The sequence below is a fragment of the Bicyclus anynana genome, chromosome 16 (assembly GCF_947172395.1).
Source record: "Bicyclus anynana chromosome 16, ilBicAnyn1.1, whole genome shotgun sequence".
NCBI classification, from domain to species: domain Eukaryota; kingdom Metazoa; phylum Arthropoda; class Insecta; order Lepidoptera; family Nymphalidae; genus Bicyclus; species Bicyclus anynana.
Genome location: NC_069098.1, coordinates 95,446 through 239,624, shown reverse-complemented (window position 1 = coordinate 239,624; position 144,179 = coordinate 95,446). Strand labels below are relative to the sequence as shown.

Genomic DNA, 144,179 nt, shown 5'->3' with positions numbered 1-144,179 from the left:
TCGTTCTAAATATTTTTCAGTACTGTATCTACTTTTTTAGCATTAAATGTAATGTTAAGAAAAGTAAATGCACGTGCAGTTATACAGCTTTTATTTTTTATTTGCAGAAGTCCCATCCAATTCTAAGTGATTTTTCATTTGCCTAATAATTCTTAAATGATTATCCCCAACATCATCGCAAACGTAACTAGGAACGGCTCACACCGTCGGAAGTGTGCACCATCATCAGCGGTGACCACAGCAATGCTGCTCAGCGGCACATACAAGCGTGGCAGTAATACTTCCTGGGCCGAGCCCTACCTTGCCCCGCTACGGCGGCGCGGCGGCTCCCGGCCTACGCGCGAATGGCCGGGCACATGGCGAGAGCTTTGTCTCTAGGTAACGACGCAGTTCCGCCCAGTAACGAGGCCCGCTAATGACCCCCCGCCCCCCGCCAGCTCAAAACAATGACATTATAGTGGGAGTAGTTTTATATAGCCCCGGGAACAGCAATATCCTTTATTGCGAGGGGGGGCGGGTGGTTTCTGCCATTATGTAAATTGCGTAGGTGACGTCTCTCGGAGGTACACTGCGCCGAGCCGCTTTGTGCTCGCGCGCCTCTTGCCGGTTATTTACTCCGCGTTATATAAATTACTATCGAGATTCATCAACCGCATATAACAGACGTGGTTTTTTTTCATTTCATATACTTCGCACCATTCCAAATTGTCTTACAAACCCAATTCATATTTGTATATTTCTACTCTTACCACCCTTGCATTAAAGACTCAATATTATATAATATCGAGTTTGATCGACGCACGCATTTCAGAATCAGGGATACGATATTTCTACATAAATAAGTATGTAACTTCCAAAAACCTATTAATATATAGGTAGGTAGGTTCCTGAACCTACCCTTATACCTAGTAAGTTTTTGTCGCTGTACCTACCCATACCATATATAACAATATTAAATAAGTATTAAAACATCTAAGACCGCTTACAACTGTTGTTGACTCACGTCTCATGTCACTGAGCTGGTATTCTCATTTATTTGTCTTCTCGTAGAGCTTGTCCTTGTGAAAAATAAAATTAAAAATGGCCGTTTTGCGGTCGCAACGCGGCGTCTCGTGGAGGCCATTTTTATTCAAAAAGTAATTGAATATGAAAAATTGCTAAACCTCTAATAAAGCATTGTTCGCTCCGCCACTGAATGGGTTTCAAATGAAATTGGACGAATGAAAGAAATTATGCGCGATTCAGCGCCGCCAGAGGGCGCGCGAGGGGCGCAGGACTTTTTATGCTAAATAAGGGGAGAGGGGAGGGGGCGCAAATTGCATAAAACCAACCGAGCAATACTTGCCGACCCAGCGAAGCCTAAGTTCGCCTCGTTGGAAATAAATAACCTAAGAATTTTAGGTAAGTAGTGAGGCTCATCTCATCGAGTTACAAGTTCGTAAAACACATAACATGCTCTCACCTACTCGCGTGCGCTATACCTGTATTAATTACGCGTGGTATTCACGCAAGTGGTGATGAATCTAAAACGTCCTTTGTATATTATACTAGCGGTCGCCCGCGACTTCGTGAATTTCAGCCAAATCGCTTCAGTAGCCGCATCTTAAAAGAAAAAACAAACATACTTACACACTTTCACACTTACACACAAAATTTCGCCTTTAAAATATCAGTGTGATTAGTGTGATACCTACTCGTGTGTCCCCTTAACTGCCTCATTGCTCCTGTGGTTAGCTAGTTCCCGGGTCCCAGGTCAGGCCAACAAAAATAAATACATTATAGGGATTTTTCTTACAAGAAAAATCTTAATAGCAGCCTGGAGTTAGGAAGTTGACAGTGTTGGTACACCCCCGTGCCTCGGAGAGCACGTAAAGCCGTCGGTCCTGCGCCTGATTGTTCACCGGTCGTGTCGGTCTGCCGTCCCATCGGACTATGAGAGTGGGGAAATAGAGAGTGCACCTGTGCTTGCGCAATTTCTTGTACACTATAGTATCTCCTGCGTACATGGTTGGTCTCGAAAATGAGATTGGCCGCCACTGCCGAATAAAAAAAACCATCAATTATTTAGCTTGGTATGTAATTGCGAAGGAATAAAGGTTGGCTTGGTATGAGAGTCATATTACCAAGAGAATGTAGAATCCGCAAGAGCCACAAGAGGCGAGGAAGGACAAAGAAAGGATAGTAAAGTATAAAATACTTCATTATACTACATCTATCTCACTCTGAAAAGACGTGTGCACATTTAAAAAAATAATTTAATTTTTGGCCAGCAGTTCCTGGTGTCTACTACTACTGGAAAAACCTATCGATGGCTCAAATTGCCTTCCCGGATTATCTCCTTATTAAACCTTCCACACACGGAATTAACTCTTTTCTTATAGGTAATATAAATATTGATTAAAAAAATAACCTCTCAGTGTCGAAATGTTCATATTTATAACATTAGTTTGATGTGATAAAGGCGCTTTCCCGCGCGAGGGAAGAGTTTCATCAGCGGCGCACGGGCGGCGGGCGGTGATTGGATAATGTGCGCGGGGCAACATGGCGGCGCAGTTATCGAATTACGGCCGAACAAGGAGCCCTAATACTGTAAGTGGCAGGCGCCAGGGCTGCGAACTTAGCGCCGCGTCTGACAAATATAAAAAATATTCTGTGTTCAAAATCTAAAGGTAGATCGAATCAGAATTTTAGGGATTGTGGAGAAAATTAAACTTATCGTCTCAGCTGAAGTGCTGGGAAAAGGCGTGATATTGCTTAAATAGCTGATAGACATTGGTGTTGGAATATCAACGGCGCACCGGAAAGCGTAGAGTAAGTCAACCCTCTTTAGATGGCTGCCGATGTAAGCAGTCATAGGTAGTCAGACAGTTAGATGCAGGCGACTCAGATAGATCTTCGAGTTGGTTAACGCTTTGCATGTCCTCGAAGCGCTTTCAACGATGATAGAGGAGGGCCTGATTTGCGGGAACGCTGGCATGCGTTGCGACACGTTCCCGGCTAACGGTGGAATTCATAGTCGTAGTAGGGGGCCCCTAAGGGGATTATTCAGCCGCTATGTGTCGAATTCAACCCCTACGCGTTTCATAGACAAAAGAAACCCCTCATTTGACAGGAGCTGGCGGCTGACTGCTGAATTACCGATATTTGTCAGCCAAACCATCCCCTGGCATTTTTTTTTGTTGTTATTCGTGATTTATTTATTAAAAAGTGGACTTGGAAAGTGTTAAGACTGTGTATAAACAGCGAGTTATATCAGTATCCAAGATAAATATTCGCAATTGCGTAAATCCAGTTTAATACTATGGCGTTATGGAATGTACGAAAGATTCTCATATTAGGCATAATATGCCTCTGTTTGATGAAGAATGAACACAGAAGACCCAAGAGAGGAATACCAATACCGCTATTATTATGCATTCTAGCAGCACTTCGATTTTATGTAACGGGATGTTTCCAGGTACGTACCTTTGTTCATTATCAATAATCCCCGTATTCTTACGGAATTCCTATTTCCGTAAGAATACGGGGATAAAATATAGCCTATAGAGCTCGGGGATAGTGTAGCTTCCCAACAGTGAAAGAATTTTTTAAATTGGTTCAGTAGTTCCAGAGCCTACATACCTACATACAAACAAACAAATCTTTCCTGTTTCTATTATTAATAAAGATAAATTAGGAGTAGATATAAAACCAATTAGCCCAGTGGGTAAGACCTCTGCCTTTGATTATGAGGTTGTAGGTTCCCAACAGATGATAGAATCTTTCAAATCAATTCAGTAGTTCTAGATCTTATACAAAACAAACAAACAAATTTTTCCTGTTTATAATATTAATATAGATAAATCAGGAGTAGGTCAAAATCCATATAGCCCAGTTGATATGACCTCTGCCTTCTATTTGGAGGGCATAGGTTCAAATGCTGTCTGAAACATGCACCTCCAAATCATTTCAGTTATGTGCATTTTATGAATTTAAATGTATATCACATGTCTCATACGGTGAAGGAAAAACATTGTCTCTACATGTGTGAAGTCTGCCAATTTACTTTGGGCCAGAGTGGTGGACCTTATCCCTCTAATTCTGAGAGGAGACTCATGCTTAACATACTCATGATGAAGAATTTAATTAGTTTGTTTGTAATCTAACCTATATAAATGTTAGGTATACCTATCTAGTTTTGATTTAGGAAATATACCTATAACCTACATAAATGTAACTAACATAATGTTTATTTTCAGACTGTATGTGCATTCCATCAAGCATTCTATGAAATAACAGAAATGCCACAAGTCAAGCTGTATTGATGGCACGCATAGGTATACATATAAACAACCCCGGAGGACCCTATGCACAGATTTAAAGAAACCGGCTATCATGGCAGGGAATAGCAGTGATGAGCTCTGAGAATACTGTTTTAGCAACTGAGAATACTTTGGTCCTTGAAAATCTGAGTTCTCAGATCACAGTAATTGGAAGACCCTCATACCTTGAAAAGTCAGCAGCATTTAATATCGAAGTAGTAGGAGTGAGTGCAGTGTATTGTAAGGTGGTCACTCACTCTGAAGTCCATAACAATAGAAAATATATACAAATCTTAATTGAATGAATGATGGAAAATAAAAATTTATTGATTCACATCTTTAATAAAGATAATTATTAAATGTTTACTTCTGCATTTTTCATTTAAGTCTGGCCCTATAAAAATATACAATAATAACAATAAGTTATATGTAAATTATGTATTTATTGTTGTTATTAATTAAACTTTGTATCAAAAGGATATAGGTTTGATTTTAGAATTGCAATAAGTACTGTGTGGTTCATTATTATCAGCCCATTACCGGGCCAAGCCTACCTCCTAATATAATATTATGTGATCTAAAGCTTTGTGAAATGCAATTTTACCACTATTCCTAAGGATAAGCTACACTTATATTTATTTACTGCACTTACTATAAATTGTAAGAAAATACAGCATAATAGTACCTACTTGTAATTATTTCAGGTAATTATAGGTGGTTTTGAGTAAAATAAACAAATTTCCTCTGACAATATTTTTTTTTATTTCAAGTAGGATTCCCACATTACAAAAGTATGAGATATCAAACTACTTATATAGTAATAGTATGCTTGGGATTTCTCTGCGTGATCGAATCACAAATGAGGAGATCCGCAGACAAACCAAAGTCACTGACATAGGTAGCACAGCGAGTCGTGAAGCTGAAGTGGCAATGGGCAGGCCACATAGTTCGAAGAGACGATGAAATCGCAGTGTTGGTCGAACCCCCACTAGGTGGACCGAGGGCATCAAGCGGGATGCAGGGAGCCGCTGGACGCTGGCGGCTCGAGACCGTTGTGTTGGAAAGTCCATGCAAGACGGCTATGTCCAGCAGTGGACGTTCATCGGCTGATAATTTTGTATATGATCATGTTCGTCCACATAACTTCAATATTTTTCTAACAACTCCTTCTTGTGAGAAAGAAACTTTTTGATAAAACTGATCTATTGTACACTTGAACGAATTAAATTTTACTACGATAAATAAAAACAAAAAGTAAATGAAAATATTAGAAACTCAATTATTTTGTAAAATGTCAGAGAATTAACAAAATACGTCTCTCTGTGGTTGTGTCACAGAATTTTCAAAGATCTAATGTAAAATCATAGACAACATTTGCTTGAAACTCCAGTCACCTAGGGGCTCTCCAGTAGTTTGTTTATGAAATGCAATGAAGGATGATTCAATAGTCAGCCCCTGGGTGAATACTGAATATTGGTTTGTGGGGGATTGTTCACTTCACGACTATGAATTCCAGGGTAAGTCAGCAGGCGACGAAGCGGAACTCAGTAGGGTTTTAGTCGATTGAAATTCAACAAAACCAACAATGGCCTTGGAATGGCCATCGACTGACGTGACTTTTATTTTTTAAAAAATCATCGTTATCATCATATGATTCTTAAAAAATATAATTTTAATAACACAAATAAAGCCACCATTGACGTGCACAGAGTTTTTAACTAGGGTAGGAACTCTAATAATATTAATAATTATAAATGGAAAATCTTGTCTTAAATAGGTTCGTAATGAGTTCCTAGAGTAGACCACTACATTTATAGTCATGTTCACATGTGCCATTTAGGTCAAAAAACAGTTCTCCGTCTCCTATAAAAATGGTTGAGATGTCATTCGATTCGGAATTGATTGTAGATAGTTTTTGAAAAAAATGGAGGCCTGCTCGCAAAAATTGCAAAAGTTACAAACAATTAACAAAAATAAAAGAAGGGGTTCGGTTTTTGACTTATAACTCAAAACTATTTAAGATATTTATAATCTGATAAAAGATTCAAAATGAAGAATTTGTAAGATTATTCGTGTTTCCTTCGTTTCTTTCGTGTTGTACAAGACTATTCGTGTTTCCTATATTCTGTGGAGTAGACAATGCTTTTTATTAACCGATTGCAAAATGGAGGAGATTCTCAAGTTGATCGGTATATTTTATATCTATCAAAAGCATGCGTCCGGCACAGCCCTGAAGTCCACCGCTGAATCGGAAGCTGTGTCCCCGATTGACGGCGTCCATCCACACCAGACTTTTATAATAATTTATCGACCTTATTACGTTCACGCAAGGCTCATTATTCCTCGCTCTCCTGTTTTCTTATTTGATGAAAAGATTGCGTGTACGATTCAGAGGGGGAGGAAAATTAAGTTCACGCGATTACACTTATTATATACCTCCGAGTGTAGGTACCTAACGGGATAACACGTCCACAGAACACCTGACGCAGAATACAAGAAGACATTTTACGAAAGGAATTATGTTAATGTTTGTACTGGTACTAAGCTAAAAATTGGCCATTAGCGCAATTTTCAAAGAAATCTATATTTGCCTAATCAGGTAAATTACTTGTTACAATGTTTCGTATCCCTTTGACATAAAATTTATTGCATTATCTGTCTCACTGACAGGTAAGGATTTGACACTAACTTGACATGTCTAATCAATTCAATACAATAATTGTATTGAATTATTTATTTTTGATTTTATGGCATGTCTAATCAAATTATGATTAATGATATTTGACAATGACATCTCCATTATTAATTGACTTTGACATTAACAGCCCGCGTTTGCAAAAGACAACTGACAATCAATGAAGTACGCATCAAAGAGGATACAGAAATCACTACGTTCGGTGTGAAATAATGAAACCAGCTTATTTCCCCTGTTGGTGAATATTATTTCGGCTAAATTTATAATTAAGTAATCTAGTAAAATACAGTGTTTTCATTAAAGCCGTTTCTGAAAGAACTACAGAAATTACGTAATTTAAACGGCTTGAATTGAAACATCACTGCCTTGGCACCGCCTTCAAACTGATCAGAAGGTAACACATAGGTAAGATGTTATTTTTTGCTTTTTAGTTTAGGTTATTTTTGAGTTGGAAGTCGGTTGAATTTTTTTTATTAAAATTTTTATTTTTTCATTTTTAGTGTTAGCATACCTACGGAGTGCGAACAAAAATTGATAAGCAATTAGCTGAAACGTTATTTTTTATGATAAGTACCTAAATCCTACAACCCCAATTTTGAGAATACTACCTTAACTCATTTACAAAATTTCACTCCCCTTTTATATCCACTCGTATATATACTTTTATATCCTTCGTCTTCATCACCAGACCCTTAATACAGTGACAACCCATCTAGGTGGAAAGTTCTCATCAATACTAATTTATCAAGTCCAAACACAAGGTAGCTACCGTGAACCGTCGAGGAGTTCTCTTCACTCTCCTTCGTCTTCATCACCAGACCCCTAATACAGTCAAAACCCATCTAGGTGGAAAGATCTCATCAATACAAATTTATCAAGTCCAAACACAAGGTAGCTACTGTGTACCGTCGAGTACTCTTCACTCGCCTTCGGCTCCATCATCAGACCAACTCCAGACCTTCATAAAATTGTAGTGGTTTAAAATACCTTATGGAAACACTAACAAACTAACACTAACAAAGCTGTCTCTACAATTTTCGAAAGTTTCCCTCGAATTCTCCAGGATGCCATCATCAGATCCTGACATGAAAAAAATGGGACCACCCTGGAATTAAACCCTTCAAAACAAAAAAAGAATTTTCAAAATCGGCCAATAAATGACGGAATTATCGCTGGACATACATAAAAAAAAAACATACATACAGCCGAACGTAGAACCTCCTCCTTTTTGGAAGTCGGTTAATAAAATAAATAAACAATATTTTCATTAGTCTGAATGTAAGTTTTATTTTTAACGTTATGTAAATTTGGTTAAATTAGGATTTAATTTGTATACCTAAATTGAGTTAAAACGTGTGTCAAATAAAGGAAAATACGAAATAAATAAAAATACATAATATACAGTATAGTATAATGTAATATACTATACTGTATATTATGTATAGTATAAAATAATTTCAGTTAAGTATAATGGGTGTGTATAACGTCAATGCCCTGTATGTACCTACAGAAGGCGGCCCGCGGCGCGCTCGGGTACCGTCAGCAGAACAACTCGACTGCCACGTACATACTACATACTGGATCGACTCATTTTACCGATCTCTAATAAAAATATTATTTCGGGCGGTGCAGGTTTATTTCAAAGCACTTTTTGCAAAAAATCTATAGGTACCATTTTATAACATAATGTATATTTACGCCTGAATCAAGATGTTTTAATAATGTTTGAAAAAGTTAAAGTTGAAAAAAAATTAAACACCTAACACTATATTAGCAAAGTTGAAGACAACTAAAGGTTGATGTACGTACCTACTTATCTACATATTGTTATAGACTTGTCAAGGAATAATCTTCTAAAAAAAAACATACGCGTCAAATTGAGAACCTCCTCCTTTTTTGTAGTCGGTTAAAACCTGCGATAAATCGTTGGAATGAAAGGAAGGAATACAAGCGATAGCTTATTCGACGTGTAATGAAACTCTGAGAAAGGTGTATTTTTTTTTATTTTGTAGACGTAATGAACTGAACGTTCCCATCGTCATCAACCCATATTCGGCTCACTGCTGAGCTCGAGTCTCCTCTTAGAATGAGAGGGGTTAGGCCAATAGTCTACCACGCTGACCCAATGCGGATTGGCAGACTTCACACACGCAGAGAATTAAGATAATTCTCTGGTATGCAGGTTTCCTCACGATGTTTTCCTTCACCGATTGAGACACATGATATTCAATTTCTTAAAATGCACACAACTGAAAAGTTGGAGGTGCATGCCCCGGACCGGATTCGAACCCACACCCTCCGGAATCGGAGGCAGAGGTCATATCCACTGGGCTATCACGGCTCTTCAACGTTCCCATGCTCTAAGGTAAATCGCTATAATATTACTCATCACTCAGTACACAACAAACAATCCCCTCTCAGCCCTTCCTCTCCTCTTGTATCCTTCCTGCAATTTCAGCATTCATGTGGTAATTAATGACTTTTACCCCTTCGCATCATACGTCCATACCAACATAAATAAAACAAAATAAACAAAACAAAAAACAAAATCAGTTCACTATCGATACAACAGCATCACACAATTTTATATTGTGATGTGTGAAATATTTATGAGATAAGAAATAGGACGATATTCCAATTCAATATAAATGGATATTTGCGAGGAAAATGGGAAAGAAAATGTTGTCAATATAAATGCATACGAGAATATTCGTGTGATAAGTCGCGAGATCGAGGCAGCGGCGCGTGAAGCGACCTCAGCGCCTCAGCATCCCATCTGACACTCGTCCCCGCGTCACTCACACAGAAACGTTTACGAGATCACTTTTAAGATGACTTTATAAAATCCACCTGTACGTGTAAGTGGAACTTGACTGCAGTTGTAAACATTTCGAACGGTAAATAAAGACAACTTTACGATATTTTCTTTTTCTTATGAAACTTGTTTGTGATTGTAAATAGAGACGAATATCTTAGCATTCCATGGATTCACCGTGCGGGTGTCGGGTCCATCGCGTGGTAGAGAGAAGAACAACAGGATGTAGGGTTATGGAATTCCTTGACGATCGATTCTCTGCTCGTGTTGTTCTCCCTGCCTAGCCAAATTTGATAAGATCCTATTAGAGCAGCTTTGGATACTCGTTCTATTAAAGAACTAGCTGCACTTCTAGAGAGGCCAAGGTCTTTAAGCAAGTTATAGAGAGATTTTGCTGGTAATCCTCTCGCTCCGACTTCTACGGCGTACAGACCAGCTACATAGCCATTTTTAGTTAGTTCATTTGTTAGGCAAGAAACTCAACAGTTGCTCTTTTGAAAAAGTCATACAGTATTATAATTTACAATTGATAACAATTACTGTTTACATTTCTTATAGTTTTACTTCCTGTGTGAAGGTGGAAGGTGATCCAACGGCCTCCAAGCATCTCTATCATTAAGAAACTCATCAATGCTGTAGTACCCTCGACTAAGTAAATGTTTTTAACACATTGCTTAAAGCTATGCATTGGCAGGTCCATCACAGTCTTGGGGATCTTATTATAGAAGAGTATACCCAAACCTACAAAAGATTCTTTTACTCTTTGGAGATGATATGCAGAAATAACCAACTTATGCCCGTGTCTAGTAAGACGTGGGTTTAAATCTCCTTTTCGTCTGTACAAATTAATATTTTGTCTTACATATATTATACTGTTATATATATATATATAAATATTTATTCGCTTGTATCCTTCGGAATGTTAGTCTACCACGGCACAGTAAGTCTACAAGTACTATTTTCTTAGCTTGTTTGGACAAAAGGAAAATGTCTGGTCTAGATCTCGAAATAGCGACATCCACTGGGATTTTATAATGCTTTTCATACGTATCCATTAATAAAATCCAATCAGGTGCAGAACCTAAGTTTGAGTAAGGCTTACTAGATGATATTTGTAGTCAATCCTTTTTGAGCTCTAGCTACTAAAAGGCTTATAGCTTCACGTATAATTTGAAGTACTCTATCATGACGACGTGAGTAAAGACCCCTATCCAGGAGCACCTTGCATCCAAGCACAGCAAGTGGCTTGCTGTTCCTATAGCTTCACCACAAGTATAGCAAGATTTTTCAGTGGCTTGTAGTGGTTTCACGATTACAAACTGCTACGTCATTCAGTCACGGTTAGACGACTGCATCTACGGCCGTGGGTTCGATTACCACAACTGGTAAAATATTTCTATGAACATCGGTTGTTTTCCTTATGTAGTTTATTAATATAAATTTAATATGAAACACAGCTACGTGACGTGACAACTTCACGTGATACAACGTAGGTACGTGATACGTATATACTTTAATATGTAAACTAATATTATAAAGCTGAAGACTTTGTATGTTTGTTTGGTTGAACGCGCTAATCTCTAACTACTGGTTTAATTTGAAAAAATCTTTTTTGAGCCCATTTATCGAGGAAGGCTATATATTATCCCCGTATTACCTACTCCGTGAACGGGAACCGCATGGCGTCAGTTAGTACATGATATCCACTATCTTAGTACATCCATAACACAGTCCATACGCTTACTTTGCGGCTAGTAGTGATGTCTTTCGGACACTAGCTCGATATCTTTCGGAGGATAAAGTGAACCAATTCCGATATCTCTAGCAGGCATCTACGTGTTGGGCAGAGCTTCATCCATTTTTAAAAGCTAAAATGTTAACAGCCCATGCTCTTCATAAATATTAAAATATTTATACCTACCCTGATTACCCTAAATGCACTTAAAGTAGCCGCCGCCCCACGGTTTCGTCCGCGAAGTTCCCGTTTCCGTGAGAATACGAGGATGAAATTTAGCCAATGACACTCACAAACAACGTTGCCTTCTAGTAAAATAATTTTCAAAATCGGTTCCATTAGATCCAGAGCATACCCCCTACAACAGCACAAACTTTACCTCTTTATAATATGAGTATAGATAATATAAAAAAATATATCATGTCCTCAGTCACCAGACCTAGTTTCGTGACAAACGTTCGGCAGAGACCATTAAAATTAAATTTCCAACGATGTTTTTCAAAGAGTTACCATTTCTTCAAGCATGAACTCTTTCATCGTCTAAGCATGAACTTAGATAATTTGGATGTGGAACTATGAGACCTAACAAACCCATTTTTCATTATTTCTTGTGAGGAAAATCATTTCATTCTCTTGAAAAACGTGGTCGTTGTTACCGAATAATCTTGATTTACGACTTTGATAGCCATCGCCTACAACAGAACATTATCTAGCTGAGCACAGGCCACATAAAACCTACCATGCCTGCGATCGAAGATGTTTGAAGTTAAGAAAATGCAGAGATGTTAAGAAATATCTGTAATTTCACAGACAATCTTGCTCAGATGCCAAAGCGAGCTCCGATCCTTTTCGGAGCTCTGTCACAAGAAACCCTACTGTCGGGTCAGTCTGACGGGTTACAGTGATATCTATTAGGTACGTAGGTATTAGGTGGGCTGAAAAGTTCGTAGGCTACCATAGAAAAAAATAATTATAGAATTTTATCTAGTTATTCAATATTGTTGCCTTCAAGTGCGATACAACGACTAAAGCAGTCATACAAATTTTGATACCATTTTAATAGTACGATTTATCTTTAGCCTTAAAATAGGCTTTAGTTTCAGCGACTACCTCTTCATCAGCGCGAAATTTCCGTCGAGCGAATATATTCTTGACATCTGAGGAACTGAACAGGCAAATGTCGCTGGGGACCTGATATGGAGAATACGGTAGGTGCGGAAGCTATTCGAAGCAAAATTCATACAATTTTGCCATCACACCATGACACGGTGCGTTGTCTTAAAGAAGCAGCACTTTCTTCTTCTTCAAATGCAGATTATCCTCGATTTTCTCTTTTAAACGCTCCAATAACGCTACGTAGTAGTCGCTGTTTATGGTTTTTCCCTTTTTTAGATAGTCAATGAATATATATAATAATAATAGTCAAAATATTGCTTTTATGTCTTTTCGCGCTTTGCACTCGGTTCATCACTTGTACTCCACTCGGATAACTGTCGAATGGACTCCAGTGTAAAATGATGGAGCCATGGTTCATCCCTTGCCACATATCGACGCAATAATTCGGTTTTATTACGCTTGAACACTGCTTAAAATCATCGATTCGTTGTTGTTTTTGGTTGATTGTGATCTTACACCCACCCACTTTAAACAGTGCTTTTGCACATCCATATATTCATTCACGATATGTCCAAACCGTTCCTTTTATATATTTAGGGTCTCAACCATCTCAATTAACTTCAATTTACGTCTATGCGAAATTATTTTGTGGATATATTTCCGTCGGTGACAGCCTCTTTGTGGCGTCCAGTGCACGCACCATCCTCGGTACTCATTTTGCGTTGTTTAAATTTAGTAAACCACTTGTCTGTGGTTGATTTTCCAGGTGCAAAGCCCGAATAATGTTTATCAAGCCAAGCCTTGACTTTAGTAGTCATTTTTTCGCCACAAAGCAATGCTTTATTAGCACACTAGCGGACGCTCACGACTTCGTCCGCGTGGAATTTAGTTTTTCACCCTGGGGAACCATGGATTTTTCCGGGATAAAAAGCCTATATGTTAATCTAGGCTATAATATAGCTTAATACCAAATTTCAGATAATTCGGTTCAGTAGTCGAGGCGTGAAAGAGTAACAAACATTCATATCATCAAAATTATCAGTTTTCGCAAATCTTGGGTAACCATGACTTTTTTCGGGATAAAAAGTAGCCTTCGTGTTAATCCAGAGTAAAATCTATTTCCATTCCAAATTTCAGCCCAATCACGTCAGTAGTAGTGGCGTTAAAGATTAACAAACATTCAAACATAAAAACTTTCGTATGTATAATATTAGTGTGATACTAAGAAGTAGGATAAAATTCCTTTTTATCCATTTTTTTTTTCAAGTAACAAAAGTAGCTTCACTAAAATGCTATAACTCGAATATTGATTGTGTAACAGCTGTCAAATTTATACACGTGTTTTTGAAGGTTAGGGATAACTAAAAATCATATTGATTGAATACTAGTATCGTCATGTATGTGTCAGCCTACGAACTTTTCCTTTATATTCTTGCACTGTGTTAACAATAAGTATTCCTACTCCTATGTATTATATCTTTTAATATAAATTCTTCTTTTGGTCATTATTTAGGGAAGCATAGAAAATGTTTAATGTGTGCTACGAATCTATACCTACTTGAAATGATTGTGATGCAAATGAAAACAAATGAAACATTAAATTAATGATGATGGTGAACGAAGTCATTCAAAAAGTCATTCAGTCACTACCTGTACCCTAGTCCTCAGACTCCTCGCTCGTCTCTGTCACACTTGAGAGTTTCTCCGCGGAGTGGTGCAGGAGGAGACGAGGCCGCAGCTGCCCAGGCCCGCGGGCGCGCTGAGAGGGATAATGCTCGGTGAGATACAGACGAAATGATCTCATTAAGCCGCCGCCTACTCCGCGGCGACTATTTATTCTTTATTTATTTACCTCGTATTTTCCTCTTATTTACATTCCCTGCGGTTGTAGGCCTTATGTACTTATCTTTATGCTCGACCGTTAAGCTGATCGCTAACCGCACGAGAACGAGTGCCGCACGCACCGATCGCGACTGTTTACATGACGCCTGGAGGATTTATTGCGCTAATATAGACCATTTATCATTTCCATCGTTTAGTCTTCCTTCAAGTACCTACCAGTTCGAGAGTAAAACAAGCGATGAGTATTTTCTAAAGCTTGGTTTGTAAATCACGAATCTTTGTCAGTTGTAGTCTCTATTATATACATATTATATTCGATGTTACTTATTTAGGATTACGTAACTCTTTCTATTTACTTACTACGACGTAAATAAATCTATACTCTAATACTATAATCTAATACTACTTACTACGTAGTAAATAAATAGAAAGAGTTACACACAACGTAAGTAAATTACTAAGTTACACACATTATTATCGTAACGTCAAGTTTGACTATTTGTAGGTTCGGAAGGCGGGTTCTATTGAGAATAGCCATAAAGAACTCAACAGATGCTTATCTATTTAGTGGAAAATTCTTTTAATTTAGAAACAAAAATTTAAAAAACTGTCTACGATTTTTGATGTGGACATCAAAGGCAAGCCAGCAAACTCCTACATACCTACTGAACTACGGAAACAGTATTCGACGGTTCTATGTAGTTCACACATTATTAGCAATCATGAAAGCCAATATTTAAATAGGCAGTTACGCGCTGTTGTAGGCAACTGAAGATTTGACAATGCCAACCGCATTTTAGCTCATTTGCACTCCAGAACGTGAGCGGCGTGCGGAGCGTACGGAGCGTGCGGAGCGGGCTGGTGTGCGCGCTCCGGCCTGTTGCGAAGTTATGTACCGGCGTACACAGCGGCCTTAGTTCGAGTTGTAAATAACATGGCGACAGTTGCAAGGAACTAATAAATGCAATAAGCTGTATCAAATCACATAATTAATTTTTTTAACTACGATTATGACACCAAACTCAATGTGCTTAAAAATTCAAAATATAAGAATTGGAAGATCAAATGTATGAGTAGTTCTATTCCTTATATTTTAAAGACAGCACGAATGGCAAGTGATGAAGTGAAAAGTAAAGTGAAGTCACATGTTTATAACTATTATAAATTATGTATTTTGTTTAATTGTATACCTAAACAGGACTTAATAGATACTCGATGTTTGAGGTAAAAAATAATTTGTACAAAATAATAACTATGAAGGTATCTAGGTAGAGAAGTCTAGACCAGACACTTATAAAGTTATGAACCAACTTTCAACCGTGAATTTTCTCCTATTATTTACTGGTTTTTAATGATCTGAACGTTTTTTTATTTCCAATCTATATAAAGATAGAGATTGTGAGATTATGGAATTTTAGGACTTATTTCTGGAACTATCGCACTGATGTTGAATACTCTGTTGCCAACCGAAAGCCGCGTTATGTCAATGGTAATATTCTACACCGATGACGATCGTCGATGGCGACACCTCGGCTGCAACGTCTAGTGCATCGGGTGACTGGCAGAACCAAACTTAAAAAGTCCGGTTGCACGACTTTCAAAATAATTGATCGCTACTATTGTAGTTGTAGGTACTCGTATAAGTAGGCGTCTACCTGGTCTTTCGAATGTACCCTTTTTACGTCTAAATCATCTAAACGCTTCAGATGATTTACAGTCATCGCTTATAGACTTACACCGCGTGACCTTTCGCAACGCAAGCTTCTCCCAATTCTTCGAAGGTAGGTATACCACATGAAGTACCTAAGGTTGCGTTGAGAACGTCTTTGAAGCACAAGTGTTACATACCAGCAGGGGCACAAAAATGAATTTAGTATTTCCGTATTCAATAGCTAAGTTTTACATTTATGATTTTCTCCTTAGATCGTTCACGCGTGCTGCTATTTTCCTTTAGCGCTGGAGCGCCCTCGAGTGAGGGAATGAATATTGAAGTCCCGAGTGGCGAGTGGCGAGGGCCTGGCGCTGCTGCCGAGCGGTGTTGGAGAGGTATCAATATGTATTAGTGTACATGCAGGCAGGCAGTCGCCGCTTGCAGTGTGCGACATAGGTAAGTACCTACTTATCTATCACACTGGTTTGTCAAATTACTACTACTATGTACGAGTTCAGTACGTATCAATTTTCCACTAATCTATATTAATATTATAAAGCTGAAGAGTTTAAGTAGGTACTGGTTCGATTTTAAAAATTCTTTCAGTATTATATAGCCCATTGATCGAGGACGGCTATATATATTATCTCCGTATTCCTACGGGAACGGGAACCACGCGGGTGTAACCGCGCGGCGTCAGCTAGTTTATACATATACCCGTAACATCATAGTAGATAACGTTATATCGCAAACGCTTTGGAAATTTAAAAATATATGGGAATGGCATTCGGTATAGACAGGTCACGAGATCGGGTCTGTCATTCCTATACATTTTTTTTTATTTTTCGAAACGTCGACGTTTATATACGTCCCAACTTAACGCAATACCAGCGTGTACGCATTATACGCAACCAGAAAATCCTGAGCCCATCCATACCGCTGCCGGAGCACGAGCGCCCCACGTGGACCCTCAACATGGAGGACCTCGACACGGTGACCAAGCCGAGCTGTCCGTGTCTGCGCCAGGACACAACCGGCGCTATACGGCACATCGCTGACGTAGCAGCGTGACCTGAGGGAGAATACCAATACCAGCAGCGGCGTCATCGTGAGGTGCCTATTCTACGAGACTTGAACTTCGTGGCTTCAACAAGGCTATTTACACTTCTAGCTTCAAGTAGCTGTGATTACATCGATCCATAGGTAGGTCAGTTATGAGTCTTCGAGCACAATACTAGTAGGTAGTCATTCAGTAACGTAGCGAAGTGAAGTACCTTTGACGCCTGGATGAGAAATTTTGGAAAAATTAGTATTTGTCCGACAAAAAAGCGGATGAGGATCTCAATTCAACTCGTATCTGAGCATTTTGTACTTAAGTTTTAGATGTCTGATAACACAAATCTTTTTAACGTAAGTAGGTAATTTCCGATTTCGATGAATTCTTTTTCGTTTAAATTGTACTTCAAAGTTGGTCCAGTTTTATTTTCATTAGCTTTGGACCTTGGCCTTCGAACATATACAAGAGAACTTAAAATCAAATAGGTACTAAATGGGATTCAAATAGGAATAGTTAATATGATTGCTATAATAGGTTTATGATAATACAAATCAAGTTGGGTACCAAACTATGGTCCACATAATAAATGCACCGCGAGCGAAGTCAAAGGCGAACGCCAGTAATTAAATAAAGAATGCAAAAATATGCGGCACGTAGCCGGTAGGTGCCGGTGCCGGCGCTCGAGCAGGAGTGGTACAAACAAACCGGTACCTAAATTCGTTAAGAGCCGCACGCGGGCGCTGGCTGCGGTACATAAGTAAGCGAGATTAAAAAACAGTCCACTGCCTTCAAAGCGAGAGTCGCGCTCGCAATATTATAATCCGAGAGCATGCTTTCAGCCGGGGGAGGCGCCACCCCGCGCCGCTCCCGCTCGCACTCCCGTCCGCCCGCGGAGGGCGTCTCGCTCGCACGCCGCGTAAAAAGAAATCATTTATGGAAAGGTGTAGTATATCATTAACTTAAATAATTACGTAGACGAAGTTCGCGGCGCGCGGCGGAGAGTGAGCCGTGCGAGCGCGGCCGAGGGCTCACAGTCGCGGAGGAGACGCGGATAGTTCCTGATTACGGCGCACGTAATGGAGTGCGACGCGTCCCGGGCACAGGCGCCGGCGGAGAGTGAGCCGTGCGAGCGCGGCCGAGGGCTCCCAGTCGCGGAGGAGACGCGGATAGTTCCTGATTACGGCGCACGTAATGGAGTGCGACGCGTCCCGGGCACAGGCGCCGGCGGAGAGTGAGCCGTGCGAGCGCGGCCGAGGGCTCACAGTCGCGGAGGAGACGCGGATAGTTCCTGATTACGGCGCACGTAATGGAGTGCGACGCGTCCCGGGCACAGGCGCCGGCGGAGAGTGAGCCGTGCGAGCGCGGCCGAGGGCTCACAGTCGCGGAGGAGACGCGGATAGTTCCTGATTACGGCGCACGTAATGGAGTGCGACGCGTCCCGGGCACAGGCGCCGGCGGAGAGCGAGCCGTGCGAGCGCGGCCGAGGGCTCACAGTCGCGGAGGAGACGCGGATAGTTCCTGATTACGGCGCACGTAATGGAGTGCGACGCGTCCCGGGCACAGGCGCCGGCGGAGAGTGAGCCGTGCGAGCGCGGCCGAGGGCTCACAGTCGCGGAGGAGACGCGGATAGTTCCTGATTACGGCGCACGTAATGGAGTGCGACGCGTCCCGGGCACAGGCGCCGGCGGAGAGTGAGCCGTGCGAGCGCGGCCGAGGGCTCACAGTCGCGGAGGAGACGCGGATAGTTCCTGATTACGGCGCACGTAATGGAGTGCGACACGTCCCGGGCACAGGCGCCGGCGGACGCATGAGCGTAAAGACACTAAAATAATAAAGTAAAAATTGACAGTCGTAAGACTGCATGTAAGAAGTCAACGACATTATATTGTACATACAAGAAGTGCTAAGTTCTATATGCATTCGAGCGTCATAACCACGTGACTTAATGTCTATTAAACGAATTGCCTAAAGAATTTCACATTAAATAATTAAGACTAGGGGTCCTATAATATATAATCCTAATAATATAATCCTATAATAGCTACCTACAGTACCTATAGGTATTAGCACTTTCTCCCAAATTACCTTAAAACTTTTGACTCCAAAATGCATTTCAGAAAAGTGACAATAACAAAATCGAGGGAGGGATTTGTAGTCGTAGCTAATAACTAATATTTAGTACGAGTTACATGATACATCCAAAGTATTACTACACCATTCGTCTAATTTACCGGATTCACACATCTTCAAACACGATTTCAAAGAACACACCGGAAACATCATTGTCCAGACTGATGACATATACAATATACATACTATGCGAAAATAAATCAAATTATTTTATTTCGCGTAGGATTTTATTCAATTACCTTTGTCGTCATTATAAATCAAGGCAAATGAGTAGTTCACTTTGCCATCGGACGATCAGATTCTACCAAAGCCAGTAAGAAACTGAACAGTAAATACTAAATGATATAAATTATACTTCATCTGTCTTGTGTGCAGAGGAAAGGAAACAACTTTCTCGAATCTTTGTTATTGTGTCACAAAATTCGTTAACACAAATGTCCATTAGCTATAACTTTAACATACTTTACAAGTGGCCGATTCGAGCGGTGATGATAAAACGCAGAAGCTTTCCACGTGTTCCGCCGCCTGCGTGTTGTGTGGCCACAGACCGCGCGTCGCGGCGAGTAGCGGCCGCTAACGACGCGTCTTCAAGAGGCGGCCGGGGTCCAAGTGACAAACTGCTGGCGATTTAGCTACAACTACTTTATTAAATTACCAATATTTCCTTTCAATTATTCGTTAATACTATACAATTGTACATCTTAACGAGTACTATAATTGTACTATATTTGTACTACGAGTACTATAATTGTACTATATTTTATTAATAATTTACTATATTCTCGTATGTTTTACGACTAAAATATGATAATTAAGACGACTATCCGTGTCAATATTAGTTGATTGTACACTTTTATGTGTGTTATTCTGAATCCAATATTATCTTGCATTTTTTCAAACTTGCTGCAATGTCTACCACATACACATTAATAAAACATTAACGAAATCAGATGAGAATTCAAAGTATTGGTATACGAGTAGATAGGTACTCGTATATGACAAATCATTTCTTAACAAGTCAATTTGTTGTTATTTTGAACTTCTCACATTTTAGATTAGGTCTAGATAGATGTTAGAATGGTTATCTGCTGTGTTGTTGTTGTTAGTCTTTGCTCTGTGTGTTTCAATGTCTTACCTTACATGTCTTTGTAATGTTTAGTACCTACCATAAAACAATAAAACAAGAAATTGTACATCTAGTGTGGTGTTTTAATGATTATAATATAAAATGGGTTAACAATTATTGTCTCACAGAAAACTTTCAGCTATCAAAAATCACCAAACGATAAAGACCTTGACTAATATTTTATTTAATTTAAGCATATGTTACATACTCGAACCGGACTTTCGGTTAAGTTCGGGCGCTGAAAATATTCCATTGTATGCCGTTGAAGTTGCAAACACTAGTTTCTAATAAACACCATACTATATTTTGATGTAGAATCCTAAAATTTGTGAAACATTTTGTTTTTTCTTTTCAATTGCTTTATTTGCTACTAATTACCATACCTACGGCTTACGGCGCAGCTGGCTGATGGCCCGGCCTGTACTGACGTGTACAACATGTGTAACAAACAACTCCTGTATAGGTAGGACTTCAACTGCCGGGCGCGAGGTCGTCAAATGTAGAAGATATTTGTAACGCATGTGCACTGCGAGTGACTGTTGACGATGCTCATCTACTTACGATCAGTTTTTTGTTTATTCTTTACAAGTTAGCCCTTGACCACTATCTCACCTGATGGTAAGTGATGATGCATTCTAAGATGGAAGCAAGCAAACTTGTTATGATAAAAATCCACACCCCTCTCGGTCGAACCAGTTGAACTCTTTCTGTATATCAGCAGTAAGTACTTTTTTTACGCTTTACAAGTTAGCCCTTGACTACAATCTCACCTGATGGTAAGTGATGATGTAATCTAAGATGGAAGCGGGCTAACTTGTTAGGAGGAGGATGAAAATCCACACCCCTCTCGGTTTCTACGCGGCATCGTACCGAAACGCTAAATCGCTTGGCGGTACGTCTTTGCCGGTAGGGTGGTATCTTGCCACGACGGAAGCCTCCCACTAGCCAGACCTGGACCAATTAAGAAAATCTCAATCGGCCCAGCCGGAGATAGAACCCAGGACTTCCGTCTTGTAAATCCACCGCGCATACCACTGCGCCACGGAGGCCGTCGAAAGTACACAAGTGACGAAATATCTAACTACAGTGTTTTTCAGATAGCATGGGTACGGTGACAGATCGTTTCACACTTGAAAGTTTGCCGCGATTCACTGTAATAGTACGTATTATGCACGCCATATGGTAATTGTCACCGTTCCCATGCTTTCTGAAAAACACTTTACATATAAAAGATGTGATAAATAACGTATCCTGGAACTTGCGAGTTGATGTTACTCTTTAACGCCGCAACTATTTCACCGATTTGGGTAAAATTTAGAATGGAAACAGATTTTACTCTGGATTAATATATAGGATTTCGTGCCGGAAAATGGTTCCGGAGGGATTTGTGTAAAACTAAATTCCACGCGGACGAAGTCGCGAGCGTCCGCTTGTTAGTTAATTAAAGAAAATTATAAAAATGCTTTAGAACTAGTCCAGCATTAACCTGTCGACTCTATGCGGTAAGGTCCTAACATAACCTTTTCCTGTATCAGGCTAGAGCTGGGAAGTCGGTGCTGATGCAAGCGCGGAGAGTAAACTCGGTTTCAATTACATCTGACAGCATTAACTGTTACCTCCTGCATCTGTGTCGACGGCGCCTTGAGATTGCGAAGCGTGGTGGGCAAACAAATATTTATTGGTGGGTGCTGCGTTCGCTGATCTAAAGGTAATGGATAGTTGGTTTGTAGTCTACAAGGAACCCTTGGGCTGGTTTTAGAGTCACGCTGGCAAGACGTTGACCGTCGGCGCTGATGGACAAAATGTATGAACTTCTAGGGAGCGTTTCAGCTTCAGTTTTTTTTTATAATTATAATTGATGGCACAACGCCATTGTTTACCGGATGGTATATAGAAAACTATCGCTTGTAATCACTTAGCGGCTAAAACATTTGACACATTGCACAAAGAGGCCTGGCACTCAGAGGCATAGCTGTTACTTGCATGTAATCTAATCGGTTATCTTAAGACTAGAACACAGCAATGCTGCCTGGCGGCAAATGTTGGCGATGCTTAAACCAGACAGGCAGTTCTAATGCTGCTAAAAAGCTCTAAGCTTCGCTTCACTCGCTGGCCCGCAGCAGAGTCGTTAATTATTTCTGCAAAGCCCATCAGTACACGCTTATGTACGGTCCCCGCGAGTCATCCCCCCGCCCCCCGCGACATAATGGCCGCAGTCACAAAGCCGCGCAATTACACCGAATGCAATAAAGTAAGTACAACATACAGCCGCTCCCGCTAGTGTGCGCAATCACAGAAGCGCGACAGTACGTACCGACAACTGTAATGTTTGCGTCGGCTGCTGCAGATGGTAATATTTTGAACGACTATCAAAAATCCAGTTCATTTTTGGAAATTCTTCCTTTTATTTCACACCTATTTTACTAAATCTGAATCGTTTCTTTCTTCATTACCCGAGTGCGTCAGAAGGAGGGTAATGTTTGCCGAATGTATAATATGTGTGTATGTAAGTCTATTTCTTTGGCCCGTCCGACAGCCCAAACGGCTTTTGACATATGAGGCGTCATTGAGTTCGTCAGAATTATGTTAGTGACATAGGTGGGGGGTGAGTTTGTTTTATTACCCTAACAATACGGGTATCAAATGAAAGGTCGTAAAAAGATCATTAGAAATATATAAATATTATGTTACGTATAGGTGTATAAAATTACTGTTTTTAACCGACTTTAAAAAAGGAGGAGGTTTCTCAATTCGACCGTATATTTTTTTTTTTAATACAATTTGTCAAAAAGCGTCCCAATTATATTAGGGCCATAGAAGTAACACTTTCTAGCAAGCAAACATATAATATACTCGTAAATACAAAACACCCGAATACTTAGATCGCTTTTCAGTTCATTACGCTTAGGCAGTTTTATTGTTTTTTTTTTTATTTTATTTTATAAAATTCAATGATAGTAGTCGCGTTATCAATTATTAAATATAGGTAATTACAATACCTACCCACTTTTGGTATAGCTTACTTTGCAGATGTCACTACCAACACTAGGTAAGCAGGAACTATAAAAACCGACGTAAGTGAAGCTGGAATCAGATTCGCTAATTACGCTACTTAGCATTGAGGATTCCTAACCACATATCGCGAAAAGTAGATCTACGCGTAAATCATATCAAATCAAAACATGTGAAAGTTGAAAAATGTGAATATTTTAGTTTAGCTATTAATGCTCCATTTTAAATAGTTAATTTATAAGTTCAAGGAAATTGGAGGTCTATTAGCATTAAATAAATTATTTACTGCCCATTTGTAATAATGCCTCCGCGTGCGTCGGTTCAAAGGAATAATATTTTTAATATGATTTCTGGATTTTTTTATATTGTAATATACAAAATATTTTGACCACACAAATAAATATTTTGAAGATGGAGAAAATCCTACCGTGAAAAAAGTTTCTGGTAATACTTAAATATCATCGTCCGTGCGGTGAGCACAGCCCTCGCCCGGCCGTCGCCGCCGCCCTACAGCCTTTGTCCGCGACTCCGCCCGACCATTGTCCGTCCGCAGCTCGCAGTGCGACCCTCGCGCGCCGCCCCGCGCCGGCATGGCGGGCGCCGTCGCCGAGCTGTGTATGACAACATAACAACATATTATAAATATCTACATTTTAGCCTATAAATATGTTAGCTTTTTTAAATTCATGTTTTATTTGAAATTGTGCACTTCTATGTTATTAATATCTTCTATTATTATTATTTGAAAAAGGTTGATGTAAATCAAAAAATGTTTAAATTTTGTATTCAAATTTATCGTTTAAAATTGCTTAATTTAACGTACCTTACAACATACCTATTTGTATCACATGTTTCGATTTTCTGTTTATAAATTATTAATATTTCAAATTTGACTGGCGGCAATATAATAAACTATAATAAAAGTACCTATCTTTCAGTTCCTTATGTTTTTATTTAAGGCGCCTGTAAGCAAAATCATTTATTGAATTTACCCAAGAGAAACAGCAAAAAAGTTTGACGGAAATTAATTATCATTTTAAAAAAGAAACTGTTGAGTTTCTTGCTATTTCTTTTTTAAAATTTACCTTTAAACAAATAATAGAGTCATTGTCACACACAAATAAATTTTATTTCTATTGTAGTCACTGGCAAAAGTTTTAAAAGTGCTTGTATACTGAAAATAAATTTTAATTAGAGTATTTTTCTTACAGCTTACAGGCTTTTATTAAGCAACACAAGTAGTTTGTCGAATGCATTTTTTCATAGCTACATTCTTACATATCTACCTTTCAACCAAAACACTGCAATGCTTGTAAAGCTTTGTGTATTAAGGTATTAACTACCTCGTTGGTCTAGTGACTAGTCTACGTAGGTCTAGATCACGAGTTCCGGGGTTCGAGTCCCGACTGGGCTATGTAGGTATACCAAGAAAGGTTCAGTGAAAGTTTTCAGCCTGTAGATGGAAAGTGATGATATTAAATTAGTAAAGTGTGCAGTGAGCGCGCTAAGCCGTCGGTTGTAGTCGCTATCAGGACGTCAGCTGCTAGTGCTCGGTAAACTGCTTAACATGATCACCCACCGACCCACACTGAAGCAGTCCCCCGCTCATATGAAGAGGGAGGCCTGGCCCTGCGGTGGACCATTTAAATAGGCTAATGATGGTGGTGATGAGGTATTAGCACGGAACACATAAGTGTGACGACCCCGCACTGGAGAACGCAGTGCTGGTGGACCCCTCACCAAGTGGACTGGCGACATCAAGGAATTCAAGATTGGAGACAGACCACTCAGGATCGTGATGCCCTGCTGTGGACGTCCATTGGCTGATGGACGTAATTTTGCAAGTAGCTCTGTGTACCCGCCGTGATAGCCCGGTGGATACGACCTCTGCCTCCGATTCCAGAGAGTGTGAGTTCGAATCCGGTCTGGGGCGTGCACCTCCAACTGTTCAGTTGTGTGCATTATTAGAAATTAAATATCACGTGTCTCTATCGGTGAAGGAAAAACATCGTGAGGAAACCTGCATACCAAAGAATTTTCGTAATTCTCTGCGTATGTAAAGTTCGCCAATCCGCATTGGGCCAGCGTGTTGGACTATTGGCCTAACCCCTCTCATTCTGAGAGGAGACTCGAGCTCAACAGTGAGCCGATTATGGGTTGATCAAATCAAAAATCTGTGTAGCTACAAGTATGAAGAGACGGGTACAGCGCCGCTACAATGTAACGCGCTGAGCACGATGATGAATTACTACATGAGACGCAAAGTAGTCGCAGATACCATGAGTATTATGTCACACCTAGTCTGCCGCAGCAGCCATTCGCAGAACAGGCCGACAACCTGACAATACAATGTAAACATGTAGACAAACAAATATTTTTTAATTTTTTCTACGCAACTACTCGTAGTCAAAGATATTCTAAAAGCCTTTATTTAACTTACTTAATTACATAGAGGAAAATAAACCCAGGCACAGTGGACACCACATATAGATTTCTTCATTTATTGACTGTTTGTCTGTCTTTTCGGGTTAATCTCTGGACGGCGTTATCAATTTTAATAGAACTTTCACTCGAAGATAGAGGAAGTTATGCTAGTTTTTATCCCGGAAAAATCACTGATTCCTACAGTCCGCTGATATTTAAATAAATAAAAAATAATAATTTGCCACCAATTTTTAACAATTAAATTTTTCTCGGATACCTCGAGACGATACATTGACGCGTATCGTTAATGATGTAGTAAACGGGCACTTAGCTCAGGGTGTTCAGTTTGTTTAGCGTGATTGTTTAGTTCCGCTGATTCGTCACCATCATCATCGACAGCCGACGGACGTCCACTGCTGGACATAGGCCTCTTGCATAGATTTTCAAACAAAACTGTCTCGAGCCGCGAGCATCTAGCGGCTCCCTGCAACCCGCTTGTTGTCCTCGGTCCACCTAATGGGGGGTCGACCAACACTGCGCTTTCCGGCGCAGGGTCGCCATTCCAGCACCTTGGGACCCCAACGTCCATCGGCTCTTCGAACTATGTAGCCTGCACATTGTCACTTCAGCTTCGCGACTCGCTGAGATATCAGTGACTTTAGTTCGTCTGCGGATCTCCACATTTCTGATTCGATCACGCAGAGAAACCCCAAGCATAACTTGCTTAATTGCCCGCTGAGTGACTTTGAGCCTTTTTATGAGGACCACAGTTAGCAACCAGGTCTCGGATCCGTAAGTCATCACTAACTGAACCGCTGATTACATAATCAAATGATTACAATAAGTTGGTGCAGCAGCCCAGATCCTCCTCAAAGACGATCGGGGGACGGTAAGTTGGTAAAGTCATGCAAATTTACATATAAGTATGTACCCGTAAACAGTAATTTAATTTAACCAGCTAAACATAATCTGTACCAAATACTGATCCTGCCGCTAGGGTCATGAGGCTTCCTCTCCGGTTTGTAGTAGCAATTCCTGAAATTTTGGAATAGATCCTTTTTTTTCACTACAAGTTAGCCCTTGACTGCAATCTCACCGGATGGTAAGTGATTATGCAATCTAATATGGAAGCGGGCCAACTTGTTAGAAGGAGGAGGAAAATCCACACTCCTTTCAGTTTCTACACGACATCGTACTGGAACGCTAAATCGCTTGGCGGTACGTCTTTGCCGGAAGGGTAGGGAAGTAGCCACGACCGAAGCCTCCCACCAGCCAGACCAGCAGGGTTATTATGGAACTCGGTAAATAATAAGTCACTACATCGTTTTTCTCATATTTTCGTTTACACAATCATTTAACATCGTATTTTCAACAAAATGACATAAGTATCTTCATTTTACGTATTGTGGCAGTAATATAGAAGTAGTAGTAGCAAGTAGTAAAATTATTTCAACGAAAAACCGTTATTTACGTAATTTCGTTGATATAATTATGTTAGATGATCGTAAAACGAAAATCACTGCCATTTAATGTAAAATGACGTAGTCAAGATCATTATTTTGTTGCAATAACTATGTTAGATGATCACAATTACGAAAATACGATGAAAAACGATGTAGTGAATTGTTATTTGAATGGTACACCGAGTTATATAATAACCCTGCTGGACCAATCAGGAAAACCTCAATCGGCCCAGCCAGGGATCGAACCCAGGACCTCCGTCTTGTAAATCCACTGCGCGTACCATTGCGCCACGGAGATTGTCAAAGAGGTATTCGTTCTATTTTGATATTTGATTATGAACTATGTATCGGTACAATGAACTGATGCTGAAGTTGGGATTGTCTCCCCGTGAGGTCTTCAACAGTTAGTAGCATACACACTCAAACTTTTGATACAGTCAAGTTTCATTCCTTTACTACATTTTTGAAAACTGGAAAAAAGGAGAGTGTGTATACATACAACATTTAGTATATCTAGGTCCAAGGGCAAAAGTATAATGATGGATTGTTTCTATTATATTTAACATTTTCGTATTTTTCTTTTACTTTCATAATTAAAGCTTTGTTATAAAAATGTAATTCTCATGTTCATTTCTTATCCCTCACTTGCTTCTTATTACATAATCTAAATCACTTGTAGTCTGTACTGTAGGTGGCATCAATTTCATTGTATCATAAGTTGTTTGGATACTTCATTCGAAAAGTTTTAATTAATCAATGGCTCGTTTAACGTAACACCCGTTCAGTAATTATAACATTTGATATCCTTATTAGAAATTAATTTGTCAACTTGTTACAACCAGTGTCAAAGAACGTATCAAACAGTATAACTAAATAATTGAAAGAACTTATACTACCTAGAACCACGGCTAAGAATTAAAGAAGGATGATGGCTCCATTTACATGTCTTTTATCGATGATCGATGATTTTGAAACTCGTCGGACATTTCCGGCGAATTTCAAAATCAAGCTACTGTTACACATGCTCATTTCAAGCACGATAGCATGCTACTATTGAGCAGTTGCTACTTATTAGCATGTATATCACAATATTACTAATAATGAGCATGCTTATTTCGAGCTTGCTCAAGAATCAACAGACATGTGATTAATTAGCATGCTACTTGCTGCGCGGGTGGAAGGGGGCGTGCTTTTAGCGCGTTTCAACAGGTTTGCTTATTGAGTATCTATGCTAGTCGATCAGCATTGCTATTCTTATTCTCTTCACCTTCTTTTCTCCCTGTCTAACACGATACAATAGACAGAGAGCGATAGATACAAATTAGCATGTGTAATTGGAATGTTTGCTTTGAGCATGCTTATTCAGAAGCATAAGTACTTAAAAATAGCATGCTTATTGCTAGCAAATGTAAACTGATGATAAGCATGCTCGTATGGAGCATACTTAATACCACGTTTTTAGCATGCTCTTTTAGAGCATGTGTAACAGTACCTTTATTCCTTGTATTGTGTGTATGTATTTCAATAATTATGTATTTTTTAAAGTAAACAAAACTGTAACAACCTACTTAATATATATATATAAACGTGAAAGTTTGTAGATAATTTTGATCCCTTTGCTAAACTTAGTTTTATGACATTCTTGATTTTGTCATTATGTAATTGTCTACGACCGAAACGCCTGTTTTAAATAATGGAGCAATCACGCGGTTGCACGTCAGCGTAAAGTCTCTGGACAGGGGTTATTGGCATTTTTTGCAAGTCATAAATTGATAGTTTTATTCTGGCCTATTAACTGGGCACGATTAGACGCGTCTCTGTTTGTTACTTATATGTAATTACCACCAATAAAGTTAAGTTCAAGATACCGGATTTTATTTGGCCATCTGGTACATATACATGGTCAGCTTCGGACGGATATATTTGTTTGCATCCAGAAGGAAATGGAATAAAGAAAATACATAGTGGAGTGAGATGTGCCCGTGCGTACTTGGAATTTGAACTGGTTGTATTCTTTGTTCTAACATTTTATTAGGTTGTTAGCGAATTATTAAGTGTTTTATAGTATTCAAATTATATGTCTTATTGTTTCTTATGTTGTTATAGAATCATATTACAAGTAATAAAAGTAGTTTGAATAGTAAAGTAGTATAAATTATTTGTACTTTTTTGTTTGAATAGTAAAGTAGTATAAGTACTTAGTGCAGTAGATTTAATTCGTATTGTGTACCTGCTGTAATTTGATAAGTATTGCAACATAGGTTTTGTATTAGGTATTTTTAATGTTTTATTTGTGTTTACAGAAACTAAATACCTGATAGGTTTATCACTCACCGTCTTCCAAAATGACCGAAAATAATAAGGAATTTGCTGAGTTAACTAAAAAGAGAAGTAGCTTTAAAGGTAGAATTACCATATTCTCCGGGTTTGTGCAGTTACTTGAAAATAAAACAACACAGTTGTCGTCCAAGGAAGCGAATGAGTTGGAATTGAGAATTGGTAAGCTGGAATTATTGTACGCCCAATTTGATGAGACTCAAACTCGATTAGAGTGTATTGCGGACAACATGGATTCGCAATTACTTGAAAGAGACGAGTTTGAATCTCGTTATTATAGTATACTCAGCAAAGCACAAGACATTTATTCTAATTATAAGAGGTCACAAGTGCCGCTTCCGAGTGAATGCAGTCTACGGACTGGTAACAGACCGCCAGTTAAGTTACCTACTATACAGCTACCTACGTTTAGTGGTACATATAATAGTTGGCTCGAGTTTCGCGACACCTTTACTAGCCTCATCCACAATAACGAGTCTATAGACGAAGTGAACAAATTTCACTACCTGCGTACGTCGTTAGAGGGGTCCGCTGCTGTGGTCATTCAGTCCATGGAGTGTACATCTAATAACTATCAAGTAGCTTGGAACCTCTTGTGTGACCGGTTCGACAATAAACGATTGTTAATACAAAATCATGTTTCGGCTCTTTTTAACATCGACCCGGTCACACGGGAGTCCGCGGCAACCTTAAAAAATATATTGGACCATCTAAATAAAAACCTTCGTGCTCTTGGTTCATTAGGTGAGCCTGTCCAACAATGGGATACTCTTCTCATTCACATGGTCTCTAATAAATTAGACAGTAAAACGTACCGTGAATGGGAAGAGTACAAAGGTCGTTTGGATCAGGAACACAAAATTGAGCTACGACACTTTTTTGACTTTATGAAGTTACGTATAAATGTACTTGAGACAATTGAATTTTCACGTCATACGCAACAACCATCTAAACAACCCAAACTAAAAACATTTGTTTCCACGAATAATGGTAATCATATTAATAGTAATTTTATAGTTAATAGTAAACCCACAGATTCGACAGATTCGTGTCCAAAGTGCAGTGGCGATCACAAACTAAATAGTTGCTCTCAATTTTTAGCTTTAAGTAACGAAGCGCGTTTGCGACTATTACCTACATTAAAGGTCTGTTTTGTTTGTCTTAGTCGCTCTCACTTTGCCAATCGGTGCAAAAAGCCAGGTTGCAAATTTTGTAAACGGAGACATTCCTTTTTGGTCTGTGTTGCAGACAAACTGAAACCTGCTGTGCCTGCTGAGCGCGTTGACAGTAGTATCATCAGCGCGACTCCGTCCGCCGGCAATCCAATTAACAATTTAACATTATCGGCGAGCGTGTCTTCCGCGAGTCAAGTAGGAACTAGACGCCGCGGAGACGTTTTATTATCGACTGCGCTAGTTAAATTGTACGATTCGAACAATCGCGAACATATCGGTCGCGCTGTTTTGGATTCCGGTAGCACATCATGTCTGTTATCAGACAAAATGTTTCGTTTGTTAAATTTGCCTTACGATCACATCGATCGACGTGTGCTAGGTATAAATAATGTCACATCGCCAATAAATAAAATGTGTCACCTACACATGAAGTCATTAAATGAACAATTTTCAATTAATTTAAACTGTTTCATTTTGCCGTCTTTAACAGATAATGTACCTTGTCGGCCTCTCGACGTGTCAAGTCTTAATATACCTACTGACGTTTGTTTAGCGGATCCTCATTTTCATTCGCCGTCGTCAGTCGACTTGATCATAGGTGCTGATGTTTTTTGGGACATTCTAGGATCGCAAAGAATTAATTTAGGTAGGGATCAACCTACACTTTGTGAGACTAAGCTAGGTTGGATAGTATCTGGCCCAATGAAGTTATTACCGTTATCGGTATCTAACCCCATTCGGTGTAATTTTGTAAACACCGACTCGACTAGTGATATGTCGAATGATAATATTCAAAATCAACTAGCTCGTTTTTGGACTTTAGAAGAAGTAAATAATTTAAATAACCGTTCTATTCTCTCATCAGAGCAAAAGTTATGTGAGGAACACTTTACAAAATATACCTCGCGCTTATCGGATGGTCGCTTTCAGGTAAGAATACCGTTAAAATATGATTCTACTGTTTTAAGCGATACTTTATTTCGAGCTAAGCAGTGTTTTATTTCTCTGGAACGTAAACTTCTTAAAGAACCGATACTTTGTAAGATGTACCGCGAATTTATGTCGGAATATCAGACACTAGGGCATATGTCTGAATGTGAGTTAGTATCGGAATGCAATGCTAACTTTATACCGCATCATGGCATTTTACGTGGATCTAAATTGAGGGTGGTATTTAATGCAAGCTTTTCAAGCAAAACTAACAATGCAACTTTTAACAGTATTCAAATGGTGGGTCCAACGGTACAGGATGATCTGTTATCCATTCTATTAAGATTTAGGCAGCACAAGTACATCATTATAGCTGACGTAGAAAAGATGTACCGTCAGATACTTGTGCATCCTAGTGATAGGCATTTACAGCGAATTGTTTGGCGCGATGATCCTGCCGAACCGCTTAAGGCGTTTGAGCTTAATACCGTAACGTACGGTACTGCTAGCGCACCATTTCTCGCTACTAGATGTCTTAAGCAGTTAGGACTTGAATGCGATGACAAACGGATTGCTGAGGTCATTCTGCACGATTTTTATGTCGATGACTTACTGACAGGCGGAGACGACCTAAGCACCGTGCTTGAAATACGTAATAAAGTCTCAGCCACACTCGCTTCAGCTCAGTTACCACTTAGAAAGTGGAAATCTAATGATCCACAATTAGTATCAGAGTTCACTAAGTCCTCGCATGATCTGAACATAGGCGGTATTGAACCAAGTAAAACCTTAGGTTTAGGTTGGTATCCGGAATCGGATCAGCTTTATTTTCCGATTAGTGCATCAAAGTTTGAAGGAAACTCCAAACGCGAAATTCTTTCTGTAGTTTCCCAGATATTCGATCCGTTAGGACTAGCCTCCCCGGTTATTATAAAATTTAAAATGTTGTTACAAAGTTTATGGTTACAGAATTTGTCGTGGGATGATTCTTTACCTTCGACAGTCCATAAAAATTGGTTGGATATCAGTAAAAATTTAAATGTTTTAAATAATTTACGCGTACCGCGCTGCGTGTTAATACAATCTTTCGTGCAATTAGAATTTCATATTTTCTCTGACGCTTCCGAACAAGCATATGGTGCCTGTTTTTACGTTCGTAGCGTAGATAGTCACGGAAAGATTTTAGTTCGCTTATTATGCGCTAAGAGTAGGGTAGGGCCTATTAAAGCCACCACTATTCCTAGGCTTGAATTATGTGGTGCTCAGGTCGCTGCCAAACTTTATGAAAAGGTTACTAGCTCGTTAAGAGTTCAGGCTACACGGACTGTAATCTGGACTGATTCCACAATCGTATTAGGCTGGTTGAAGATGTTACCGTGTAAATTAAACACATTTGTTCGCAATCGTGTTGGTGACATCTTAGATAGAACCACTAATTGTACGTGGCGACACGTTTCCTCCGAGGATAACCCAGCGGATTATGTATCACGCGGAGTAAGCGTTGGCGCTCTCGAGTCTCTTGATATGTGGTGGTCAGGCTCAAGCTTTTTAAAGGAACCGGAACCCCGGTGGCCTTCCACAGTAATAAATTCCGAATCGCTACCTGAAACGCGTATGGAAATATCGTGTTTAGCAAAATCTGATACTTCTTCAGATATCATTAATCTCATAAATTTTGACCGCTTTTCTAAATTTAATAGGCTCAAGCGTACCGTAGCTTATATGTTACGATTTATTGAAGCATGTAAGGGTAGGCGTTCAAAAACCGACTTCCTAACCGACACCGAATTGAGTAAGTCATTGCGCGTAATTGTTAGCATGGTTCAAAGGGAATCGTTTCCTGAATATGAGACGTTAATACAAAAGAAATCTTTACCTAAAAAGAGTGCATTAATTAAATTCAACGCATTTTTAGATGAAAACAATTTGCTTAGGGTCGGAGGTCGTTTAGGAAATTCTGAATTTTCGTATGATAAAAAGTATCCTTTAATATTACAGTCCACACATCGATTTACAAAATTATTATTTGAACATGAACATACGAAGCTCATGCATGCCGGGCCTCAACTATTGTTAGCTTCAATTAGGGATGTCTATTGGCCCATCGGTGGTCGAAATTTAGCAAAGGCAATTTATCGCCGCTGCATTAAATGCACTCGAATGAAGGGAAAGGTTGTAGCTCCTATTATGGGCAATCTACCGCAGCAGCGCCTCACGCCCGGGGGTTTCCCCTTTGAATCCGTTGGCATTGACTACGCGGGCCCAATTTCGTCAGCTAGTCGTCAGGGACGTGGATGTCGTATCTTAAAGGTGTATATTGCGATTTTTATATGTCTCACTACTAAAGCCATTCATTTAGAATTAGTAAGTGACTTAACCAGCAACAGTTACATATCAACCATCAAAAAGTTCATCTCGCGCCGCGGAAAACCGCGCCATCTGTCCTCAGATAATGGAAAGTCATTTATTGGAGCGTACAATGATCTAGCACGATTCTTACAGGATAACTCTAGCTCATTATCTAGCGATTTCGCAAATGAAGGAATTGATTTCCATTTTATTCCTGCTTATTCGCCTCATTTTGGTGGTATTTGGGAGGCGGGAGTGAAATCTGTTAAGTTCCATTTATATAGAGTGCTAGGAAATTGTAATTTTACCTTTGACGAGTTGTATACTGTTTTAACCCAAATAGAAGCGATATTAAATTCTCGGCCACTCACTCCACTTTCGTCGGATCCTGATGATTTCACGGCATTAACTCCTGGACACTTTTTAATTGGACGACCCCTCACTGGACTTCCAGTCAAGGATTACCAAGAGATCAAAACCAATCATCTCAGCCGCTATCATCGAATTGAGCAACTTCGACAGCATTTTTGGGCACGGTGGACCAAAGAGTACGTGTCGGAGCTGCAAATCCGTACTAAATGGCAGGTTCCGACTCAGCCAATGCAAATCAACTCATTGGTTCTTTTAAAGGAAGATCATTTACCTCCGTTGAAGTGGAAACTGGGGCGAATAGTAGCACTGTACCCTGGGAAGGATAATGTCGCAAGAGTTGCAGATGTGAAGACATCCACTGGAGTCATAAAGCGATCCTTCAGCAGAATTTGCCCACTGCCCATCAGTGATACTGTTTGAGTTGGTTGAATGTCAAGACATCAACGCCCGGGGGCATGTCTACGACCGAAACGCCTGTTTTAAATAATGGAGCAATCACGCGGTTGCACGTCAGCGTAAAGTCTCTGGACAGGGGTTATTGGCATTTTTTGCAAGTCATAAATTGATAGTTTTATTCTGGCCTATTAACTGGGCACGATTAGACGCGTCTCTGTTTGTTACTTATATGTAATTACCACCAATAAAGTTAAGTTCAAGATACCGGATTTTATTTGGCCATCTCGTCCTATACAGTAATAATATAACATTGTGAAGGACATATTCATATGTGATATGGAAGTCTGCCCCAGAATGGCCAGAAATAGTCTCTAATTTTAAAGTAGCCACAACTGTAACAGCAACAACTGTTTGTAGATTGTATTCGTGTGAAAAGAGAATGCCGATCACTAACCCTGGTTTATTCTAACCACCCGGCTATTAACTTTATCTAAAAAAAACTTAGTAATTTTACATGACTAATTAAAGCATTGCTTTATGTTATTTGGTATGCTTGTTGGTAATAGAAGAAATAATTTAAAAAAAATGTTACATCGCCGTTTTGGTACCGGCGGACATTTTGAGCAAGAAGAGTTAAAGCCTCTCTATTCCCCACTCTCACAGTCCGACGGGACGGCAGACCGACACGACCGGTGAAAGATCACACGCAAGACGTGGCGCAGGCTTTACGTGCTCTCCGAGGCACGGGGGTGTACCTGCACCAACAACTCTCAACTCCAGGCTGCTATTAAAATTTTTTGTAAGAAAAATCCATATACTTGATTTTTTTTTTGATTGACCTGACCTGGGATTCGAACCCTGGACCTCATTGACCGTAGCTGAAACAGCTAACCACGGGACCAATGAGGCAGTTGTATGTACACTATGAGGACTTACTACACTACGGACCAAATAGACAATTTTGTCGTACAAAGAAAACTCAACAAGTTAGTTAGATTTTGTCCAACAGTGGGAATAGGTGTCACATTATGAATCCACCGTATTGAATCACAGGACTTTAACGCCTTCTGCAGCAAAATTAATAGAGAAATGGTAAAAAAGGACTCCGAGGAAATAAAAATCTTTTTTCAATCAATCGGGAGTGAGGCGAAGGCTTCAAGAGCTCGTCAATTAACGTGTTGCGGTCTCCCCCCCTCGGGGCACCTGCCCCGCTCACCCCTCGTACCCCCGCGCACCCCCGCACTAACGACGGCATTACACCTTCAGAAGTTCCGACAACTTCGCTGAAAAGTAAATACCTTCTTAATTAAGCCGGGAGTTTTTTAAACTTGGTCGATAATTAATTTTAGTTAACTTTTGGTGTTAGCGATATGCGCTGAGCATAATTAAACGAATTTTCAAAGTATATTAAATGTAAGATATATCTAACACAAAAGAGCCGCGATAGCCCCGTGGATATCACCTCTGCCTTCAATTCGTCGGACGTATGTTCGAATCTAGTCCGGAGCTTGCTCCTCCAACTTTTCATTTATGTGCATTAAATGAAATAAAATACCTATCGTGTCCCTTTGCATACATCAGAAAAACATCGTGAGGAAACCTGCATACCTTAGAATTTTTTAAATTCTCTACTTGTGTGACGTCTGCCAATCCGCATTGGGCCAGGGTGGTGGACTATTAGCCTAACCCCTCTCATCAGCCCAGTCGTACACAATGCTCGCCGACGAACATCGTGACTTCACCAACATATATACATACCTACGACTGGTCACTGGTGTGCCGGCACGACACGACTTACGGCAGATCGGCGAACGCTCTCTTACACATTGCATTTATACGATGTAGGTACACATTATGATCATCGTATAGCTTCATTAGACAGCTTCTTTTAACGGCCCACTATTAGGCCTCTTTCCTAATAGAGGAGGAGACATCCATGAGAAGCTAAAGAGAATGATCGGGACCGACGGCTTGGGTGTAACACAACCTTTTAACAGATTTCTTAGAAGTAAGAAAAGCTCAGTACCTCCCCCCACTCGTGACCCGCAGTCACATACCTACACTTATAACTAGAGAAATGATGCAATTCTAGTAATATACAAATATAATAACATCAAGTAGGTATTCTCCACATAGTACATATATGTATGAGTTTCCCCGCAGGTGAAGGTACCCGCCCACCAGCCGGTACATGGCCCGCATTGTGGCGAGACAATGTGGAGGAAGTGGCGCCGAGCGCACGCATCCTGCTGCGTGAATGTGTGGCTTGTGACAGACAACCTGCTAAATGGTTTCCTTCGCATCCCACGGCTCTTGGCCGTACGCCGCCTCACTTGTAGCCTTCCTTTCCTAGCTTTTTTTTCCATTTACTACCTACATATTTCATAAAATAAAGAAAATCTCAATATTTCGTAACCGGACCCGGGAATGCAACCCGGAAGTTCGTGATCCGAAGCCATTTAATATCTGAAGCGAGGAGACAGGTCAATTCTGTTACAATATATCTTGTAAGTAAATACTTGTTCAGTAGGAAATTGGGACACAATAAGGCTTTGACAAACATTGCCTACAATAAACCTCTGATGAGCTACTGCTTCTCCATGGAGTAGAGTGAGGAAGATTTAGTTTTCGGCGATTTTAGTTCCATCTTTTCCGATATGGTGAGCGTTCTCCGCAAATATATAAATATACGACTAACGGACGCCCGCGACTTCGTCCACGTGTAAATGTATACTTTCAACCCTTATTTCACCTTCTTCTATTTATATTTTCGCATGTCTTATCTATATTATTATTATAAAGAGGAATTTCATGTTTATATGTTTGTTTGCATTGAATAGGCTCTGAAACTACTGAACCGATTTAACAAATTCTTTCACTGTTGTGAGCTACACTAATCCCGAGTGCTATAGGCTATATTATATCCCCGTATTCCTACGGGAACTTACAGGAACCACGCGGATGAAACTGCTCGCGGTGGCGTCTGCTAGTATACCTATTATAAATAGCCAACTAATACACCTCTTTTTAACCCTTTAGTGTGTGTATTGTGAATCTTTATAGTTGTTCTGTGTAGTGTAACGACAGAAGATATATGTTAAATATTTAATGGTGTTAAATACTTTTATATTAAGGAGCCGTGATAGCCCAGTGGATTTGATCTTGGGCTTCGATTCGGAGGGCATAGGTTCGGATCCGGTCTGGGGCTTGCACCTCTAACTTTTCAGTTATGTGTATTCTACGAAATTAGTTATAATGTGTCTCAAACGTTGAAGGAAAAATCGTAAAAGACCTACTTTTTCTTAATTATGTAGGTGTGTGAAGTCTACCAATCCGCATTGGCCGAATCCCTCTCATTCTGAGGGGAGATTCGTGCTCAACAGTGAGCCGAACATGGGTTGTCAACAATGATGGTGAAGTTTTACGATGTGTTATTTTACCACGCCCCCTCAAAAAACACCAGAATTTATTGTTGGGGAATTAGGGGGGATACAAGTTCATAGGTATTTGGTCTGAGGCTCCATAGGAGGTGTTCCTCGCACGCCCTGCAGAGTGTTGCTGTGTTCAGGTATCAGCCATGGGGTTCAGTTACCATCAGGTACGTCATCAGCTCTGTATGTCAATCGTCTATTGTTGTCGATATATGTCGAGTAGGAGTCGCGCATGAAGTGTGCCGAATCGTTATCCATAAAAACGGCAAAAACATCATGTATGTTATATCGAGTCCCATATATATTTATTTTATTCTTTTGATAGAGCAGCAACAGAAATACATCGTCGTTGAGAGCAGGCAAGCTATGCGTTGTCAGATCTGTTTGGTATATACTTTCTAGTACCTAAACGATTTTTTTAAAAACAGATGAGTGAAGTTGACAAAAAACTTTCAGTTATTTTATAATTTTCCTTGTTTTGCCAAAATAAAACTAGGCAACCTACGTGCAATGAGTCAACGTGAATATTATGTATCATTTATTTCTAATCACTGTTAAATAACAGATGAGGGTACCTGTACAATGTACATTTCTAATCACTGTTAAATAACAGATGAGGGTACCTGTACAATATACATTTCTAATAACGAACCTCGTACCATGATTTTTTGATCGATATGAGATATCGATTAAATATGAATGATAGGTAAAAAATGTAAGAGATCTTAATTGTAGCGCGTACAAAGAGCAACAAAAAAGTTTTGCATCAATATTTTTGAATCCCAACGGAGAACAGAGTTATTGTAATAAAAACTGGATTGAAATCTTTTTTCAAGATGGTGGAAAATGCAAATGGGAAATTTTGGTCAAGAATTTAAAGTTCGGCCTCTTTATTGTAGGGGAGCCTAAGAGGGGATTTTTGCAGTTACTCGAAGGCGGCAGATGAACATAAAGGATATACTTTAACTTACCTACTTACTTTAACTTTAACCAAAAAAAAACTAACTACAGAAATATTCAACCTGCACGTCAGATAAAGGTAAGGGAGTTGATAGCTAAAAGGTGAGCATTTCGAAAATCTGACGATTTGAGCGTGACGTAATAAAATGGGAGGGTTCCAAAGTTACAAAATAAAACCCTTAGTTCCTTAGGTATATTATTGTTGTCAAGCAACGAGCGAGTAATCTCCTGATTGATAATTGATACTCATGTTTTCTGATAATTTCAGTAATCCAAAGTAATAAAATTTTTTCTTTAAAGTCTGTAGTTTTTTTTCCCCACCGCTGAGAGCGAAAAAAGTGTACGAGTATGACCATTTATTTTTTCTATCATGTCATCATCATCATCCATCATCATCATCATTATCAGTCAATGGACGTCCACTGCTGGACATAGACCTCTTGCATGGACTTCCAAATAAAACGGTCTCGAGCCGTCAGCATTCAACGGCTCCATGCAACCCGCTTGATGTCTTCGGTCCACTTAATGGGGGGTCGACCAACACTGCGCTCTCCGGTGTGGGGTCGTCATTCCAGCACCTTGGGACCCCAACGTCCATCGGCGCTTCGAACTATGTATCCTGCCCATTGCCACTTCAGCGTCGCGACCCGCTGAGCTATGTCAGTGACTTTGGTTCGTCTGTGGATCTCCTCATTTCTAATTCAATTACGCAAAGAAACTCCAAGCATCGCCCGCTGAGTGACGTTGAGCCTTCTAATAGGGGTAGGGGAGCCCGGGATGCTAAATTTGCAGTTACTCGAGCGTCCTTGAGACCGATTACATTTGGTAGATTAAATTATAGGAAGAATAAATGGTTATTTACTTTTTCCGCTTTTAGCGGTGGAAAAAAAACTTTAAAAACAATTTTTATTACTTTGGCTTACTGAAATGGTAAGAAAATTTTAGCGATTAATTAGGAGATTATTTCCTTAAAAATAAGTAAAAAATTAATCGCACTCGTACCTCGAGCACTAAAATATAAGGGTTTAATTTTGTAACTTTGCAACCCTCCCATTCCATTACGTTACGCTCAAATCGTCAGATTTTCGAAATGTGCAGTTTTTAGCTATCAACTCACCTACCTTATCTTAATCTGACGTGCTGGTTGAGTATTTATGAAGTTAGTTTTTTTTTTGGTTGCCCTAAACGTACCCACCAATATTAAGGGCTCATACTCGGTGGACGTACTCGACAAAGTGTAAGGTATAGTCCCTTATGTTTATCTACCGCGCTCGAGTAACTGCAAAAATCCCCTCTTCGGCTCCTCTACTATAATAAGGCCCATAGTTAGCGACCAAGTTTCGGATCCGTAGGTCGTCACTGGCAACACACACTGTTCGAAGACTTTCGTCTTCAAGCACTGAGGAATTTCAGACGAAAAGATGTCGCGGAGTTTTCCAAACACTGCCCAGCCGACCTGGATTCGGCGATTCACCTCTTTCTCGAAATTGGACCTACCTAACTGGACTGTGTGTCCTAGGTATATATACTTATTCATCTACGATTTCGAGCGCTGAGTCCTAAACAATAACTGGGTTAAGCGGTACATGAGCATTAGACATGATGTTCATTTTTAGGCCCACACGTTGAGAAACTCTGCTGAAGTCGTTGAGCATCGTCAGGTCAGGTGGTCATCCAGTCTCTGCCATAATGACCAAATATGATGAATAATAATATTATCATTATTTGTTATTCTATCATATAATCTACCAAATCTAATCGATTCCCATGACGCTTTAGTAACTGCAAATTTAGCATCCCGGGCTCTCCTACCATTATGTTCTTTTCACGTCATATCGAATGATCATCTATTTCGGTTATTGTGCATACTAAATATAGTAGTAGGTAGGTATGTGGTAGTACTCGACTAATACAAAACCTACGCAACCCCATAGTTGCACCGACTTGAGAGCAGGCAACCTATGCGTTTTCAGTTCTTGTCGGTATATTCGTTTACCTAGTGAACGATTTTTTTAAATAAAAGATGAGGGAAGTTGACTAAAATTTTTCAGTTAAAAATTTAATATTTTTTTATTGTTTGGCCACAATTTAAGTAGACAACCCATGTGCACTGTGAATATTATATAGATTTACGAGTCGGTACAATATTATCTATATTTTTTTTCTAATCACAATTGATCACATGAAGGTATATATTTCTAATAGCGGATCTCGTGCCACAACATAAAATTGATTAGAAGATTTCCTTAAAAATGGCAAAGAACTTATTTTGCATTAAGAAAGAAATACTCTTCCAGTGCAGAGCTCTTGTGAGGAAAAAATATTCTAGACAAGCGAACGTCCGCGACCTCGTCACAAATCCCTCGGGAGCCATGGATTTTTTCCGGGATAAAAAGTAGCCTAATATGTGTTAATCCAGACTATAATCTATATCTACTTTAAATTTCAGGTGATTCGGTTCAGTAGCCGAGGCGTGAAAGAGTAACAAACATTCATACCATCAAAATCATCAGGTTTTCGTAAATCTCGGGAATTCATGGTTTTTTTCGGGATAAAAAGTATCCTATGTGTTATTCCAGAGTAAAATCTATTTCCATTCCTTTTTCAGCCAAATCGCTTCAGTAGTACTAGCGGCGTTAAAGAGTAACAAATATCCAAACAAACATTCGCGTTTATAATATTAGTAGGATTTAAAGTTATTCTTAATACTTTGTTTCTGTTAAATTGTTTTTCTGTTACCATTGCATTTAATTATTGTTCTAAATGGTTCTATGTAGTTCGTGTTGTAACTCATTTTATTTATAAGTAATAAAACTCGCACAATCCAGCAACTTTTTATTAAATCATAAACTGTGTTTGTAACAAAATAATTTGTAATAGGTAAATGAGTTTAATTTCATATGTTACTTTATTTGAAATATTTATTAATTTAACAATAGAGACGTCAGTAAAGTACTAGACATTCCTAATCCTATCAGTTATAAAGTCTACATTAAATAATATTCCGTCATCATCTAAATCTAATTGAAACAGCTTGTTAAGAGGATCTCAAGAACATATAATTTATTAATTGTAGTTAGGAAATAAATAGTTTACAAGTTAGTCAAGAAAATAGATAAAAAATTAACATTATAAAATCAACAATTCTCAAGTTATTCAAGAAAACAGATGAAAATTTATTTTTTTCCGTTAAATTTTTATCTACGGTTTTTATTTCCGTTTCAAAAACTACTGAAATTAAAATTTTAGTTCTAGTCAGCCGAATAACTAATTGTACCTGTGATCAAACTAAACCAACCATGAGCATGACACATGCATTGGACGATATTCCATTTAAAAATACAACCAACTTCAAAAACACAAACGTACGCTGGAAATTAAAAAGTGCAAAATAACGTTATAATATTTTACATTATAACGGCAAAAATGGTTAACTATACAATAGTGAACTTTGTAATAGTAAACTATTAATATTAACGGCATAATTGTTCACAAACACCGTCTCGGTACAGTGGTACAATGTGCTGTTTTTGCAGTTTTGATGTATTTACCAATACACAATAGACCACATATGGCAACACGCTATTACCATATTTTTCTTGCATAGCAGAACTTTCCTTGCGGTGAAAAATTGGCTTCCAGAGATGACTATGAAAATCTAAAAACTAGAGTTTTTGCTAACTAGGACTATGCGAGTCGTGGTTTTTCTCTACTGAGAGACATTATAATGGCAATATATTAAGAAACAAAATAGTATGCCTGTAGATATTTGGTCTAAATCGGACAATCCAAACTATTTACCTAAATAAAGTCTTGACAATCACATGAAAAAATGGATTATTTATTCTTCTACCTAAAATAATATGGTTAGTTTATAATTATGTGACCCGTGATAGCCCAGTAAATATGACCTCTGCATTCGATTTGAAGGTGAGGGAGTAAGTTCCAATCCGGTAAAAGGCATGCACTTCTTTTTAACTTTTTCCAAAAAAAAACCAGTTTTTTAACAGATAAAATAACACGTATCTCTAACAGTGAAGAAAAAACGTGTAGAAGTCTACCAATCCGCATTTGGGCCATAGTGGTGGACTATTAGCCTCACCCAGCCTTTCATTCTGAAAGGAGACTTGTGCTCAACAATGAGCCGAATATGGGTTGTTAACAACGATGTTAGAAGGAACTCATTATTGACCTGTCTATTGGATATTGTACAATCATTACATATAGTGCCTACCGTCGTGCACGCCACTGGTTCCTGGGTCGGGTCATTGAGCTTTTATTTCTGTTAAGATAAAGCTTGGACTGTGGGAGCTTTGTGAGGTTGCAGTTCCATCGGTCCAGACCCTCAACCATTCAAATACAAACTGTATTTTCATAAATTTTCCGGCATAACAGGAAAGACCATGTCGCCAGTACTTCGTTTTGCGGCAACTCTTCGGCAAACACCGTTAATGATGAAACAGAAAGGGTTTCCAGTGAAGGTTTGCTACCCTGCTATGGGTTCGACGACTGCAAGCATGGTATCTCTAAGAAAATATCAAAAAAAAATATTTATTTTTGGAATATAGGAGGACTAGGACCCTTGAAACGTTTTAAAGCCATCCAATTCGATGACTGCCACACCAGCTGTGACAGGAGCGAGGGCTGAAACTTTCAAATTTACCATAAAATGAGGTAAGTGTAACTACCGCAGGCTCTATGAGAGCATAGCGTAAATATAGCAACATTAAGTTCTAATTTAAAGGATTTCAATTTGGTGGATAAAGATTTTTAACTACCTTAACGCATTATATGAAAAACAATTAGGTGGCTATTTTTTGCCCGAAATACACATAAAGGCCTGTTTAGAATTTGAAAAGGGGAATGCTCACTGGTCCATACAACGTCGGCCCCGGGAACCCAGATGTACCCCCCTTATAAAAGTATATAGATATGATAATATGATAGGTATATAAATAAGGATTTAGTTAAATAGTTGGCTTAATAAAAGTATGTTTCTTGAAGAATTACATTTTTTTATCATTCTTCTAGGGCAAGATGTTCGCCGGACGGTTTTTTCTGTTACAAGATTAACAAACAAGAAAAAGAATAACCAATCGGTTTGTTTGTTATTTTTCTTGTTTTATTATTATTAGCCAATTAATAAACTATATTTTATTACGGTCAAAGCTTGTCCCCGTTGTGGACAAATTAAAGATGAATTAAAAATGACGTAAAACGTTGTAGCAAACATTTTTGACACAGTAATGATTTCATTATTAAAGAATTATCAAGATATTTTTAGATATAAGTAGTAGCCGGGTGGTTAGGGTAGGCCTGGGCCGAGGGTGGGCATTCCCCTTTACCAGCCATTGCCCATACCAATGGAGAGCATTTTGTAGATGTAAATGCACTGCCTACACTATGAGATGGATGCCTATGAGAAGGAATATTTCATTTGCATTTTTATAACTGCATTTATAGAAACCTTGTGCAACAACACAGCCACACATAGAAAGAATTTTCGCTTGACTACGAGCAATGCCCGATGGAAAGCAATGTCTATGAAGATTGCTTGATTCGAAGATGCTTAGCCACTCTTGTCTTAAAGTGCACAAATGAACTATACCTACTCGTACTTGGTGTCAGAAACCGCTGACGTCGGAAGGGCATTCCACAACTTAACATTCGAATTAAATAAAAACGTCGACCCGAAACAATTATAGTTTACCTACTTTCAGCTATAGTTACTAAGGTCCTAAAAATGCCCTAGACCATATACCTAATACATTATAGTACAAGACTACACTGAGCAAATTCTGTAGGCTTTTTCTTTTCAATGTCGAGTTCTGTTTAAAAGAAGTGCAACAAATCACAGTCGCAGCGAGTCGTCTCAGGTCGCGGCGGCTGCGTGCGAATTATGCAATTTCATTTCAATTTGCGGCGTAAGGAGGGGGGAGGGGGGGGGGGCACACACGACGGCTACGCTTTTTTACCACCCTCCGCCCCGCGCGCGCGACTCTCGACCCTATCACCGGGCCACAAGGGCGGCGCGGTGAGCAGCGCGCCTGATTAAATTATTTCTCCATTATTTGATTCGCCACCTCTTTCAAAATGGCGACAAACCGCGCACCGCGAGTGTGAGGCGAGCGCGAGACGCGGCGATACTGTATCCATTACTTGTATCGCAGCAGGTCTGGCGGGCGCAGGGCGCAGCGATACTGTATCCATTACTTGTATTGCCGCAGGTCTGGCCGAGTCGCCGATCATCTCCTCGATTCCAATCGTCGTAATGTTATGGTGATCATTGTATTTGCATATTAGAATGACACATGCAATTTTTTATGTTGAAAATTCCCAACAGACAACTGTCTAAACTAAAAATATTATGAATAAGTATTGTGGAAGGACATAAGAGGAGAGGAAGGCCAAAGAAGAGATGGTTGGATTGTGTGAAAGAGGACATGTGTGTAAAAGGAGTGGATGATGAGTTGACGAGTACTGACTGAGACGAAATGACCTAAAGTTGTATATCTACCATAACATGAACTCCCGGCTCCATCAGCACGTGCCGTCCCGTCGGCACAGCTCTGCCGCTCACACTTGCCTGTCCACCAGCAGTCGCTTCAGCAGAACAGTGGCTGAGGTCACACTCATCTATGGACTAAGAGGATGTGCCTCATTTTATAAAACCTCAGTCTCAGTTGACATAAGTCTAAAGTCTGACAACAGCGCACCCACTGTGAGTTAGTCGATGACAACTATGGAGTAAGATCGTGGTCACTAAGGAATGCAGCAGGTTTCATAGGTCTAGAAACGCATTTTTTTTGACAGGATTTTGTAATTTTTACAGGATGTCTCTACTTGCCCTCTCGTATCTCGTATCTCTAGAGACACGAAAGATCTTTGACGGTGTTTTTTCGAATTATTTTGCTAACCATTGACGATCAAGCATATCCACATTTCTGCAGCGCAGCCGGCAGCGAACACGTGTCATAGATATGCTATTATTACGTAAACGTAGTTTTATTTTATTTTATTTTTAAAATTCCTATATCTGGTCAGTTTGACATTTTAGTATAATTTAATTTAATTTACGACTTATTTTTACATTATTATTATTATAATTTATGCATTTATTTCCTACCTATCTAACAGTACTATCATCTATCATCTAACTATCAGTGGTTGACATTAGCATATTTATGCAGACACAACTTGTTTGTGTGTCTGTCGATTTTTGGATGTGTAGTGTACCTATGTGTGTAAAATGAAGTTTGTACTTACATACGTAACGCCTAATATCTACGATGCAGTAACTTTCAATCAGGTGAGCTTACCTAGTTATAGTCTAAGCATTAAAGGCTTTTTCCGGTTACGGCATTTGTTTATTTATGAGATTCGCAAAGGTCACATCCCGGCAACGGGCCAGAGCAGGCACGCCGGGCGAGCCGACGCGACGCTTGGCCGCAGTGCGTGTACCTATTAGGTATACTGTACACTAAAAACATGAAATTGTTCACTTACAAAGATTCAATATTCATTTATTTCAAGTAGGCTGAGTTTACAAGCACTTTTGATACGTCAGTTAACTATTTGTAAAGATTCTACCACCGGTTCGGAAGGCAGGTTCTGCTAAGAAAAAACCGGCAAAAAACTCAACAGTTGCTCTATTAAAAAAAATACATTATCATAATTTACAAATGATAACAACATTACAATTTCTTAATTAATTTAGGAACTCATCAATAGTGTAGTAACCTCGACTAAGTAAATGTTTTTGACACATTACGTATAGTTATGCTTTGACAGATTTCCGGTTAACAACTTTTCAAACCTATTGTCAATAGGCTTGGGTTTGAGCAATCATATAGGTACCTAAACCTGCCTAGAAAATGCCTATCGATTAGTGCCTGATTGAGCTGACGCGGGGTGTAGCAAATGTAAGCCTTTTAACTTTTAAGGGTTGTAAAAAGAAACAAATACCAATCTGATATCTTTCGCGTGTCCGTCTGTCATAGTAAATTTTCTGTAAATGTTTTTTTTATAATTATAAAATAAATAGTCTTCAAGTATTCGAGAAAATGGTCGAAAATTTATTTTTCTCATTTGTTCTTTTTTATCTTGGGCGCGGGGTCTGTAGCGAGTGCCACCGCCCTATGGCTAACCCGGCACTGCTCTCGATCCTATCTCGAAGGTGTTTTCATTGTAGGTGGTAGAAATCAGTGTCCTGATGTTATTTGTATGTGCAAATCCAGCAATCTTTAATGTCTTAGTTTTAATTTCTTTAAATTAGTAGGAAGGTAATAATATAGGTATTAGTGCTCTTAATTTATTTTTAATTCTTGTCTCAGAGTGTTGATTTTTTTTTTACAATAAACACAATAGAACGATTCATTTTTAAATTAAACTGGCCAGTAGCTACAGCGAGCCGACTCGGAGATTCGTCGTCGCATAGGATTTGGCAACAGTTATCTAGTGATTTTATACACTGCATTTGGTCTCATAAAACTATGTCTTAATACTATTATAGTGTATACTTTAGGTATCTACCTATATGAGTATATTAGAAGTACTTTTCTAGTATTTGTATAAACAAGGAGCAGACGCGTGTCGACCGTCGGCCGGCGCCCGACGGCGGCGCGCGGCGCTGGCGGACGCGACTAAAGGCTGTAGGTATACCAAGTCAGTTCCTGCTGAATGCTTACACTAGGCTTATGATTAATTAATTCGCTACTAAAATGGTTCTTCGGTTGCATGCTTTATTTATAGTTTATTACCTACAGGTCCTCGTCGTAGCAATATTGTGTGTCGTCTTGTCGTAGTAATTCGTCTACAGAGAACGTTTCAAAAGTAAGGGATGAGTCGTATGTAAGCGATTAGACAATTCCGCACCAGCGTCTAGTCCCGCGCTGTCGCCAGCGCTGTGTGAATGCGACACCCGATCCGCAGCGAGATACCCAAAACACGGCATTCTGTGCGTCGCGCGCGCTAAAAGGAGCCATTGTGCGGCGCCGGCCGCGAATGGATCCGGAAGAGCGGCACAATGCCACAATGCGGCGGATGCGCGCTCATGAGAAGCTGCGGAGCGGCGGCGAGGCGCGGCGCGTAATGACGTAAGTCGAGCCGCACTCTTTTGTTTTGTTTCCGATGAGCGCTCGCGATCCGCTCCTTATTGGGTTACCGCCTTTAATCATTGACGCTGAAATCGAGATTGCGTCGACGACGCGCAATCAGCACCGCGCGCCGCACCGAGCCGCACCGAGCCGCAATCGATAGCCTTTGATTCCGCGGGGAAAAATGTCGAGTGAACTTTACACCGCGCGCTAAAGCTCCGTTTACACTGAGCCGCGAGTTCGCCGCTCGTCGTAACCTGCGCGCTGTGCGGCTCGGCCGCACTGACCGGTTGCAGCAGGAGCTCGTCACAGCTGCCGTGTATTTTGAGCAGTCTCTTAGCACTCGGTGCGGCTCGGCGGCACTGACGGGCCGCAGTAAGAGCTCGTGACTGCTGCGTGTAATGTGAACAGTCCCTTAGCGCGGTGCGGCTCGGCGGCACTAACGAGCCGCAGCCGGCCGCGCCGCCCGCACCTCGTGGCGAGGGTGAAAGGTCTCAATCTTGTCGGAGTCACTTAACAATGTTAATTGATAACCTTTTCATTGATACTTTCGCATTTTCAATCTTGACTTTAAGTTCTTTACGAAGCAGTTTCTGTAATAGGTATTGTTACCCGAACAACTCGCGACTGGAATCGTTAGCGGCTCTACGTAAACTTCGTTTTTTTAGAATTGCAAAATCTTATAAACAAATATGGCCGTATTCATCACTGACATTAGTTGTGACGTCATCAGGGATGGGCCGTTGATGAACTATATCGAGAATTAACTACTACTAATCGAATTTTATATCAATTGTAAAAAAATCACTTTACTTAAAAACTCACTTCTAAGTTGGCAACACTAGTCACACAGTCAAAATACGCGCGTTATTAACTATCTACCTCTTTCTGTTGCATATTAATTAATACCTATCAAATAACATTTTTTTCACTTGTATCTGTTTGTTATAAATTAAAAGAGTACTAAAAAATTTAGGCAGTACTTGTTAACGCATTATCTTTTTTTAACATATAAGTACGTAACTAACTAAACAGCGCTATGAAAAAAATACTTTATTCAAATTACTCAATTACGATATCGATACTGAACGGAATACATTCGATATTTACAATCGGTAAATCGTTCATTTTTAATCTGTGGTGACAATTTTACTTGGCACAACCTTAGAGAGACGAAACGTCAAATTAACATTTAAATGTAATCTGTGTGCATAATTTCGTGTTTAATTTCATTTATTTCTAAAAATTTTGATTAAACCCTGTGTAAATTAAAAAAATGTTACGTTTGTATGATTCTCCATAGGTGGATTGTAAAGAACAAAGTGTTTGTGCGTGTTTTAACAGTTTGATGGTTCTGAAAACTGTTATGAAAGTTTGGCATCGACAAAAGGGTTTGTTTATTTACCAAATAGCGCAATTCAATCTGGACATGGTATACTTACCTCTTCATTTACTTATTGAAAAATCTTGAAACGCCTTGGATATTCATTCAATCGTTTATAACCACTTTTCAAACAGGTATGTAGGTAGTTGGTAGGTACACACCTACGTATACCTACTTTTGTAAGTGCCTCGTTCGTCCAGCGGTTCGCCTGCGTGGCTACAGGTTACGAGGTGCAGGGTTCTAGTCCCGGCTCGGACATACTAAGCTTTACTTTCTTCTAAAAGTACAGTAGAAATTCTCAGTTCGGAGTTGGAAAGCTGGTGTGTTTACACCCCCTGCATCTGAGAACACGTCAAACCGGCGCCGACAATTAAATATTATCACTTCAAGCCCGTCAACCCGCATCGGAGATGCGTGGTGAGTCTAAGCTCCTTTATTGGAGGGAGGCTTGGCCCCGTTAGCCCCCATTCGCACGAGCGTTTTTTTAAAGGGGCGTTAAAAAACCTCCCGCGCGAATGTGGGCTTTGAGCTGATAATGATGTCAATACTTGCGCATATAAAATTTAGTAAAGGTAAACTTTAAATGCCTATTTTACACCCTTCTTTATAAGTATATTTTTTCAAAGTATTAAATTGAAACTTTAACCGTGAAGCTAAAGAAGAGAAGAAGTGTGTTTGGCACTCTTTGAGTGGGTTATAAGGTCGCTGATTGTGCATCCACTTTTTAATAGGAATTCGAAGTCTCAATAAGAAAAGAACCCCCGATTTTGAAAACATTCTTCATTGCTGCTCCGCTCTTATTGAGGTTTTAGCATAATAATGTTGAATAGATATATTCCTCGATAAATATCTAAAACTGAAAGAATTTTTGAAATCGAACTAGCAGATGTCCTGAGATTAGCAAGTAAACAAAGAAACAAACACACTCTTCAGCTTCATAATATTCTAAGTATTTAAATAAGATTCATACTTAAGCACCTACCTTATGTGCGGTGATGTTTAACTTGATAACGATGTCATAAATCAAAGTGCCAGCTATAGTCTGGCAAATTCGTTGATAACACTCCTATGATATGCGGGCGACGGGGGGAAAGACTGCGCGGGTAGAAATCGTGCGTGCGGGGAAGTGACGTGCATCAGCCGTGGGTTTTTCATTCATCGCTATACGCCCCGACCCGCGCGCAACATCGGAAGTGTTACGAAGGCCACGCAGCACAATGCTGAGCTGGTACCTTCTGCAAGGTTGTGCCAAACATAGCGAAGTGGCGTTAAAGTGGCGTCTATGTTCTGTGCGCATACTGAAAGAGTAGGTTGCAGTGTAGCATGCGATATTCTTGGCAAGTCAGACTTAAATTATTAATATAGCGGCGGCGGGGCTGTATTTTTTTTCCAAGCAATCTTCCAGACTTCGGTGCGTCAGATTACTAGGTGTGGCCCCTCAATATTGTCCAACAAGGTTACCTTTTCTGGATTCTTCTGGATTTTATATAAATATCATTCTTGATCTAGTCTGCTAAATTCGGCTCTGAATAATAATGCATGATACAACAGGACTTATATGCAGAATAATACAACTTTTTTAAGTGTAGTAAAACTTGAGTAAAACGAAACGGCGTTTCACTCTAAAGTCAAATGCCAGTGTAGTGTCATCTATGATCTATCAAAAGTGTCACTGTCAGTGTCACGTTCAAATGTTCTAGTGCTTCTAACCTCAATGTAGTGGTATTTTAAACATTTTGTGATATGTTGAAAAGTTTAACAAGCAGGCTGTGTGCAGCTGCGGCGAGCCGCGCGCTGCACACGACAGCGCCGCTGCAGGAGGTGCGGCTGCTGACGCGGCTGCGCGTCGTGGACAACTCGGAGCTGGGCCGACGCGCCATGGCCGAGGGCAAGCCGCCCAAAGTTATCTGCGTCTACAATAAGAAACGTACGTATTCTACTCTTGAAAAGGAAGAAGAAACTCCACTGAAGCACCTGCGGTCGATTCGCGCCTGTTGTGCTGTACTTAACTCACTGGTCCAAAACATTGGTGTACAGTTCTGTAAATACTTTGTTCAATATAATTTGGATTTAAATTATTAGTTTAAACTCAATGGTAATACAGTAATGTAATTTACTAATATTATCTGCCTCCGTGGTCCAGTGATTAGCCTGTGTGGCTTCGGATCACAGCGGCCTGGAAATAGAGCTCTAATACAGAGCTTCACTTTCTTCAAATAAATTTTCAGCTTGCCTTGGACAGCATATTAAGCTGTCGGCCCCTGCCATTATCATTAAGATTTGATAGTCATTGTTGAAGTTACCATGATTACCCTAAGCCTGCCAGCCCAGTCTACGCTCCAAATTCCTTTTTCTATAGCGATGGAGCTGTAGTAGGGCATTCAATGAAGCTAATGATGATGATGATGATACTAATGTTAACTTAAACAACGTTTTATGAGATTTTCTCTCTGCCACACGATACAAATTAATTTTTCTCTATCACCACCACACTCATCAGTGTGTTACAATTTCCAGGTGTGGGCCTCATCGGAGACAGAGTGATGGTGGCCATCAAGGGCCAGAAGAAGAAAGGTATACTGGTGGGACTGAAGCAGAACCAGAAAGTGAAAGTGCCCAAATTTGACAGCAACAACATTGTGCTGATTGACGACAACGGCACTCCGCTCGGCACGCGCATTCACGTGCCCATCCCCACCATACTCAGAACTATATTGAAGGAAAGGACCCACGCCAAAGGAGCTGACTACACCAAACTATTGGGTATTGCTACTAGATTTGTATAGTATTAAGTTTCTATTTCTAATGTGTAGTACTTAGGTAGTAGCTGTAAGGTTTGTGAGTAAAGTTATTTTATGTGATATGAGTTTTGACTTTATATCAATATACTCCAATATTAGTTGACAGGAGCTGGTACATTGTCTCAGAGATACTTGTTTATTCTCTGAGACCTTGTACCAGATGAGTACTTCGTTGTGTTTTTGGTCTGGGCATGCAACTCCAACTTGTCAGTTGTGTGTGTGTATATCAATGTGTATTCTATGACATTCAATATTATCTTCTCTGAAATTATTAAACAGTGAAGGAAAAACATTGTGAGGAAACCTGCATACCAGAGAATTATCTTAATTCTCTGCGTGTGTGAAGTCTGCCAATTCGTATTGGGCCAGCGTGGTGGACTATTGGCCTAAACCCTCTCTTCTGAGGGGAGACTCGAGCTCAGCAGTGAGCCGAATAATGGGTTGATGACGACGACGACGAAGTCTGCCAATTGGCATTGGGCTAGCATGGTGAGACAGAGCATCAGTTAAAAAAGCTCTTTTTAGCATCATTTAAAAAAGCTAAAACTTAGTATTCACTAATACAACAAATGTGTTCTCAAGTAATGTTCACAAGACAGCGTTTATAAAACACAACGCTTTTTTTTCGCAGTGTTGCATTTTCAATATTGGGTGTTGGAAATAGACCTTCATTTAACTTCAGACTATATTTGAACGCTTTTTTTGTATCAAAAGAAATTAAAAGGAAAAAGGTAAAATGATAGACTTGTAGAAATTAGGAAATTTATTACAACTTAGTTCCAGTAGAGAACAGAAGGATGCTGCAGGCTGTCTGGACACGCGGGTGTTGTTAGTAATCTAATTCCAATAATTCATTTATGGATGTTAATAATTTTGAGTGATACATAAATTACTCAAAATTACAGAAACTGGCAGGTCTTAGCTCTCTAACAACTAGCACACTGCACAACAAATCCTGACTCAAATATGTAACATCTTATACAAATAAAAATGCTGAAGTGCAGGTTCCTACTCCAACAATTTTAATCATAAAAAATTATCAGGTCTTGGGGCAGGCCCTCGCATAGCGACTGTATATTGACCGTGTCTGTAGTACTAGCACACAGCATAGCGTTAAAAAGAAATCTTTAATCAATGAACATCTCCTTTTGAAGGTTATTGTGTTAATTATTTTTCAATTCAATGCAGGCAGTTTGAAAATAAGTAGCCACCTTGTTTGGTGTATATGTCAACAGCCTAGGTTGTCAATTGATTAGTCTATGAATAAAAGCCTCAGACAAGAGCAGGTCGCACTTGGGTGCTACAGTAGTGCGTCCCACGATGGTATTAAGTAGATACAGTGTTCAACCAAGTGATTAACCGAGTGATCAACTGATCAACTAGAATGTGCACAAACATTACAGATGTGTTAATGAAAGAAATAAACATAATAATACTTGCATACCAATATTTTATCTCTTATTATGAAAGTAATATTATTTATTTAATGGTGACAAAGCTTGTCTTGTCGCACAGCACACCGCTATCTTAAGAGAAATGACGAGAGCCTCCGGCCGCGTGTCCAGGCGCGCCGGACGTAGGTACATGCTAAACTAAACACAATCCGCTACACTTATATGAACACATGTTATTTAACAAACAAACAATAAATTAAAACAAACTGGTTATGATGTCAAATCAGAGTGAATTTAGTTATACTTAAACAAAACGTTTACCTAGGCACTTATAAATTATGAACATTTAAACTAGTGTCATTATTTTAATTTTCAACATTTATTTTCATTTCACTGTGAAAATCGGTGAGTTGTTGAACACTACAGTACTCAACAGAGGCGACAGGTTGATTGGACGTCAAAAGGTTCAATATCAGAAATCGATTGTATCCGTGGAAGCTGTGATCTGCAGGGTTATCGTTTGTGTACCCTACAAATAATGAGTCGCTGCGTGGTTTTTCATCGTATTTTCGTTCAAGTAGTACGTTATTTTAACCGAAAATCGTTATTTACGTAATTTTATTGAAATAATTATGTTATATGATTGTAAAAACCTAAAACCACTGCCACTTGATGTAACATGGTGTAATCGATGTCATTTTGTTGAGATAAGTATGTTATATGATCACAAAAACGAAAAACGATGTAGTAACTTATTATTTGAATGGTACACTGAGACAATAGGTTACATAATACGTTGACACTACAGACTACAGACCTCGCTGGTGATGCGCGTCGAATGCCAGCTCCGGCACACGATGCGCTGCGGCGGCGGTGCGGCGTCGCTGCGTCGTCTCACATCGACACGAGGCGGGGAGGCGGGGAGGGGTGACTGCGTCGCGACGCTGCTCGGCCGCTGCGACATAACAACGTTGCGGCGCCGCACCGCTCGTGTGCCGCTGATGCGGTGAATGTTTGCGATGCGGCGCCGCTACGCACCGTGTGCCCGCTGTCACCGCTCGCACCGCGCGCGCTCTCGGCTACAGTTGACATCGAAACTAATCTAAAGTGTACATTATTGGATTCACAACAGAATGCGACTAGATATTATTAAGATTAAGGGCGTGGCCACACCGCCGGCGCGACACGTTCAACGAAACAAACGTCCCGTACAATAACGAGACTTGTCAAAGGACATATCCCAAAATGGGCCTTTATTATTTATAATTTATAGTATTTTTTACGGATACAAATTTCTGTTTACAAAATTTTCAGAATTTTTAAAGCCCACGTTAATTAAATAAATATTTTTTTGCTCCCTTGTCTACAAAATAAAATAAACAATACAGTAAGTCTCCAAAACAGCCAATGCTGTGTTTTAAAATCGCCTTATTATTATGTTTTTTTAAGATAAAAATAATTTGTTCTGCTTGACACTCAGAATAAAGGCCCAGCCTCCACACAAAATCCTTTATATCCCTTTAAAAACGAATACATCACAACTTATTAGTTCTTAAAGTTTAAATATTTCGACCCTACGCCTCGACCTGATATATTTTTAAAGATAATAATCGTTTGAAAATAGAAACAATCGCTTAAATATAATACTTTCAAAATATTAATAAATTGTACATAATTTGGAACATTAACATGATAATTACAGTGAGATTATGTAACGACAGAAACTTTACGAGCATCGGAGAAACTGTATCGCGTTACTGTGTTTGTACGGAGGAATCTCGTAAATATTAGTGTGCGTAGAGCTTTATCGCTCGGTGCTGCGCGGGGAGCGGTCAGGAGCGAGAGAGGACCTGCGGAGGAGGAGGAGGGAAGGACAAAAAGGGATCACCTCCTGCCTCAGACCATTTTTTTTTATTCTTTACAAGTTAGCCCTTGACTACAATCTCACCTGATGGTAAGTGATGAAGCAGTCCAGGTTGGAAGCGGCCTAACTTGTTAGGAGGAGGATGAAAATGCAAACACCTTTTGATTTCTACACGACATTGTACCGGAACGCTAAATCTCAATCGGCCCAGTCGGGGGTGGAACCCAGGACCTCCGTGTTGTAAATCCACCGCGCATACCACTGGACCAGAGTCCGTCAATTATCGTAAAGGACTATTCTCGCTAGACGTTACTTGTTTATCAAAGCATACGATCAATGATCTAGTGCGATTTTCATAGTTGGAATCGTGTTTGTCGGTTAAAAAGCTTCGTTAAAATTGCTTTTTGTTTTATGGTAATGTAAAAAAACGGGCAAAAAGTTCTAGTTTAGTATAAAATACCAAATCAAAGCTCGTTTTCCTCAGAAAACGACGGACAATTTTGTCCTTCTATATTGGTCTGAGCCTCCTGCACACGCGAATGTCGCGTTCGTGATACATTGTGTCACATATATGCCGAACGTTGCTCTTCAACACAGTAACTATACTTTTCTTCATAATTATTATTATGTAAACCTAACAGCTCGCCACATTAGCGACAGCGTTCGTCGCTAGCGCATAGCTGTAGCTTCGCTATTTCTGTACATTGGGGCCACACATCGAAACGGTACTACCGATCAGATCTCTAGTGGTCGGCAAACTTCCAACATAAAACACTAAATAACAATACAAATTAAAATTACACCAACAAAATAATAATAAAAAAAAAATATTCTCGATTTGACTACAATAAGATCTCTACAACTTTGTATATCTATAATATAAAGTAAACGTGAATAATGAATATGTCTTATTTTAAAGTAATGTTAGATGGAAGATGACCAGTTGACCGACGATGCGCACAGTGTGACAGTGTGACATGGACACGTCTGTATCTCATTTATTGCGATATAAAAGAGTAAAAGTTAATAAAAGTGGAACTAGTACATTCGCTTTATGGCAACTCCACATTTACTGTCACTATACAATGCAATAAACAATATTTCTTTAGATGAGATTGACTTGAATTTATTTAAATTTGATAAAAATGAAATCAGCTATCTTAGTACACATAATGCTTCAGAGCTAGACAGTGTTTTCCAAATATATTTTCATTTATTTTCGACTCGCGTGTCGCACTATACCTCATGATAGAGGTCTATAGCAGTCGTCAAATTACATATTGTGTGGTACAAACGTCTCCTTGCCGTCTTACTTATTTGAAGACTCAGCCCCTGAGTGCTCACACGGCTACATCTGTAGCTATAAGGCGGCCGACACGGACAGTCAACGGTCAAGAAATTGTAACGTCAGTGTGAGGAACCGTACACTGAACTGTTTGTGAAGTTCCGTACACGGACGTTGACAGACAATTTGAATAGTGTTCTAGCTAGTGAGAGGACATCACTACTTTCCGTCTACTTCTCGAGAACAGGCGACGTGAGGACAACATTATATTGAAATTACTGGTTTTTACAGATAAAACTATTTTTAAAATTCATATTATCGACGGTTGGTATTTGTATAAAGTTGGCCGCAAACGACTCGCTCGGCCGTCGCCGCCGCTCTGCGACCGATCGACGCGATCCGCTCGTCAACGAGCGACACTAGACCTAGAGTCTAGACTCGCTTCTCCTTGGAAGCTGATCACGTGTAACCGTCAGCAGCGAGCGAATGTGCATTTGCAGAAAACATGATATATCAGTGATAACTATAGCGACGGCCGAGCGAGCGGTGGGGGGGGGGGGGAGGCGCCTACACGTCCACCACCATCTTCTTGTGGATGTCGGTGTTGCCCACCACGCTGCAGAACTCCTCGAACGAGATCTTGCCGTCCTCGTCCTTGTCCGCGAACAGGATGGTCTTGTCCACGATCTGCTGCAGCTGCGTGTCCTTCAGGTTGTTGCCCACCATCATTTTCAGCACCTGCAATTGTGCAACCGTCAGATTGTTACCAGCTCTGTTAACCTCTACCGTATACCGTTGTGCTTACGTCTATGAATGAACCCTAAGGGAAAAATTTGTACCGAATTTATCATTCACGAAAACAATCGGAGATACCAATTAGCAGTCTATAATATGTTTTTACAATACAACACACTTTCCTTAAGAGAATTAGTATTGCTTTTTTAAATATTAGCAATACTCCACTTCCACTCTATTCCCATTTTTTTACCATTTCTAATAACTGCTAGGAGCGGCTACTACAATAATGTAATGGGCAAAGGTCGAGGCTGATCTGCACTGCAGGACATAGGCCTTTTGTAAGGACTTCCAAGCTTCATGATCCTGAGCCGCCTGCATCCAGCAAACCCTTGCGACTCGCTCGATGTCGTCAGATTGTTGGGGGGTTGACCAACACTGTGTTTTCTAGTGCGGAGTCGCCTTTTCAGCACCTTGGGACCCCAACGTCCATCGGCTATTCGCACTATGTGCCCCGCCCATTACCACTTCAGCTTCGCAACTCGTTGAGCTATGTCGGTGACTTTAGTTCTTCTGCGGATCTCATTTCTGATTCGATCGCTATATATATATATATATATATATACAGCCATAGCTCGTTCCATCGCCCGCTGTGTGACTCTGAGCCTTCTTATTATAGTTAGCGACCAAGTCTCGCAACCATAGGCAAGACACGCACTGTTGAAGACTTGTCTTCAGGCACTGAGGAATTTCGAACGAAAAGATTTCGCAAAGTTCCAGCCGAGTTAAATTCGGCGGTTCACCTTTTTCTCGAAATTGGACCTACCTAACTGGACTATAATCCTAGGTATTCGTCTACAATTTCGAGTGCAGCGTTTTCAACTATAACGGGTGGAGCGATACATGAGCATTACACATTATTTTCGTTTTGGCCATGTTCACTTTCAGACCCACCTGTTGAGAAACTCTGCTGAGGTCATTGAACATGGAACATGATATGGTAAGGTCTCTGCAATGATACCTAGATAGTCCGAAATACCGCAGTTGAATGATGTACTCGCCATTGATATGCCAAGTCCGTCCCAGTCCAGAAGCTTAAATCTTCCAATGCGACGGTAAATAGCTTCAGAGATACATCTCCCTAAGGCACTCCTCGCTGCAACTGGATTGGCCTCGTAGTCAGATGCTGAATACGGACTGATATAATGGCGGTAGTACAAGCACTTCAACACTTGGATGTACCTGTAGTCCATCCGGATTGCAGAGATCTGCAATGACCTTAGCATAGCACAGGTTTCCACAGAATCGAAGCCTTCCTCATAGTTCACATACGCTAAGCAAAGTGGCTGTTTATACTCTGAGTCTTCTGTATAACCTGTCGCAGGGTATGGATGTAGTCTATGGTACTAAAGCCTTTCCGGAATCCGGCTTGCTCGGGAGGCTAGATTGTTATCAATCGAATTTTTAATACCTCGGTATTGAAGTCTCGCAAGTCGCTTAGATATCTTTCTATTAAGTAGTCGGTATTTTGACGTATCTACTAAAAAATGTAATCTCATTTCTTGCCTCTCTTCCATGAACCATAAGTGTTTGGTCTGAGAACTTCTTGGTTCTTTTCGTAGGGTGGGTGGTACGGTGGATCATTTAATTCTAATTGCAAACTCATAGTTTCGAGCCAAGAACAGTTTTTACGGGCAATACTTTCGTGCCAAAAGCTTGTAGTCCTTGACAGTGTTGTTGTTTATGCAGCCTTAAAGTTGTCAGATGCAAAACGCGTTTGAGGGGCTACACCTCCTCAACCCACCGACAGGTGACTATGTGCCCGGAGGGATTTACGGACGAAATTCGTTCCTGGTTCGAGAATGGTAATCAATTATGGTACTCCTCCTCACCTGAAACAGCTCGCCGTTGGAGATGAAGCCGTCGTTGTCCATGTCGTAGATGCGGAACGCGAAGCGAAGCTTGGACAGCTTGTCGCCCTTCACGCTGAACTGCGACACGCCCTGGATGAACTCCTTGAAGTCCACCTGTGCACAAACTGAGTCAGCGTCGAACGATACACACTTAAATAATTATTTTCTTAACGACAAGGATGCTTGGAGAGAATCGCACCGGTTTCAATTTCTCAATAAAATAATATGCTGTATTAATCTGCTGACTTTCTTGCAATTTTTCACTGTACAATCTGTCTTCTGTACTGGACTCACTACAATCCACTTGACGCAAGCAGAAAGAACTTGAAATATGAATTTATATTTGCACACACGCCATCCAGATCCTCGTAATGTCAATGTTGTTAATGATTTAGAGAAATGATCACCATACACCTCGCCATGAACAGGTAACGTACGAGTAACAAATTCGTGGATTGGCCTGTTTATTTAAAAATAATCAAGACTGTAGTGAGGAGTGATCAGTCAGATCACTGATCAGTCAGATCACTCCTCACTTCAGTAAAAAAAGGCGGCGATCTTCCTTGCATGCCCTGAGAAGTGTTCCTCTGTGCATAGCCGATGATGTGCACTTATGAGGTCTGTTCCGTCCGCTGTACAGTAGGCTCTACTCACCTCCCCGTTACCGTCCGCGTCGAAGATGTCGATCACGCGCTGCACGAGCGGGTTCTGCTGCAGCTCGGGCAGCGACATGAACTCGTCGATGGAGAGCGCGCCGGAGTTGTCCAGGTCCAGCTTGCGGAAGCGCTTGCCGAGCCGCCGGATCTCGTCCGCGTCGACTACCCAACGCAAACACACTGCTCGACGCGACCCGACGCGCGCCCGACGCGACCGCGGGCGACCGGCCGGCCGCGGTCGCGTCGGGCGAGCCGCGCCGCCGCGCGCTGGCACACTACCACTACTGGCTACTGCGTGCTGCGTCCGCCAGCAGGTGGCACATTGCGAACTACGCCGCCAACAGCCCCGCTGAATATTATTTGTTCAAAGCGCACTCATTCGCCTCGTGTTCAGAGCAGACTAGCATTCGGTTTTCTATTTAATTAATTTGTTATTAAAATACCTATAGAGAAGACGTCTTTAAACAATAAAAGTTACCATATTCTACCAAATAAACAAAGATTTTATTTGAATAAGATATTTATTTAAGGAGAATTTTGAAAATTAAGTATTTGAGTATAATACAAACATAATTAACGCCGAGGAGGCGACCCGAACAATGGATAGCAATTCGATCTTAAGTCAACTTAGTCTGTTTGTAACTTCGTAACGACTGAACTACCGTCGGTCTAAAAGGCTTCAATTTTTGATAATAAAGTAGATTTTAACTAAACACTATACTGCTCTGATACAAAAATAGAAATTCAGTATGGCACAGCGATCGTCGTGCGCGCGCGCGCGGCGGCGGCGGCCGCGCTGTCGGAACACACAAAGCGGCTATCGCTCGCGCGCGCGGCCGGCGGCGGCACCGACTCGGCGGCCGCGCGCGCGAGCTCATCCCCGTGCACCAAGCTAGCGCGTCGCCCCCGCGCCCCGCTACGCTCTAGAGCAGCCAACAGAACAAACACTAAGCAATGAGAGAGGTCAGACAGGAAACGTGAACATGTGCGACACTACAGCGGCGCCTCGCCGGCGGAGCTACGGCCACGCGAGCCGCAGCGAGCGCGGGGACGCCGGGCCGCCTGGCGACGGTCGCCAGGGGCCGCCGGCGCGAAGCTCTTTACTGACGCCTCCCCGCGGGTCTCATCCCGAAACGAAGCGGAGCCCCGACATCCGCGATACTGTCTCAGAGATTACTGTAATGACTATACAATATCTTTGAAAATCAGTTAGGTCCGCGTGTACACAGCAATATTGTTAATATACCGACAATATAGAGTAGGGTTCAGTGCGAGTCGTCCACCACGGGGTACTCTACTGCATCAACATAAGTACATGGGACGGTAGGTACATAATGGGCGGGACCTCGGCTCTGAGTTGGCTATTGGCTATTTTTGTACCTATGAATTTCCCGATTTATATCTGAAATATTTTCTTATTTCGTCCTTTTTAGACCACTTTTACGTAGTTGGGTTGTAGTTTTTAAACTTAATTTTATATTGCTTATGAGAAAGGAACTCGGTGAAGATCTTTATCACGTCGCCGTCAAACTTATACAGAACCGTCCCTGAGCAAATACAAATATGGCCTGTTATGAAAAAAATTAGTACGAAATGTATGTAGCATTGATTACAAGGAGAACATGTACGGAGCCGCGCCCCGGCAACCCCTGGCGCGGGCGGCGGCCGGCGGCGGGGCTGTGCGGCCGACGTCTCCCATCGCACACGCTCCTGACAGTGCCCGCACTGAGCGCACGCACCGCACGCCGCGCGCCGTGGCAACACATGATGACCAACCGCCGAATGATAAATATATAAAACATTTGTAGGTATTTGTTTGTGTGTCAATCAAACAAAGTCAATGACGTCCAGGCGTTCTAGATTCCGCACTCTTTCTCATGTTAGCAAGTTTGGCAGCAACGCGCAGTTGTATACATAGTCCGGGATCGGCGGAGCATGTTTACGAGAACAATTGATTACTATCAAGTTAATTTTCCGTGAGTAGCTTCATCTTGATGAGATGCTCAACTTTTATATTTACGGAAATTCTGTGCAGAATACAGAACTCCTGTATTCTTTCCGTCTGTGACGTCTTCCTGACAGGACCGATGACGTCGCAAGTTTCCAGCTCGCGCGACACGAAGCGTGCGGAGGGCGGCGCGCAGTGCCTAGTGTGCGATCAGCCCACGATAACAACCATCTCAAACATTCACGATCTAACCACGCAGGTCTAAAGGCACTGGTGATGCACTTGCACTAGCCCAAATGTAAACTCTATGTATATCCAGAACAATTTTTATAACTATGTGCAATAGAAACAAATAAACATGTACAAGAATGAGGAACATGACACAAAATATAATACAATACACATACACCCACTAGATGTGTGATAAGAAGCAATGAGCTACGTCCTGACATGGGTAACACTTGAATTTGATTTACAAATTTTAACAGGTTTAAATGATTACAAACTAACACCAATCAGCAAAGCAAATTAAGGTATCTATGTGTTATCTTTACTATTAATTAACAACCTGTAGCAGGGCAATACTTTTTAACTAGATGTTTTAGAAACATTAATAAAAATTTACTGTTTATAAGGATTATTGACTCTATTTGATTTTACCAAGGCAAGTTCTTCAGTAATTCTTCACAAAATTTTCATCAGAAGTCAGCTATTGATGCATGACTTAATTGGATGGAAACAAAGAGTGAGTCATGAATGCCAGGCCCGATAGTCTGTTGAAGTGAATGTACCACAAGCCACTAACACTAGGAAACAAACAGCACCTACCCTACACAAATGATTATATCAAGCTGCTCTTGTTAGCTGTCAAATCATCAATAACAAACTCTGCAACTTCACTGCTGGATACATTACTTTATTTGATGTTATATTAGTAGACTTCTTGTTATAAACATTTATGATATGCCAGTAATATTCACATAAATAATATGGAAATACCCATCAGCTGTGACTGCAGGCTAGCTGCCGCTCCTCTGGTACGCTCTCCTCTCAATATCATGTCTGATTTATGTTTAAGATCTCTAATGACTTGAAGCAGCTTGTGTTGACGTGTCCGCAGCCAGTGACTCGGCGCACTAGCCCACAGCCCAGCAGTGTAACACAGGAGTTGTCTGCATCTATCAAACCATAGCTGTGCTGATTTAGTATTTTATTGACTATAAAATGCATATTATGGTTTATATATGGAAAAATTGTTCTGGATTTGTGGGGTGTACGTGCGGTGTCAACATGGAGATGACGTCAGCGAGTGACACTACACACTCACAGTTCTCCACCTTAAAATCAATGCAGTTAACACGTGCTGAAACAAACCTCAAGTTATGCCTCTTATGCACCCTACTCGACCTCACACATTCCCACTACGCCTCCAGGGCTAGGACGCCGAGGGGCTTAGCGTCGCGCTAGCGTGTCTCACAAACAACACTGCTCTGTTACTTCTCGTACGAGACAAATGCAATGGAACATCCGTTAAGGCAGTCAGTAAAGAAAGGTGAAGAGTAAGACGCAGCACAGCGGGTACTCACAGTTGGAACAGAGCTCCATCGGCAGAGAGTTCTCGTTGCCCTGAAACAGTCACGGTTCTTGTTGGTCCTACACACTACACAGTATAACTTAACTAATTATCATCACACATTTGTATTTTAAATAGCAGGATTCTCGACAGTCATAATTCTAATAGTAGGTGCGACGGTTTACACATAGAAGTACATTTTACAATATTGGTATCGAACGAAGTTAGCGCTGCTAAGAAATTAAATCAAAGAGTCCAGTCTCACCATGCTGCCGGTTGGGTATCACACTCAGTCACAAATTAATACGATCAGTGAATTATGGCACTAATTACAAAACAATGGTAAAACTTAATGATTTTGATGAAGAAATTAATTTGCTGCAAATCACACCAACAGACCAAAAAAATCGATTAAAGATAGAGAGAAGAGATAGATAAATAAATGTAAATTTTGACCACAGAATCCACAGATTATATTACTCCACAGATTAAATATTGTGATCTGTATGTGTCTGTCAAAGAGTAAATTATTAATTAATATATCTCTGTATTACTCCAACTCCAATGAATTAAGCAAAAAAAGTTAAATTATGTTGCAAGTAACGAAACTTAATATTTATGATAGCGACTTAATTTAAATGAGATTAATGTACGCTACGCATAAAGTCAAAGGCATGCCATGGGAACTTAGAAGAACGTGAAATCTTTATGAAGCAGCGCCATCTACATTCTAGATTTAAGATTCCAGAATAGTAAATACAATTACTTATGGTGTGTATGTATTATAATGTTTTTAGAGATTTAAACCGTGTAAGTATGGAAAAAAAAAGAATTATTTATCCTTTTAATTTTGACGCGCAATAGGAAGAATGTGTTTGTATTTCTAAAGCAAAGGGATTATTACAGATAGACAGTAACCGTACATTAATTTCAACGATGTTCCATATACACCGCGCTACGTTATTCGTCTTAAACCAAAATCCCACATAATGTACCCAATGTCTATTGTCCATCAGTGTTATTAAAAAAAAAAACAAAGTACAATTCAAGGAGTTACAATTGTAATAAACTTTCAAAAATCGATTATTTTAACACATCCTGTATTTTCAAACATCTACCTACCTCCTCGCCGCAGTCACGTCGGCAGCCCGTCGGTCCCTTTGAGCTTTGAGGTCATTCACTTTAACCTATTTCTTTAAATTAAATTTTATTTTATTTACGGGTGTTAACCCTTACTAGACCTGTGTCCATCGCGATTGATCGAATCTCTGATACCCGATCAGTACTTGTGCGTGAGCGAGTGACGCGGCCGTCAGCGCTTCAAATAATCTGCGAACGATTTTTGTTCACCACACTGAATTGGACTTGTAACAATTATCTGGATCGAATACTCGTCGGTCAGTCGTACAACATCACTCTACAGAATAGCAACCTAAAATCCGATCAGTTCGGAATTTTAACGGCCTTCGTGGCGCAGTGGTGTGCGCGGTGGATTTACAAGACGGAGGTCCTGGGTTCGAACCTCGGTTGGGCCGATTGGGGTTTTAGTCCAGGCCTGGCTGGTGGGAGACTTCGATCGTGGCTCGTTACCACCCTACCGACAAGGACGTACCGCCAAGCCGTGGATTCAAATACTCCCCCTAATAAGTTATTTCAGATTGCATAATCACTTACTACACTACCGTCAGGTGAAATTGTAGTCGATGGATAACTTGTAACGAATAAAAAAAGGGTTCCGATTCATGTCCTACGGATGTTCAGTTTAAGACTCAAGTAACTACATACTTTAAGTCGAGTCGTAACGATACACAAAACACGAAAGACCCGTGACCCGAATGATCGAATTATTAAGACCCAACCTCACCTTGCGTTATAAGAAACGATCGAAAGATACATTTCTTACCTGTACCTATTTTTGGACATTGCCGACAATAGTTACGGGTTAGGCGGCGAGCGGCGTTATCAAAAAGGAAACCGCAAAAGACTAGGGCTTGCTATTTTTTTAAATATCGGATTCTCGATATATCGATAATTTCAAAATAAATTTTTCGGCTAAATGAAAACTTTTAACAATTTATTAAACTTCACTATTTTTTTATGTAACTTAATTGACAAGTAAATTAATACGATTAAACATGTTTAAAGTTTTGTCTGAGGGTAAAGTAGTGTATACTATCTGAATACATTACGTTTTACGTAATAAAGTATAAATAAAGTAAAGTAGATTATGTTTGATAATGTTTTAGTTTAAATAATTTGCGAGGGATATAAAAAATTAAAACTTGTTAAAAATATCTAGTATCGATATCTACGTTTCAATATCGAACTATCGATATATCGTCCATAAAAATATTAGTAATGAATACTTATCGCTATTAAGTGATAGCCCAGTGGATATGACCTCTGCTTCCGATTCCGGAGGGTGTGGGTTCGAATCCGGTCCGGGGCATGCACCTCCAACTTTTCAGTTGTGTGCATTTTAAGAAATTAAATATCACGTGTCTCAATCGGTGAAGGAAAACATCGTGAGGAAACCTGCATACGAGAGAATTCAATTCTCTGCGTGTGTGAAGTCTGCCAATCCGCATTGGGCCAGCGTGGTGGACTATTGGCCTAACCCCTCTCATTCTGAGAGGAGACTCGAGTTCAGCAGTGAGCCGAATATGGGTTGATGACGTATTAAGTGATAATGTCGATATTTTGATATATCGATATTTTATTAACAACCCTAGTAAAGACACTGCCGCCGACTAGGTGTATCAAAAATAGTAGGTATGTAGGTATTAAACAACAAAATTTCTGAAACTAGGTTAAAGTTCATTAACTTCTTCTTTCCAAACAGAATGAAACAGGATGTTCTGAAATTTTTTCATCAATTTTAATTTTTTTTTTCGATAGCGTGTGAATGTGCTTTAGCTAATTTTTATTATTACTATAGAGTTTCTCATAATGGATACATACATGTCGCGGCGGATTATAGACGCGGCCGGTAGCACGGTGTAGTCATTTGGCCTAGTGGTGTATAACAAAGGTACGATCTAATAATCCTGAGTTCGAGCCCGGACAATGGAAAACTTTTTGTCTTTTTTTTTTGTTTTTCTTAATTGGTTTCTTCAACTTTTACAAAATCAAAAATCTCACATTTACAAAAAATATGCATTATTATTTTTATAACATAATGGATACTATACTAAAAATACCGTAGCTAGTCACTAGATGGCGCTATCACAAGCGTTCCGAAAAAAGTTAGAGTTGCCTATCTATTTCCAATAATACATTGTAATCTTTGGTCAAAGGCTTACTGTATGATTTCTGTACCTATTAATTTATTTTCGCAACCAACATATTATGCTTATTCTCTAATGTCCAAAAGTCTTTGCACTGCAGCTTCGGCACCTTTCTAATCCTTTTATTAAATCAACAAAAAATCATTGCTAAAAAGGTCACTGTTTACGAACGATAAGTATCAATGTCAATGTCATCTTATGTCATGAGTCATCCCTTGTTTCCCTCCACCACCACTACCCGCCCCGCCCCTGCCCTGTCTCTCTTTCTGAAAAGACCGAACCATGGCGGCCGGGGTTTGTAACTTTATCCAAAGTTATCTTATTAATCTTTACTTAATGTTTCATAAATTTAAAAATACTCAAACTTAAAATTACTGGCTATTCTATTTTATAACAATTTTCCGCAGGTACTTTTCACTTATCCGGAAAATTTCCGTGCATATAAGGCGTTAATCGCCGCAAAGTATTCAGGAGCCGACTTGAAAGTGTCCCCTAATTTCGTGTTCGGCGAAACTAATAAGACCGAGGAGTTCCTGCAGAAGTTCCCGGCCGGAAAAGTGAGTGAAAAGAAAATGAAATAGTGAAGTGCGCGGGCCAGGAACCGGGCCTCCGGGCCAGATGTGACGGAGACGTGACGTGTAATATTTGCGAATTATTTTAGGTGCCGGCGTACGAAAGCGCTGATGGTAAAGTGCTTCTGACGGAGAGCAACGCAATAGCTTACTATGGTATGTCTCATTGTTTGGTACTCACTCTAAAGTTATCAAAACTCCTGTTCTGAAAGATCATAGATTCTTTGCACTTCTTTAAGCTAATAGTTGAGTTACAAGATTCAGGAATTTATGTTGTAAGTCATACTTACAACTTAGAAATCCCTGAATCATACTTACAACAGACCAGACTGAAACCAAACACCTTGCAGACCAGATTGAAATTTTTCAAAAGTCAAAAGTTACATTCTGCTAGTGAATTCAGAATTGTATGACTTATTTCTAAATTGTAATAGATTTATTATATGCTATTTATTAGAGATGGGCCGAGTACTCGGTTGATACTCTGCGTACTCGGCGGATTTTTTGATACTCGTACTCGGCCGAATAACTCGGTGGGTGAATGCCGAGTATACTTTGTTTAAGAAAAACATTATTTAGGTAGATATAATTAAAACAACAGTGTTAATCAAAAATACCGACCGAATTGAGAACCTCTTCCTTTTTGAAGTCGGTTAAAAAGTATTTATTAGTAATTTAGGAAATCTTTGAAAATCTCGATTAAATTAAAATAAAATTAAAATGTTTTTTTTTCATTTAAAAGAGCAACTGTTGAGTTTCTCGCCCTCTCTTCTTAACAGGCGACTGCGCCTTCCGAGCTGGGTGGTAGAGTCACTACAAATAGTCAAACTTAACATTTCAAAAGTGCTCGTAAACTAAGCCTACTTGAAATAAACAATTTTTTACGCGCGCGAAATAGAAATTTGATTGAATCGAGCTACTCGGCCGAGTACTCGGTTGAAAAAAAATTGAACCAAGTAAAACTCGGTACTCATTACTCGGCAAAAGTGTTACTCGGCGCATCTCTACTATTTATGTATTCTATATATGTATGAATACATATTGTGTGCCATATGTTACTAAAACATTTCTTAATTAGATATAATTGCTGGTCTCTTGGGTTTTGGCTGAAACAATACAGCTTCTGTTGCACAGTGGTATGTGCGGTGGATTTACACAACTGAGGTCCTGGGTTTAATCCCCGGCAGGGCTGATTGAGGTTTTCTTAATTGGTCCCGGTCTGGCTGTTGGGAGGCTTCAACCGTGGCTAGTTACCACCCTACTGGCAATGACGTACTGCCATGCAATTTAGCATTCTGGTATGATGCTGTTTAGAAACTGAAAGGAGTGTGGATGTTCATCCTCCTCCTAACAAGCATACAAGTTAGCCCTTGACTACAATCTCACCATCAGGTGAGATTGTAGTCAAGGGCTAACTTGTAAAGAATAAAAAAAATATGTTGAAGCCTTTCACTGAGCTGCTAGTATGATCCGTAAAATTGAGACAGGTTCAGATTTGATACTGTGTAAATGAGTGTTAATTTTAATTTATTATTATTATTATTGTAACTATAGGCTAAGCAGACTTTGCTAATGTGCCTATATTGTCGTTCTTCTTATTGCTTCAGTGATTTTGTGATTATCAAATCCTTGGGAAATTTATTTCACAATTTAACTACTCTATTACTGAGAAAGTGTTTGAAAGGCTTAAGGGAAGCTCTTTGGCATCTGAGTCTGTTTTATAGCCTCTTAATTTGGGGTTACAATTTCTAGTGAATAATTCTTTTAACATCTCTACAATATAATAATTGTTTAAAAAAAATTTACATGTTTCTGTCAAATCTCTTTCTCCACTCTCTTATGCTACATTGTTATTATTGTTACATTGTTAATTGTTATGCATAATATATTAGTTTGCATGTCACATAAATCCCTTAGCAAGTACCAGTGCTATACAGTAGACAGTTGTAAATAGGTGGAAAATTAATTAAATAGTTGTCATATCAAATTTGTGGGAACAGTGGCAAATGCTGCTCTCCGAGGCTCCGATGTGGCGACCCAAGCTGCCATCTACCAGTGGGCGTCGTGGGCAGACAGCGAGCTGCTGCCCGCCTCCTGTGCTTGGGTGTTCCCCTACCTGGGCATCATGCAGTTCAACAAAGGGGTGAGCGTTCTGTGTTCAGCCAGCCAACGTGTGCTCCACGCTCCACTGCTGTGCGGTGACAATGCACTGTGGCTGCTGATACAGTATTTGGTATTACCACTCATAAATGACGTCCTCACATGGTTACTGAATACTGGCACTTAAATAATTTTGTGCAAGACAAAAATACTGATAAATGCATTAATTTACTTTTTTAAGATACATTTCTTTGTCATGGTATAGCAGTGTCATTATTTAATTTTTAATATAAAAATATTGATGTTATTTTACAGATTAGTTAAATAATAATATAACCCCTTCAAATTCACAAACTTGATCCAAGCCCTTCACTTACATTAGTTGTACTAGTGGACGCCATTTTATCCACCCTTAGAACTCCTTTATCTGACCCTCTTGCAAAATCCATTATTAGCAGACATGTTATTAACAATAAGCTATCTCCCTGCCAAATTTCAACTTTGTAACTTGAGCAATTTTCCTGATTTCATAATGGCTGCTTTTATATATAAGATTACCTTTATTATTTCTGAGGCTATTCAAGAGCTAATCACCAAACCAAAACTTTATGAGTGTAAATTATTTAAATCATGTAAGATAAAGGTTTTGCAAATGATTGTAATGTACATAACCTCAGAATGTGGAGCGTGCAAAGAGCGACTTGCTAGCAGCGCTGCAGGTGCTGGACCAGCACTTGCTCACACGCACCTTCCTGGTGACGGAGCGCGTCACGCTGGCAGACATCATTGTCTTCACCACTCTGCTGCACTCCTTCCAGGTACACCCACCTACTGCTGACTTGCTTATGTTGTCACCATGGTATCATTACATAACTTGACACTCCAAAAGTGATTGTACACTAAGCCTACTTGAAATAAATGAATTTTGACCTCTTTTCATCCCTTATTTATTTGTCCTTTTTTGTAAATTTTTATCTATGTTAATAAAGTACAAAGTATTATACAAAAGCACCGACTGGTCGACTAGAACTATATCAGGTCTATTGGCAACCATATACCTGTCAGTGAGAAGCGTTCGGTCTCAGACTAACACACTGCTACTTTCATTTGTTTTGTAAACTGTGCACATCAATGGCTTTAGTATACCTCTTATTTTGCAACAAAGCTACAATATTATTTGTATACATTTTATAGAAACACATGAAGACTTGTGTCATGTACATTTTCCAGAATGTGTTGGACCCCAGCCTGAGGTCGTCGCTCGTGAACGTGCAGCGCTGGTTCCTGACGCTGGCGCACCAGCCGCCCGTGGGCGCGGTGGTGGGCGCGGTGTCGCTGTGCGCGGCGCCGCCCGTCTACGACCCCAAGAAGTACCAGGAGCTCACACAGAACAAGAAGGTGACTTGTGACAATGTGCATTGGACCAACACATTGCTGGTTGAAATTGAAGCAATGTAAAAGCAAAACTAAATGCAGAAACATGAAATTATTACTCATAACTAGAGAGCTTGTCAACGAGCAACATTGTTAACATGACGTCATCGCCTCAGTGAATCAGCAGTATATTGTGTGATGTGAGATTGGTGCTTATAACACAATTATTACTGTGCCAGTTGTGTCTCCTGTACTAAAGTACTACTGAATTGATGTGAATTTTGTTGATAAATCTTCCAGGAGGGGGGAGCTAAGAAAGAAAAGAAGGCTGAAAAGAAGGAGCAGCCCAAGAAACAGGAGAAACAACAGCCAGAGGTAGATGAAGAGCTAGAAGAGAAACCTAAAGAATCTAAAGACCCCTTCGACAGTATGCCTAAAGGGTAAGGTATCTACATACTTTGTAATATTTGAACAGTAACAGTCCATGGCAGTTCGTTTGTAGGCAAGATGCAAAAGGCGGTCTTGCTGGTTAGCTAGGATAGTCCGCAGGCTTCTCCATCTGTCGCCCTGACCCGTGGCCGTTTCTTCCTGCCGTTGCATATATGTATTTATATAGTTTGTATTTTTGTTTACTTAAGTAAGTTTATTTATTTTCTTTTTGGCCTGATATATATTTATTTTGTACCAGGGGTGAGATAAAATACATATATAATAATAATAATTACAGCTGTATTGTTGCAGCACTTTTAACATGGACGACTTCAAGAGGAGCTACTCCAACGAAGACGAGTCAGTGTCCATCCCTTACTTCTGGCAGAAGTTTGACCCCGAGAACTACTCCATCTGGTATGCCGAGTACAAGTACCCTGAGGAGCTGTCCAAAGTGTTCATGAGCTGCAACCTCATCACTGGTGAGTGCGCCGCTGCAGTTATCGCATGTATTATCTTGGGTTTTCTTGTATTGGACTCATAAATATCGCTGAGACTTACGCGACCGCGGACACGGCGTACATCTCTAGCGGAATTATCAGAGTTCATGCAATCATTAAGAATTCAATTTGTGGAATGGTGTAGTTTAGTAATAACTAGATGGCGAGAAAATTAATCGAACTGTTTGCTGCGCTATCTATGGTCGAAATTTTCTTAGATGACTTTTTAACACAACAATAATGGCCGACTATGAATCAAAGACAATCAGTAGGGTTGGAAGTTAACGGCGGGCATCGGAACGATATCAAGTAGGTATCGTTATAACTGAAATACCTAAACTAAAACATCCGTTACTATACTACGTTATCTTAAAAGGGAACGTATAGTAACGTTTGTCGGTTGTGTGCATTTTAAGAAATTAAATATCACGTGTCACAAACGGTGAACGGTGCACGGTTTATGCCTATGGGTACGCGTGGTTAAGAAATGGGGTAATCTTTTTTTATTATTATTATAAATATACTTAAACAATACACATCACTATCTAGCCCCAAAGTAAGCATACAGAGTAGCTTGTGTTATGGGTGCAAAGATAGTTGATATTATAGTATTAATATACAATTATATACTACATATAAATATATAATGTATAAATACACTACATATACACTTATATAATGTATAAATACACACAGACACTTGAAAACACTCATGCTCATCACACAAATATTTTCCAGTTGTGGGAATCGAACCCACAGCCGTGGATGCAGAAAGCAGGGTCACCCATTGCGCCACGCGGCCGTCTCTTTCTTTAGTCTTTTGGGGACGTACTAACGTCCAAGATTTGCTTATACTTCAAAAAAGTGTGCACGTATCCACGTACATACTGGGTGTAAGGGACATGATACCGAAAACTGCGTGAAGAGGTTAAATTTAGTTTCCACATCGATATTTTAAATACCAATTACGTCGGAAATGAGAAAATTCAGATTTTGAGCACGCAATGTACAGCGAACAATGCGATAACAACGCTCCGCAATCTACTGCGTAGGTACAAGTAGGTACGTACGCATCGGCAGCAAATCGGCTGGCCACACTTACCTATCTAATACCTATTTTTTATACTTTACAAGTTTTTAACTAGGTACAGGTAGTTAACTTACTTCAGGTTGTTTCTGGTTTACGAGACGTTCTGTCGTCGTAGTAGGTACGATATTCATTAGTACTGAATTGATTTGATCTAAGCATTTCAAGACTTCTCAGTCAACACACACAATACAAACGACACAATTGTATGAGTATTCGTTACAAAAAATCACTACTAACATAACATAAAACATACACTAAAGTTTTTGAATTTTGGTTTGTTTGTCAACAGACCGCCGAACACGAACTAAAGCAAAAAATAGCGTAGCGTCTAGCGAAAGGACCTATAGTCAAATTGAGTAGGTATTTTAAACTATGTAAACAAACAAAAACAGCTGACTCAGGGGTGCTCAACATTTTATCATTATTTACGAATATTATCATGAAATAAAACTTCCTGTGATAAACAAATATTTTTTTAATTCTATATTCCTATATAATATATCCTGTTATTTATCAAACAGATAATGCTTCACTTATATTAAGGGTTCCGTAAGAACTCTTATAGTTTTGTTTCTTTATTATGTAGAAGCAAGCATAAGGTTTCCTCGACATATTTAAACATATTAATCAAAACGGTTTTCTCGGAGGACGATAAGGGTGATTGATTCGTACGTTTCTTTTTTGGTGACGGAAACAATAGCAACGCGGAATAACTGCTCCGGCTTGTACCAGGCTCCGGTTTACTAATTTTCGTACTAAACTAAATAAAATTAATTAATTAAACTGATAAAAAACCCGACTGCATAAATGATAAAAAAACTGAAAAGAAAAAAAAAGCTCAGTCCAGAAGTGTAGAAAACAATTAGAAAACAGTCGGGACCTATTATATTGAATAGAATGATTTTCGTCTACATTTTTTATTAGGTCCCGACTTTAGTTTGATCAATTTTTATATCATTTATGCCGGGTTTTTCTATTTGTTTAATTAATTTATTTATTTCACACTTTTTAGTTACGATAGATGGTGAATTTCGGATTTATTGGTTACGTTTGTTACAAAGTAGGATAATGTATACCTAAGTCCAACCGAAATTAAGTAAATATTCAAAAAATCTACGCAACCCTCGGTGGCCGAATCCGACTCGCACTTGTCCGATTTTTATAATCAATATATTTCTTTTAGTCTATTTTAGGTGTTTTATAACTACACTTCATAAACCTCGCACCTTATAGTCGTCCGCCTCGCGTATTATGTATAGACTTAATTAATATTAGAATTAATAAATAACGTTTTCCTAATTGTAGTTTTTTTAACATGGTCATGATATACTATTTTGAAATTCTCGCAAAAATCCCTTGAATTTGATTCGCACGTTGCAATATTCACAAAAAAAAAACTTCACCCCGATTCTATAGCGTCTCACAGTCGTCTTGTTGGTTTTTTTTTTCTAAGAACACTTGGGTTATTAAAACAAATCTAACGTTATCTGAATTACGTAAATCCGTTCAACGGTTTGGAAGATATGAGGTAATAAAGAATATTACATACATACATACAAGATACGCGCGAAAAACATAACCCTTCTTGCAGTCGGGTAAAAATAATAAACAAACAACAAATAAACTATAATTAACAATAACAACGAAACGAGAACAAAACGAAATAACAAAAATTACAAGGGAAGAAAATACGCACGACAGACTGGATTTAGTTAACGAATCAATTACCTATTGCGAGAATCAATTTACCTATTGCGAGTAAAAATGAAGTGTGCCGGGTGTTTAAAAATCATTAAAGGAACCTCGTCTATCGGATGCAGTGCACCAGATTGTAAGAGATATTTTTGCAGTGGATGCATTAACCTCAATTCACTTACACCTGACCGTGTAAATAAGTGGCTATGCCCTGAGTGCAGTGCACAAGATAAGAAAGGTGTAGACAACAGCTCGACCCCGGTAAGGCAAAGTGCAGACGCTCCTAACATAACGCTTCGTAAGAGACCGGAGAAATCAGCTGAGACCTCAAATAACGGTGACACGTCCGATGTACAAAGTCTTTTGTCAGCAGTAAGAATCCTCACAGGCGAGATATCATGCCTCAAAGAGAGTTTAGAGGAGGCTACAGCATCATTGAACCGTTGTCATGAGAGACTCGACGTTCTAGCGGGTACCGTGGCCACCAACGAAGTGCGACTTTGCGCACTCGAGCGCCGCAACGAGGAAATTGACCTTTTGAAATGTACTATTGGTGAGTTACAGATGGAAATTAATATACAGGCTCAGAGTCATCTTAAAAACGAGATTGAGCTATGTGGCATCCCCGAATGCCCCAACGAGAATACAACACATTTAGCCTTAGTCATGGCGAGAAAAGTTGGTGTGGAAGTATCCGATCATGATATAGACTGGTCTGCTCGAGCGGGCCCTCGCGTCCTTTCGGCTGTTAACGCCACGGGTAACGCGAGAAAGTACCCCCGCCCGATCGTTGTACGGTTATTACGGCGCACTAAGCGGGACGAACTACTCAAAGCGTCAAAATCACGTCGAAATATAACAAGCATCGACTTGAGCCTTCCCGGTCCTTCACAGAAAGTTTTCATAAACGAGCGACTTACACAGAGAAACAGGCAATTTTTTCGTGAGTGTCGTTCTAAAGCAAAAGAAATGGGATATGCCTTCTGCTGGTGCAATAACGGGACTATTTATGTCCGAGAGCGCGAAGGGAAACCTGCTATTGTTATGCACAATCAAGGAGATCTGGAGCGACTTATCAATAAAAATAAAACAACACCAAATAATACATCAATGTTATAACCTCCTAAACATATTTAATTTTTGTCCTATAACTAGACTAACCTATTATATTTCCAGATTTAAAGAAAGACAACCATATCTTTATTATTATAAAATTTCATTTTTAATAATGTTTTGTAAAATTGTATTATATCGCTGTAAAATTAAAATAACTATTATTTTATCAGATCACAAGGAAACAAACCTAATTTTTATCATTGTAAAAATATATATTTTAAAAATGTTGTGTAAAATTACATTAAATTGTTGTAAAACGCCAAATAAATACTACTTTTTCAGATCTCAAAGAAATAAAACAAATCTTTACTATATTAAAATAGTTTATTTAAAAATGTATTGTAAAACTATAATGTTAATGTATTGTTGTAAAATGCAAAATAAATACTACTTTTCCAGATCTCAAGGAAAGAAAGCAAATCTTTATTATACTAGAATTATTTCTTTAAAAATGTATTGTAAAAGTATAGTATTAATGTACTGTTGTAAAATGCAAAATAAATATTACTTTTTCAGATTTCAAGGAAATAAAACAAATCTTTATTATACTAAAATTATTCATTTAAAAATGTATTGTAAAACTATAATATTAATGTATTGTTGTAAAATGCAAAATAAATATTACTTTTTCAGATTTCAAGGAAATAAAACAAATCTTTATTATACTAAAATTATTCATTTAAAAATGTATTGTAAAACTATAATATTAATGTATTGTTGTAAAATGCAAAATAATTATTACTTTTTCAGATTTCAAGGAAATAAAACAAATCTTTATTATACTAAAATTATTCATTTAAAAATGTATTGTAAAACTATAATATTAATGTATTGTTGTAAAATGCAAAATAATTATTACTTTTTCAGATTTCAAGGAAATAAAACAAATCTTTATTATACTAAAATTATTCATTTAAAAATGTATTGTAAAACTATAATATTAATGTATTGTTGTAAAATGCAAAATAAATACTACTTTTTTAGATTTCAGGGAAAGAAAACAAATCTTTATTATACTAGAATTATTTATTTAAATATGTATTGTATAACTATAATATTAATGGATTGTTGTAAAATGCAAATTAACTTGTCACACTATCTTAAAATAACACAAGAGAAATATTATTATCTGTGTGGGATTGTTACTTTCTTGAGATATTTCCTACTACCTACTAAAACATTGTTAAATTGCTTAGGTGAAGATAATTTTATAGTCTTCTTTAGTCTACTACAATGTGTTGTTAAGTGTCATTGCTTGGGCTTTGTAATTCTGATTTTCCTTGCTATTCTTATTCTGTTATTATTGTATATTCTTTCATGTAAACTTTTTCTGTATGTAAAAAGTGAGCTACATTTAGAATACTTTGACATAGTTATCTTGGCTTACATGTTGCATGCCAACACAATCACCCAATTAATACTTACTCTATATATACTACACTACCACTCCGCTAGGGTAACTACATACTCACATTTTAAATTTCATAAAGTACCTTTAGGAAAAAACAATTATATACTTCACTATGAACCCAGACGACCTGGGTAGTGAGATAGACGAAATGCAAATTGAATGCGTCTCAATAAGCTATCCAGAACAGTGTAACAATACACTTTCTTCAGGATACAATTTCAAAGTGCTAACTTTCAACATACGAAGTATAGAAAAAAATTTTGACAATTTCTATTTGACTTTTAGGCGTTTGAATTCAAAAATTGACGTCATTGTTTTATGTGAATGTTGGCTAAGTGGTAATCCAATTATACCCCATATACCAGGATACTCATCTTATAAAACTGAGAGAATAAGAAATCAAAATGGAGGTGTGGTTGTATATGTGGAAAACTCCCACAGTGTTACCTTAAAAGAACCTCAATTGAGTGAATCAGACTGTATTCTGATACAATTAAAAAACTTAGTAACAATAGTTGGTATCTACCGCTCACCATCTGGAAAAAATGCGGACCTTTTCCTTCAGTCACTGGACAATCTACTCGACGAATTAAAACAGTACGCCAATTTAATTGTCTGTGGAGATATCAATATAAATATATTGAAATCTGTAAATAATATTAGCTATACTGAATATCTCTGCTTAATCGCCGAGCATGGATTACTGCCTAGCATAACTTTGCCGACAAGAGGAGATGCTTGTTTAGACCACATAATGACCCGAACAACTGGGAAAGCAACTGGTATAGTCTGCACTTCAGACATAACAGATCATGATATAGCCATTACTGGGTTCTCACTAAAATTGAATTCTGACAGGTTACCAAGGAAGAGACTAAAACGAAATATTGAAGCTATAAAACTAGACTTGGGAAGTGAAGACTGGTCATCTATTAACGAAAGCCGTGATGTGAACTTGGCAGTAAACTCCTTCATGTCTCGACTGCTAAACATCATAAATCGCCATACAGAAATAGTCACTATAACTAGGTCAAGGTTCAACCTAAAGCCTTGGATAACGCATGGTCTATTAAAGTGCATGAAACACCGAGACAAGTTGCATTTGCAGTTTAGAGCAGACTCGGACAATGAGATTTTAAAAATTACATACAAGAGGTACCGAAATTTTTGTAATAGCCTTTTACGGAAACTTAAAACTGAATACGAAAGGAAAGAACTAGAAAAAAGCTCTAAGAGCTCCAAAAAGTTATGGAAATCTATAAAAAATATATGCAATTCCAAAAATTCTCACACTAAAATAGATGAACTTCTCGGAACCACACAAAAAACACAATCTCTCAACTCATGTAATAACTATTTCTCAACATTAGGACAACATTTAGCAAATAATATACTATCAAATATTGGTGAAACCGAAGAGTCTATAGCAACTAACATAAAACAAAATCACTCTACACGTGATTCCTTTTTTATGACCCCTACAGACAATTATGAAGTAGAAGCACTTATTTCACAACTCCAGAATGGGAAAGCTTCAGGCTATGACGAAATAAACAACGAACTTGTTAAACAAACGGCTAAAGAAATAATTGACCCACTAACTACCATTTTTAACTTAAGCTTAAGCACAGGGGTATTTCCCGAAGAGTGGAAAATAGCATTGGTAAGCCCAATATATAAAGCTGGCCCCAAAGACAAGCCTGAAAACTATCGACCCATATCATTGCTTGGAACCTTCTCCAAATTGTTGGAAAAAATAGTTAACAAGAGACTTATGTCTTACTTAGAGTCCCATAACATACTATCAGGGAGGCAATTTGGGTTTAGGCATAATAAATCTGCGGAGGATGCTGTCCGTCTTCTAACATCTACTGTATCTGCCCATCTCGACCAGCAAAAAGGTTGCATAGGTTTATTCCTGGACTTGGCAAAGGCCTTTGATACTGTGTCCATCCCGGTTTTACTAAGAAAACTCGAATGCAACAGTATAAGAGGCATACCACTTGAGTGGTTTAAAAGTTACTTAACCAACAGAAAGCAGTGTACAAAAATATCTAATTTAAAAAGTGACGTGCAAAGTATCAATTTTGGTGTACCTCAAGGTAGCATAATCGGACCGACGCTATTTATATTATATATTAACGATATACACAGTATACCACTCAAGAACGCTGACATCATCTGTTACGCCGATGATACTGCCTTACTATTCCATGGTATAACTTGGGAAGAAACTTATCGAAATGCACAGTCGGGAATATCTGCTTTATCGAATTGGCTTAGCCACAATTTACTGACGCTGAATATAGACAAAACAAAATACCTGTGCTTTCATAAAACTGCAGCTTCCGCTCCCAAAAAACGAAACAATGGCCTTAAGATCCACAGTTGTGGCGTAACAAATGCAAAACGCCACATAACGGCTCAGTGTGCTTGTGATGAAATTGGTCAGGTCGACGTCATTAAATATTGCTTTCCTTTCTAAACGAGTCAGAAAAATCATCGGTATAATGAAAAAAATACGCGATATAGCGAACGCGTCAACCCTAACATTAGTATACACTTCATTATGCCAGTCGCTTCTTAACTATTGCATTCTATCTTGGGGAAGTGCAGCAAAGACAATTTTAATAGATCTAGAGAGAGCTCAACGATCAGTATTAAAAGTAATGCTAAAAAAACCATACAAATATTCAACCGCACTACTACATAAAGATAGTGGGGTGCTTACAGTTCGTCAACTCTTTATATTAAAAGCAGCTTTGTCAAAACATAGACAATTGCTACAATCCCCAAATGTAAAAAAGGTATTTGGAAAAAGAATAGTCAAGGTCAATCTCCCAATTGCGAAAACTGAGTTCGCTCGACGATTCACACCATATGTCGATGCAAAAGTCTACAACTTTGTTGCAAGGTCCTGTGATCTTTGCAACCTCTCAGTAAATCAGGCAAGTCTAACAATAACTAATTGGTTAAAAAGTTTAACTTATACAGACACTGAAGAATTACTCAATGCAAATATGAAATAAGCTAAAATAATTGTGTACACCATCTAATGTTTCTGCTTACTGTTTTACTTTACTTTTCTTTTTTGTAATGTTTTTCTTTTTGTAATGTAGTCCTATTTATTGTAATTTTTGTAATTAGTCCTAGTCCAACGGAAAGCATTAGAAAATCCTACCTGGTCTCCACGATACAGACCAATCTAGTGTGGAGACCACAGGCAATGTTATGGTTTTTTGTATATTTTTTTGGTGAATAAAGATTTTATTTATTTATTTATTTATTTAATCATTAACGAATACTGATATATAAGTAGGAGTATTAGTCATAGACAGCATAAAGTAGTGTTCTGTGCTGTGAAGTGTGAACTGTCAAATGTCAAATCTTCTTTCACTTATTAATACAAAATCAAAAAAATTATCATAGTATATGGTAATTCTGCAATAAATGAAAGGTTAAATTCACATTAAAATAAAAGAAATCATCGTTTTAATTACAACTTCTTTCTTCTTTTGATATGAAAATACGACATTTATAAAATAATTAAAGTTATAATTTAATTTTATAAATGCACATTTAATACCCATAAAACTCAATATCTTTATTTTTCATAATGGTTTGTGACTCATGTCTGCTTGGGTTCTTTTTATGTCGTTTGTATTGTTTTTGTGCAAACTCTATATATTTAACATAGAGGAATTAGAAATGGAAATGGATCGCACCCAAATGCAGCAACAAAATTGTCTGTCGTTTTTTGAAGGGTACGAGGTAAACTCAGTCATCGATAATATTTAACAAAAATAAATAATAAAATATTTAACAAGAATAATATAATCTGTACACAGAATATTAAATTAATGGATCGATGTTTTGCTGTTTGTTCATTCGTTAGAAGAATAGTATCTATTTTTCTTTTAGATATTGTTTTTATTACAAATTTATTATTTATTATAATTATGTTTTTGATGACCTCCGTGGCGCAGTGGTATGCGCGGTGGATTTACAAGAAGGAGATCCTGGGTTGGATTCCCGACTGGGCTGATTGAGGTTTTCTTAATTGGACCAGGTCTGGCTGGTGGAAGGCTTCGGCCGTGGCTAGTTACCACCCTACCGGCAAAGACGTACCGCCGAGCGATTTAGCGTTCCGGTACGATGCCGTAACCGAAAGGGGTGTGGATTTTCATCCTCCTCCTTACAAGTTAGCCCGCTTCCATCTAAGACTACATCATCACTTACCATCAGGTGAGATTGTAGTCAAGGGCTAACTTGTAAACAATAAAAAAAAAATCTTAGATTGCATCATCGCTTACCATCAGGTGAAACTGAAATCGAACGTCACGTCATCTTTTAGTAAATTAGAAGTTGTTGACCATTTTTCATGCCATTGAACTACTTACTACACAAACCGGAATGATTAGGGAGTTTTTTCAGTCGACGAAAACGAATACAACAATGAAACATCGATACGATATAAGTATTCACGCGTTAGATCGTTGATTGATTGACAGAGAGGTAACGTCTTGCGAGGCATAGAAGGACTTCAATAATTAGTCCAAGATAATTAATTAATTGTATGTGAATCCGGGCTCAAAAGGGCTAGAACCCAGAGCCGTAAAGCTTATTATTAAAAATAAAATGTATGTGAATCGAAACGAAAAGTGTTGCCTAAAAGAACCTTTTTGAGTAGTGATATTGTTGTGTAAAAAGCCTAAAGTTGTGGACTATAAAGTTTTAATATTTTGAAAATACCTATTAACCGCGCCGCGCGGCTTAGGTTAGAGAGAGATAGCAATTATTTTCCTCGGCACCGGCGGCGGTCGGCAATACAACGTCGCGCAGTTTGTTTGTGACTTTGTATATATACCTATTAGTCGTGACCTGCCTATTTGACCTCTTGGAAAACAGCTGATCGCGCGCATTTTGCAAATTAAATTTACATTGCTAGTTTTCATCTATCTCAATACGATTTTTATTAAAAATCGTATTGAGATAGATGAAATAAGTACTTCTAAGCTGTAATTAGTTAAAAAAAACTGTAAAAAAAATTTCAATATCGTGAAAAGACCGACAAAAAATTTCAACGCTGAGAGACTCAGAATCATGTACTGAACCACTGGATTAAGTTTTCGTTAGCATGTCCCTTACACCCAGTATAGGTAACCGTTATTTGAATAAACTAAATTTGTAGACTCTGCCCTGCATGTATATTTTTGAAATATGTAAAATAGTCAGAAAAAAAGGTAATTATTACGAAAATACTTATAGACCACAGCGTTTCCATGAAAAAAAAACTCATTTACCCTTCTTCATAATTATTACTCTACAGCTACAACTTAATGTTATCCATGCCAGTGTTTGAACAATGCTACTATTCGTAAGATATCTTTTACGCTATAGAATAACGTGAGCATATTTATTGTATAACATTTTCATTAAAAAACTATTTTTAAAATAAAATGATTATAAAATATCAATTTTCCATCTTTAAACTAACAACATATCAATTATTAAAGAATCATTCATTATCATTTATCGATAAGTTAACGCTCGATGTTATTTACCCATCCTTGCTTTTCATAGACAATCTAGCGTTACGAAATGTCAAATTGCCATAATCGTAGTTAAGCTGTGCAAATTAATCTCGTTGTGATTTTGTTTTTCAGAAAATAAATGTGAATAAATCGTAAATTCGGTGTAGTTTTTGGTGTAATTCGTACTGTACGCGTATAATAAAGGATTTAGACACTTTGTTCTTTAGAAATTACGTATAACGTAAGTGAAATATGTGATTTTAGTGACAAGAAGGGTTTGTTTTGGTCATAAGACTTCTAAGAAAATTTCGACCATAGTTTCATATTACTAAAGTACACTGTTCCATGTCCATCATGTAAAATTATTTTTACATATTTTTACAAACATAATTAATATCTAATGTAAGCTGTGACCTCGCGCAGGCATGTTCCAGCGGCTGGACAAGATGCGCAAGCAGGCGTTCGCGTCCGTGTGCTTGTTCGGCGCCGACGACGACTCCAGCATCTCGGGCGTGTGGGTGTGGCGCGGCCAGGAGCTCGCCTTCCCGCTGTCGCCCGACTGGCAGGTGGGTGTGGGTCCGGGGGCAGGCGAGCGTGCTCTGTCGTTTGTGCCGACGACGACTGCAGCATCTCGGGCGTGTGGGTGTGGCGCGGCCAGGAGCTCGCCTTCCCGCTGTCGCCCGACTGGCAGGTGGGTGTGGGTCCGGGGGCAGGCGAGCGTGCTCTGTCGTTTGTGCCGACGACGACTGCAGCATCTCGGGCGTGTGGGTGTGGCGCGGCCAGGAGCTCGCCTTCCCGCTGTCGCCCGACTGGCAGGTGGGTGTGGGTCCGGGGGCAGGCGAGCGTGCTCTGTCGTTTGTGCCGACGACGACTGCAGCATCTCGGGCGTGTGGGTGTGGCGCGGCCAGGAGCTCGCCTTCCCGCTGTCGCCCGACTGGCAGGTGGGTGTGGGTCCGGGGGCAGGCGAGCGTGCTCTGTCGTTTGTGCCGACGACGACTGCAGCATCTCGGGCGTGTGGGTGTGGCGCGGCCAGGAGCTCGCCTTCCCGCTGTCGCCCGACTGGCAGGTGGGTGTGGGTCCGGGGGCAGGCGAGCGTGCTCTGTCGTTTGTGCCGACGACGACTGCAGCATCTCGGGCGTGTGGGTGTGGCGCGGCCAGGAGCTCGCCTTCCCGCTGTCGCCCGACTGGCAGGTGGGTGTGGGTCCGGGGGCAGGCGAGCGTGCTCTGTCGTTTGTGCCGACGACGACTGCAGCATCTCGGGCGTGTGGGTGTGGCGCGGCCAGGAGCTCGCCTTCCCGCTGTCGCCCGACTGGCAGGTGGGTGTGGGTCCGGGGGCAGGCGAGCGTGCTCTGTCGTTTGTGCCGACGACGACTGCAGCATCTCGGGCGTGTGGGTGTGGCGCGGCCAGGAGCTCGCCTTCCCGCTGTCGCCCGACTGGCAGGTGGGTGTGGGTCCGGGGGCAGGCGAGCGTGCTCTGTCGTTTGTGCCGACGACGACTGCAGCATCTCGGGCGTGTGGGTGTGGCGCGGCCAGGAGCTCGCCTTCCCGCTGTCGCCCGACTGGCAGGTGGGTGTGGGTCCGGGGGCAGGCGAGCGTGCTCTGTCGTTTGTGCCGACGACGACTGCAGCATCTCGGGCGTGTGGGTGTGGCGCGGCCAGGAGCTCGCCTTCCCGCTGTCGCCCGACTGGCAGGTGGGTGTGGGTCCGGGGGCAGGCGAGCGTGCTCTGTCGTTTGTGCCGACGACGACTGCAGCATCTCGGGCGTGTGGGTGTGGCGCGGCCAGGAGCTCGCCTTCCCGCTGTCGCCCGACTGGCAGGTGGGTGTGGGTCCGGGGGCAGGCGAGCGTGCTCTGTCGTTTGTGCCGACGACGACTGCAGCATCTCGGGCGTGTGGGTGTGGCGCGGCCAGGAGCTCGCCTTCCCGCTGTCGCCCGACTGGCAGGTGGGTGTGGGTCCGGGGGCAGGCGAGCGTGCTCTGTCGTTTGTGCCGACGACGACTGCAGCATCTCGGGCGTGTGGGTGTGGCGCGGCCAGGAGCTCGCCTTCCCGCTGTCGCCCGACTGGCAGGTGGGTGTGGGTCCGGGGGCAGGCGAGCGTGCTCTGTCGTTTGTGCCGACGACGACTGCAGCATCTCGGGCGTGTGGGTGTGGCGCGGCCAGGAGCTCGCCTTCCCGCTGTCGCCCGACTGGCAGGTGGGTGTGGGTCCGGGGGCAGGCGAGCGTGCTCTGTCGTTTGTGCCGACGACGACTGCAGCATCTCGAGCGTGTGGGTGTGGCGCGGCCAGGAGCTCGCCTTCCCGCTGTCGCCCGACTGGCAGGTGGGTGTGGGTCCGGGGGCAGGCGAGCGTGCTCTGTCGTTTGTGCCGACGACGACTGGGGCCTGCTCCTTCTACGTCACGTCATAGCTGTTTCATATTTCGTGTCAATGATGGAAATGTCCACAGATCGACTACGAGTCGTACGACTGGAAGAAGCTGGACCCCAGCAGCGAGGAGACGAAGAAGCTGGTGCAGGAGTACTTCTCGTGGAGCGGCGCCGACGCCAAGGGCCGCAAGTTCAACCAGGGCAAGATATTCAAGTGAAGCCTTGCCGCGACACTACTCGCTAATATAAGGAACCCTTTCGTACTTGCAGTCGTTATGTATTTGATGAGAACCATGTCCGTCGCGTAGCGCGCTCATACATATTATATATTCTTGTAACACGTTGTAATATAAAGGTTCGCATTTACTTCTCGTCCGAGATGCCTGCGCGATGCGCTGTTTGTATGAAAACCGCAAAATATTAAATTGTTTTTTATTTACTGAGGTGTTTATTTTATAAAACCTATGAATTGTTCCTATTGTCACATGCGTAGTTCTCGAGCAGTTCAGAGTTATATAATGCGACACAAAAGAGTACAAAATAATTGAGGGTGCTGTGGTCACTTGTCGGTCATAGGGTCACCCTGTGTTCATCCGAGACTACAACTACTATCTATACGATCTATATCTAAAATAAAACTAACAGATCAAATTCTGTACATTGAAGATATTTTGGAAAATTTTAATTGGAGGGCATTATATAATGAGCCATTTTCCTCAAAGGTTAAAGACATCCGCTAGGGGCAGCACTGAGGGGGGGTACAAATGTGTTGAATTTTCTATTGAAATCATCAATGCCAAGGACATTTTGTTTTCATTACAGTTTGCAATTTATGCTGCAATTTCTAGATTTTTTAGGTACATGATCTTCCGTAAATTCTATTATAATTTTATACGTTTTGATACGTGGTCCCATTTTTTAACCGACTTCCAAAAAGGAGGAGGTTCTACATTCGGCTGTATGTATGCTTTTTTTTTATGTATGTCCAGCGATAATTCCGTCATTTGTGGACCGATTTAGAAAATTCTTTTTTTTGTTTTAAAGGGTTTGATTCCAGGGTGGTCCCATTTTTTTCATTTCCGGATCTGATGATGGCATCCTGGAGAAATCGAGGGGAACTTTCAAAAATCGTAAAGACGGCTAGTGCGTTTGTTAGTGTTTCCATAAAATATTTTAAACCACTACAATTTTATGAAGGTCTTGAGTTGGTCTGATGATGGAGCCGATACACAGAAGATGGAACTCGTCAACGATTTACGGCAGGTACCTTTTGTTTGGGCTTGATTTACTTGTGTTGATGAGAACTTTCCACCTAGATTGGTTGTGACTGTATTAAGGGTCTGATGATGAAGACGAAGGACAGTTAAGAGAACTCCTTAACGGTTTACAGTAGCTACCTTGTGTTTGGTCTTGATTAGTTGACGTCACTCTGAATCCAATATGGCGGACTTCATATACATGGTGAACTAAGTTTTCTATTCACCCCTACAATACCACCCACCCGGCAAAGACGTACCGCCAAGCGATTTAGCGTTCCGGTATGATGCCGTGTAGAAACCGAAAGGGGTGTGGATTTTCATCCTCCTCCTAACAAGTTAGCCCGCTTCCATCTTAGACTGCATCATCACTTACCATCAGGTGAGATTGTAGTCAAGGGCTAAACTTGTAAAAGAATAAAAAAATAAAAAAATATGGGTATTGGATGAGAGGGCTTACTGAGAGTAACTCGAAAAATAACGTGACTGAACCCAATATGGTGGAATTATTTTATTTATTTATTTACTAGCAGACGCCCGCGACTTCGTCCGCGTGGAATTAACAAATCCCGCGGGAACCATGGATTTTTCATTCCAAATTTCAGCAAAATTGACAAAGTATCATACAATACTTACATCCCCTATTTTATCTCTTTTGGAGGTAGAATAATAGAATTGATCAAAAACCTTTCTTAGCTGATGCCTACGTCATAACATCAACCTGCATGCCAAACTTCAGCCCGATCCGTCAAGTGGTTTGGGGTGTGCGTTCATAGATCACTATGTCAGTCACCTTTCAGTTTTATATATTTATATTGTAAGAGATAAAATTTGTGCGGTTGCAGGTGTTAATCTATGGATCTACTGAACCGATTTTGAAAATTCTTTCACACATAGAAAGCTAGGTTATTTGCGAGTGTCATATACAATTTTATTACTCCGTGTTCTTTCGGGAGCAGGAACTACGTGGGTGAAACCGCGGGGCATCTATTCTATATGACTAATTAACATACTGTAAAAGGCAAATCTTACCTATATAAATGTATCTTGATTATTATATATGTAATTCATTTTGATAAAGATTTAAGTTTAGTTGTGTAAATAATGACGTAAACCTTAGTATCAGATTTAAATAATTTATTAAAGTACAAAAGGTACTATATCTGCAAAAACATAGAAGATAGATATATGCTGTCGCGACACTTTTTACCCGACTGCAAGAAGGGTTATGTTTTTCGCGCGTATCTTGTATGTATGTATGTATGTATGTATGTATGTAATATTCTTTATTACCTCATATCTGTTCGATTCCCACAACTGGAAAATATTTGTGTGATGAGCATGGGTGTTTTCCAGTGTCTGTGTGTATTTATACATTATATAAGTATTTATATGTAGTATATAAATGTATATGAATATTATAATATCAACTATCTTAGCACCCATAACACAAGCTACTCTGTATGCTTACTTTGGGGCTAAATAGTGATGTGTATTGTTTAAGTATATTTATTTATTTATCTTCCAAACTGAACGTACGTAAGTACGTACTTTACGTAATTAGGATATCGTTAGATTTGTCTCAATAACCCAAGTGTTCTTACATAGGTGAAACTAAAAAAAAAATAACAAGACGACTGTGAGACGCTATAGACTCGAGGTGAAAAAAAATTTTTATTCTAATATTGCAATATGGATATCAAATTCAAGAACTTTTTGTGAGGATTTTAAAATGGTATATCATGGCCATGTTTAAAAAAAATTACAATCAGAAAAACGTTATTTATTAGTTAGTATATATGCAAGGCGGATGACTAAAGGTGCGAGCAGGTTTGTTAAGTGAAGTTATAAAATAGACTAAATTAAATATATTGATTATAAAAATCGTCTAAGTGCGAGTCGGATTCGCCCACCGAGCGTTCCGTAGAATTTTTGAATATTTGCTTAACCTCGGTAGGACGTATAAATTATCGTACTTTGTAATAAACGTAATAAATAAATCCGAAATTAACCATCTATCGTAACTAAAAAGTGTGAAATAAATAAATTAGTTAAACAAATAAAAAAACCCGACTGCATAAAGTATGAAAAAACTGGAAAGGAAAAAATAAACAAGTTCAGTCCAGAAGTGTAGAAAGCATTTAGAAAACAGTCGGGACCTATTAAATAATGTAGAAGAAAATTATTCTATCCAATATCTAAGGACCCGACTGTTTCTTTTCTAATTGCTTTCTACACTTCTGGACTGAGCTTGTTTTTTTTCTTTTCGGTTTTTTTATACTTTATGCAGTCGGGTTTTTTTATTTGTTTAATTAATTTATTGTAGAAGATGATACGTTCTGCAAAGTCGTAGTATATTATTTTATTCTAACCAGAGATGTACAAAATGGTTTTAAAAATCATTTAAATACAAAATGCAAAATACTTTTCAGATTTACTATTTGAAATGCAAAATACCAAATAGGTTTGCGTTTTGTATTTCAAATGCTAAATGCAAAATAGGTATTTTCAAAATAAAATACCTTTTGACCAAATCACAGATAATTTATATTTTAACTACTCTTGCTCAAAAACATTGTCATATTACCACTCCACAGCGGGGCTAAACAAGCATTTCAGTGTTTACCTCATACTCATTATTCAACGTCACTGTAGTCGGAAATTAAGTTACCGGGTAAAAGCATCTCCCCGAAACATCCAAAGTTACATAGCATTAGCATTTTGTACCTACATTTTAATTTTCAAATAAAATAAAACATTGAATACTGTACCGAGTTATTTTATTTTCTCGCAATCGTAGTGAAAAGTATTGTGTAACACGCGGGGCTAAACCCATTATAAACTCGGTTTCTATTTAGGCGGCACTCGCCTTACGGCTTGTGCCCTAAAAATACCTCGTTTAAAATGGGTTTTTAGCCCCTTGTATAACAATCTAATATTATTTTAGGTATTTATCATGAGAAATAGAGACTCAGTGCCGAGCCGAACAAAAACGTCTAATAACAAAGCCATAGATAATATAATCAAAACATAAGGCACGTACTCTGACCGTCGAAGAAAACAATAGAAAACAAAATGAGTGTTTACAAAAACAATTTAAATGTCTAAATAACCTAATACATTAGTACCTAACATAAAATATTAAATGGCGATTTCTGCCAATTTACTGTAAACTTCGTTCCAATAAAAAGGCTAGTCTATCAGAAGACCACAGTCTAAAGTACGACTACAAAAAATGAAGCCCTGAAATAGGGCTCGGGTCTAAAAAAGGGCTCGAGTCTTTTTTTCGACTCGAGTCTTTATAAAAGGCTTTCAATTCGCCGAGCCCTAAAAAAGACTCTGACTTCTCAACATTAGGGTTCTAATCTCTAAGAACACTACCTGAGACCTACTCGTGGGCAGTGGGCAATGGTAGGCTTGGAAATAAAAACCATCAGATGGAAAGCAAAAATTTATATTCTTTACATTTCAGACTTTCACCTAAACTGTAGAAGTACTTTAACATTGGTACATACAATCTTAATTGTTATTTATTGCATTAGGAAACAGTAGGTACACAGTACACAGCGAGCGGGTATGGTACAGCTCTCAGCACCGCAGGTACAGGCAGGTACAGGCAGGTACATTGCGTAACGAAACTTTACAACGAACGAGTCTATAAACATTCCAAATATATTTATTAGCTAAAGAAGGCTCAACGATGAATATCGGAAATACAAACGACGCTATAAATTCATATAGGTAAGTGGGTATATCTAACGGGTAAATTTACATCTCAAAAATGATAGGCATCTCTTTCGAGACGCGTCGTAGAAGATAATGTTCCAACGCCGTCAAAGTTCGAGCTCGCGTCGAGCGGCCGGCGTCAGTGCGGCTCCAGCGGCTCCAGGTCCAGGTCGGCGGTGAAGGGCGGGCCTTGCGCGGCGGAGCACGCGGGCGCCAGCAGCGGCCGCTCGTCGTCGGGCGGCGCGGGCGCGTGCGCGTGGCACTCGCAGCGGCAGCGCTCGGGCGGCACGTAGCTGAACAGCACGGCGTCGCGCGCCGCCGGCAGCGTCTGGATGCGCTTGGCCTGCTTGCGCCGCTCCGGCACCTCGGAGAAGTCCACCCACGCGCCCGCGTCGCCGCCGCTGCGCGAGCGCGCGCGCTCCGGCCGCGGCGCGGGCGCGGGCGACGCGGCGGACGCGGCGGACGCGGCCCGCGCGCGCCGCGGCAGGCGGATGTGCAGGCGCTCGGCCGGCGGCGGCGGCGCGCGCGCGGGCGGCGGCGGCAGCGGGCCCAGCGCGCCGCGCGCCGCCCGCGGCCGCTGCAGCGCCGCCACGCGCACGCCGCCGCGCTCGCGCACCGGCACCATGGGCAGCGCCAGCGAGCGCTCCAGCGGCAGCGTGGTGGGCACGTACGGCAGCTCCTCGAATGACTCCTGCACCACGAGCCCGCGCCGCTCCGCCTCGCTGCCGCGCGGCGCGTCCGAGCCGGCGTCCGAGCCCGACGAGTCGCGCGCGTCCGGCGCCGGACTCGGCTCGCGCGACTCGGCGCGCGGCTCCTCGCTCTCCGGGAAGCTCGGGGTGGACTCGGACATCTCGCTGGTGACGCTCGGCGTCTTGGTGATGCTGAGCTGCGTGCTGAACACCTGCTCCGCGCTGCCGACGTGAGTCGTGAACACCAGGCGCTCCCTGCGCGGCCGTTCCGCTCGTCCGTCGGCGGCTGCCTCCACGGGCGGCTCCGCGGGCGGCTCCGTGGGAGCTTCCGCCGGCGAGACCTCCGCCGGCGCGGCGGCGGCCGGAGCGGGCGCGGCGGCGGCCGGAGCGGGCGCGGCGGCGGCCGGAGTGGGCGCGGAGCGCGTGGCGGCGACCGGTGAGCCCGGGGCGGTGCCCGCGGCCGTCTCCGTGGGCGAGCGCAGAGGAATGATGACGCTGCCGTCGGGCAACACGGCGCGAGCGAGCGGGGCAGGCGCGGCGGCGGGCGCGGCGGCGGGAGCGGACGCGGGCTCGGGCTCGGGCGGGCGCGGCTCGTCGGGCGGCGTGCGCAGCGGGATGTGGATGACGCCGTCGTGCGCGTCCTCGTAGTACTTGAGCCGCGGCGCGCGCTCGGGCGGCGGGAAGGGCCGCGGCGGCTGCGCGGGGGGGGACGCGTCGCGCGAGCCGCCCGCCGGGGACGCGCGGCGCGGCGTCTTGAACAGCGCCAGCACGGAGCCCTTGATCTTGCCGGCGGCGGCGGCGCGCTCCCGGCTGCCGCTACGCGCGCGCCCCTCGCCCACGCTCCGCTTGCGACGCAGCTCGCCCGGCGACTCGGGCGACGCGATCGTCTCGCGCGACTTGAACAGCGAGCAGAAGGAGGACTTGCGCGACACGGGCGCGCCGGCGGGCGACGGCGTGCGACTGTCGCGCGGCCGGCGCGGCGCCTGCGGGCCGGCGGGCGCGGCCAGCTCCAGCGTGGCGGGCTTGCGCGCCGGCTCGGCGTCGGCGGCGGGCTCGTCGGCGCCGTCGTCGTCGTCGTCGTCGTATTCGTGATCCGGCTTGAGCCTGATGCGCACTACGTCACCGCGCGCGTGCAGCGGCGCGGGCTCGATGCGGGCGCGGCGCTGCTCGGCGCGCGCGCGGTTCCTGCTCTCCTTGGCCCGCTTGTCGTCGTCGGGCGCGGCGGGCGCGGCGGGCGCGGCGGGGGCGGCGGGGGCGGCGGGCGACGCGAGCCGCGGCGCGCTGGCCGGCCGCGCGCGCTCCAGCGTCACCTCGGTGCGCACCTCGCGCCGGTCGCGCGCGTCCACGGGCGGCGCAGGCGCGGGAGCGGGAGCCGGCACGGGCGTGAGCACGGGAGCGGGCACAGGAGCGGGCGCGGGGGCGGGTGCGGGGGCGAGCTGCGCCAGCTCCAGCAGACGCTCCTCGACGGCTGCGGCGCACACGTCGGGGTCGGTCTCGATGGGCTTGGGCCCGCAGAAGGACGTCTCGAGCAGCATGCGGTGCGGCGAAGGCGAGCGCGAGGCGCCCGACGCCACGGACAGGCGGCCGAGCGCCGACAGCGCCGAGTGCGCCGAGCACTGTGAGCCCACGCTCGACAGGCGGCTGGTGCGGCCCGACACGCCCAGCAGCGCCGCCTCCGAGCCCTGGCTGTCCTTGCGCGAGTGGCGGCGCTCGAGCGGCGCGGCGCGCGGCTCGGCGCGCGGCTCGACGCGCGGCTCGGCGCGCTGCTCGGCGCGCGGTGCGGGCCCGGGCGCGCCCTCCAGAAAGGCCAGCTCCTCAGTGGAGGAGCGGAGGTCGAGCGCGCCGTCCTCGCGGAAGCCGAGCGCGAGGCGCGCGCCCGCCTCCTCGCCCACGTCCTCGCCCGCGTCCGCGCCCGCGAACAGCGCCAGCTCGGGCGAGCTGTCGCGCGAGTCGTGGTGGCTGGAGCTGGAGGCGCGCGAGATGTCGATGCGCGGCGCGAGCGCGGGCGAGGAGTGCGAGCGCGCGCGCTGCTCGGGCGGCGCCAGCGAGTCCTCGCGCACGGCGGGCAGCGGCTGGCGCAGCTTGCCCTCGGGGCTGGACTCGTCGGAGTAGTCGTGGTCGAAGGAGGCGATGGGCGCGGGCCCGCGGCGCGGCCGGCGCTCGGCGCCGCTGGCCGCCATGCGCCCGCCGCCGGCGCCCGCTCACATGGGCGCCACCTGCACACACGTCGCGTCACGACTAGATACCTACCGTCTATTATATAGATAGAACCATAGGTCTTGCCACCATTCCACGTGGGCATGATATTTTGTATAGTTATTATGGTAAGTTAGCTTGTTTTCCTTATTATATTTGTAAAAAGAAAACCTCTTTAATATTATTTCTTTTTGGTAATTTACTTTTTTTTCATGTCATTGTCACATTTTAAATATTCGATATATTATTATTGACTTAACAGCAAAATATTAAAATTTTTATTAAAATATAAAGTAGGTAAATGTAAATAATGGCCTCAGAATACAGAAAAACACCAGAAGCCACGTTTAGATGTCATTATATAGCGCGCAGTGTGTCCAAAAATTGTAGCAACATCCCGCACTCTTCGCACTTCCCACCCGGGTAATGTTGCTAGTACATGACGATTTTTCCCTATTTTGTGGTAAAAGTTTATAATGTTAGAAGGAAAACAATAAGTGTATAGTTCATCACATTAAATGTTAACTTATATGGTAAATTAACGGCCTCCGTAGCGCAGTGGTATGCGCGGTGGATTTAATGAGGGAGGTCCTGGGTTCGATCCGTGGCTGAGTCGATTGAGGTTTACTTAATTGGTCCAGGTCTAGCTGGTGGGAGGCTTCAGCCGTGGCTAGTTACCACCCTACCGACAAAGACGTACCGCCAAGCGATTTAGCGTTCCGGTACGATGTCATGTAGAAACCGATAGGAGCGTGGATTTTCATCCTCCTCCTAACAAGTTAGCCCGCTTCCATCTTAGATTACATCATCACTTACCATCAGGTGAGATTGTAGTCAAGGGCTAACTTGTAAAGTATAAAAAAAAAAACTTGTTGGTTGTTAAGAGGCAGCAAGAAAATGAACTCTTGCTTGGAAAATTAATATAATTATTATTTATTATACCTTTTTTCCAAAATTGAATGACAACCGCTTAATGTTACTGCCCAAATTTAATAAATTTATTTAGGTATTATAGGACCGATTTTTTTAAATAGATATTTTAGTATCGCTTATTAATCATAAAATAAAATATGCAGTAGAAATTTAATAATTAAGTCTCATATTACTATTTCACATGAAGGTAATCTGGTCAAAGCTGAAAAAGAAAAAGTACCTATCAAAATACTTGGACCTCACAAGATTACAGCCAGATTGTAAAATGTTGAGACAACTGTTATTGTTTCGATAGTCCTTTCAGACAATGGTCTTATAGAGAAACGCTTGACCAACATCTTAAGCAGTATTCGCTTAACAGCTGGTTATAGGGTCGGATACAGAAAGCAGTGACTCTTGAGACGGCGCGAATTGCGAGGAGGTTGGACACGATGGAACCCTGACCACTGGTTGCTTGGGCACTCTGATGTCCCGCAGCGGGAGATTTTTTTTATAAATTTTTAATAGTATTTTGTATTTTTTTAACATTTAAAAAAAATCAAGACAAGGACAAATAAATAATAGATATAATATGACGGTTATTATAATACTTATCAACTAACAAACTAAAGAAATACATATTTACATTAATAATTTTATATATTCCATATAATTATATAAAATTATTATTATAAATATGTATTTCAATCGCGTGCACAGTTATTATTATCTCGTCTTATTTCTCTAATCTTTATGTCTCTTAAAATTCATGCATAAATAAGGCCATATAATTGGTTTAATATCTTATAAGAATGTGTTTGTAGATAAAAATATTTTATTTAATCACTCCTCTTGCTCAAACAAACAAGCAAACAAGTAGGTACACAAAAAAACAAAAGACCAAAAAACGAAAACAAACAAATGTGCAAACAAACACACAAACAGGTAAGAACGAACGAACTTATTATAATATAGCACGCCATTGTTATTTGTAAAATTTTAAAGCTTTAAGATTATTTTGCACTTTCTTTATCTGCGCTGATTACCGCAATTTTATTTAAACTTACTTGCCGGAACCTATGCCTACCTATTTAGTTGATTAATATTTTACTTAAATGATAAATCCTTGAATAGAAATTAAAAGTAGGGAAAATCAAAACCATTACATTGGCAACACTTACAAAATGGAGGCATCGGTTTCTGTGACAACGAAATTTACGTAAAATTATTCATTATTATATCATAACAATATTTATATGTGCTACTTAAACATGAAATGTGATCCCATACAGTTTCTTTTTATTATCAACGGCATTTTTACACGAAGAAATGGCACAAGACGGCTTAATTTAATTTAATTTGTCACCTGTAAAGCACGTCAAACAACACGACAAACACAGAGCGATCGCTTGGTAGTGTACTAACTCATAAAATGAGTAGTTTAAATGGCTTCACTCCTTTGCGCTATCACCCCTTCTGGTGTTTTTAATACAGAAAAACACCAGAAGGGGTGATAGCGCAAAGGAGTGAAGCCATTAAAAATGCCGTTGGTAATAAAAAGAAACTGTATGGGATCCCATTTCATGTGTAAGTAGCACATATAAATATTGTTATGATATAATAATGAATAATTTTACGTAAATTTCGTTGTCACAGAAACCGATGCCTCCATTTTGTAAGTGTTGCCAATGTAATGGTTTTGATTTTCCCTACTTTTAATTTCTATTCAAGGATTTATCATTTAAGTAAAATATTAATCAACTAAATAGGTAGGCATAGGTTCCGGCAAGTAAGTTGAAATAAAATTGCGGTAATCAGCGCAGATAAAGAAAGTGCAAAATAATCTTAAAGCTTTAAAATTTTACAAATAACAATGGCGTACTATATTATAATAAGTTCGTTCGTTCTTACCTGTTTGTGTGTTTGTTTGCACATATGTTTGTTTTCGTTTTTTGGTCTTTTGTTTTTTTGTGTACCTACTTGTTTGCTTGTTTGTTTGAGCAAGAGGAGTGATTAAATAAAATATTTTTATCTTCAAACACATTCTTATAAGATATTAAACCAATTATATGGCCTTATTTATACATGAATTTTAAGAGACATAAAGATTAGAGAAATAAGACGAGATAATAATAACTGTGCACACGATTGAAATACATATTTATAATAATAATTTTATATAATTATATGGAATATATAAAATTATTATTGTAAATATGTATTTCTTTAGTTTGTTAGTTGATAAGTATTATAATAACCGTCATATTATATCTATTATTTATTTGTCCTTGTCTTGATTTTTTTTAAATGTTAAAAAAATACAAAATACTATTAAAAATTTACAAAAAAAATCTCCCGCTGCGGGACATCAGAGTGCCCAAGCAACCAGTGGTCAGGGTTCCATCGTGTCCAACCTCCTCGCAATTCGCGCCGTCTCAAGAGTCACTGCTTTCTGTATCCGACCCTATAACCAGCTGTTAAGCGAATACTGCTTAAGATGTTGGTCAAGCGTTTCTCTATAAGACCATTGTCTGAAAGGACTGTCGAAACAATAATAGTTGTCTCAACATTTTACAATCTGGCTGTAATCTCGTGAGGTCCAAGTATTTATTTATTTATTATTTTAATTCTTTATTGCACACAAATAAGATACAAAAAAGAGAAGAGAAAATAAAAATAAAAAAGTAAGATGCGCAAAGGCGGTCTTATCGCTAAAAGCGATCTCCTCCAGACAACCTTAAATAAAATTTTTAAAGAAAGGAAAGCGGATAGTGCAATATAACATACTTATAATATAAGTATTTTGATAGGTACTTTTTCTTTTTCAGCTTTGACCAGATTACCTTCATGTGAAATAGTAATATGACACTTAATTATTAAATTTCTACTGCATATTTTATTTTATGATTAATAAGCGATACTAAAATATCTATTTAAAAAAATCGGTCCTATAATACCTAAATAAATTTATTAAATTTGGGCAGTAACATTAAGCGGTTGTCATTCAATTTTGCAAAAAAGGTATAATAAATAATAATTATATTAATTTTCCAAGCAAGAGTTCATTTTCTTGCTGACTCTTAGCAATCACTAAAAAACCGGTCCCACTGTTTTTTTTTTTTTATTCTTTACAAGTTAGCCCTTGACTACAATCTCACCTGATGTTAAGTGATGATGTAATCTAAGATGGAAGCGGGCTAACTTGTTAGGAGGAGGATGAAAATCCACGCTCCTATCGGTTTCTACACGACATCGTACCGGAACGCTAAATCGCTTGGCGGTAAGTCTTTGTCGGTAGGGTGGTAACTAGCCACGGCCGAAGCCTCCCACCAGCTAGACCTGGACCAATTAAGTAAACCTCAATCGGCCCAGCCGGGGATCGAACCCAGGACCTCCCTCATTAAATCCACCACGCATACCACTGCGCTACGGAGGCCGTCAATTTACCATATAAGTTAACATTTAATGTGATGAACTATACAGTTATACACTTATTGTTTTCCTTCTAACATTATAAACTTTTACCACAAAATAGGGAAAAATCGTCATGTACTAGCAACATTACGCGGGTGGGAAGTGCGAAGAGTGCGGGATGTTGCTACAATTTTTGGACACACTGCGCGCTATATAATGACATCTAAACGTGGCTTCTGGTGTTTTTGTGTATTCTGAGATTATATTATTGTCACTTATTTCAAGTCAAGTGAAAAAAAGAACTGTGAATTCTGAAAATAATGAAAAATACACACAAAGAAAGCACTTTTAATTAATCTTAAAAGTAGGGATAAATGGCAATAGATATATTAATCTAGGATCAAATCTATTTAAATTTTAAATTTCAACCAAATCGGTTCAGTAGCTACAACAAGGATTAACAAATATACCTAGATAAACACTAACACACAAACTTTCGCCTCTAGAATATTAGTGTGATTTAAACCGACAGGTGAAAGGTGATTAAATCATCACTCCGCTTTAGCATTCGTGTTGTCGTCTCGCTCGGGTGTAGGCTCTGACTGGGTGAGTGAACGAGTGAGTGAGTGAGTGAACCGGTCAACTGTTGCAACGTTTCAGCAATGATTTCTGATTGTCGATAAGGAATGATTGATTGCAGACTGCTCATTAGGTAGCTGATGAACGAGCCCGCACGGCGCCCTTCACCTTGCCGAGTGCCGACGCGAGCTGGAGTCGCGCTGACAGCGGCCAGCACGGCCTCACATGGGGGGCGCGCGCCCGGGGCTGAGTCCGCCGCCCGGGCACAGACTCGCAGCTAACGATCAATGCGATGTCATACTCGTGCGTGAGGCTGATGCTCAGGATCGGACTCGTCTCTCCGCCGACGTCCCGTCAGTCAACATCGCGGGCAGTCGACAATTCGGCACGGGAGTCGTGGTACGCGTGCACTCGCGCAAACGTCGTACAGGTACGCGGCGAGGCGGCGAGGCGGCGAGGCGCGCGAGCCGGGCGGAGGGCGGCGGCGAGTGGCGCGGGCGGGCGGCGCGCCTGCGCGGGCGGGCGGCGTGCTCGGTACGCGGAAGTGCTCGCAATCGATACGCGCTGTCACGACACGCATCGACATCGCCGCCCGCCATTCCCGCCGGCGCCCGATGTCCGCCGCTCGTGACTCACTGATAACTGGATTACTTAACAACTTAAATATGTATAACCGATGGTAGCCGCGCAACGGAGCGACGCCGATATGAACCTTCTTTAATTTATAACCCAATAATAGAGGAATTGAAATGAGTAGGTTAAGGTCACAGGCGGATAGCATCAATCGTCCAATGAGTACATAGTAAAAGTTCACCAGCAAAGAACTTCATTTTGTAATAAGGTTTAGTTTAGCATTACAGTTGCAGCAACAGAGCGAGGGGCGAAGTGGCCTATGGTCGAGTAATTAGATGAGCGACCTGGCGGCTGACATCAATAACCGATACCCACTCGTACCTGCGCCGCCGACCCAGTTCCGCCTGCGACCCGCGACGAGAGCGGGCAGGGGGGGCGTGGGGGGACAACTAACTCGATCAACTAATAAATTGTGATGTCTCTCTGTTTCGTTGTCACTGATAGTAGGTAAATCTCACTGAGTATAGAGGTTTCTTGAGCAGCAACTAGAACTAACTTCTAGAACTAACTTGTGTACCTACTCATATTTTTTATGGTTTTGATATCTTTCGAAAGAATTAAATAATTCAAAAAGTTAACTAAAGGTATCGAGCAGTCTTGAATCTGAAGTAATTTAAATAATAAAAGATATAATACCAAGAGCCTTTTCTAACGGCGACATTTCCATTATTTTTTAAAATAAAAGAACACTTTTTGTGTAATAACATAAAATTGTAAATTTAAAAAAACCCATGGTCATGAAATTATTAATTACACTCTCGATCAAGTCGTCAATATTCTCTTTCAATGCGCTTTCATTTGAGACCCCATTCGAGTTATTTGCAGACATTCGGTTGTTCTTCCCCACTTTTATGCCCACAACTTTTAATCGGCTCAACCGATTTTCATTTCAACATATCTCGTTAACCTTGCCCTTAACCTTATGCGTTATAACTGGAATAATCGTTCCATGTTAATCGTTCCATTGCAACAAATGTCTTTCCGCATGAATGGAAAACCGCTATAGTTAGACCAATTCCAAAAAAACAAATGTAACTTCACTTACGGACTTACGTCCCATCAGTCTTCTTCCCTGTCTTTCTAAGATATTTTAAAGGGTTGTATCTATGTTCTAAACAGTTGGCATTGTAGAAAGGCATAACAATTAACATCTTACCTGATAGACAATCTGGCTTTAGGGAATACCGTGGTACTGCCACTGGTTTACAATCCAAAACCTTGCAGTGGTTCGATAGTTATCTGTCGGAACGGTCACAGTTGGTGCAGCTACGTGACTCTAATGGGCTGTGCGTTAATTCGACACGCAAACCTGTTACAAACGGTGTACCACAAGGATCTACTCTAGGTCCTCTTTTGTTCACTATTTATACGGCAGATATAATGAACAGTATACAAACCTACACAAATATACACATCTTTTAACTCTGGTAATGTTTTACAGGGTATAACTGCAATGAATGCAGACTTGGACAGCATTGCAGACTGGGCTGATTCAAATCAACTTCTCTGAAACTCAAATAAGACCAAATACAAGATTCTTGGAACTCGGAGAAGTATCGAGAAACTCACAATGCTCCCCCAGTTTGTATTAGGGGCGAAGTTCTAGAACGTACGGCTGAAATTAAGAACTTGGTCGTTCTTACTGACAGTGACCTTCGGTTCGAACTCTTTTTCCGTCCGAACTTGTTTTCAAGCTAAAAATTTTATACCGCGTGCGACATAGAGTACGACTTAAGGTTTGCGAGACTTTCATATTATCAAAGTTAACTTACGCCGATGCACTGTCTGGTGCTCGACTATGGCCCGCACTCACCGATTAGTGCAGCGAATACAAAACGCCATGCTATCCATTTTGGTACCACACATCATTTTTTAGATTTATTTAATTATCTTTAAATTGTTATTTTTCTATATTTTTAAAATTTTTAGATTAAAATATCAATGTCATCGTCATCAACTCATATTCGGCTCACTGCTGAGCTCGAGTATCCTCTCAGAATGAGAAGAGTTAGGCCAAAAGTCAACCACGCTGGTCCAATGCGGCAGACTTCACACACGCAGAGAATTAAGAAAATTCTCTGTTATGCAGGTTTCCTTACGATGTTTTTCCTTCACCGTTTGAGACACGTGATATTTAATTTTTTTTGCATTTCAAGAATGTATTTTATTATTATTATTTTTATTTATTATTCAACAAACAACACATTGAATTTAAGCCTAATCATAGTGCAACACAAACCACAGTTGGTTTTACTGTGCACTGGTTATTATTGCATAATACAATATTTAGGAACAAACAGAACATTATTAACAAACAGAAGAGGATAAATAAACAGATTAACAAACAGAAGAGGATAAATACCAAGATAATAATCAAATAGGGTAGTTAAATAAAAGTGTGAGTGAACCGGTGCTGCGACGCTACACAGGCTGTCCCAAAAAATAATTCTTTAGTTTCCGCTTATGTACGTTCGTGAGTATATTGGTATCTTTTAGAAGATTCTTTACCGCATCCGGAAAATCGTTAAAGATTGTTGGAACAATATATTCCAGCCTTCTCTTACCATACCCATTTATGATCGGTACATACAATTTACATTTTTTTGAACTTCTTAGTTGTTTATTGTATGTAATTTCCTTCAGTTTAGGTTTTATTTGAAGGTACTGCTCTGTTATTATGGAATATTTTGTTTTTACATCAATTGGCATTAATTCAAGAGGTGCATGCCGCGGACCGGTTCAAACCCACACCCTCCGGTATCGGAGGCGGAGATCATATCCACTGGGCTATCACGGCTCTAAGTACCAATGAATTATGATACAATTTTTACAAATACTGTTTTATTTATTTTGTAGAAGAAGCCGGACAAGTGCGTGCCGAGTGTTCCGAACGTTGGTAATCTATCGTGTTGTTGAAAAGTGACCGGAAGTTGTACCTAATTATATAATTTTCATTCTCTAAACCTAAAAAAACAAAACTTAACAATAATTTTGATTTTGATGATAGGTTTTATAAGAATAAGCATGGTATATGGTAGGCACAACATATTGAAAGATTTACCACATTAGTGATCATTACCATCATTTCCACAGATCGTGAACTCGTACAAGTTATCCTGTGATCTAACTCCAAATATATATTTAATTATAAAATATATTTGAAATCATCTTATCTAGATAATTCATTTGATATGTCACACGATGCGGTTTGATTTTATTTTATAATTTTCCATGTTACCCCCAAAAGTGGCCTTTATTTCAAAAAAAATTCAGAGTTTCAATGTTTTTAAAAATCTTCAAGTAAAAAGCTAATTTCTGTATTTTTTTTAAATTTTACATACAGTAGTTTCGGAGAAAATTGCCATGATAATTTGTCGACTATTTGTTTATATAACTTGAAAGCAATTTTTTTTATTCCAATTTTTTTTTTTAAATCCTCTTATCAAGACCTTTCATTTTATGTGGCACACGACTTTTTTTCAACTTTCCAACTTACCCATATTCAAATTCACCTATCACGTATTACATCACTGCGTTTGGGTCACAAGAATTGATATGTGTACCAACAACTACATTCGGAGAAAACAGACAGACATTAAATTGTGCGCCAGTGATATGATGATGATGATGATGATGATGATGATGATGATGATGATGATATAATAAGGGCTACGTTTATGTAGGTACTACGTACGTTCGGAACCCTAATAAATACATTCCTGTAAAAAAATGTATAAAACTGAAGTGTACGACCATTTTAAAAACTTGTAAAGCTATCGAGATTTATAAATTGGTATAAAACTTGTGCCCACTCTGTTGTAGTTACTGGTAAAAATGGGAGGGCATTGCCTCATGCAATGCCCTGCCATTTTCTGAATTTCCAATATAAGAAAAAAAATTAAAGTGTCCACATACCAACCTTTGTCTTCAAAATGCATTACCTGGTTACTTGCCTAAATTGAGGTACTAACTGAACAAGTCACCACCGGGCCGACGGCGCAGACTCCGTGCAGTGATATCTATCTGTAGACACGGGGCTGATTGCAGCTTCTGTGACAAGGACACGTTTAGAGTAGTTCTGGTCAGCCCACTCTGCTCCGTGCACCGAGCTAGGCGCTGGCTCCGTAGCGCATTGGTGTAGTGGCGTGGTGTCCGGCAAGCTTTTGACACAAGTACTTGTGTTGACAGACAGCGCATGGTATGTGTCTGCCTGAAGGAACCGCTGCCTCCGCAAGGAAACGAAATTTCAACTTTCACACGAATACACGTTTGGTCTGACATCTTACCATTAGGTACATCCAAAAATAAAAATAAAAAACTACCTGGAGCACAATGAAACATCGATCACAATGGTAGTAATTTTATTGACAACAAAACATTACGTCGTCTCTCAGCGCAAGCGAGGCGCGACGGCAACGCGACCATCGCGTCTCCGCCTGCGGCCGTCGCGCTCCTCTGAACGCCGCGGAATAACTATACCAATACATTTTACTCTTTGAACTATACGCAGAACGGATACAACAATCGATATAATTATGTGTCAGCTCCATTACACTACGGGGTAGCTATGTACGCCAGCGCATAATATGTGACAAGTCGTCGACTCGAAGGGACTATAATATGATTTCAACAACAAACAATAAAGTTTTGCACAACAATATCCGATCAATCTATTAATATATATCTACACTCAGTACAGCGACTACACACTACAGAGTATTATGATTCCACATCAGCCCCATCTATGTATATACAATGGAAGTTTAATATAAGCGATGCCGACTGGAATATCATCAACAGCAATTAACAGAAACGGATTTATATTACACTATAAATTGGTAACTTTGTTGAATTTGTGCTCGAGATACAAACGACACTACCGCACCTCTGGGGGCGGCGCCGACTGCCGGCGATACAAACAGGTACAGACAGTAACAAATGAGGCGGCGAGTACGAAAGCTAAGCGTGAGTGTAGCCTTGCTGCCTTACAGCTGAGCGTATCCAGAGTAGGTACGCGGCGTGCGCGGTACGCAGTCCGCTACAGGAATACGCTTCCGGAGCATGGCGAGCATACGAGTAGCAGTGCTAGCACACACGTGTTGGTAGGTAGGTATATGTAACATAGGTACAGCTTGTAAGTAAAACGTTTACTTTACATCTCTTCAGCTTCGCTGTGCAACATAAGTGTAATAAGTTAACATAATTGGACCTTTATTTCTAATATATTTTCATCTCAAGTTTAAATAGGTTTATCTACTGCAATATATGAATATAATATAGAGGAAGCGTATGCGTACGCTCAGTCCGCAGTGCGCAACGCGACAGTCGTGTCGCTCTAGGACTCGTACCTACCTACGTGGCGGAGTTCTAATAGTTAACGCGCACTCTAACAACATTCTGATTAGGCGTTAAATTACATAATTATATAATATAATAATGATATCATATAGGTGTAGTGTAAGCTCACACGCGAGCCGCGCCCGCGCCGTGTGCGCGACGTGCGCGGTGGGATGGTCGTTACTTCGCTAATGTTCATTACAATACATTACAGGTAAATTTATTATTTATATACACATTTTTTGTCTACTCTCTAAATTTATCTGTAATATTTACGTGGATTCAGATAAGAGTAACACCGCTAACGGCAATTTATACTTCATTCGCATGCGAGTGCGCAGACTCGTCACGCCGCTGCCGCTGCCGCTGCCGCTGCCGCTGCCGCTGCCGCTGCCGCTGCCGCTGCCGCACGAGCGCGCGCTTGCTCTCTGTGATCAGCACTCCGGAGGTACATCAGGTTGCATTAACAATTTAGCGAACGCTGCCTTCTACTCTCTAAATGTAAACGTCGAGTAATTGGGTGCGTTTCTGCACTCATACGACGCGGTAGCGGGTGACTGCGAGTACACGACGTCATTGCAGTGGACGAGCGCGTTCGCTCGCAGACTCGCACAATTGTACACTTCTCTAAAATAAATATACGTAGGTATCTATACAAATATAAATATCTTCATAAATATGTGTGTTTATCATTTAGTTATAAATAGATGCTGAGATATTAAGTAGATAGGTACATTCCTGTCTTAAAAATACTTAGAAGGCTAGCCAAATCGTCGTTCAGGAGACGAAATAGTCGCGGTGGGTTTTGGCATGCTCTAGTCGGAGTCGGAGTCGGAGGAGGGCGGCGCGGGCGCGGGCGCGGCGGCGGGCGCGGGCGCGGGCGCGGGCTCCCTGCCGGCGGCGAGCGCGTAGGCGGGCGCGGCGCCGCCGCTGGTGCGCTCGATGCCCACGCTGTACTCGTGGCGCGCCAGGTAGCGCACGCACTTCTCGGGCGGCTCGCCGTCGTGCTGCTGCAGCGACACGGAGCGCACCACGGTGTGGGACACCTGCGTGGCCGGCATGGTGAACTCCACGTGCGCCAGGCGCGCCAGCTCCTGCGGCACCTGGTCGTACGACGTGAGCGCCATGCGGCACACCAGGTTGTGCGTCGTGTACGCGCCTGCGCACAAGCGGCCCGAGTCACATACATGTTCGTACTATACACTGGACACTTGAACTGACGACACCGAGAGAGTCGCAGGGATTCGCCAGATGATATATAGCTATATTTAAATTAGCTTCCATCTATAAGGATGATTTTGATTGGAGGCGCCTGAGGAACTCATTATATATTTTACAAAGATCATGTACCTAAGGCTAAACATGTTTATTTTAAATAAAATGTGACGAGTTCGTTACGCGCGTCAGTCAGTCAGAAAAAAAATCAGTAAAATAATGTAAACATATTAGTTGCAGTGGCGCCCAAATTCGTAATAGCCAATCGAAAAAAAACGAAAATTTTACTGATTGCATTTTTGGCATCAGTATCGATCACTTATCACCCCCGCATAGTTATTTAGGAAATATATTTCATACTAGCGGACGCCCGCGACTTCGTCCGCGTGAAAGTCGTTGTAAACTTTCAACTACCCCTACCCTAACCTACCTCTACCCTACCCTACCCTACCCTACCCCTACCCTACTCATTAAGGCTGCACTTCTTTATTTATTCCTCCCACTGCTAGTCGCGTCGAGCGCGGCAACCGTTACACAAAAATAATCCAGCATGAATTAGTATTCACGCGCGATGGCTTAGCGTATTTCGTGTATAACTTTGGTGTTTCTTTACCGATTTTTATGATTCTTTTTTTATTGAATAGGTAATAATGTTAACTTTCTTATTACGTTTGACTGATGAGTGTTATAAACATAAGAGTACACAAATATAATTAGAAAGCTCCGAACTGCTAAGCTATCGGGAGTTAAACGTGTTATTGTGAGTCAACCATAAAAGATAGACATATATATGCTGTTGTGTTTTTATAGATAATTTTAAGGAGAACATTTCCGTCATACATGATTTCTATGTAGCTTTAACCATTAAGGCTGTACACGCGACGGAATCTTAAAAAATTGAGTAACTTCTCCCGTTTTCTCAACATTTCTCTTCACTGCTCTGCTCCTATAGATGGTAGCGTAATGAAAAGTATACTATAACCTGCCCAGGAGTATGTTGAATAATTGTACCAAGTTTCGTTAAAATCCGTCCAGTAGTTTTTGTTTCTATAAAGAACATACAGACAGACAGACAGACAGACAGACAGACAGACAAAAATTTTACTGATTGCATTTTTGGCATTAGTATCGATCACTAATCACCCCCTGATAGTTATTTTGGAAATATATTTCATGTACAGAATTGACCTCTCTACAGATTTATTATAAGTATAGATATAGAATTGACCTCTCTACAGATTCATTATAAGTATAGAAGAAGAAGATTGCTGTATTATACGAAATGACCATTTAGAAGTGAATCAAGTAGCCTGTGCGTGCGTTCACCTTGGCCCTCCTTGGGCAGGCGCGGCATGCGCCACACGATGGCGCGGTGCTGGTGCTCGTACTTGGCCTGGCCCGACGTCACCTCGATGAGCGACTCCTGCAGCGTGTCCACGGCGCCCAGGAAGCGCTCGATGCCCTTCACCTTGCCGGTGCGTCTGCGGGCACCGAGCGGTCAGACACAGTGAGCGCTGAGCACAGCCGCCATGTGCAATGTTTTGTGTGATTGAGCATAAATAATAAACCTATATGTTGAGTTCCCCCATCCTAATCGTCTTATAGAGGATAAAAGAAAATTCATAACATACTGACAGTATTGAAAAGATGGAATAATAAAATGTGGATGTGTTACAGCCGCGCATCGCCCGACGCCGTCCCGACCGTTGTCGCCGCTGCCGCCCCCGTCTCACCTGTGCGCCGACTTAACGGAGCCGTAGCGGAAGTGCTTCTCGACGCGGAAGAGGTAGATCCAGCACTCGGGGATGGGGAAGCGGATGGCCACGTCCTCGCACGGCACCTGCCCCAGCGCGCGCGACGCGAACCCCGGCACCAGCACGTCCGCGCGCAGCTCCACCTGCGCCGACATTCTGTTAGCGTGCTCGGGTGGACACTGATACGTGAGCCGGCGGAAAGATGATGAGAAGTGGCTGTCATTAGAGGTCTGGTGATGAAGACGAAGGACAGTAAGGGAACTCCTCAACGGTTCACAGTGGCTACCTTGTGTTTGGGCTTGATAAATTTGAACTTTCCACCTAGATGGGTTATGTACTGCATTAGGGGTCTGGTGATGAGGACGAAGGGCAATTAAAGGAACTCCTCTTCCGTTATAATACATTTCACATTTTTCTGGATAGAAAGAAAGAAAAAACATTTATTTAAAAAACTATGCCATACACCACAATGCCTAAGTAAACACTGTTGTAGTGTCTGATGTATCGACCACCTGAACAATTGAAGATCAACACTTAAGTAATTGAAGCATCAAAAACCACTCTGTCATGTTGTGTGTCAACAATTCATTGATCGATTCATATTTCATGTGTATAAACTATAAACTGGGAATGAAAAGGTAATTTAAGTATGCTTACACTAAAAATGGAAAAATTAAAATTTTAATAAAAAGAATTCAAACGACTTCCAAAACTAAAACGAACCTACCTACTCAAAATAATGTCGGACGTGCTACCTTCTGGTCAGTTTGAAGGTGGTACCAATCCGGTGTTGTGTGTGGCCATAGAGAATGTTTGGATAAAAAACGTCTTCGTACCTACATCTATGACTACAAGGTTGTTCCCAAATATTTCTAAGGAACGATAGGTTAGGTTCATCGTTCGTCGTTCTTCGTTCTTCGGCGGGCGCCCGCGGAGCCGCATCAGCTCCATGCGGTACACTACCTGCACTCAGCTCACCTTGTTGCCTGCGACGCACCACGCCGCCTTCAGCTGCAGCGGCAGCTCGCGGTTCTTCGGCGGGCGCACGCGGAACCGCATCAGCTCGATGTAGCACGCGTCAGGTGGCTTGAACCTGGCGGGCAACGATACGACTTTTGAATTACTGATTGAGACTGAGAGCCCTTTCAGTTAGTAATTAGTCAGGACGACAACTACTGTATTACTAATTATTTAAATGTTCATTTCGCACAGACGCAGCGTGCGTTGAGTCTGCGCGAAATGATGAATTCCCGCGCGTCAGATGTTTCGCCGAATTGAATATACGATCGGCGGCGGTACTATAAGAGAAGCGAAGGTTTGTGATCGTGACCACTCCGACGTCTCCAGTATTAAACCGCCGGACCTGACGGAACTCGGTACGCGCGGGTGAACAGGAGGTCAGTACTTAATGATCTGTTCGTCGTCGAAGGCCTGCGGCTGCACGCAGGCGTGGAACTCGGGCTCTTCGACGCGGATCCACTCCTCCGTGGCGACGGGGATGATGTCGTGGCGCCCCACCACCTCGCGCCCCTGCCGCCGCAGGTCGTTCACCCCGAGCTCGATGTCCGGCATGCCTGCGGAGCGGACACTCGCTGTACTGCTGTGTAGTGTCTACTGCTTCCATCGTTACTATTGTTGCTGAATACATATAAACCTAGATACACCGGTCGGTCAATGCCGACCGAGAATGGTGGTTTTTCACGTATCCGTATACGACCGTTTGGTGGTAGATGAAGGGCGGGACACCCGACTCTAAGAAATATTAGCAATTTATATTATTTCAAAAACAGGTTTCTAAATTGAAAAATGGTATTTTCCTACACACTTCCATTATTATTTCAAGAGCTACTAAATGACATTCCACACTGTGGAGTAGAAGAGTAAAAAAAACATCCCCACTTAACACTTTACATTTAAAAAAATATAGTTTTAAAATTTTAATTTTATAACTTTATCGGCGTATCTTACTTACACACCGTTCCTGGTGCTAACAACTTCTGAGCCAAACCGCGGACGGACAGACGCCGGGAAATAAACGGGTTCCTAGTTGACTGGCACCTTTCAAATTTTCAATATACCTGCTTGTCTTTTTATTACACTTTCCATGTTGTTTTTGTAATTTTCAATTCAATGTGAATTCTTTTGTTTGAAGTGATAGGAACAAACAATAGGTAACATACCTAACATTACGTTTCTGAAAAGATTGCACTAATATTTTACATCTTTGGAATTCCAATTACATAAACATGTTTTTAAGCTGGTAACACTTTGCTTAGTAAGTTTTTTTCCATGTGACCGATAAAAGTAGGTACAAAAAAATGTTAAATCATGAAAAAGTAATGAGTCCCGTTATTTGGAAAAACTCACTTTGTAGAAGAAAAAGTAAAGTTTCACTAGCTGAAATTCATAAATAATAATTACCAAGTATAAAATCAACGTTTAAGCAATTTTTTAGCACATACATAGTACATAGTACGACTAAATTGCACTGACGGTAGTGATTTTTGCATTTTGCAACAAATAAAAAACTTTAAACATTTTATTGCCAGTCTACAAGCTACGGACCACAGTATCCATGCTAATATTATAAGGTAAAATTTGTTTGTGTTTGTGAGGTTGCATTTTTCGTCAGCCACGGTAACGGTAAATGTTGTCCCCTTAATCCCACGAGAAGGAAAAGTCGGCTAGTAAACTACGTCATTTGTAATACAAAGCTGTCGTTGGGGTTGCAAGTGACCTGCTCGTGTCGCGAGCCACTCACCGCTCAGGAAGCCGAGGAAGAAGACCCGCACGCGCGCGATCTGCTTGAGCACCGAGCCCTCCGCGTCCTGCTCCACGTACAGCTCGTCCACCGCCGTGATCTGCACCTCCTCCATCTTGTAGGCGAGCGCGCGGTCGCGGTGCGCCGCCAGCCGGAACAGCGCCTCCTCCACGCAGCACGAGAACTGCTTCATGTCCTCGTAGTTCAGCGAGCCGATCTTGAAGAGCTGCGACACCTGCCCGCACCAACGGTCGGTGGGTTAGGTCGCTGCACGCCGTGCTCGTGCGCGCACCGCCGGCGCAGCGCGCACTCACCTGCGGCGCGTGCTCCACGGGCAGGCCCAGCTTGCGCAGGTCGCTGCCGAACTCCTTGACGCCCTGGTAGTCGCCCTGGATGGCGTAGGCTGCGAACTGCGACAGCTTGTTGGTGATGCGCTCCGCCTTCGTCACCTGGCCCGGCCTGCGGCGCAAAGGTAAGGTGGGACAATTTATTACATAATAAAACTTTCTAAAAAAATATATATTTATATATACGGTCAAATTGAGAAACCTCCTCCTTTTTTTGAAGTCGGGTAAAAAGCAGCAACTACAGTCTGCTTATTAATTACGTAAAATTCTGACATTTCTATTTCCGGTTCAATTTGTCAGTCAATATTACATAGTGTTGTACAGAACTTCAGAGTACATAGTTACATATTATAAGATACACGCGAAAACATAACCCTTCTTGCAGTCGGGTAAACAAACGTCAACCACTTTTTAACCTTTCAGGTAGGTACTTACCCTTAAGACTTTTGAAAAATCTTGAATTAGGTACATTATTTTTAACTTAACTTCAAAGTATTTTTTTAACAGTAACAATTTTAACATAAGTACAGATTATCATGACCTACCTCTATCCTATTCTACTCCCAGCCTACACCTACCCTACCCTACTCCCACCCTACAAATACCCTACCTCTTCCCAGCCCTACCTCTACCTTATAAAGCCTATAGCACTCAGGGATAGTGTAGCTTCCCAATAGTGAAAGATATTTTTCAAATCGTTTCAATAGTTCCGGAGTCTACTCATCTATATCTATACTTCTATACTCTATACTATTACTATTACTATAATATATTATATATAATATTATAAAGAGGTAAAGTTTGTAAGTTTGTAAGTTTGTCACATTTTTTAAATGGGGTAATCTTCGGAACTACTGGTCCGATTTTAAAAATTCTTTCACCAGTAGAATGCTACATTATCGGAGAGTGCTATAGGCTATATTTTATACTGGTATCATATATATTAGCCGAGTTAACACAGTTTTTGTCATACAGGTCGGACCGAAAATCCTCTTAAGCAGACTTATTTGCATGCGCTGCCTTAACCATTGTGTAAAATTGAAATTAATGTATGAAGGCTTTATGTATCTTTAAAAGTTCTACAAAAAAGTCCATGACACCATATATCTATCTTCTATATATTAGCAGATATAGTACCTTTTGTGTTTTAAAAATTAATAATTTTATATACTTAGGTTTGCGTCATTATTTATGCTACTTAACTTAAATCCTTATCAAAATAAATTATTTAATAATCACAAGGATATTATGGAGATAAGATTTGCCCTTTATAGTATGTTAATTAGTTAAATAGTTTCGGAGATAATACAAAATTTCTAAAAGACGCAGAAATTCCGCTACATGACGCCCCGCGCTTTCAATTACGTAGTTCCCGTTCCCGTGTGAATATGGGGATCAAACATAGCCTATGACACTTGCAAATAACGTAGCTTACAACTGGTAAAAGAATTTTTTAAATCGGTCCAGTAGATCCAGAGATTACCCCTCTTTAGTTTCTTGGGAAATAGCCCTTTGGTCATCGCACCACGCTCAAAGGGCAGGACCGATTTTGCTAAAGGTAGGGGAAGGGTAGGGGTAAGGTAGGGAAGGTGTAGGGTACGAGTAGGTTAGGGTAGGGTAGGGGTGTGTAGGGGTAGGGTAGAGGTAGGGGTACGATAGGGAAGGGGAAGGGTAGGATAGAGTTAGGGCAGGGAAGGTGTAGGGTACGAGTAGGGTAGGGTACGGGTAGGGTAGAGTACGGGTAGGGTACGGGTAAGGTAGGGGTAGGGTAAGGGTAGGGTAGAGGTAAGGAAGGGGTAGGGTAGGGTTAGGGTTAGCGGTAGGGTAACGGAAAAGTAGGGGCACAGTAGGGTTGGGTAGGTTAGGTAGGCAGTAGGGTAAGGTAGGGGTAGGGAAGATGTGTACATAAGTAAAAGCGAAAGCGAAAGCATGACCGCTATCACACTAATATTTTAAAGACGAAAGTTTGTGTGTGTGTGTATGTTTGTTCCTCCTTTACGCTGCGGCTGCTAAAGCGATTTGGATGAAATTTGGAATGGAAATAGATTTTATTCTGGATTAACATATAGGCTACTTTTCATCCCGGAAAAATCCATGGTTTCCGAGGGATTCCTAAAAAAACTAATTTTACGCGGACGAAGTCGCGGGCGTCCGCTAGTTACATACAAACACACAAATAATCTATAAATAGAAATAAATCTTTCCTTTTTACAATATCAGTACAGACAACATATCATTACGCAGTACCTGACGCCAGGTCGCTCCTTGTAGAAGACGTACTGCAGCTTGACAGTGAAGATCTTGCCGAACTGGTCGAACTGCTGCGCGCCCACCTCGGACACGGAGTAGCACGCCTGCAGCGGCAGCTCCTGGAGGGGCTCCTTGTCGCTCGCGCTGTTCAGCAGCTGCACCACCGGGCTGTCGCCCTGCATCGCCAGACGCACGAATATCTTCTTCCAGAACCTGCGGACGACGTCGAGTCAGCGCGAGCCGGCCGCCGGGCGCCGAGCGCTCCGCGGCGGCGCATACCTCTGGCCGGTGATCTTCTTCTTGTTGGGCTGCCGCAGCTGCATCTCCCAGCCGGGCCCGCCGTACTTGACGCGCGGGAAGTCCTCCAGCGGCACCGACACGTCGTCGTCGAACAGCGGCGTGGGCGGCGTCTCGGCGCCGCTGCCGGCGCGCGCCCGGCCCTGCTCTGTGGAGGTAGAGGACGGCTCGGCGCCGCTCGCGTCGAAGGGGTTGACGCGCGCCGCGTCGGGCGGCGCCTGCGGCCGCGGCGGCGGCGCCAGCGCCGGCACGCTCTCCGCTCCGCTCGCGTCTGCCTCCTTGGGTCTGCGGCGAGATATCATGGATCAGTATCACAGTGAATCGTTTGCGAGACGCACACCAGAGTCACGACGCACCGAATGAACACGGAGAACGTGTCGTCCGCAGAGTCTCGCGAGTCCTGGTGCTCGAGGCGCGGCGTGGCGGCGGGCGGCGGGGGCGCGCCCATGCTCAGGAACGGGTCGAACGCTTCGGCCTCGAAGCCGGCGGGCCCGACGTCGTCGGCGCCGTTGTCGCCCCACGCGTCTGCAGCAGAAAGACTTGCGTCAGATCAAATCGATCTATGAGCTGTGTTAGCTTAAATTACCTAGACGATTACCTGTATACATTTGATTCGCTCCGGTGGAATCGAACTTAGCGGAGAAGGCGTCGAAGGCGTCCTGTGACTTAGGAAAAGGATCCTCGCCCATCGACTCGCTCGCGTCCCAGCCGACGTCGGGCGCCGACGCGGGCTGCGCGTGCGCTGCGAACGCGTCGTCGGCTCGCTCGTCTGCGCTGGCGCCGAACGCGTCCATGGGAGACCCGCTGACGTTGGACGGAGGCGCGGAAACGAAAACGTCGTTTACGGTGAAAGGAGTGTCGTCGACGTTCGGAGTCATGTGAACGTCCTCGGATTTGAGGACTTCTGCACCGAAAAGACTGTCATCTCTCATGTCGTCGCTTTCGAACGGATTTTTATCGGTCTCGTTGATTGGGTGAACTTGATATTCGGTAATATCGGCGAACGGGGACGCGTTCAACGAGGAAGGAATTTCTGCCGACGGCTCGGAGCAGTCCATCGGCACCTCCGCCTCCACGACGGGAGTCGACGTCGACGCGGCGAACGCTGCGTCGGGAGTGTCCGGCTCAGTGAAGGCGGGCGCGACCGAAGCGACCGGCTCAGTGAATAGCGAGCCAGCGGAGTCGGTCGTCGTAGACGTCAACGTTATGTCTGTCGGACGAGACTGCGGGACCTCGGACGACAGCTCCGGTATGTCGTCGCTCAGAAAATCTATTTGTTTCTCTTCTTTTTTCGGAACGGAATACAAACTCAAGATCGCTTCTTTGGTAGGTTTCACAACAGTCGGGACGGGAGCGTCGAAGAGGTTGATCTCGTCGGCGGCGGCCGGCGGCGCCTGCGCCGGGCGCGGCGGCGGCGCGGGGCGGGGCGGGCGCGCGGGCGGCGGCCGGGCGGGCTTGTTGCGGTTGAAGTCGGCGGCGGCGGGGGCGGCGGCGACGGCGGCGGCGGCGGGGGGCTCCTCGAACAGGTCGGGCTCGGGCGTGGGGCTGGGCGAATGGATGTCGCGTACCGAAACGGGACTCGGAGTGCGCGTCGGCGGGATACGATCTAACAAATCGGAACTCGTAAATTCCATTTGTCCTGTCACTGTTAAGATTAGATTTTGTGTTTCGGTAGGCAACGGGCGCATCGCCGGCCGTGACTCTCTGGTGTCGTCTTCGTTCGAATAGCTGCAGTCGACGATGGTGGAGACCAGCTCGAGTTCAGTCGGTTTCATAAGTCTTTCAGCTTCGACAGTTTGGTTTCCGAATACATCGATAGCGTCGATATCGGTAAACTGTTTGGCGCAGACGGCTGCGGGCTCGGCGCCCCCGAAGATGTCCGCGGGCACCGTGTCGCCGACTTGCGGTTCATAGGTGTCACCGAAATCTGAAAAGGGATTGCTGGCTGCGAACGGGTTATCTCCGGTTCCGACGTCAGAGGGTTCCGGATCGGACATCATGAAGGGATTCAGGATTTCAGTTGCCGACACTGGCGCCGTCATGTCATTCATACTTAAGAAAGGGTTGAAAGCCATTTTGATTTAGCTAATTTATACTAGTTCATAAATTCAGACTCGAGTAATTTAATTTCAGTTCGACCGGGATTAAGATCACTGGCAAACGAAGTATCGAATGGATCAAAATCTTCTTCTTTTGAGCTTTGAGTATCAGGCGGTTCTGGGGTGAGCGCTTTAATATGAAAAATATCGTCTGAAGTTTCTAATAAGTCAGGTTCGCCGTCAGGAGCAGTATCGTCGCAGGAGAATTCCTTTGCTAATAACTTCAATTCAGTTTTACTCGGTGCAATATTTGTAGCAAACGAAGTATCGAATGGATCGGACTCTACTTTGGCAGAGGCGTGCTTGGCAGGCGGGCCGATCGGTGTCAATACCTTAACCTCTATTTCGTTAGGTTTGCCGTGAAGCAAGTCACTCGCCTTTGAATTACTTATATTTTGAGCCGATTGAGGGAACTCTGAGTGTCGCCGCTTATTCCGAGGGTAAACGGTGTTTGTTGTCAAATCTTCCTCGGAGCGAGCTCTTGTTAGAACTTCTGGTACTTTATCAAAAGTCTCCGCTTCTTCGTCTAAATCTTCAGTTATGGAAACTTCCCTAGTATAATATGGTGTCAACGGTTTTCCTGATTTAAATTTACTATCTAACTCCGATGACTCTGCTCCATCAACATCGAAGACCACACTTTTACTTACAATAAGATTTTCAGGACGCGATGCTCTTCTTTCTGATTGTATAGGTTCATCAGCTCTAGGATCAAAGTCAGGATCACTGGGCACTCGAAATATAGACGTGGAGGGTGCACTTCCAATCAGTTCTTGTTCTAACAACTTTAACTCTACTTTTCCAGGTGCTACGATTTTATCAACAATTGTTGTGTCAAATGGATCTACTTCCCCGTTATTGATATCTACAGGATCCAAAGGTGAATCTCCCAACTGAGATAAATCAGTAGTACTTCCTCCTAAAAGGTCCCTTGTAGTTACACTTTCTTCTGGGTCTAAGGTATCATCAGAAGTAATAGACTCTCTTACACCCGAAGGATTTATCAAATGAATACGCACAGAAGATTTTCGCCTGTTATTTAAATGTATTTGAACTTCTTCCGCTCGAGGGTCAAAATCGTCGTCGTCTTCCAATATAACCGCTTCTTGTTTTATTTCTTTATGGTGGGTAGCTGGAATCACAGCATCAGCAAAACTTGTGTCGAAAGGGTCATCTTGATCAAGGTATGGATCTATTACATCTAATTGGTCTTCAACAATGCCTTCTGCAAAAACAGATTCGTTTTTATCGGCTTCAAATACTGACCAAGACTCTTGTAAAACTGGCTCAACTGCTATTTCTTTTTCTTCTAGTTTGATAACAGTGGATTTAACCTCTAGTGATTCTGCCGCTAATAGTGCAAATTCATCAATCTCAGTTTCAGCACTATTAGTTTCTGTTACTTCGATTGGTAAAACTGTTGTCTCTTCTAAGCTTTCCGCTTTCTTTTGCTGTATTAACGAAGTATGTAAAGAAACACTAAGGTCTATTGGAGTCGTAATGGGTACGTCAGTGTCAAGATCTAATATACTTTTTTCCACTGGCTCACTAACAGCGGATGTTGAAATTGGTAAAGGTTCCCCGTCAGTACTTTCTAATAATAAATCACCTGGTATAATCCTTTTTGGTCGTTTAGTAGTGATTTTAACATTATCTATACGACCAGTTAGTACTTCAACAGCAACGCCTATATCTAATGCTTTCTTACCCTTAATACTTTTCCCCTCTTGCCCCTTGATAAGAGCATCTACATGAGAGGTATCAAATATGTCATCGTCTTGAAACTCTTCCGGGGAATCTGGAACGTAGGCAAGCTTGACTTCACCTCGTTCAACGGCATCAACGTACGAAGTATCAAATATATCGTCTTGATCTTCTTCGTATTCCGACTCGTCGTCAGTGACTCCGTAATCGCTTTTATCTTCGTTCTCAGCTTCTGCTTTAGCGGCAAGAAGTTGAGGAAAGTCTGCTTCGGTAACTTCGACTACGGGTCGATGAAGTTCTTCCTTCGCAGGTTTAGCTTCTTTTGGAACTGATTTAACACGCTGAAAGAAGGACGTAGATTTTATACGATCAAGATCACCTTGAGTTTTTTTTAGTACAGTATCAACTCCGGTTGTCAAATCCTTAAATTTGGACCATTCTTCATTTTCTTTAGTCGATGCCTCTCCGTTATCAGGGTGTTGATGTTCTCTTCTGTATTTTTCGAGCTCTTCTTCAGTAAATAATTCGTCCTCTCCTTTTCGTTTTGATTTTTTGCCTTTTTTCTTCTTTTTAAGGCCTTTGGGTAACTTTAGCATTATATGACCTTCTCAGTAGATCTTTGTGTTGCTGTAAAAATAAAATTACTAAGTTATATTTACAGCTTACTTTTGAAATACAACAGTTAAAGGAATACTACTAAAAGTTTCGCATTGCAGCTTTAAATTGTCTTAAAATATTTTCTCAACAAGGTATATTAAAACCATTTTGTTGCAATAATTACTGTATTTGCAACAACATGGTTTCAACATAGCGATGACTCCATTTTTGGCATTTATCATTTGAAACCCAAACCGAAAGATTCATTACAATTTTGATGTTAACCGTACTTGCACTTCGTTGGGGTTCCAATAAAGTGAATACGAGAAGATGGCAAGGAGTAGGAAGGGCGACAGAGTCTCAGTCTCATGGTATCGATCGAACCGAGCGCCTAAACGTAGTCTGTGGCGGAGATTCGTGTGCATATGCGATGAAAAGTCGGCTCCGACCTCTGGAAGTGTCGCGGACGAGGAGGGACGAAAGGGCTCCAGACAATGAGTCGCCGGTGAGCGGAACGATCGGGAAGCGGCGCGGCGAGGGACGTACCGAGAGCACCGGCACCTAGGCCAGGGCTAGCGCGCTACGGGTCGGGCTGTACCTTCATCGCAACACGCGCCGACGACGACGGGCGGGCGGCGCTCGGGGCGCCTGGCTCGACACTGGCCCAACCGCGCCCGCTCCGCGCGGCCTGCGTGCGCCTATCGAGCGCCTGGCGCGCGCCTGCGCGCAGCCTCCTCGTCCCGCCGAGTACATGGCGGTGTGCTGAGGACCGACCGTCACAGTCGATACGCGCCGATTTCGTCGCTGCAGTAGTTCACCGTCGAGGTGAATCCATGTACCTATTTAAAAACATCATTCTACCTCATCTGAGCAGATGAGAATAGGCTGAGCGTGAACACAGCTAGCATTGTTTATAAAATATTTGGAATCATGTCACATCGCAACCTATTTTATACTAAGAAATTATCTAAATAAAAATGGATCTTCGAAATGTATGTACTTTCGAACGACCATTTTGCAAGCACCAATTTGGATGAGTCTTTATATAATGTAATCGTTACTGTTAGGACAAGGTTTGAGTAATATAAACAAGGTACTCGGGATTTCGTGAATGACCTTTCGCATTTATATTTTACTAGCGGACACCCGCGACTTCGTCCGCGTGAAACTCGATGTAAACTTTCAACTACGTCTACTCTATCCATACAATACCCCTATCCTACCCTAAACCCTACCCTACCCCTACCCTACCCCTACTCTACCCCTACCCTACACTATCCCTACCCTACCCCTACCTTACCCTACCCAACCCAACTCTACCCTATAGGGGTAGGGTAGGGAAGGGGTCCCTACCCTACCCCCTATACCATCCGTACCCCAATCTCACCCTAATCCTACCCCTACCCTACCACTTCCCTATCCTACCACTACCCTACCTCTACCCCACCCCTACCCTACCTCTACCCTACCTCTACCCTACCTCTACCCCTGTGTCATAGGCTATGTTTGATCCCCATATTCACACGGGAACGGGAACTACGTAAATGAAAGCGCGGGGCGTCATATAGCGAAATTTCTGCGTCTTTTAGAATTTTTGTATTATCTCCGAAACTATTTAAGTATAACATGTAAAGGGCAAATCTTATCTCCGTAATATCCTTGTGATTATTAAATAATTTATTTTGATAAGGATTAAAGCTTAGTAGTATAAATAATAACGTAAACCTAAGTATATAAAATTAATATTTTTTAAAACACAAAAGGTACTATATCTGCTAATATATAGAAGATAGATATATGGTGTCGCGGACTTTTTTGTAGAACTTATAAAGATACATAAAGTCTCTATACATTAATTTAAATTTTACTTAATGCGAATAAGTCTGTCTAAGAGGATTTTCGGTCCGACCTGTATGACAAAAACTGTGATAACTCTGCTAATATATATGATACCTATATAAAATATCTTAGTAAAATATAGCCTATAGCACTGCCCGATAATGTAGCAATCTACTGGTGAAAGAATTTTTGAAATCGGACCAGTAGTTCCGAAGATTACCCCATTTAAAGAATGTTACAAACTTACAAACTTTACCTCTTTATAATATTATTATAGATTATAGATATAGATATAGATATAGATAGATATATGTATATACTAGCGGACGCCCGCGACTTCGTCCGCGTGAAACTCGATGTAAACTTTCAACTACCTCTACCCTTAGACCGTTATTAATGGTCTAAGCCTCAACCCTACCCCTACCCTACCCTACCCCTACCCTACCCCTACTCTACCCCTACTCTACCCCTACTCTACCCCTACTCTACCCGTAAACAAAAAAACAAAAAGTATCCTATGTCCTTCTCTATAAGTGGAGTAACTAACACGACTTTCTTTTATATATATAGATATGCTCGCCAAGACCTTTCGTGTAATACCAAACACATAGTGATTATCTCTGTTTCATTTTTTTCGAGGTTAGAATACTCTAATACTACTAACAATGAACCTTATGAGGTTTAAATTCCACCATTTCAATTTTTATTAAAATTTATATAGCCTATGTCTCAATTTGAATTATTAAGAATCTTTTAATACCTCATTTAATAAAATCACCATGCCACCAATCATAAATACATAGACCGCCAAAATCATTACCCATCCTTTTGGCTTCGCCGTAGTCGGGTAAAAATGGAAATCGAACGGCTTGAATTAATACATCACTGGCTTGGCACCGCCTTCAAACTGATCAGAAGGTAGCCCATACGATGTTATTTTTGATTTATAGTTTAATTTAATTTTGGTTTTGAAAGTCGGCTAAATATTTTTTTATTATATTTTTTATTACTCTGTGGTGTTGTGGACCTACAACGTGTTGGCACTTGGCGTTGTGTGTATTTGCTATTTTTTGTCTGGTACCAACAATAATGATTATTGAATAAAGTGAGTGAGATAAACACTCTATGCTTGTCAACTTTTGTTTTTTATTGGGGATAAGGGTAGCGTGAATTGAAACGTGAGTAAAAAAAGAAAATCTCGTTTGAAGAAAAGAAACGTGAACAATAGAAATAAATAGCAGCGTGCAGCGCCATTTAATCACCTACCGGTAGACATAGGGTACTAATTTGTCAAAATAGGATATAATGCGACCAAATATAAAGTGACATTCGTAACATTTATTTAATCGGATATCTCTTTTTCTCTAATGGCCATACTCATAAGCGATACAAGCGAGCGTTGGGTGTTTTGCTAGAATTTGACACTTTCTTACTTCGTCAGTGAACTGCCGCGAGGCTACGTCGCTAATTCGTGTCGTTTTGCACTTTGCAGTCCGAAACCGTTTAAATCGTCGTATTTTCCTAGCGCGGCGAGCGAAACATGCGTAGTGCGCGCACGGGCGCGGGCAGCACGATCGCACGCGGCTGAACGCGCGCGGGAGCGACGGGCCCGCCGGCGCCATGGCGGAGCTGGAGGCGGCGCCCGGGGCCATCGTGAAGCAGGGCTGGCTGCTGAAGCGCGGGGAGCACATCCGCAACTGGCGCGACCGCTACTTCATCCTGTTCGACAACGGCGACCTGGTGGGCTTCAAGGCGCAGCCCGAGCGCAACAACTACCGTGACCCGCTCAACAAGTTCACGGTGCGCGACTGCCAGATCATGGCCGTGGACAAGCCGCGGCCGCACGTGTTCACCATCCGCGGCCTGCAGTGGACCACGGTCATCGAGCGCAACTTCGCCGTGGACACGGACAAGGAGCGGTAGGTGGCGGCGGCGGCGGGCGTGGGCTGGGTACTGGCGGCGCACTCACGGCGTGTCGTGTTGCAGCGAGGAGTGGGTGGCGGCCATCCGCTACGTGGCGTCGCAGCTCGGCGAGCAGGGCGGCGAGGGCGGCCAGGGCGGCCCCGGCGCGCCCGACGCGCCCGCGCCCTTCGCCGGCATCCCGGACAGCGACGACGGCGACATCGCGCAGCTCGGCACCAGCTTCCGGGACCCGCGCCGCATCGTGAGTACACACAGGCACACTTACACCCTACTGGGCACTTGCACTTCCAATTATTAAACTTGGCAAATTTACCTGATACATTAAATCTATACATGACAGAGTGCCAACTATGAAGTCCTTGCTGCTTATTTCTAATATGGTTATAGTATATTGGTTCCTTTTGCTGGCAATAACAAATTCAACAAAAAATAATTAGTGAAATTCCAATCCAGTCGCTCCGATGTGGGACCTGAAACCCTGGCAGAATTTGTCGTGTACACTTCTCGGCATAAACTTTCTCCATTTTATGACTTATCATTATCACCTTTATGTTATCATAACTTAACCTGAAGTATCTCAAAAGTTCTTGTAAACTGAAACTATTATGAATTTAGACTTAAAGTTTGATGAAAACTTTCCTTGGTAATGACTATTGCTGCAGCCACAGAGTGAATCCATGGAATTAAATATTTATTTCTAAACATGGATTTGATAAAACCTGACAAGTATGAGAAATTACCAATAATTATATTGTTAGCATTTTAGCACGATTGAAACAGTTGGTATAGAGAAGCATGTCGGTGTGAGCAATCTGTTGTTCAGTGTACAAGCAGCTTTCTGGTTTTCTTTCAATTGTGCAATACTGCTCATTTGCAAGGTTCTGAACATGATACATACTAAAACAGAACCCTTATAAGGTCACTCGTGCACATCATAATGTCACATCTGTCACACTCGACATTCTTAGCAATCATTTGATCGGATTGTGGTCCAGATACTGATCTCTGAGACAAGGTAACAAGCACAGTCAATTTTCTCCAAATCTACTGGACCAATGAAGTTGAAATTTGGTACACATATCAAGTTGTGACCCAAACATAGACATGTGTACTGAGAATATATGAAATCTGAATAAATAAATAAATAAATAAATCTGAATATGGCAACAACAATATGATAACAAGGTGGAAAGTTGAAATAAAAAACAGCTTAGTAAACTGCATTGTTTGATACATCAAATGAATGAGCTTAATATGGGATTTTTATTCCCATATTAAGCTCTACTCCTATTAGCTCTAATATTATAAAAATGAAAGTTTGTACGAATGTTTGGATGTTTCTTACTCTTTAACACTGCAACTACTGAACCAATTTGGCTGAAAATTGGAATGGAAATAGATTTTACACTGTAATCCAGTGTAAAATCTAGGCTACTTTTCATTTTGGAAAAATCCATTGTGGGAGCCATGAGAGGGACCCTCGGGAGAGGGATTTGTGAAAACTACATTTCACGCGGACGAAGTCGCGCGCGTCCGCTAGTTTTATATATATATTCTTTGCAATTTTGAAAAAAATAGTACTCAAATCAAAGTTATCACCTTATCTCTCTAAAAATCCAACAAGTGCAAGCTGAACTCGCAAGAAGAGGGTTCCGAACAATGATATATATCATGTTTTTGAAAACTGACCTGAAATTGTTCTAAATTATATAATTTTCAGGCTTATTTGTTTTTTTGAATATTTATCTAAACCTAATTATTATAATATTATCATAAATAGTATTTAAAAAAACTAAACATTGTTTTTAACCGACTTCAAAAAGGAGGAGGTTCTCAATTCGGTCGGTATTTTTTTTTTTTTTTTTTTTATGTATGTACACCGATTACTCAAAGACGCCTGGACCGATTTCAAAAATTCTTTTTTTGTTTGAAACGGTATAGTCCCCATTTGGTCCCATTGCCATCATGTCAAGATCTGATGATGGAATCCTGGAGAAATTGAGGGGAACTTTTGAAAATTATATGGGTGTCTAAAGTGTTCGTCAACTTTTCCATTTAGTACTTTTAAGCACTACAATTTCATGAAAGTTTAAAATCGATCTGATGATGGAGCCATAAAACAGACGAGGGAACTCCTCGGCGATTTATAGCAGTTACCTTGTGTTTGGGCTTGATTTATTTGTATTAATGAGAACTTTCCACATAGATAGGTTGTGACTATCATTTAGGGGTTTGGTGATGAAGACCAAGGACAATTAAGGGAACTCCTTAACAGTTTACAGTAACTACCTTGTGTTTGGCCTTGATTAATTCGTATTGCTGAGAACTTTGTACCAAGATGGGTTGTGACTGTCATTAGGGGTCTGATGATGGAGACCAAGGTCAATTAAGGGAACCCCTTAACGGTGTACGGTAGCTACCTTGTGCTTGGGCTTGATTAATTTGTATTGCTGAGAATTTTGTACCAAGATGGGTTGTGACTGTCATTAGGGGTCTGATGTGTTCGTTTGAGACGAAATTTTACACTAAAAATGGAAAAATAATAAAAATTTTAATAAAAAAATACAACCGACTTCAAAACCAAAAAACGTAACCAGTAAACTAAAAAGCGAGAAATAACATCATAATATGTTCTACCTGCTGATCAGTATGAAGGCGGTGCTTAGCCGGTGTTGTCTTGATTTAAGCCATTTCTGACAGGACCACATGAAACAACACTGTCTGCAAAATCTAAATGGCTTGAATTAATACATCACCGGCTTAGCACCGCCTTCATACTGATCAGCAGGTAGAACATATTATGATGTTATTTCTCGCTTTTTAGTTTACTGGTTACGTTTTTTGGTTTTGAAGTCGGTTGTATTTTTTTATTAAAATTTTTATTATGATAAATAGGTTTTATACTATTATTAATATGCAAGTTGGTAGGCACAATATTGAATGATTTACCACATTAGTTAAAGATGGTGAACTTGTACAAGTTGGAATTTGAGAGGGAATCAACCAATTTAATTTTTCGTATATTTTTTGAATAATTTGGAAACTATTTATTTTTAAATATTACTAAGAAATAATTGAGATTCTCTTAGTAGCTATTTCATTAGATATGTCACATGATGCAGTTTGTTTCTTTTTTTTATAATTTTCCATCTTACCCCCAAAAGTGACCTTCAAAATTTTCAAAGTTTTTAGGTATTCTATTAATAGAAAGCCAAAATTTGTATTTTTCTCTAACTTTTAGATTTAGTAGTTTCAGAGATTCAAGTTTGATCTAACTTTTTTTTTTTTTTTTTTTTTTCTTTTCTTGATATCTGCGATCAGTCGTTAAACTATAAGCAGGTGAGTTCTGTGACTAAGGGACGGTTTCTGACAGGAGAGCCAGAGCTCTGCCATCAACTACTCATCGAGCACGTCAGCTCGCTTCAGGCGCTTGATTCGCGGCGCTACCACCAGTGAGTTAGCGAGGCGATTGGGATGTCGGGTCAGCCTTTCTTTATGTTTTCTACAGTTGTTTTTGATTTCCTCAAAGATAGTTGGCATTTCCAGATATTGGTGGATTTCATCGTTGCGAGTAAACCAAGGGGCATCAATAATAGTCCTTAATATATTATTTTGGATCCGTTGGATACGCATTGCGTTGGATTTACTGCAGGTGCCCCACAGCTGAATCCCGTAAAGCCAGATAGGTTTCAAGACTGCACAGTAAATGAGCAATTTGTTGTTAAGTCTCAGTGTAGACTGTCTGCCAAGTAACCAGAGCAGATTTCTAAACCTTGTGTTGAGCTCTTTTCTTTTATTGTCAATATGATATTTCCATGTCAATCGTCGGTCCAGATGGAAGCCCAAGTACCTAACACATGTTGTTGGCGGCAGGTCTTCGTTTCCTAGCTTAACAGGAGGGCAATCCCCTTTTCGAAGTGCAAAGGTGATGTGATGGGATTTTGAAGCACTCGCTACAATTCGCCATTTAGAAAGCCACAGGTGGGTTGCATCAAGTTGATTTTGTAGGATTGAACTAGCACGATTTGCATCTTTATCGCAAGACAGGAAAGCTGCGTCATCAGCATATGTTGCAATGGTGACATCAGGTGATTGTGGTAAGTCACATGTAAATATGTTGTAAAGGACTGGGCCAAGAACTGAGCCTTGGGGTACACCTGCTTTGTAGGTACAGAAACTGGATCTAGCGTCGCGCTGTTTAACTTGGAATATTCTGTTTTTAAGATAAGATGCAAGTAACAGGAACATAGAATGTGGTAGGAGTTTTTTGATTTTTACCAAGAGCCCTTTGTGCCACACTCTATCAAAGGCCTGTTGGACATCCAGAAATGCCGCAGAACAATATTCCTTCTTTTCAAGGCATTGGCGGATTGTGTGGTACACCCTGTGGACTTGTTCGACAGTCGAGTGTTGTTTACGAAAGCCGAACTGGTGAGCAGGAATAGTCTCATTTTCTTTTAGGGCTTCTTCCATTCTCGCTAGGAAAATTATTTCCCAGACCTTTGACAGGACGGGAGTAAGGCTAATGGGGCGATAAGAGCTAACTTCTTCCAGAGGTTTCCCTGGTTTGTGTATCATTGTGATCTGAGACACCTTCCAGATATCAGGAAAGTAGTTTAATTGGAAAATGCGGTTAAAGAGGTTAGCCAGATATACAAGACACTTTTTAGGAAGTTCTTTGAGGACGAGAGGAGTAATCAGGTCAAATCCAGGAGCCTTTTTTGAGTCTAGCGATAAAATCACTTTACTTATCTCTTTAGGAGATGTTGGCTTGAGCGGTAGGCACATTTGGAGATCTTGCTGAAGTATATCCTCAATTTCAGGATCATCCACACCAGGATTAGGCTGGAATACAGTTTCAAGGTATGCCGCGAAAGCCTCTGCTTTTTCAATGTCACGTCGAGCCCAAGTTACGCCAGTTCTGATGGGTGGATAGTGAGGCTGGGGTTGATTAAGATATTTAGTGGCCTTCCATAGCGACCTGTCTCCTCGCCCTGTCGGTGACAGTAATTCCAGATTTTCCTTAATTAGGTTGTTTGATGAATCTCCGAGTATAGCTTTTAGCTCTTTCACGGCGCGATTAAAGTTAGCTTTGTCATCTAGGCGGCGTGAGTTATGCCAATTACGTCTGAGCCGCCTTTTGTCTTCAATTTTTAACTTGATATCTGATGGAAGCAAAATGCCCATCTTTTTAGGGCTTAAATGGGGAGTATTCTTCCATGCTGCAACTTGGATCAAGTTTGTTATGTATATTGTGGCCATGTCAATGTACTCTTCGCTCTTGAGAGGGACTTTCATGTCAATAGTTTCGGTTATGAAGTCTCGAAATGAGTACCAGTCTGTCTTGTGATTATAGAGATAGTCATTGTTGTCATTAAGAAGTATGGTCGTCCTACTAAGTTCTAAAATTATAGGTGTATGATCAGAGGACCCGTCTAGACTTGACTGAATGTTAGTATAGAGATGAGAAACATTTTTGGTAACAAAGAAGTCTAGAAGATCAGGTATTTTATTAATGTCCGAAGGCCAGTAAGTCGGTTCACCAGTCGATATTGTAAGTAAGTTGTTATTGTCAATACTTTTTTTGAGCTCTCTTCCCCGTGGAAGTGTACAGCGGGAGCCCCAGAAAGCGTGCTTGGCGTTCCAATCGCCTCCAGCTATATAGCGATTCCCCAGTGTTTTAAAGAATTTCGAAAACAAAGTCTCGTCTATCTTGTTAGGGGGTGGGCAGTAGATAGCTGAGAGCGTAATAAAATCTGACTTCTCTTCTAGTTTTATTGTAGTCGCTTGTATATAAGGAGTTCTGTAATGATCAAGTAAGTGGTGCTTTAGATTGTTTCTGATTACTATAGCCGTTCCTCCATGGGATCCACCATCCGGATGGGGTGTTAAGTAGCATTGATATCCTGGTATAACAAATAGGCTCCTGTCATTAACATGGGACTCTGATATGAGGACTACATCTATTTTGTTACAAGCCATAAAGACCAGCAGTTCGTCTTTGCGGCCACTGAGGCCGTTGATGTTCCACGCGGCGATGCGTAGATTAGTCATTTTGTTACTTTGGTCATGAGGGTAGTTATAAGTCCCAGAAGGGTGCTTATTTGTTGAAGTAGGTTATCAATTTTTTCATTTTGTTTGAGTAATAAGTTTTCAATGGAACCAAAGGGCCCATTTGTTGATGGAGATTTATCATTCAGTGGCGATCTACGAGAATTTGCTGCTTCTGCATATGTCAGCGGTACTTTGTTTGAGGAGCGCGAGTTCTGTGTACCTTCAACAGTCTTTCTGCCATATTTAGCTTCCTGAGTGAGAGTTTCACTTTCCAACCTTGTTTGTGGATGATGCAAGAATTTCCTATTTGGGGCGCTTTTCTTCCGAGTTAGTATCTCCTTGTAAACCTGACATCCTTTGTAGTTCGCAGGATGGTCAAGGAGACATAAGGCGCATTTGGCTGGGGAGTTTCTATCTTTTTTAGCGCATTCAGATGTTTTATGTCCCTCTCCGCATTTCACGCACCGATACGGCCTCATACAATTGTTCTTAGAGTGGCCGTATTGCTGGCATCTATGACATTGAACTACAGATGTCGATTTTCTTGGGGTTTCTATCTTGACTCTCTGGTGAAAAACATATTCTATATTTTTTAACATTTTATTATTTATACTAGGTTCTACATTGACAAAGAAGGTCGATGTTGGTTTTTTGTCTGGGCCATATCTGGCGTTAATTATTTCGCCACGAACTTTATTTCCAGTACATTCAACGGCTTCAATTATTGCAGAGTGGGGTGTTGTGTGGTGCAAGTTTTTAATGACAATTCGGCAACATTTGGTATCTTTCCTACTAAATGTGTGGCCTATCAAGCCATTTTGTCTGATAACGTCAATTATTTTTTTGTACTCTTCAATACTATCTATGACAATTCGAAGGTTGTTTTTGTTGACAATTTTGAGTTTAAAGTGCTCAGCGTTGCTTGTTGACTCTAGTAATTTGGACAGTTCTGTAACATCTTCGACACCGTACAAAATAATGGGAGGGGGTTTATTTGGTGGTTTAACAACATTAGGTGTTACTTCACTCTCATCAGGTGGGTCTACTGGGAGTTCACTGAAGCTGTTATTGGTCTCTACATTAGGTGATGTTGGGGGTGTATTAACCCGTTTACGTTTGGATCCTCTTGAACTAGGGATTTTTTGCCAACTAGGGGGATTTATCTGGTTGTTTGCAGGCTTCTGGGTATCCATCTGGCAATCAGTTACAGTTCCAGAGTTTCTGTTTCGACTTGCATCAACTTCTTGTTCTGAGTTGTTGTATTTTGTGGGTGATGATCTCTGTTTTGATATGTTTGAACCTGATACTGGATTGTTCATCATTGGTTTTGTTATTTGCTGTGTTTTCATCCTAGTTTCTCCTGTTATTGGGGAATTACTGTTATGTTGTTTGTGGAAGAGACTGGGGTGAAATATTTGCTGCGTCATTTTCTTCGGGGCTTGCTCTTTAGTGCAGCGGTTTTGTAGGTCGTCCTGTATATGCTTCTTAGTTGATGGTGGAGTTCTCTGTAGCCCTCTTCTCTTGAATGGATCTTCATTTTCTTCTTCTTTGTCTTCTTTCTTCTTTTCTGATTGTCTTCTATTTTCTGCTGACAATTTGGGTGAGCGGACTTTGCCCCCCCCAGAGTACGCGGGGCAGACAGACGAATCTGTGAGGGATTCTCCTCCCGCAAGGCGGTCGGTACCCTCCTGGGGTAGTTCAATAACCTTATTTAGTTCCGCCATCCAAATTTTCCCCAAGGTTCCCCCCCATGTGTGGCCTTTTGTATTTAGAGTTGGCCTTCTCCTAGATGGATTACCAGCCAAGGTTGACGAGGCCCATCTCCCCGAGCAAAGAACATAGTTTATAGTGGCGGTTCTCACTCGCCACTGACGTTCATCTTCATCGAGTTTTACGCCATTTGTTGGGGTATACTCCGCCACAAGCTCCCCTGCGACCCTCCGATGAACTAACTTTTAATAGAATATTTTATTGAATAATTGGGAAACCTAGAAAACTAGCTGCTGATATATAAATTATATGTTATATTTATATATCAGCAGCTAGTTATTAGTGTTATAAAACATAAATCTGCTAATATATAGAAGATAGATATATGCTGTTGCGACATTTTTTGTAGAAAATAATGTGTTCTGCAAGATTGTAGTATATTATTTTATTCCTACACCAATAGTTTTTGCAGCGCACTTACGCTTGGGTTATGTTATGGGAGTTTCAGGAAGGATCCCTAATTTTTTTTTAAATATTATATAGCCTTCTTCGATAAATGGGCTATCTATCACTGAAAGTATTTTTTAAATCGGACCAGTAGTTCCTGAGATTAGCGCGTTCAACTAATCAATCAAACAAACAAACTAACAAATGCTTCAGCTTTATAATATTAGTACAGATGGCATCTGTTAAGGAGGAAATAGACAGGTCACTAGAGGCCTACGAACACGTTTGAGCGTCATAGATACAGCCTGGCCGTCAGATTGTTAGACGTTAGGAACTGCAAATTTAGCCTGAAAAGGACACGACTGGCCAACATGGTGCAGTAGTATATTGTCATTCCTGGAGGGACGCTACGTCAGTGGATGTGCAGAGCCCGTGTAAGATCCTCCTAACAAGCACTTTCATTTCAAGTGTAACACTGCAAAACAAATTTTTTATGCCTATTTGGGACCCCAAGTTTACTTTCATTTTCCAAACTTTGAGTTCCGAGATAATCAACTTTGAAGTTTATAGCCTTATTTATCTGGCTTTATGATACTAAAAGTTGTGTTTTTAATTTTATCTAATTCAATGGGTACTAAACTAATTTTTATACATGTATTTAGTAGTGTATGAGTTGCAGTAGTTCAGTAGATAATCGAGAAAATGTGTCTATAATATACATAATTAATTTTGTATGGATTTAACCATGTAGGCTGCAAAAAATAAAAATGCAATAATGTTCCGATTTCGTCTATTATTGCATTGACCCCTTCAGTTGTTTATAGTAAACAATGCAATCATTTGGTATAATATGGTAAAATGGTTTCAAATCTTTTAGCTATTTTTTGCTAAGCAGCTTTTCTGACGATGACGATGATTCTTGCAAATCCTCTTCTCCGACATCTAATGAAACACCTATTCGTCATGTCCGTCTATCCCTACGTACATCCGCGGTTTAGCGCAGAGACTTATTACTAGAAAGCTGTAAATTAGTATGAATATGTACAATAAAAATGTGAACAAACTCGTAAAATAAAATCTTGAAAAATTGTATTTTTTTTAGGCTACTGAAGAATCCATGGAATGCTAAGATATTCGTCTCTATTTAACCGACTTCAAAAAGGAGGAGGTTCTCAATTCGGTCGGTATTTTTTTTTCATGTATGTAGACCGATTTGTAGCTGTTGATCAAACAAAAACTACCCTTCTAAATTTCCATAAGTGACTTACAACTGCAGAGCCAAATTTTAGAATTTTGTGTTGAAAAACCACAAACAAATTCCCTCCAAACTGAAATGTGATAAATATCATATAGCTGGCACAGACTGGCGTTTTCCTCATAGTAGATTATTTTTATACACTTTTGCCAGAAAGCACATCGGCAATTACTGGACGGGTAAACCCAGGACTGTACAACAACATCCTCAAATGTTAACATAACTCTGAGCACATCACGGCACAGCTTGTGCTGTATCACTTTCCTCTTGTGGTGACAAAGCACACTATGTGTATGCCCTGACTTTACCTGCATTGAGCTACAGACGACACTGTGATTATTTCATCATCCGAGAACATGTGACCAACGACATAATAATAATAATAATAATTTATTTGCCAAATTGTAGGTTACAAATAGATCTTACAATAATGGTATGATTTCCAACACAATTTACCGAGTAAATCAGCGTGCAAATTTTTAGCAATATTTTACAATAGTACTTATATTATACACATTAATTAAAAATTATTCACAAGAAAAAATATTTAATCCAAAAATTAGATATAAAGAATGAAAATAGCGACTGAGGAAAATATAAAATAAAATATATCTTGTGAAGAGAAATATCATTGCTTTGGGACGAAAGAGATGGGACTGTGACACCGCCGCCATTGGTGTATTGCTCTCACGAGACACGTCGTCGGCCTCGAGCTAGGCCACCTCTTCCTTCTGCGCCGTTTCCGCGCCTGGCCGTACGATTGGCCGCTGTGCGTGCTCTCAACGTGCTAGGCCTTCAGAAATCATATACAAGCCATTCATTACGATTTCGGATGTGTTAATGTTGTATGGTTTAGAAAAAAATAGGCGTAAAATTTCGGCTAACGTATAATGCGTTATTTTAGTAGGCCTTGATGTCAGCTATCACCCTGTAGAATGTATTGTAATATTTACGGAACATCCTGTATAATTGTCATGTGCTCGCCAAAATTATTGGCGTAAAATAAATATTACGCGTATAAAAATGCGTAATATTTATCTTAGTTTTTTTTTTGGTTTGAATCTGAGGTTCGAATTTAACTCTTGTAAGGTGTATATGTCACCGTTAGATTGTAAAATACGTTAGTTTATAATCTCACTCATGATATTGTAATCTATCGTCATTTTGTGAACTGAAAATACTGATTACAATTTAACGTGTTATTTTTCGGTATATTGTAAACTATCGGAAGTGTATGGAAAAGTATATGGAAATAAATGCAATTAGTTTTTCCACTCATCAGAAGATGGCAGTAGTCGTATGTATTTTTTTTTTTGGGATTTTATTATTATTAATACAATTAATTCAATACAAACAAATAAAATTAGGCAGATATGTCACTGATTAGGAATGTCAGATGTTAATTTGTATAATATTATTGTCCAAGTCACTTATATTTTGATTATTGTCCTTTATTTTACAATTTAACGGTATAAAATTTTGGTAAAATTTATATGGCCTATGTGACCTGGACTATTATTACGAATCTTTTGACACCTCATTCATTAATATCGGCTCAGTAGTTTAGTCACTACGGTGGAACATACATAGATACATCCATACGTATATACATAGACTGCCAAAATCATTACCCTTTCTTTTGGCATCGCCAAAGTGGGGTAAAAAAGGGTTCTAAACATTTTAATAAAAAAAATTCAACCAACTTCAAAAATATAAAACATATTGACTAAATTAATAAGCGATAAAGATCATAATATTTTGTTCTACCTGCTAATCAGATTGAAGGCGGTGCTAACCCGATGATGTATTCATTCAAGCCATGTCAAGCCAAGAATATCATATAGATGTCGGATTTTCAGTGTTCTTTCATTTAGTTTTTTCAGAAATGGAAAGGAATTAACACGGCCAACAAATAAACCGATAAGGGTTTCCCTGAACTGTTCTTCATCACCAGACCCCTAATGAGAGTCGCAACCCATCTAGGTACAAAGTCCTCATGAATACAAATTGATTAAGACTAATCACAAGGTAGCTACTGTAAACAGGTGAGGAGTTCCATTAACTGTCCTTCATCTACATCACCACACACCTAATGACAGTCACAACACATCTAGGTGGAAAGTCCTCATCAATACAAATTGATCAAACCTAATCACAAGGTAGCTATTGTAAACTGTTGAGGAATTTCATTAACCGTCTTTCATCTTCATCATGAGACCTATGGTGATAGTCATAACTCGTCTAGGTAAAAAGTTCTCGGCAATACAAATTAATCGAGCCCAATCACAAGGTTGCTGCTGTAAACCACTGATGAGTTCTAATACCTGTCTTTCGTCTTCATCATCAGACCCCTAATGACAGTCGCAACCCATCTAGGTGGAAAGTTCTCATAAATACAAATTAGTCGAGCCCAATCACAAGTTAGCTACCATAAACCGTTGAGGAGTTCCCTTGTCTGTCTCTAACTAACTCTATAGTTGCCCCTACAAATTTTGAAAGTTTGATTTCATTGTCCATCATGTCAGGATCCCATCATCGGATCCTGACATGATGGACAATGGGACCACCTCAGGAGTACCCTTTCAAAAAAAATATTCAAATCGGTCCAGTAGTCTTCGAGTGATCGAGTAACATACATACAAAAAAAAAATGTGTGGCGCTCGGGAACTGCCGCCGTGAAGCTATTGCATAGCATATTTTATCAACTTTTGCAACATATCATTATTTATTTAATTTATTTAAGCAGTATTTTTTCTTTAGAAAACAATATAAATTAAAAGAATAAATAAATAAAAAAAACTAAAAAGATGTTGACGTTGAGCTGGGATCGATATCTGGTTTAATAAGTTTGCCCCTTAGTTTCACAGCACTCGTCCAGTTGAGTCGATACCACAACGTCGCAGTGTGTTCACTTGGTGCTCGGCTTGGATGTTAGGTTTGTTTTCGACTTGTCTCGGTCACCGCGCTCAAAGCCTGCTTTAAAACCGATGCAATCGCTTAAAAAAACATAGAATTGAGAACCTACGCCTCTTCTTGAAGTGGGTTAAAAAGCATGGAACAAGTAAAGATTTGAGATATAAATCGAGAAATGCACAGATACAAAAATTGTCCAGGTAGAGTCGTAGGCAGTGACGCGCCCTCTCTGTTGCAGACGCTGGAGAAGTTCGAGTTCGTGAAGGTGCTGGGCAAGGGCACCTTCGGCAAGGTGGTGCTGAGCCGCGAGAAGGGCACGGGCAAGCTGTACGCCATGAAGATCCTCAAGAAGCACCTCATCATCCAGAAGGACGAGGTGGCGCACACCATCACCGAGAACCACGTGCTGAAGAAGGCCAAGCACCCGTTCCTGACGGCGCTGCGCTACTCGTTCCAGACGGCGGACCGCGTGTGCTTCGTCATGGAGTACGCCAACGGCGGCGAGCTGTTCTTCCACCTGTCGCGCGTGCGCAGCTTCAGCGAGGAGCGCACGCGCTTCTACGGCGCCGAGATCGTGTCGGCGCTGGGCTACCTGCACGCCGAGGGCATCATCTACCGCGACGTGAAGCTGGAGAACCTGCTGCTGGACAAGGACGGCCACGTCAAGATCACGGACTTCGGCCTGTGCAAGGTCAACATCACCTACGGCCGCACCACCAAGACCTTCTGCGGCACGCCCGAGTACCTGGCGCCCGAGGTGCTGGAGGACACGGACTACGGGCCCGCCGTGGACTGGTGGGGCACGGGCGTGGTGCTGTACGAGATGGTCTGCGGGCGCCTGCCCTTCTACAACCGCGACCACGACGTGCTGTTCGCGCTCATCGTGGAGGAGCAGGTGCGCTTCCCGCGCGCGCTGTCGGCGCCGTGCCGCGCGCTGCTGGCGGCGCTGCTGTGCAAGGAGCCGGCGCGGCGCCTGGGCGCGGGGCCCGACGACGCGCAGGAGATCATGCAGCACCCCTTCTTCGCCAGCGTCAACTGGGCCGACCTGCTGGCCAAGAAGATCCCGCCGCCCTTCAAGCCGCAGGTGGACTCGGACACCGACACGCGCTACTTCGACTCCGAGTTCACGGGCGAGTCCGTGGAGCTCACGCCGCCCGACTGCGACGCCGGCCTGCAGCGCATCCAGGAGGAGCACTTCCCGCAGTTCAGCTACCAGGACATGTGCTCGTCGGCGCACTCGGCGCTGTCGCATATGTCGCACTCGGCCGCCGCCGACCGCCGCCACTAGCGCGCGGTCGCACGCGGCGCACGTGTCGCACTCGGCCGCCGCCGACCGCCGCCACTAGCGCGCGGTCGCACGCGGCGCACGCGTCGCACTCGGCCGCCGCCGACCGCCGCCACTAGCGCGCGGTCGCACGTGTCGCACTCGACCGCCGCCACTAGCGCGGGCTCGCACGCGGCGCACGTGTCGCACTCGGCCGCCGCCGACCGCCGCCACTAGCGCGCGGTCGCACGCGGCGCACGTGTCGCACTCGGCCGCCGCCGACCGCCGCCACTAGCGCGCGGTCGCACGCGGCGCACGTGTCGCACTCGTCGCGCCTCGCCCGAGCCTCGCTCACTGCGCGCGCCCACGTCCCTTCTGAGAGCTAGTAGATTTTTTAGGAAGGTACTTGAGGCAAATTGAAAGCTTGTCCTGTACCTGTTCTGTGCTTCCCTAACACAGAATTAAAGACCTGTCTGGGGAGTGATGGGATTTTTCGTAATTTATATCATTCGGAATATTTTTACAAAAAATTTTCTTCTGTAATTTTTACACCTTAAAATTGAACATTTAAATAGTTGATAAAATAATTAACTATCCACTTTATTATCAGTCTGATCTTTGGCTTTGCCAGGTGCTTGCAAAATATTTTGAAAAAATAACCCAACCGGTATATTTTTTTTTGCAAAAAATGAAAATTCCCACTAATCCAGCCAGGTCTCCAGTTCTGTGTTATGAGAAGTATACAATAAGTTTTCATCTTGTGTCAAATACCTACTCAAAAATTGGATATTTTTTAGTACTTCCGGCTCTCGGACCATTTCAAAATGACGTAAAGGAGCGGGCGGCGGGCGTGGTGAGTGGCCGCCGCCGCCCGCCGATAGGTGACATTCGTCCTTTACTCGTCGGTCGCCATCTTGTATGTATTATAGTAAGTACTGATCGTAATATACAGTGTCATTTGGCGCGGGTGGTAAGGGAAAATCGAAAACCATAGGGGATAACATATCTACCTTACCTAAATGCGATATGTTCATCAAGTGCGAGAAGTACAAAAAATAGTAAAACTTGGAAAAAATGCATTTGAAAGTCTTTAGACGAAAACACAGTACCAGTACTCGTAAGGATTATTTTGGAAAAAGATAAATTGTAACCGCACTGGCTTAAACTAAATAATTATTAAAGACAAATGAGGCCAAATTATTTACAAAACCGGCTCATATTTGTTGAGATAGTTTCCCAGTGACTATGGTGTCATACATCGTCCCATTCGCACGAAACATGATGGGGCCTTGCGCCGCCGCCGCTCCTTCGACGGCGAGCCCACGACTTCTCGCGGCAGGTCGCCACCCGCGGCACGCCACCCGCGGCACGCCACCCGCGGCCCGCCGGCGACGGGCTCCTGTGACTTGAGCGGGACGGACTAAGGGCGGGCTGGTATCATCGGTAACGTAATTTCGCTTGCATCATATTATATTTTTTGTATGTTAAATATATTGGTAGGCTAATTGAGTCCCAGCAGCACGCTCTGCTCGTCGTGCTGTGACTGTGGTCTGGAGCGCGGGCGGCTGCGCCCCACCATATATAATTTCCTTTTTGTATATATTAAAGATAAGATTTATACGGTTGTTTTATTTTACCTTACTTATCCCTTAGTTCTCTTTTTAATACTTCTTCATTTTAATGGCTTTTGGTTCTTTTTAATTAATGTAACGGTCAGTAATCATTTTACAAAAATAAACTCGTAACATGAACGATTTAAATTTAAAAAAAAACCAAGCTATTGAAAAACTTACTTGGGACCATTTTTCACAAGTTTAACTTGAAACATGGCTGATTTTTATACGTTTTCTAGCTTTTAGGGGTTTTATTTTTTATCCCCATTACATTTCACATTCTATCGACAGCCACAACAGATCACAATGTCTTCGAATATTTAAAGATCAATTTAAATTACCTATTATTTTTTATTTACTTAGAACCAAAGATTAAATTATCTAAAAAGCAGACGGAGCGCACGGAACACGACAGTGTCGTAGTCGCTCCAAATACAATATTAAGAAACAAATACATTCTCGGATCAGTATTCAGTACGACACGAAGCGTTACTTTCAATAATATTCAAGAAAAATGGCGTCTTATATTTTTAAATATTTTAAAACTGTTTACAAAGTATTTTTTATTGGTAATTATTGATTATTATATGAATTTACGCAATAATAATTTTACAATAATTAATATCATTGAATTTACGTAATTGTTGTTTTATTTTGAAATACATATTAGGAAAAAAAAGTTTGTTTAGGCTGATGTCAAGGAGACACGTGACGTAATGACGTTTGGTTTTCTACGGGTTTCACCACAGAGGCAGTGTTGCCAGAAGGTTACTTTTGTAACCTTTTACGTGATTTTTTGACTGCATTGGTAACTTTTAGGTTAAATAAATAAAAAGGTTACTTTTACGTGATATTTCGGAATTTTTAGAATTAACTTACAATTTCGTATAACTAAAACAGAACGGTCGTTAAATCAAGGAATGCGGACAAGTGCCTAAGAACTCAACGATGTTTCTGTGTCAATCTCACTATATAAATGAAGACATTACAATTGATGTTGCGAAATAAATAAGTTGCAGTCACTATGAATTTCTAAAAAAAATCAAGTATGAATTATTATTCACGTCAATTGTTTTTTTAAATTCTTGTTCTTTAATTGTATTTTTCTTATCCCATGAGGAAAAGGCAAACAATCACGGCCTTACTTAAGATAATTCTATTTACGAGTAAAATATCCTTCGCTTTATAGTAATTTAGTACTTGGCTAGTATTCGTAACAGACATATGTTAAAAAAAAAAACAACAAAAAATTACTTTAGCCACCAGAGGCTGAAGGCTGGTGGTTTAGCCATGCTGTGGAACGCAAAAAGCAAGAGTAGTTAGTGAAAAGGTTACTTTTTTAATATTTTGGGTAACTTCTCACAAGACCTAACTGGCAACACTGCACAGAGGTTTCACTGCCTTCACCGTGCTGCTTGAGTCTCTGTATCTTGTTGTTCTAAGTCTATGTTTTTAGCCGTTTGTGAGTCTCTGTACGATCTTTATTCTGTAATTTGTGTAGTGAATGTGAACACAGATTAGTCAATAACTGTGAACCACAGAGTAACCAGAGTGAGTCTTTAGCTTTACGCTAAGACCATTAATAACAGGACTTGGTTCGCTAACCGTTACCCCTCTGGCAAAGATCAAAAATCTATGATCTAATGCGTTTATAAAAACTGTTGCTACAGAATCGATGTTTCATTGTTGTAATCGTTTTCGTCGTGTAAGGAGCTCCCTAAAAATGCCGGTTTGTGTAGTTAAATGATATAAAAAACGGCCATAAACTTGTAGTTTAGTAAAAGATGGAGTAGCGTTTCATTTGAAAGTATTAGTATTTAAACCGTAATTTTATCAAATTTTTAATAAATACAATTTAATTTATAAAAAGAATCGATTCTTTTGATGAATCAGCCAAACATCGATCAGTAATCGAATATTCTATATATTAAATCTGTGGATAGTCTAAGTAATGTCACAGTAAAAATATACAAGCAGTAGTTTGACTTCATACTAGAGGTCGAAACGCGAGCTATACCGACGCACCTCGAACTCTGGGGGTGCATTGGATTTTTTAATTATGACGACTAGAAAAAAAACCGCCTCGCAAATGGTGGACTATTATATTTATAAAGTTTGTTTAATATTTTGTATTCTAAAATCATAATTTAAAAATAAATATATTATATAAAAAAATGCAAATATAATAAAATTGTGTAAATAGGTAAATAACGAAAACGATAATATAATATTATTAAATAATGATTTATTTTTATTACTTTATTACTTGTATAGAAAAAATATTGTTTAATCAAAATAAGTACCTAATGGAAGTCTATATTTTTTAGCTTTATCTTTTTAGGGTTCCATAGTCCACAAGGAACCCTTATAGTATCGTACCCTTATAAACTCTTATATTGGTTATAATTACAATATACATCAAATCATTCACACTTCGTATAAAAATAATGATCTAATCGTAATGAACTAACTATGCCCAATGGCTTTCCATTGGCTTACACAATCTGAAATAGCCGTTTGACAAGTAAAAATGTACGATTTGAACTGTCAAATTCAATCGTTTGCGTTCTTTTGCGTTAGACAATTAGGCCGAAGGTCTTTGTATCTACCTAATATTCATCTTAATCTATTTAAATATTATTCTGTGTATCACTGTGACAACTGACAACTGATATTTGACATTATGTAGTATCTAGTGCATAGACTTAGAACAACTAGACGTAGCCATAGCGTGGCCGCCCGTGAGACAGCCTTATGTAAGGTTATAAGTGTGCGTGTGTATTATATTATTATGTACACTACACTTCATTCATAAATAACATAACAAAATGTTGCCATACATATTTATTTACACGTTTTTGGGGTAATCTGCAAATATAATTAAATGAAGTCCTACTACGATAAATAGGATCAGATAGATTAAAAAGTAAGATTCTTTCAGATAATAAAAGAATTTTGTATTATTTAATTGTGTTTTCGGTGATAAATTAAATCATAACATGATATCAGGCCATTGCCTACAATTCTTACCTATAGTAGGAGCACAGGCTGTTAAACTTTCAGCTGATCTTTCTTGATACTAAAGATGTGAAAGTTTGTGAGTGTGTGTTTGTTGTAATCTTTCAGCAAATACTACTAAACAGATTTCCCCAAATTTTGGCACACAAATAACCTGAAATAACACATAGGCTATTTTTTATCCCAAAATTCCTACGGGAACGGGAACTACTTATGCGGGGGAAATTGCGTATATCCTCTAGTATTAAATATTAATAACACATATCTATCCATCATAACAAAATGTTGCCATACATCTTAGACTCGTGGTAAAGAGTGTAATCTTTACTGTATTAAGAATTAGTTACAGCGTCTTACCAAAAATTACTTAATTCTTTTATTTTAGTGGTAGTTTAATAGGTGGGACATGGTCACATTTGAAGTAAATAAAAAGAAGGTTAGGTTTTGAAATATAATTTTGAAGTAAACGCTTATCACATTCAATTAGCTTCGAATTCCAACAAATCTAGGCTATATATTATCCTCAGAATACAGAAAAACAGCAGAAGGGGTGATAGGGCAAAGGAGTGAAGCCATTTAAACTACTCATTTTATGAGTTAGTACACTACCAAGCGATTACTCACTCTGTGTTTGTCGTGTTGTTTGACGTGGTTTACAGGTGACAAATTTAATTAAATTAAGCCGTCTTGTGCCATTTCTTCGTGTAAAAATGCCGTTGGTAATAAAAAGAAACTGTATGGGATCACATTTCATGTGTAAGTAGCACATATAAATATTGTTATGATATAATAATGAATAATTTTACGTAAATTTCGTTGTCATAGAAACCGATGCCTCCATTTTGTAAGTGTTGCCAATGTAATGGTTTTAATTTTCCCTACTTTGAATTTCTATTTAAGGATTTATCATTTAAGTAAAATATTAATCAACTAAATAGGTAGGCATAGGTTTCGGCAAGTAAGTTGAAATAAAATTGCGGTAATTAGCGCAGATAAAGAAAGTGCAAAATAATCTTAAAGCTTTAAAATTTTACAAATAACAATGGCGTATAATGGTATATAATGTTTGCACATTTGTTTGTTTTCGTTTTTTGGTCTTTTGTTTTTTTGTGTACCTACTTGTTTGCTTGTTTGTTTGAGCAAGAGGAGTGATTAAATAAAATATTTTTATCTACAAACACATTCTTATAAGATATTAAACCAATTATATGGCCTTATTTATGCATGAATTTTAAGAGACATAAAGATTAGAGAAATAAGACGAGATAATATTAACTGTGCACGCGATTGAAATACATATTTATAATAACAATTTTATATAATTATATGGAATATATAAAATTATTAATGTAAATATGTAGTTTGTTAGTTGATAAGTATTATAATAACCGTCATATTATATCTATTATTTACTTGTCCTTGTGTTGATTTTTTTTAATGTTAAAAAAATACAAAATACTATTAAAAATTTATAAAAAAAAATCTCCCGCTGCGGGAAATCAGAGTGCCCAAGCAACCAGTGGTCATGGTTCCATTGTGTCCAACCTCCTCGTAATTCGCGCCGTCTCAAGAGTCACTGCTTTCTGTATCCGACCCTATAACCAGCTGTTAAGCGAATACTACTTAAGATGTTGGTCAAGCGTTTCTCTATAAGACCATTGTCTGAAAGGACTATCGAAACAATAACAGTTGTCTCAACATTTTACAATCTGGCTGTAATCTTGTGAGGTCCAAGTATTTTGATAGGTACTTTTTCTTTTTCAGCTTTGACCAGATTACCTTCATGTGAAATAGTAATATGACCCTTAATTATTAAATTTCTACTGCATATTTTATTTTATGATTAATAAGCGATACTAAAATATCTATTTAAAAAATCGGTCCTATAATACCTAAATAAATTTATTAAATTTGGGCAGTAACATTAAGCGGTTGTCATTCAATTTTGCAATAAAGGTATAATAAATAATAATTATATTAATTTTCCAAGCAAGAGTTCATTTTCTTGCTGCCTCTTAACAATCAACAAGTTTTTTTTTTATACTTTACAAGTTAGCCCTTGACTACAATCTCACCTGATGGTAAGTGATGATGTAATCTAAGATGGAAGCGGGCTAACTTGTTAGGAGGAGGATGAAAATCCACGCTCCTATCGGTTTCTACACGACATCGTACCGGAACGCTAAATCGCTTGGCGGTACGTCTTTGTCGGTAGGGTGGTAACTAGCCACGGCCGAAGCCTCCCACCAGCTAGACCTGGACCAATTAAGTAAACCTCAATCGGCTCAGCCACGGATCAAACCCAGGACCTCCCTCATTAAATCCACCGCGCATACCACTGCGCTACGGAGGCCGTTAATTTACCATATAAGTTAACATTTAAAAAAATCAAAATCAAAATCAAAAATCATTTATTTCAAGTAGGCTCAGTTTACAAGCACTTTTGACACGTCAGTTGACTATTTGTAAAGATTCTACCACCGGTTCGGAAGGCAGGTCCTGCTGAGAAGATACCGGCAAGAAACTCAACAGTTGCTCTTTTGAAAAAGTCATACAGTATTATAATTTACAATTGATAACAATTACTGTTTACATTTCTTGTAGTTTTACTTCCTGTGTGAAGGTGGAAGCTGATCCAACGACCTCCAAGCATCTTTATCATTAAGGAACTCATCAATGTTGTAGTACCCTCGACTAAGTAAATGTTTTTTAACACATTGCTTAAAGCTATGCATTGGCAGGTCCATCACAGTCTTAGGGATCTTATTATAGAAGAGTACACCCAAACCTACAAAAGATTTTTTTACTCTTTGGAGACGATATGCAGAAATAACTAACTTATGCCCGTGTCTAGTAAGACGTGGGTTTAAATCTCCTTTTCGTTTGTACAAATTAATATTTTGTCTTACATACACTATACTGTTATATATATATTGACAGGCTACTGTTAGTATACCTATTTCTTTAAACTTTTGACGAAGGGACTCGCGTGATTTTAATTGATATATTGCTCGAATTGCTCTTTTTTGAAGTACAAATATAGATTGTATATCGGCAGCCTTGCCCCACAATAAAATACCGTAAGACATTACGCTGTGAAAGTACGCAAAATAAACAAGCCTAGCTGTATCGACATCAGTAAACTGTCTTATTTTTCTCACGGCAAATGCCGCTGAGCTAAGTTTACCAGACAGTTTTTCTATATGAGCACCCCACTGAAGTTTACAATCCAAGGTCACTCCCAGGAAAACTGTGGAACTCTCCATTTCCAGTGTTTCACCATCGATCATTATAGACTTATCTAATTTTTTAACATTTGGCAATGAAAACTCAATACATTTAGTTTTCTTGGCATTCAAAAGTAGATTATTTGCAGTGAACCAATGCGACACATGCGATATGGCACGGTTTACGTCGTCAGAGTTATTTTTATTTCTGTCGGACTTAAAAATTAAGGATGTGTCATCAGCAAACAGTACAATCTCACATATGCCGCTGACATGGTATGGTAAATCGTTTATGTACACTAAAAATAGAAAAGGACCCAGAATTGAACCCTGTGGGACGCCCATAATGGTAGTGGAACCGTGCGACTTTATATCATTTATGCATACCTTCTGCGTTCTATCACTGAGATAAGAGGCAATGAGATCGAGTGCAACACTTTTGATGCCATAGTGGCTTAACTTGAGTAGAAGGGTGTTATGGTCAACACAATCGAACGCCTTGGACAGATCACAGAACACACCAATAGCATTCTTAGAACCTTCCCATGCTTCATAAATATGTTTTAAAAGTTTAGTCCCTGCATCAGTTGTATTGCGACCTTTTGTAAAACCATACTGTTCAGGATGAAACAAGTTATTTAAATTAAAATGACATAAAAGTTGATTTAATATGATTTTTTCAAAGACCTTGCTAAGTGTTGGCAATATTGTAATCGGTCTATAATTATTAAGATCTGATTTGTCTCCTGATTTAAAAAGTGGTATCAATTTGCCATGCTTCATTAGGTTCGGAAAAATACCTAAGTCCACACATTCATTAAAAATAATGGCTAAGTGGGGAGCAATTACATCAATTATATTAGATATTACTTTCACTGACATGCCCCACAGATCTCTGGTTCTTTTTAATTTTAACAAATTGAAAGATTTTTTAATGTCTGATACAGTTATGTGGTGAAATTCAAAAATAACGTTGCACTCTTTAACATTGCCTCTTAATAGTCTCTGGGCTTCCGTAGCAGACGAATCTAGTGAATCAGTTAACAAGATAGGAACATTCTGGAAAAAATCTTCGAAGGCATTAACAACCTCGATATCAGTGTTTACCTTTTTGTCATTGACAATTAATTCAAAACTGATATCCCGCGGTTTGATTTTTCCTGATTCTCTATTAATTATATTCCAGGTGGTTTGTATCTTGTTCTCAGACTCAATTATTTTCTGTTTGATGTGTAACGATTTCGCAAGAATACAAACACGTTTGAAAATTTTTGAGTAACTTTTGACATAATCTAAATAAGTTCGCGTTTGAGTATATTGTTTTTCCTCGTACAACTCGTACAGTTTGTCTCTACTTTTGTAAATGCCTACAGTAGCCCATTCGCTAAACTTTAATTTTTGGCTAGCATTAATGCGTTTAAAGTTAAAAATTTTACTAAACTCTCTGTCTATTGTCTTGAAAAGTGTACCAAAGAGCATGTCTGGATGATTATTTTCAAATGCAAGACTTGGAATTTTAGAAATAATTGTGTTTTTGAATCGCTTTAATTTACTTTCAGTTATTGGCCTACACTTTACCCATTGATTGCTATTGGTTTTATTATTTAAGATAGTAATTATTTGACCACTATGATCAGAGCTTAATTTATTTATTATCTTCTTTCTCTCAAGCACACAATTATAAAATATATTATCCAGACAGGTTAATGTGATGA

At 40.9% G+C, this 144,179-nt stretch overlaps 7 protein-coding genes across 11 annotated transcripts; 4 read left to right on the top strand and 3 right to left on the bottom strand.

Moving 5' to 3' along the window:
- The first annotated feature begins 29,260 nt into the window (after positions 1–29,260).
- LOC128198001 (uncharacterized) lies at positions 29,261–35,188 on the top strand. The gene is made up of 2 exons (XM_052886176.1): positions 29,261–29,866; positions 30,953–35,188. The coding sequence occupies exons 1-2, from the start codon at positions 29,713–29,715 to the stop codon at positions 34,948–34,950; spliced, it is 4,152 nt and encodes a 1,383-aa protein (XP_052742136.1). The 5' UTR covers positions 29,261–29,712; the 3' UTR covers positions 34,951–35,188.
- Positions 35,189–51,458: 16,270 nt separating this feature from the next.
- On the top strand, positions 51,459–52,657 carry LOC112051762 (39S ribosomal protein L14, mitochondrial). The gene is made up of 2 exons (XM_024090544.2): positions 51,459–51,723; positions 52,314–52,657. Exons 1-2 carry the CDS (start codon positions 51,540–51,542, stop codon positions 52,580–52,582), a joined length of 453 nt encoding a protein of 150 aa, XP_023946312.1. The 5' UTR covers positions 51,459–51,539; the 3' UTR covers positions 52,583–52,657.
- A 685-nt stretch (positions 52,658–53,342) lies between these two features.
- LOC112051763 (calcineurin subunit B type 2) lies at positions 53,343–64,416 on the bottom strand. 2 transcript variants are annotated; one of them, XM_024090545.2, is made up of 6 exons: positions 64,231–64,416; positions 63,979–64,018; positions 63,720–63,755; positions 60,443–60,606; positions 59,768–59,902; positions 53,343–57,878 (listed from the first exon to the last, which is right to left on the bottom strand). In XM_024090545.2, exons 1-6 carry the CDS (start codon positions 64,231–64,233, stop codon positions 57,708–57,710), a joined length of 549 nt encoding a protein of 182 aa, XP_023946313.1. In that variant the 5' UTR covers positions 64,234–64,416; the 3' UTR covers positions 53,343–57,707. The 2 variants fall into 2 exon arrangements, with proteins under 2 accessions (XP_023946313.1, XP_023946314.1); XM_024090546.2 differs by lacking the exon at positions 63,720–63,755 and having other exon boundaries at positions 64,231–64,410.
- A 2,985-nt stretch (positions 64,417–67,401) lies between these two features.
- LOC112051765 (elongation factor 1-gamma) lies at positions 67,402–85,874 on the top strand. The gene is made up of 10 exons (XM_024090547.2): positions 67,402–67,546; positions 67,660–67,809; positions 67,914–67,980; positions 69,825–69,967; positions 70,602–70,742; positions 71,155–71,322; positions 71,599–71,738; positions 72,040–72,209; positions 83,497–83,639; positions 85,516–85,874. Exons 1-10 carry the CDS (start codon positions 67,535–67,537, stop codon positions 85,651–85,653), a joined length of 1,272 nt encoding a protein of 423 aa, XP_023946315.2. The 5' UTR covers positions 67,402–67,534; the 3' UTR covers positions 85,654–85,874.
- Positions 85,875–90,129: 4,255 nt separating this feature from the next.
- On the bottom strand, positions 90,130–103,066 carry LOC128198882 (proline-rich protein 36-like). 2 transcript variants are annotated; one of them, XM_052886355.1, is made up of 2 exons: positions 95,396–103,066; positions 90,130–93,322 (listed from the first exon to the last, which is right to left on the bottom strand). In XM_052886355.1, exon 2 carries the CDS (start codon positions 93,284–93,286, stop codon positions 90,557–90,559), a length of 2,730 nt encoding a protein of 909 aa, XP_052742315.1. In that variant the 5' UTR covers positions 93,287–93,322; positions 95,396–103,066; the 3' UTR covers positions 90,130–90,556. The 2 variants fall into 2 exon arrangements, with proteins under 2 accessions (XP_052742315.1, XP_052742314.1); XM_052886354.1 differs by having other exon boundaries at positions 98,376–103,066.
- Positions 103,067–103,184: 118 nt separating this feature from the next.
- Positions 103,185–117,997, bottom strand: LOC112051768 (protein stoned-B-like). Its single transcript, XM_052886356.1, has 13 exons — positions 117,800–117,997; positions 114,916–117,231; positions 113,400–114,853; positions 113,158–113,326; positions 112,784–113,086; positions 112,502–112,717; positions 110,222–110,366; positions 109,908–110,142; positions 108,552–108,720; positions 108,125–108,239; positions 107,126–107,289; positions 106,719–106,873; positions 103,185–105,336 (listed from the first exon to the last, which is right to left on the bottom strand). The coding sequence occupies exons 2-13, from the start codon at positions 117,198–117,200 to the stop codon at positions 104,993–104,995; spliced, it is 5,754 nt and encodes a 1,917-aa protein (XP_052742316.1). The 5' UTR covers positions 117,201–117,231; positions 117,800–117,997; the 3' UTR covers positions 103,185–104,992.
- Positions 117,998–120,004: 2,007 nt separating this feature from the next.
- On the top strand, positions 120,005–136,224 carry LOC112051766 (RAC serine/threonine-protein kinase). 3 transcript variants are annotated; one of them, XM_052886302.1, is made up of 4 exons: positions 120,005–120,145; positions 120,566–120,959; positions 121,027–121,204; positions 133,581–136,224. In XM_052886302.1, exons 2-4 carry the CDS (start codon positions 120,661–120,663, stop codon positions 134,628–134,630), a joined length of 1,527 nt encoding a protein of 508 aa, XP_052742262.1. In that variant the 5' UTR covers positions 120,005–120,145; positions 120,566–120,660; the 3' UTR covers positions 134,631–136,224. The 3 variants fall into 3 exon arrangements, with proteins under 3 accessions (XP_052742262.1, XP_052742261.1, XP_023946316.1); XM_052886301.1 differs by having other exon boundaries at positions 120,070–120,218; XM_024090548.2 differs by lacking the exon at positions 120,005–120,145 and having other exon boundaries at positions 120,270–120,959.
- The last annotated feature ends 7,955 nt before the right edge of the window (positions 136,225–144,179 follow it).

Excerpts from the sequence above, each read along its gene's own strand:
- LOC112051766 (XM_052886302.1), top strand. The coding sequence starts at position 120,661 with ATGGCGGAGCTGGAGGCGGCGCCCGGGGCCATCGTGAAGCAGGGCTGG. Across the intron at positions 120,960-121,026 it reads GTGGACACGGACAAGGAGCG|CGAGGAGTGGGTGGCGGCCA; the intron begins GTAGGTGGCGGC and ends GTCGTGTTGCAG. Across the intron at positions 121,205-133,580 it reads TCCGGGACCCGCGCCGCATC|ACGCTGGAGAAGTTCGAGTT; the intron begins GTGAGTACACAC and ends TCTCTGTTGCAG.
- LOC128198882 (XM_052886355.1), bottom strand. The coding sequence starts at position 93,286 with ATGGCGGCCAGCGGCGCCGAGCGCCGGCCGCGCCGCGGGCCCGCGCCC.
- LOC128198001 (XM_052886176.1), top strand. The coding sequence starts at position 29,713 with ATGACCGAAAATAATAAGGAATTTGCTGAGTTAACTAAAAAGAGAAGT. Across the intron at positions 29,867-30,952 it reads TGAGTTGGAATTGAGAATTG|ACAAACTGAAACCTGCTGTG; the intron begins GTAAGCTGGAAT and ends TCTGTGTTGCAG.
- LOC112051768 (XM_052886356.1), bottom strand. The coding sequence starts at position 117,200 with ATGCTAAAGTTACCCAAAGGCCTTAAAAAGAAGAAAAAAGGCAAAAAA. Across the intron at positions 114,854-114,915 it reads ACTGAAATTAAATTACTCGA|TATGAATGACATGACGGCGC; the intron begins GTCTGAATTTAT and ends CCCTTTCTTAAG. Across the intron at positions 110,143-110,221 it reads CCGTGGAGCACGCGCCGCAG|GTGTCGCAGCTCTTCAAGAT; the intron begins GTGAGTGCGCGC and ends TGGTGCGGGCAG.
- LOC112051763 (XM_024090545.2), bottom strand. Across the intron at positions 60,607-63,719 it reads TGATTTTAAGGTGGAGAACT|TCGACGCGGACGAGATCCGG; the intron begins GTGAGTGTGTAG and ends TGCGTTGGGTAG. Across the intron at positions 57,879-59,767 it reads CCAACGGCGAGCTGTTTCAG|GTGCTGAAAATGATGGTGGG; the intron begins GTGAGGAGGAGT and ends GCACAATTGCAG.
- LOC112051765 (XM_024090547.2), top strand. Across the intron at positions 67,981-69,824 it reads CAACGCAATAGCTTACTATG|TGGCAAATGCTGCTCTCCGA; the intron begins GTATGTCTCATT and ends TTGTGGGAACAG. Across the intron at positions 83,640-85,515 it reads CGCTGTCGCCCGACTGGCAG|ATCGACTACGAGTCGTACGA; the intron begins GTGGGTGTGGGT and ends AAATGTCCACAG.
- LOC112051762 (XM_024090544.2), top strand. The coding sequence starts at position 51,540 with ATGTTGAAAAGTTTAACAAGCAGGCTGTGTGCAGCTGCGGCGAGCCGC. Across the intron at positions 51,724-52,313 it reads CTGCGTCTACAATAAGAAAC|GTGTGGGCCTCATCGGAGAC; the intron begins GTACGTATTCTA and ends TACAATTTCCAG.